At 39.6% G+C, this 144,179-nt stretch overlaps 3 protein-coding genes, 1 long non-coding RNA gene and 3 pseudogenes across 7 annotated transcripts; 3 read left to right on the top strand and 4 right to left on the bottom strand.

The window, feature by feature from the left end:
- Positions 1-31,687: 31,687 nt before the first annotated feature.
- KIFBP (kinesin family binding protein) lies at positions 31,688-65,752 on the bottom strand. Its single transcript, XM_003993997.5, has 7 exons — positions 65,234-65,752; positions 55,160-55,258; positions 47,879-47,958; positions 47,374-47,557; positions 44,634-44,715; positions 37,614-37,729; positions 31,688-33,113 (listed from the first exon to the last, which is right to left on the bottom strand). The coding sequence occupies exons 1-7, from the start codon at positions 65,657-65,659 to the stop codon at positions 32,238-32,240; spliced, it is 1,863 nt and encodes a 620-aa protein (XP_003994046.1). The 5' UTR covers positions 65,660-65,752; the 3' UTR covers positions 31,688-32,237.
- On the bottom strand, positions 51,204-53,589 carry LOC109492476 (annotated as a pseudogene).
- Positions 65,753-65,824: 72 nt separating the features above from the next.
- LOC123380792 lies at positions 65,825-87,242 on the top strand. Its single transcript, XR_006586975.1, has 2 exons — positions 65,825-65,957; positions 85,337-87,242. It is a non-coding gene; the product is annotated as an uncharacterized LOC123380792 (long non-coding RNA).
- DDX21 (DExD-box helicase 21) lies at positions 71,203-99,678 on the bottom strand. The gene is made up of 15 exons (XM_003993995.6): positions 99,512-99,678; positions 97,170-97,607; positions 94,872-94,947; positions 93,803-93,981; positions 92,213-92,330; positions 88,483-88,668; positions 87,236-87,381; positions 86,256-86,405; positions 85,707-85,868; positions 84,108-84,227; positions 82,971-83,044; positions 79,499-79,658; positions 78,555-78,689; positions 75,271-75,315; positions 71,203-73,982 (listed from the first exon to the last, which is right to left on the bottom strand). The coding sequence occupies exons 1-15, from the start codon at positions 99,596-99,598 to the stop codon at positions 73,713-73,715; spliced, it is 2,346 nt and encodes a 781-aa protein (XP_003994044.4). The 5' UTR covers positions 99,599-99,678; the 3' UTR covers positions 71,203-73,712.
- A 6,626-nt stretch (positions 99,679-106,304) lies between these two features.
- DDX50 (DExD-box helicase 50) lies at positions 106,305-138,623 on the bottom strand. 4 transcript variants are annotated; one of them, XM_019813196.3, is made up of 17 exons: positions 138,416-138,562; positions 135,697-135,854; positions 135,305-135,414; positions 134,644-134,943; positions 131,817-131,892; positions 131,274-131,452; positions 129,667-129,784; positions 129,365-129,550; positions 128,735-128,880; positions 123,578-123,727; positions 116,428-116,589; positions 115,845-115,964; positions 114,765-114,838; positions 114,381-114,540; positions 111,187-111,321; positions 109,988-110,032; positions 106,305-106,805 (listed from the first exon to the last, which is right to left on the bottom strand). In XM_019813196.3, the coding sequence occupies exons 4-17, from the start codon at positions 134,833-134,835 to the stop codon at positions 106,527-106,529; spliced, it is 2,022 nt and encodes a 673-aa protein (XP_019668755.1). In that variant the 5' UTR covers positions 134,836-134,943; positions 135,305-135,414; positions 135,697-135,854; positions 138,416-138,562; the 3' UTR covers positions 106,305-106,526. The 4 variants fall into 4 exon arrangements, with proteins under 4 accessions (XP_019668755.1, XP_006937894.1, XP_019668756.1 ...); XM_006937832.3 differs by lacking the exon at positions 135,697-135,854 and having other exon boundaries at positions 138,416-138,567; XM_019813197.3 differs by lacking the exon at positions 135,697-135,854 and having other exon boundaries at positions 135,305-135,356; positions 138,416-138,561.
- Positions 108,458-109,074, top strand: LOC111557058 (annotated as a pseudogene).
- On the top strand, positions 118,623-119,563 carry LOC109492474 (annotated as a pseudogene).
- Positions 138,624-144,179: the final 5,556 nt, after the last annotated feature.

Raw genomic sequence — 144,179 nt, 5'->3', positions numbered from 1 at the left:
CCCCTTCTCAGCCTTCAAGCCCCACCTCCTTCAAGAAGTTTCCAGGCCACTCCAGCTCCTGAGTTTGCAGGCTCCCTCCTCTGATCTCCCCAAGCCTGGACTACCTGCACTTTCTCCTGGCCTCTGTGCTGGAAGCTGGAAGCCTGGGTTCCCAGGCAGGGCCAGGGTGGAGACCTTGCACAAAAGAAGTCCCCAGTACGGTTTTACTGATCACTGGGTTTGATAATGCTGCTTCAAGGAAGAGCAGTGAACATTCAAATAACTTCGATCCTAGACACAAATTATATCAGCCTAAGAACTGGGCCTGTATGACTCATGTTTAGGTCCAGTCCCACTGAATTTGAAGTTGCAAAAGAGAGGAAACAAGGGTTACTACAAAACAGCCTAACCACAGTGCGCACACATCTTGTTTGTTATCTGTATGTGACGCTTTTGGTTTCAGAAACATAGACCTATTGCAAGATTAGTTCTCTGGGCCAGGAACTAGTTCATCTTTATTGGATCAGCTGGAGACAGTGAGGAGTGGGCCTCTACTAAGGGTCTGGATCCTTGTCGCATTCAGAAACACATTTCTATAAAGGGATTTCCCTTCAGTAAAATGAATCACAAAATCAAGGAGGAACTATATTAAGAAGGGAAAAACCCTGTCCAGGGTGTGTTTTTCCTGAGTCATCAGCTTGTTTTACTTTATGGACACAGTGTTGAACTGTGTATTGATTTAGTTTCCCTTTTTTCATTGGCTGCTGGGAAGCTCGGAGTCAATCCTGTGACCCACAAAGTGAGACTGTCCACTTCTGTATTAGACTGTTGACTGCCTCCATTTTATATTCCCATATTCACTTTTTCCTCCGTTTTGCTCATCACCTTGCTGAAATTTGCCTTAAGTCCTATTTAAAAAAATTTTTTTAATGTTTATATTTGAGAAAGAGAGAGAAAGAGACCATGCATAAGTGGGGGAGGGGCAGAGAGAGTTGGAGACAGACTCTGAAGCAGGTTCCAGGCTCCGAGCTGCCAGCACAGAGCCTGCCGCAGGGCTTGAACTCATGAACTGTGAGATCATGACCTAAGCCAAAGTCTGAAGCTTAACCAACCAAGCCACCCAGGCACACCATCCTTAAGTCCTATTTAGAATAGGGAGGAGGGTAAGAGGAGGAAGGGAAAAAAATGGTCCTTATCCTTGAGGAATCGAGAATAGATATATAAAGGCATAAGTAACAATAATGAAAATATTACAGAAGTTAACATTCATGTAGCATGTATTCAAGGTACTATGATATATATCATCTCACTAAAGTCCCCAACAGGCCCCCAGGTAAGTACAGAACTATTATTTTCCCCCAAATTAGTATTATGGATAAGGAAAGGGCAATGAGAGAGGTCAGCATCACACAGCTGGTGAATGGTGTGGCTGGGACCCAAGCCCAGGTCTCGGTGACACCAAAGGCACCAAATCTACAAAATCACATGTGAGTGAAGGAGCCTTTTGAAGTTCACAGAGAGTCTGTGGAATTAAGGGTTAGAGAGTTCTGGTAAGTCTAGAAAGAAGACTAAAAGTCTAAAAAGACTAAAGTCTGCCAATATCTTTGAATGTCACAGAGAATATCACTAGGTTCTCGGTACCTGAGTTGCAATGACAAATAGCTAAGATCAAAAGAGCCTGTGGGTCCCCCAACTCTAATGCCACCCATTGCTCCCAAACCCACACCTTGGAAGTGACACTGGGATTGCACACCCCGAGGACAAGGACTGTGTCTTGTTCTAGCACGGCACCTGGCCCGAAGTGGGCTGTTATAATAAGTGTTAAATTAATAAATGTGTGAGAGGTGCCTGGGTGGCTCAGTCAGTTGAGCGTCTGACTTCGGCTCAGGTCATGATCTCGTAGTTCGTGAGTTCGAGCCCCACATCAGGCTCTGTGCTAACAGCTCGGAGCCTGGAGCCTGCTTCAGATTCTGTGTCTCCCTCTCTCTGCCCCCTTTCCCATTCATGTTCTGTCTCTCTATCTCGCAAGGATGAATAAACATTAGAAAAAAATTAAAAAAATAAATAAATGTGTGAACAAGTTCACAGACACTTCACAATCATTTCTGGCACTGTGCACATGAAGAGAGCTATACCCAAACCCGCATAAATGTATTCTGATCACATACATAACACAGACACACAGACACATTCAGTCCTCACAGGTTCCTACAAAGGCCCTGCCTTTTCCATTATAACATTGCTCACATAAGTGCTACACAGTTTTTCAAATTTTAGTGAAAAGGGAAAAAATAGCAAGCTATTTTATATCTACGGTAAAGTAGAAGATTCCAGGGGCCTAAGTAGGCAGTTCATATTTAGATGGTTGGGACATTGGTTTCTGCCAGTCAGGAGAGCCCAGGCTGACATGGAATCAATAAGACACGGGGGATCAGCTCCTGGGGAGCCCATCACCAGGAAAGGCCATGGGAGTCTCTGGACTTTTCACTCCCAGCATTTTTGCTCCATTGAGCCCCTGATTACGCTTTTAGTCAACAAGCACTATTAACAATTGGAAGGCAGAATAGCATAGTGAGTAAACTCCAGGGCATTGGAGTCCAAACTGCGCTCAGTTCCTCTTTCAGACACTGTACTAGTGAATGTTCTCCAGAGAAACAGAATGTGCATATATATACAGAAAGAGAGAGAGAGAGAGAGAGAGAGAGAGAGAGAGAGGCTATGTTGAAGGCAGTCTGGAAATTAAATTCCTTCCTCCTAGTGGACCTCAGTCTTTTCTTTCAAGATCTCAACTGATTGGTTGAGGCCTATCCACATTATGGAAGGTAATCTGCTTTACTCAAAGTTTAAATATTAATCTCATCTGCCATAAACCGATTGTGCACCCCCCAAAATTCATATGTTGGAACCCTAATCCCAGTGATATGGTATCGGAGTATTAGGAGCTGGAGACTTTGGGAGGTAATTGAATCATGAGGGTAGAGCCTTCATGAATAGGACTAATGCCCTTATAAGAACAGACCAGAGAGCTGTCTCATTCTGAGCCCGTAGCCAGAAAAGGGCCGTCTGCAACCCAGAAGAGGGTTCACACCAGAGCTCAACCATGCTGACACCCTAATCTCAGACTTCCAGCCTCCAGGACTTTGAGAAATCAATTTCTATCGCTTATAAGCCACCCAGTCTATGGTACTTTGTTATAGCAGCCCCAATGGACTAAGGTATCAACTCAAAAATAGCTTCCCAACAATATCTACACTGGTGTTTGACCAAATAAACACCCAGCCAAGCTGACACATAAAATTAACTCTCTTGAACACTTACTAGCTTTGCGATTTGGGCCTCAGTGACAATACCTGCTTCGTAAAGTTGTTGGCAGGGTCAGGCAGAGGCCCATACATGAGTGCTGCACCCAGCACATGGTGGAGGGGTCGGGTCTGAGTGGGGCCCCAGCAGTGGAGTTAGGAAGGGAGGCCAGGCCTCTGGATTCTCATGAATGTGTCAGGAGCAGATGAGACACCTTTACAACCAGGTACACGCCTCCTGCGGGGCTCAGTAGCAGGGACACATCCTCATGACTCACTCCTTTTGGCAACACAGAAGCCACAGGTAAGAGTCGTCTCTCTCTACATGGCCTGACCATAAGGTCACTTTTGAGTCCTCCCTGAGGGCAGCGATGCCAATGAACTAGCTGAGGGGAGACCATATTCCATTCTGAGGAGAGCCAACTCCAGTGACCTGTCTCTGTGCCCTTTGTCACCCTACAGGAAGGATGAGCCATCATTAAGAGGCTCTCACCAGAATTCACCTTGTACGAGAAAGCTAAGTCTAAAAATACACAGCTTATAGCAAAAGCACAAAAGAAATTTCTCTCCCTAAGAATTCAAGTTTCAGGGTGCCTGGGTGGCTCAGTTGGTTAAGCATCTGACTTCAGCTCAGGTCATGATGTCCTTGTTCATGGGTTCGAACCCCACATTGGGCTCTGTGCTGATAGCTCAGAGCCTGGAGCCTGCTTCAGATTCCCTGTCTCACTCTCTCTTTGCCCCTCCCCTGCTCTCATGCTGTCTCTCTCTCTCTCTCTCTCTCTCTCTCTCTCTCTCTCTCAAAAATAAATATTTAAAAAATTTAAAGTTTCTCTTACTGCCTTTCCTTCTTATCCCTCAACATCTCACATCTAAGTCTGTTTAGAACCTCCAGATGATTTCTGGCCTCCGGGCTGCCCTTGATCCATCTTGTCCAGCAGCTGCTATTTGTGGATTTCTCTTGCTGTCTTCTACCCAACATACCTTGTGCTTTTTTTTTAATTATGGTTACATATTATTTTTATTTTAAAAATGTTAAGGCAAATAATTTAATATGGCACATAGTGTTCCCATGTGTATATCACATGGCACTTTATGCAATAATTTATATCCCCTGAAAAATCTATAGTTCAATCCATTTGTTCAAAGTGAGTCATATTTAAAGTACTCAGGAGAACTATACAACATAGAACTCTTTAAGACAGTAGTTCTCAAACTGGAACTTGCATCAGAGTCATCTGAAGGGGTGGTGAAAATTTGTTTTATTTTTATTTTTATTTAATTTTATTTTGTAATTTACATCCAAGTTAGTTAGTATATTGCACAATGATTTCAGGAATAGATCCCAGTGATTCATCCCTATGTATAACACCCAGTGCTCATCCCAACAAGTGTCTTCCTTAATACCCCTTGCCCATTTATCTCACACCCCCCCCACCCAGAACCCCTCCAGAGACCCTCAGTTTGTTCTCTATATTTAAGAGTCTCTTATGTTTGGTCCCCCTCCCAGTTTTTATATTATTTTTGCTTCCCTTCCCTTATGTTCATCTGTTTTGCATCTTAAATTCCACATATGAGTGAAATCATATGATATTTGTCTTTCTCTGACTAATTTCGCTTAGCATAACACCTTCCAGTTCCATCCACATTGTTGCAAATGGCAAGATGTCATTCTTTTTGATTGCTGAGTAATACTCCATTGTGTGTGTGTGTGTGTGTGTGTGTGTGTGTGTGTGTGTGTGTGTATGTATACCACATCTTCTTTATCCATTCGCCCGTCAATGGACATTTGGGATCTTTCCATACTTTAGCTATTGTTGATAACGCTGCTATAAACATTGGGGTGCATGTGCCCCTTTGAAACAGCACTCCTGTATCCCTTGGATAAATACCTAGTAGTGCAATTGCTGGCTCGTAGGGTAGTTCTATTTTTGACTTTTTGGGGAAACTCCACACTGTTTTCCAGAGTGGCTGCACCAGTTTGCATTCCCACCAGCCGTGCAAAAGAGATCCTCTTTCTCCGCATCCTCTCCAACATCTGTTGTTGCCTGAGTTGTTAATGTTAGCCATTCTGACAGGTGTGAGGTGGCATCTCACTGTGGTTTTGATTTGTATTTCCCTGATGATGACTGATGTTGAGTATCTTTTCATGTGTCGCTTGGCCATCTGGATGTCTTCTTTGGAGAAGTGTCTATTCATGTCTTTTGCCCATTTCTTCACTGGATTATTTGTTTTTTGAGTGTTGAGTTTGATAAGTTCTTTATAGATTTTGATAGTTCTTTATAGATACTAACCCTTTATCTGACATGTCATTTGCAAATATCTTCTCCCATTCCGTTGGCTGCCTTTTAGTTTTGCTGATTGTTTCCTTCACTGTGAATAAGCTTTTTATTTTGATGAGGTCCCAGTAGTTCATTTTTGCTTTTGTTTCTCCTGCTCTAGAGATGTGTTGAATAAGAAGTTGCTACAGCTAAGGTCAAAGAGGTTTTTGCTTGCTTTCTCCTCTAGGATTTTGATGGCTTCCTGTCTTACGTTTAGGTCTTTCATCCATTTTGAGTTTATTTTTGTGTATGGTGTAAGAAAGTGGTCCAGGTTCATTTTTATGCATATTGCTGTCCAGTTTTCCCAGCACCATTTGCTGAAGAGACTGTCTTTTTTTCCATTGGATAGTCCTTCCTGCTTTGTCAAAGATTAGTTGGCCATACATTTGTGGGTCCATTTCTGGGTTCTCTATTCTGTTCCATTGATCTGAGTGTCTGTTCTTGTGCCAGTACCATACTGTGGGGAATAAGTTTAGGAATTCCCTAAGCTTGCACCGATGGGTTAACAATGCATAAAGAATTAGAAAGCCATAGGAAGAACACACCCAAGTTTGGGTAAACAAGATTAGGTAAATAAGATTAGGTAAACCTCCAGTATAGGTAAGTGGGGCAAAGACCCCTAATATAGGTAAATGGGGCAAAGACCCCCAGTATAGATAAATCGGGGCAAAGGTCCCAGTACAGGACAAAGGTATAGGAATAGGAAATCTCAGGATGAAAACATCCAAGATGAGGTAAACAAGATTAGGTATTCAGGGCAGAAACACCTCCCCAACTTAGTACAATAGCAGAAAGCTGCTTTCACAGGAAGGAAGGACCAAATTAAGTAAACAGGTAAATAGGACTATAGACCACTGCGGGGTGGAAGTTGCCCAGAGTGGAGCTAATTAGCAAAAGAAAGGTGCCTTGTTGACCCTGAGGTAGCATGCTCTTTCTTGTCCCCTAAACCAGTTTAGGTAAACAGAGGTGGTGCTTCATGTCTGCTGTAACCAACCTTCTGCCTGGTGCCAGGATTTTGTTTTGTATTAACCCAAACCACTAACACCGTATACTCCAAAACCCCTTTGCCTCATGCTCATGAGTTAATGTTCACGATTTCATTGTCTCTTTGCACACGCCCATCACCACGTTTGTAAGCCTTCTGACCCTAATAAAAACAGAGCAAGCACCCTTACTCAGGGCTGTTGTCTTCTCCTGGACATTAGCCTCTCTCATTTTTAATCCTGCGTCCCGCTTTCTTGCTGGACAAGAGAGAACTCCAGACCCAGAGTCTACTACACCATACTGTCTTGATGATTACAGCTTTGTAATACATCTTGAAGTCCGTGATTGTGATGCCTCCACCTTTGGTTTTCTTTTTCAGGCTTGCTTTGGCTATCTGGGGTCTTTTCTGGTTCCATACAAATTTTAGGATTGTTTGTTCTAGCTCTGTGAAGAATGCAGGTGTTATTTTGATAGGGATTGCATTGAATATGTAGATTGCTTTGGGTAGTATTGACATTTTAACAATATTTGTTCTTCCAATCCATGAGCATGGAATATTTTTCCATCTTTTTGTGTCTTCTTCAATTTCTTTCATAAGCTTTCTATAGTTTTCAGTGTATAGATTTTTCATCTCTTTGGTTAGATTTATTCTGAGTTATTTTATGGTTTTTGGTGCAATTGTAAATGGGATTGATTCTTTGATTTCTCTTTCTGTTGCTTCATTATTGGTGTATAGGAATGCAACCAATTTCTGTACATTGATTTTATATTCTGTAACTGCTGAATTCATGGATCAGTTTTAGCAGTTTTTTTGGTGGAACCTTTTGGGTTTTCCATACAGAGTATCATGTCATCTGTGAAAAGAAAATTTTACTTCCTCCTTGCTGATTTGGATGCCTTTTATACCTTTGTGTTGTCTGATTGCTGAGGCTAGGACTTCCAATACTGCATTGAATAACATTAGCAAGAATGGAAATCCCTGTTGTGTTCCTGACCTTAGGGGGAAAGCTTTAAGTTTCTCCCCATTGAGGATGATATTAGTGGTGGGTCTTTCATATATGGCTTTTATGCTCCTGAGGTGTGTTCCTTCTATTGCTACTTTCTGGAGGGTTTTTATCAAGAAAGGATGCTGTATTTTGCCAAATTCTTTCTCTGCATCTATTGAGAGGATCATGTGGTTCTTGTCCTTTCTTTTATTTACATGATGTATCACATCGATTCATTCACAGATATTGAACCAGCCCTGTATATCCCAGGTATAAATCCCACTTGGTCATAGTGAATAATTCTTTTAATGTATTGTTGGCTAGTGTCTTGTTGAGGATTTTTGCATCCATCTTCATCAGGCAAATTGGTCTATAGTTCTCGTTTTTAGTGGGGTCTTTGGTTTTGGAATCAAGGTAATGTTGGCTTCATAGAATGAGTTTGGAAGTTTTCCTTCCATTTCTATTTTTTGCAACAGCTTCAAAAGAATAGGTATCAATTCTTCTTTAAATGTTTGGTAGCATTCCCTCAGAAAACCATTTCAGTCCTGGACTCTTGTCTTTTGGGAGATTTTTGATTACTAATTTGATTCCTTTACTGGTTATGGATCTGTTCAAATTTTCTATTTCTTCCTGTTTCAGTTTTGATAGTTTAGGTCTCTAGGAATTTGTCCATTTCTTCCAGATTGCCCAATTTATTGGCATATAATTGCTCATAATATTTTTATTATTGTTTGTATTTCTGAAGTGTTGGTTGTCATCTCTACTCCTTCATTCTTGATTTCATTTATTGTGTCCTTTCCTTTTTCTTTTTGATCAAACTGGCTAGGTGTTTATCAATTTTGTTAATTCTTTCAAAGAACCAGCTCCTGGTTTCATTGATCTGTTCTACTGTTGTTGTTGTTGTTGTTTCAATAGAATTGATATCTGCTCTAGTCTTTATTATTTACTGTCTTCTGTTGGTTTTGTGTTTTATTTGCTGCTCTTTTTCCAGCTCTTTAAGGTGTAAGGTTAGGTCGTATTTCTGAGACCTTTCTTTCTTCTTTTGGAAGGCCTGGATTGCTATATACTTCCCTCTTATGACCACCTTTGCTGTGTCCCAGAAGTTTTGGGCTGTGGTGTTATCATTTTCATTGGCTTCCATGTACTTTTTAATTTCCTCTTTAACTTCTTGGTTAGCCCATTTATTCTTTAGCAGGATGTTCTTTAGTCTCCAAATATTTGTTGTCTTTCCAAATTTTTTCTTGTGGTTGACTCAGAGTTTCATAGCATTGTGGTCTGAAAATATGCACGCTATGATCTCGATCTTTTTGTACATGTTGAGGGCTGATTTGTGTCCCAGTGTGTGACCTATTCTGGAGAATGTTCCATCTGCATTCAAGAAGAATGTGTATTCTGCTGCTTTAGGATGAAATGTTCCAGATATATCTGTTAAGTCCATCCGGTCCAGTGTGTTATTCAAAGTCATTGTTTCCTTGTTGATTTTCTGTTTAGATGGTCTGTCCATTGTTGTAATTGGGTATTGAAGCCCCCTACTATTATGGCATTATTGTCAATGAGTTTCTTTATGTTTGTGATTAGTTGATTTACATATTTGGGTGCTCTCATGTTGGGGGCATAAGTGTTTACAACTGTTAGGACTTCTTGGTGGATAGACACCTTAATTATGATATAATGCCCTTCATCTCTTGTTACAGTCTTTATTTTAAAAATCTAAATTGTCTAATATAAGTATGGCTACTCTGGCTTTGTTTTGGCAACAATTAGCATGATAGATGGTTCTCCATTCCCTTACTGTCAATATGAAGGTGTCTTTAGGTCTAAAATGAGTCTCTGGTAAACAGCATACCGATGGATCTTGTTTTCTTATCCATTCTGTTACCCTGTGTCTTTTGATTGGAGCATTTAGTCCATTAACATTTAGAGTGAGTACTGAAAGATATGAACTTATTGCCATTGTGTTTCCTGTAGAGTTGGAGTTTCCGGTGGTGTTTTCTGGTCCGTTCTAGTCTTTGTTGCTTTTGGTCTTTTGTTTTGTTTTGTTTCATCTTTTGTCTCCTCAGAGATTCCCACTTAAAATTTCTTGCAGGGCTGGTTTAATGGTCACAAACTCCTTTAGTTTTTGTTTGTCTGGGAAACTCTTTACCTTTCCTTCTATTTTGAATGACAGCCTTGCTGCATAAAGAACTCTTGGTTGCATATATTTCCAATTCAGCACATTGAATATATCCTGCCACTCCTTTCTAGCCTGCCAAATTTCTGTGGATAGGTCTGCTGTGAACGTGATCTGTCTTCCCTTGTAGTTTAAGGACATTTTTTCCCTTGCTGCTTTCATGATTCTTTCTGTGTCTGTGTATTTTGTGAATTTGACTATGATAAGCCTTGTTGACGGTTGGTTTTTGTTTAATCTAATGGGACTTCTCTGTGCTTCCTGGATTTTGATAGCTGTGTCTTTCCCCAGGTTAGAAAAGTTTTCTGCTATGATTTGCTCACATAAACCTTCTACCCCTTTTTCTCTCTCTTCATTTTCTGGGATCCCTATGATTTGGATGTTTTTCTTTTTTTTTTTTTTTCAACGTTTATTTATTTTTGGGACAGAGAGAGACAGAGCATGAACGGGGGAGGGGCAGAGAGAGAGGGAGACACAGAATCAGAAACAGGCTCCAGGCTCTGAGCCATCAGCCCAGAGCCCGACGCGGGGCTCGAACTCACGGACCGCGAGATCGTGACCTGGCTGAAGTCGGACGCTAAACCGACTGCGCCACCCAGGCGCCCCATCTTTTTTAATGAGTCACTGAGTTCTCTAATTCTTATTCATGCTCTTTTGCCTTAGTTTCCGTCTTTTTTCTGCTTCATTATTCTCCATAAGTTTGTCCTCTATATCACTGATTCACTGCTCTGCTTCATCTGTCATTGCCACTGTGGCACCCATTCGAGATTGTATCTTGGTTACAACATTTTTAATTTCATCCCGAGCAGACTTTACTTCTTTTATCTCCCCAGAAAGGGATTCTATGCTTTTTTCAACCCCAGCTAGTATTCTTATTATCGTGATTCTAAATTCCGGTTAAGACATCTTGCTTGTTTCTGTGTTAAGTCCCTGGCTGTCATTTTCTTCCTGTTCTTTCTTTTGGGGTGAATTCCTTCATTTCATCATTTTGGAGGAAGGAAAAGAATTAATAAAACAAAAAATTAAAATTAAAAAATTAAAAACAACACACACACACAAAAATTAAATAAAGGATGCTAGATCCTAGGTGTGTTTTTGTCTGCTTGTTGAAAGAAGCTTGGTAGAATAGAGAAAAAAGAGAAAGAAAAGAACAGGGGAAAAAAAGGAAAAATAGTAGGAAAACTTTGAAAAGTTAAAAATGAATACAATAAAATAGAATAAAATGAAATGATTAAAGTAAAATAGAATTTAAAATTTACAAAAAATAGTATAAAAATTAAATAAAAATCTTTTTTATAAAAAAGGAAAATGAAAATAATTTTTTCTCTTTCTGTATTCAATAATAAGAAAAGAAAAAGGAAAAAAAATGAATAGATGGACCAGCAAACAGAATGAAATACAATTGAAATTACATCCAGTTTTCCCTAGAAGTCAAACTATGAAGCAGTTTATAGTCCATAAACTATCCAGGCAGAGACTTGTGGTTTTCCTCTAGAGCACAGTTGGCACAGTTGGATAGGGCTTGGTGTAACGGTTTCATTCTCCACTAGATGGTGCTTCTTTGCTTACTGGGGTGGGTAGTTGTGGCACATGTATGCATGCATGTCCATGCTCCAGAGAGGTGAAAATGGCATCACCCAACTACTCAGTCTCTACCATCAGAACTCCATGCTCTCACTCACTGGCAATCAAGCACCCCTCCTTTGTCCCTGGCTTCCGTCCACTCCCTGATTCTATGTTGTCCACCACCAAGCTGTCAGCCTGCCAGACGGCACCTCCCTCCTGAGGTTTTATCTCAGATGGCGATGTGCTTCCAAACCCATCACTTCTGAGGGGCCTCTGACCCTCTGGGGGAGAGTCTCGTGGAGCAATTGCCAGGTGCCAGCCGCCCACAGGAACGTTCACCTGACGTTGCTGCTGCAGATGCCCAGAGACTGTGGGTTGGGTCCCAGCCCACCCCAGAAAAAGTTCACGCGATCATGTAGTAGCAGCGTTTCAGGGATTATGGTAAATCACGACACACATCTAGTGCCAGTCTTCACCACCCGCTAATGTTCTTATTGCAACACTAGCAAACATGGCTGTTCTCCAGGGTCCGCTGGGACCTTTGCCTGTAGGGAGGCCACACAGCCTCTGCCATATGTCCTCTCAGCAAGGGAACCACCTTTCCCCATGTGGCCCAAGGACCCCTCAGACCTCGCTGTCTGCTCCTGGGGATTCACCCTTCCTGGCAGAGCTCCACCAGGTTTCAGGCTGCAGAGTTTCAGACTCTGCACTTCCCCTGTTTATAGAGTCTTAATGGTATTTAAACCCTCTCCTTTCTCCTTTCTCCCTTTCTTGTTCAGTCCTTTATGGGTGTTTCCACTCTTTCTCTCCAGGTACTTTCAGGGGAAGTGCTTTTCCTGTACTCTCACCCCTGTCTCCATCCTCTCTCCACAAGCAAAAACAGCTCCCTACCCTCCATGGCTTCTCTCTCCACCAGTTCTCTGTGCCATGTACCTGCCAAGTTCTGTGGCTCAAGTTGTGTAGATTATTGTGTTAATCCTCAGATAAATTTTCTAGGTGTGCAAGATGGTTTGGTGTTGATCTAGCTGCATTTCAGGGACAAGAGAAGCAGAAAACTTCCATGTTGCTCTGCTGTGTTGGCCCCTCCCCTCCAAGGGCCTGTGGCTGTGGCCCCACGCTCCTCTGCACCTCTCTGCCCCTGCCTCCAACAACCCTGCACCCCTGCCCCTGCCGCCTCTCAGCTGCCTCTTGGGGGAGTCTCCTGATGAAAATTTAGATTGCTGGGCCCCACCCCAGAGCTTCTGATTGAATAGATCTGGGTGGGGCCTAGGAGTCTGCATTTCCAACAAGTTTCCAGGTGCTGCTACTGCTGCTGATTCAGGGACCATACTCTGAGAACCACTGTTTTAAGGAAATAACTTCCAATTTAAATTTTCTATTAAATCAAATTGCCATACACAGTTTGCTTCACATGAACTTCATGTGCACAGCAGTATCATCTCATTCAAGCTGGACACCGGAACTGAGAAGCTTAGAGAACACATGGGTAGCTCAGAGGTTGGTGACTGAGAGTTGATATCTTCCTCCTCCATGAGCATGGCATAAGGAGTCCTTATTATTATTATTATTATTGGTCTGCACTCTTCTAAATTTAAAAGATGATGGGTACTCAATCTAAGCATGAGAGGCAATTTGTTGGATGAATCGGGGCTTCAGGCACAGCTGAGTTCAGCTGGGTGTCACCATCACCATTAGGAATCTGACTGCATCTGTGGGCTCTGCTTTCCTCATGTCACCTCTGCTTTCAGGAAGGAAGTCTCCCCACATGGTGACACAACAGCCTGAGCAGCTCCACGTGAGGCTCAGACCAGCCTAGTGATCTCTGTGGAGACTAAGCTTCTCTGTGCCCTAAACGGCCCCTTGAGCCAAGTCTACAAAATCACAGGAGGTTTGACCAGAACGGAGTTTTGTCTTCCAGGCCCAGCAGAGTAAAATGAGGTGTGTGTGTGTCCTCTTTCCCCTGTACCGTCTAGAGCTTGAATGATGGATGCTTTGCAAACCAGGGAGTGATCTGTGATTCTTCCTGAGTCCCACGACACCACTAACCACAGAAATGAAGCCTAAGTTAAAATGACTTGGGAGAATCAGTGCTCTTCTCTGGGCCTTGGTTTTTCCCATCTGTAAGGCCAGGAGCTTGTGCTGTGTGTTCCATCTCACAGCTTGGTCAGAAGAATTCAAACTAAAATAACACTGAGATCCCATTGTCATCCATCAGATAAGCAAAAAGCTGCAAAAAGTGACATCTAACAGAGAAGATGCGGGGAAATTGATATATTTGTGTGTTACTTGTGAAAATGTGAATTGCTACAACTCTTGGGGAGAATAATGTGGCAATATCTTAAAATGAAAAATATGTGCACTGTTAGGGGACTATTGACCCACAAGGGGACAAGGCAGGCCCCTCAAGTGCTGGCAATGTTCTGGGGGTTTGTTTTATCTTATTTTTGAAGTACAGTTGACACATGATGTTACATTAGTTTCAGGTATATAACAGTGATTTGACACATTTATACATCATGCTGTGTTCCCCACAAGTGTAGCTACCATCTGTCACCATACAATGCTGTTATAATACCACTGACTATATTCCCTATGCTGTACCTTTCATCCCTGACTTATTCATTCCTTATCTGGAAGCCTCTACCTCTCACTCCCCTCCCCCCATTTTGACCATCCCCTTAACCACTCCCTCCATCAGTTTGTTCTCTGTATTTATGAGTCTGTTTCTGCTTTGTTGTTGTTGTTATTATTATTCATTTGTTTGGGTTTTTAGATTCTACATATAAGTGAAATTATATGGTATTTGTCTTTCTCTGACCTAGCATAATACCTCTAGTTTCACCCATGTTACAAATGGCACGATTACATTCTTTTTATGGTTGAATAATATTCTATTGTATGTGTGTGTGTATACACACATATCACATATTCTTTCTTCATTTTTCTATCGATGGACATTTAGGTTATTTCCATATCTTGGCTATTGTAAATAATGCTGCAATGAACATAGGAGTGCATTTATCCTTTCAAATTAATGTTTTTGTTTTCTTTCTTTGGATAAATACCTAGTAGTGGAATTAATGGATTGTATGGTATTTCTATTTTTAACTTTTTGAGGAAACTCCACACTGTTTTCCACAGTGGCTGCAGCAATTTGATTCCCACAACAGTGCACAAGCGTTCCTTTTTCTCCGTCTTTGCCAACACTTGTTATTTCTTTGTCTTTTTGATACTAGCCATTCTCACAGGTGTGAAGTGATATCTCACTGTGGTTTTGATATGCAATTCCCTGCTGATTAGTGATGTAGAGCATCTTTTTATGTATCTGTTGGCCATCTGTATGTCTTCCTTGGGAAATGTTCAGGTCCTGTTTTTAATCAGATTAATTTGCTTTGTTAGTGTTATATAAGTTCTTTCTATATTTCGGATGCTAACTCTTTATCAGATATATCATTTGCTTAGAACTTCTCCCACACAGTCGGAGGTTGCCTTCTCATTTTGCTGATGGTTTCTTTCACTGTGTAAATGCTTTTTATTTTGGTATAGTCCCATAGTTTATTTTGCTTTTATTTCCCCTTGCCCGGGGAGACCTATCTGGAAAAATGTTGCTAAGGCTGATGTCAAAAAGATTACTGCCTCAGTTTTCTTCTAGAAGTTTTATGGGTTTAGGTCTCACATTTAGGTTTTAATCCATGTTGAGTTTGTTTTTGTGTGTGATTGAAGAAGGTGGTCCAGTTTCATCCTTTTGCATGTAGCTGTCCAGTTGTTCCAACACTATTTATTAAAGAGACTGTCTTTTCCCCACTGCATATTCTTGCCACCTCGGTCATAGATTAATTGACCATATAAGCATGGGTTTATTTCTGGACTCTATTACATCATATCAATCTACGTCTCCATTTTTGTGCCAGTGCCATACTGTTTTATTATAGCTTTGTAGTATATCTTGAAATCTGGGGTTGTGATACATCCCATTTTGTTCTTTCCCAAGATTGCTTTGGCTGGTGGAGTCTTTTGTGGTTCCACACAAAATTTATGATTATTTGTTCTAGTTCTGTGAAAAATACTATTGGTATTTTGATAGGGATTGCTTTGAATCAATGTTCTGCTTCTTTTTTATTTTTATCTTTTATTTTATTTTTATTTATTTTGAGAGAGAGAGACAGAGACAGAGAGACAGAGAGAGAGAGAGAGAGAGAGAGAAGGAGGGGCAGAGAGAGAGGGAGACACAGAATCCCAAGCAGGCTCAGCACTCACAGGGCGGAGCCCAGTGTGGAGCTCAAACCCATGAATCATGAGATAGTGACCTGAGTCGAAATCAAGAGCTGGACGTATAACCAACTAAGCCATCCAGGCGCCCCAATGTTCTGCTTCTTCTTTTTTTTTTTAATGTTTATTTATTTTTGAGAGAGAGACAGAGTGTGAGCAGGGGAGGGGCAGAGAGAGAGGGAGACACAGAATCTGAAGCAGACTCCAGGCTCTGAGCTATCAGCACAGAGCCTGACACGGGCTCGAACTCACAAACCATGAGCTCATGACCTGAGCCAAAGTCGGATGCTTAACTCACTAAACCACCCAGGTGCCCCTGTTCTGCTTCTTGATCTGAGTTCTGATCACACTTTTGTGTTCTATTTGTGAGAATTCATTAAATCACACATTTCTTATGATGCATTTTTGGGTACATAAGTTATACTTCAATAGAAAGTTAAAATAATATATACAATTCCTTTGATCCAGTTATTCTAGTTTTAGAAATCTATCCTATAAAAATAAAAGCATCAATATGTGTCAATACGTAAGGATTCATTCACAAGCACGTTGATTAGTTTACATAAAAACTGAAAACAACCTGACTGTTCACCAAGGGAAACAGGTGAATAGACAAGTTATATCCATGCTATGAAATCAGATGCAGCTTATAAAAAAAAGTTGTATCAATCTGTCTTGAGCTGGAGAAAGGTTTATGATAAATCATTGAGTTGGGGGGAGGAGCAAGTTGCAGAGTAAAAGGTATGATTCCATTTTTGTAGAAGAACAAAAAGAAGGAACTTGCATCCGTGTTCATATGTTTGAATATATGCACTTCAGCATAGATAGGGGTAGAAGGGCACCCACCACACTGTTAACTTAGATTCCCTCAGGAGTTCAAGGCTGGAGAAAACGAAGGGAGGTTTTCATTTGTCTCCATACTTGACTGGTTATAACCAGCGTCTATTATTTTAATTTAAAAAATTTAATAAACCAAGAAAAAGGCAGATATGGGACCTAGGAAAGAGCGGCTCCACCCTGAAAAAGCACCGAAGAACGTCCAGGGATGACAGCTGAGCATGGAATCTGAAGAATAATCCCTGCAGACTGAAGCAGGAAGAAGGGATCCTGGAGGGAGGTCTTTGAGGGGAAAAAGAATGAATAGATGATTATGATGGTGAGTCTGACAACCAGAATATAAGGGCAGATACTGATGGGGGCAGAGAAGGCAGTTAGAAACTCCAAAAGAACATAAATCTGTACCCCCTCAAAAAAGAATATAATCACAGTATATTTTACTTAATTCTGCAGTGGGTGATGTTACATACTCATTGTAATGTAGTTTATTTTTTTTTCAAAGTTTATTTATTTATTTTGAGAGAGAAAGAGAGCACACACAGGGCAGGGGCAGAGAGAGCGTGTGCGAGAGAATCCCAAGCAGGCTCTGTGCTGTCAGCGCAGAGCCCAACGCAGGGCTCAAACCCATAAACCGGGAGATCATGACCTGAGCCGAAATCAAGAGTCGGATGGGTGCTCAACCAACTCAACCATGCAGGGGCCCCTAATGTAGTTTATTCATTAACTTTTAGAAACTTACAAAGATATAAGAGCTTGATTATGACAGGGGCACTGCAGAAGAAAAGTCTGAAGCTAGCAGAGGTTGGTACATGAGGTTTAAGGAAAGAAACCATTTCCATAACATAAAAGTACAAGGTAAGTGCTGATGTAGAAGCTGCAGCAAGTTACCCAGAAGATCCAGCTAAGATAATTAATGAAGGTAGCTACACTGAACAAGAGTTTCAATATAGACAAGAGAGCTTTCTACTGGAAAAAGATGCCATCTAGGACTTTCATAGAGAAATCAATGCCTGGCTTCAAATCTTCAAAGGACAGGCTGACTCTCTTGTTAGGGGCTAACGCAGCTGGTGACTTTAAGTTGAAGGCAATGCTCCTTTATTGTTCTGAGAATCCTAGGGCCTTTAAGAATTATACTGTATCTACTCTGCCTGTGCTCTATAAATAGAACAACAGGGGCGCCTGGGTGGCGCAGTCGGTTAAGCGTCCGACTTCAGCCAGGTCATGATCTCGCGGTCTGTGAGTTCGAGCCCCGCGTCAGGCTCTGGGCTGAAGGCTCGGAGCCTGGAGCCTGTTTCCGATTCTGTGTCTCCCTCTCTCTCTGCCCCTCCCCCGTTCATGCTCTGTCTCTCTCTGTCCCAAAAATAAATAAACATTGAAAAAAAAATTAAAAAAAAAAATAAATAGAACAACAAAGCCTAGATGACAACATGGTTTACAGAATATTTTAAACCCATCGTTGAGATCTACAGCTCAGCAAAAGATTTCTTTCAAAATATTGCTGGTAATCACTGACAAGCACTTGGTCACCCAAGAGCTCTGATGGAGATGTAAAAGGAGATTAATGTTATTTTCATGCCTGCTAACACAACATCCATTCTGCAGCCCTCGGTCAAGGAATCATTTCAACTTTCAGGTCTTATTATTTAAGAAATACATTTCTTAAAGGCTATAGCTGCCATTGATAGCAATTCCTCTGATGGATCTGGGCAACGTAAATTGAAAACTCCTGGAAAGGATTCACCATTCTAGACGCCATTTAGAACATTCATGCTAGGGGCGCCTGGCTGGCTCAGTCAGTAAGGCATGTGATTCTTGATCTCAGGCTGTAAGTTTGAGACTCACATAGGGTGTAGAGGTTACTTAAAAATAAAAAAATCTTTAAAAATCTAAAAAAAAAAAACCATTCATGATTCATGGAAAGCAGTCAAAGTATGAACATGAACAGCATGAACAGGAGTATGGAAGAAATTGATTCTGACCCTCATGGATGACTGTGGGTTCAAGACTTCAGTGGATGGCACAAAAACAGACACAGAGACCAATGGAATAGAATAGAAACCCCAGAACTACACCCACAAACGTATGGCCAACTCATCTTTGACAAAGCAGGAAAGAACATCCAATGGAAAAAAGACAGTCTCTTTAACAAATGGTGCTGGGAGAACTGGACAGCAACATGCAGAAGGTTGAAACTAGACCACTTTCTCACACTATTCACAAAAATAAACTCAAAATGGATAAAGGACCTGAATGTGAGACAGGAAACCATCAAAACCCTAGAGAGAAAAGCAGGAAAAGACCTCTCTGGCCTCAGCCGTAGCTATCTCTTACTCGACACATCCCCAAAGGCAAGGGAATTAAAAGCAAAAATGAATTACTGGGACCTTATGAAGATAAAAAGCTTCTGCACAGCAAAGGAAACAACCAACAAAACTAAAAGGCAAATAATGGAATGGGAAAAGATATTTGCAAATGACATATCGGACAAAGGGCTAGTATCCAAAATCTATAAAGAGCTCACCAAACTCCACACCCGAAAAACAAATAACCCAGTGAAGAAATGGGCAGAACACATGAATAGACACTTCTCTAAAGAAGACATCCGGATGGCCAACAGGCACATGAAAAGATGATCAACGTCACTCCTCATCAGGGAAATACAAATCAAAACCACACTCATATATCACCTCACGCCAGTCAGTGGCCAAAATGAACAAATCAGGAGACTATAGATGCTGGAGAGGATGTGGAGAAACGGGAACCCTCTTGCACTGTTGGTGGGGATGCAAATTGGTGCAGCCACTCTGGAAAACAGTGTGGAGGTTCCTCAAAAAATTAAAAATAGACCTACCCTATGACCCAGCAATAGCACTGCTAGAAATTTACCCAAGGGATACAGGCGTACTGATGCATAAGGGCACTTGTACCCCAATGTTTATAGCAGCACTCTCAACAATAGCCAAATTATGGAAAGAGCCTAAATGTCCATCAATGGATGAATGGATAAAGAAATTGTGGTTATATACACAATGGAGTGCTATGTGGCAATGAGAAAGAATGAAATATGGCCCTTTGTAGCAACGTGGACCGAATGGAGAGTGTTATGCTAAGTGAAATAAGCCATGCAGAGAAAGACAGATACCATATGTTTTCACTCTTAGGTGGATCCTGAGAAACTTAACAGAAACCCATGGGGGAGGGGAAGGAAAAAAAAAAGGTTAGAGTGGGAGAGAGCCAAAGCATAAGAGACTCTTAAAAACTGAGAGCAAACTGAGGGTTGATGGGGCGTGGGAGGGAAGGGAGGGTGGGTGATGGGTATTGAGGAGGGCACATTTTGGGATGAGCACTGGGTGTTGTATGGAAACCAATCTGACAATAAACTTCATATATTGAAAAAAAAAAAAGACTTCAGTGGAGTAAGTAATTGCAGATGTGGTAGAAACAGCAAGAGAACAGTAAGTGGAGCCCAAAGATGGAACTGAATCACAGCAATCTCATGATAAAACTTGAAGATGAGGAGTTGCTCTCTAGGGATGAGCAAAGAAAAGCGGCTTCTGGAGACAGAATCTACTCCTGGTGAAGATGCCGTGAAGATGGCTGAAATGACAGCAAAGGATTTAGAACATTACATAAACTTAGTTGATAAAGCAGGGGCAGGGTTTGAGAGAAGTGACTCCAATTTTGAAAGAAGTTCTATTGTGGATAAAATGCTATCCAACTGCATCACATACTACAGAGAAATCATCCATTAAAGGAAATCAATCAATGTGGCAACCACCACCTCAGCGACAACCACCCTGATCAGTCAGTAGCCACTGACATTGAGGCAAGACTCTCCACCAGCAAAAAAAGGTTACAATTTGATGAAAGTTCAGATGATGGTCAGAATTTTTTTTAGCAATAAAGTATTTTATTAATGTTTATTTATTTTGGGGAGAGAGAGAGCACAAGCAGGGGAGGGGGAGGGGTGGGGACAGAGGATCGATAGGAAGTGGGCACTGCACTGACAGCAGGCAGCCCATTGCGGGGCTTAAACTCACGAACCGGAAGATCATGACCTGAGCTGAAGTCGGATGCTCAGCTGACTGAGCCATCCAGGCGCCCCAGGAATAAAGTATTTTTTCATTAAGGTGTGGACACTGGGGTTTTGGGGTTTTGTTTTGCTTTTAGATATAATGCTACTGCACACTTAGTAGACTACATAATAATATAAACATAACTTTTATACTGTACTAGGAAACCAAAAAATTCATTTGACTCACTTTATTGTGATGGTCTAGAACCAAACCCACAATATCTCTAAGTACACCTGTAATACATATACAGTTTAACCAAAAACAGTGTAATATTGAGAGATATTAAGGAGGTGAGGAAGGGAAGAAGGTGCTGTAAGTGAGCTAAATTCTTCACTGTCATTGGAATAAGCGAATAGATAATGCTGTAAATTGATAAATCAAGAAATGGTGATATGAAGGTTTTATTACCACATATCTGAGTAGCCACCAAAAGACAGTTAAACAGGTTCCCTCTTGGGAATGGTTAAGGGTGTTGTGTGGGCAAGGACAGTACCAGGGACTGCTACTTTTCATTTTAAACTCCTTGAAACTATTTTTTAAACTAAGCATATTTCTTTTCTTTTTTAAAGTTTATTTATTTATTTTGAGAGAGAGAGTGTATGTGTGAGTGCAAGCAGGGAAGGGGCAGAAAGAGAGAGAGGGAGAGAGAGAATTCCAAGCAGGCTCCAACCTGTCAGCATGGAGCCCAACATGGGGGCTTGAGATCATGACCTGAGCTGAAACCAAGAGTCAGATGCTCAACCAACTGAGCCACCCAGGTGCCCAAGCATATTTGTTAAATTGATTTTTTAAGGTAGTATTTAAAATAACTTTTAAAATCCTAATTTGAAGGGATACACGCACCCAGATGTTTATAGCAGCATTATCAACAATAGCCAAATTACAGAAAGAGCCCAAATGTGCATCAACTGATCAATGGATAAAGATGTGGTATACATACAATGGAATATCACTCAGCCACACACACACACACACACACAAATGAAATCTTTCCATTTGCAATGACGTGGATGGAACTAGAGAGTATTATACTAAGCGAAATAAGTCAGAGAAAGACAAATACCACATGATTTTACTCATGTGAAATTAAAAAAACAAATGAACATAATGAGGGTTAAAGGTGAGAGGCAAAGCAAGAAACAGACTCTTAACTATAGAGAACAAATTGATGATTACCAGAGGGGAGGTGGGTGGGGCGGATGGGTTAAATGGGTGATGAGTATGAAGGAGGGCACTTGTGACAAACACTGGGTGTTGTATTTAAGTGATGAATCACTGAATTCTGCACCTGAAATTAATATTGCACTGTATGTTAGCTGTAATTTAAATAAAAACTTGTAAAAGAATAACAATAACTTTTTTTTTAAAGGAAATGAATGCAATTGTGTATGAGTGTAAGTAACACTCGGCAATCAGTGAACTAAAAAGACTAAGAACTACACATTGATGATAGCAATATCTTAAGAATGGATGATATTGCCCCAGGGAGCCTGGAGAGACTGAGAACCTAGGTCAAACCCTAAGCATCATCATATTGAAGGGAGAAATATAAAAAGCTGTTAAAGAAAACACAAGAAATGGCTGGCAGGGTACAAGTAGTGCAGTGTTGTGGAAGGATGGGGACAGAAGTGTTTCAAGGAGAGAACGTCAGTCTGTCAAATGCTATACTGGCAAGAAGTCAGGAGTGATGAAGACTGAAAAGTTTCCATTGGGCTCAGCAGAATGGAGGTCCCTAGATTTCTGGTCAATGGCTAAGTCCACCATATACTACATACACATATATTGGTATATTGAATTATATGCACTGTACGTGATTGTACATGTGTATATTGGTGTCTTGGACTACCCGGCTACAGAAATATGAGGGGATGATTGTATTTTTCTCATTCACAGTGTACTAAGCTCTCATTCACCTCGCATGTGAATCTCCTTCCCTCCAAAAAAAAAAAACAAAAAAACAAACAAACAAAAAAAACCCGACAGTATTAATGGCAGGTCCAAGTTACAAACCTGTGTCTCCATTCTGCAAGTTGGGGGTTTCCCAAGGGAAAAGCCACACTGTCTACTATTGGAGAAAGGATTGCATCCTCATAAGCAGGCACTCAATTTTCTTTTTAACCAGAAGTCACCAGAACACAATCTTTCTTAGGATATGAGACTGAAGTAATCTGTGTATCTGTTTCGCCCTAAACTTGTCAGTTTCCTGAGACAGGGTCCTGGCTCTATATGCAGAATAGCTAATATCACACCACTGGAAAAACCATTTGGGTATTTCCATTCAAATCCTCCAAGAATTGCTGCTTGCCAAATAACCTTTCCTTTCCTTTTCTTCACCTCCCTAGCAGCATTCGAGAGTATTCTTCAAGGGTCATCAGAAAGTCCCTAACTCTCAACTAGAAGGCTTCCCCTTGGGCCCTGAGAGAACTACAGCTGTGGTTACCAGTTTTGATGCGTCACTGGCATGCACCCAGCAGAATTCTCCTACTGCAGGGATGTGCTCAGGAAGTGGGAAGAGAGAATTGCAGCTTCTTGGTCACCTAAAACTGCTGGGAATGCTCATTTTGTCCCTCTGTCCCTAGGCTGGGTTCTCCTTGGGAACCAAAGGCACAGAATAACTTTCTGGTTCTGGATGCTTTTCCCTGAAAAGTTGCTCCAGTACACCCTAGCTTCCTTCTCTTAATTCTAAGAGCACGGGTTCCTGCATATACTACACATAAGAGTCATATGGAGTTCTATTAAAATGTAAAATCCTGGATCCCACCCCCAGAGTTTCAGATTAGCTCTGGGCTAGAGCCTTGGAATCTGCATTTTACTAAGTACCTATAAATAATTCTGATGTAGGTGGTCCTGGGACTTTAGGAAACACTGCCCTACAGCTTATGCTAATACAACCTGTTATTAAAAATACGATCTTGGGGCACCTGGGTGGCTCAGTCGATTAAGCGTCCGACTTTGGCTCAGGTCATGATCTCATGGTCCTTGAGTTCAAGCCCCGTGTCAGGCTCTGTGCTGACAGCTCAGAGCCTGGAGCCTGTTTCAGATTCCGTGTCTCCCTCTCTCTCTGACCCTCCCCTGTTCATTCTCTGTCTCTCTCTGTCTCAAAAATAAATAAACGTTAAAAAATTTTTTTTTAAATACGATCTTAAGTATAATGATTCCAATTATTCAACACTCATCAACTATCATTAAATAATAAATTCCTGCTTCTGACCCCAGAACAACACAGCTGCCCATGTGAGAAGCTGCTTAATTAGCAATCAGTACTTGAATATGGAGCTCATATGTGAAACCTATTTATTTTGTCTCTGGCTGCTTAGTACTATTTCTGCTGAACAGTAGTCACCCAGGCCTCTCCTACCTTATCAGCTGCCCTGGAGGGCGTCTGCCTAGTTCTCTAAGCACCCCAAGGAATCCCAAAGGGACTTTTATTTATAATGATTTATAATGCATGATCATATATCAGGTCAGATCATTCCAAACATACCTTCTATATTTGGTATACATGCTCTATTGACTTCATGTGATAAGATATGCATATTATTTTCAAAGTAAGAAGGTAAAAGCAGGCCCACAGAATTAATTACAACTTAGAACACTCTGGCACAGGGGTGCCTCGGTGGCTCAGTTGGTTAAGCATCCAACTCTCGATATTGGCTCAGGTCATTATCTCAAGGTTCATGAGATCAAGTCCCACATTGGGCTCTGAGCTAACAGCCTGAGATTCTCTCTTCGTCTCTCTCTGCCCCTCCCCCTGCTCGCATGCTCTCTCAAAATAAATAAACTTTAAAAAAAAAAAGAGAACACTCTGGCACGTCCTCAAGTGAAACTTTGAAACTTAAGCTATTCTTCCAGAGGCACTTGGGAGTCATTTCTCCTTGTTTTTAAGATAAACATAATGAGATTTTATGGTCTCCATGCACAGAAAAACCTGTGAAGGATTAAATATTCAGAAGCAGAGTTTAAAACTCTTGAGTCTAAAAGGACAATAAGTTCTTTACATAAAGCCTTCCCACAGTTTTGCATAATCAGTAGAACAGATTGAGATTATTCTCTTCTCATTTTTACAATTCCTTACATGACTGTACCATCTTCTTAGTGCCCAAGCAATAGGTTTTGGATGAAAATTAAAAGCATAAAAACTCATCTAAATGAGATTATAGATGACTTTCAAGGGTGATGAGTCTTTTGATAACCAAACCTGACTGAGGATGTTAACAGGAAAGGCAAAGTGATTAAGATAACCAGTGGAGAAAAGTGAGATAATTCAGAAGGAAGTTGGGGGGAAAGAGTTCGGTGCTGATAGCTGGTGCTGCCATGGGTCATGTCTGACGCAGAAACTCATTATCATCCAGTAGGTTCTTTGGTTTTCTTTCTTCCCTTTTTTTAAGATTTCATTTTTAAGTAATGTCTACATCCAATGTGGGGCTCAAACCTACAAGAGTCATGTGATCGAGAGTCATGTGTGTCAATGACTGAGCCAGCTAGGCACCCTGGTTTTTTGATTTTCTGAGCTATAATTTTGAACCCTATTTTCATACAGAACATGTTCTTGTCACTTCCTGTAGATGAAAAATTCATATTAGGTCATGACCTTTCTTGAGAAAGAAGTTACTGGCTTACAGTCTGGTTGGATTACACGAGCTGTATGGGTTACCTAGGTGAGGGTTTATGAGAGCTGTACTTTTTCTGGGATTCCTCCTTGACACATAGTTCCTGGATGCCTTCTTTAATGTCTTCCCATTCCAGGTATTTTCAAAGACCAATAATAATAATAAGTCATAATAAAAACAATTTGAACAGATATTATGGCCCTCAATTGATTTTTCTCCCTAAGAAGATTACACATCTCTGGAATGGAAAAGGACTAAAGGCCTATTTATATACTGCCACCTACAATACGAGTACACCTATGTCAACTAGGACATTTTGAAAATATTGTTGCCCTAACATACTTGAGTTTTCTCTCTTCATATCTCATCATTAGTAACTGATTGTGATAATCGAAAACAGACAGGCAATGTGGGCAGCTCTGAAAAGTTTGGAAATACCGCAACAGCTATACTGCTACAATAGACAATTTTTTTATACCTTTTTAAAAGTCTATTTATTTATTTAGAGAGATGGCACAAGTGGGGGAGGGGTAGAAAGGGAGAGGGTGACAGAATCCCAAGTAGGCTCTGCACTGTCAACACAGAGCCTGATGTGGGGCTTGAACTCACAAACTGTGAGATCATGACCTGAGCCTAAATCATGAGTTGGATGTTTAACCGACTGAGCCACCCAGGCACCCCCAAAATAGATAATTTTTAAAAAAATCTATGTAGATGTAACTACATATCTGATTTTTGGTTAATCTGACTAATTTAATGGGTTATCAGCAGTTTTACTTGAAATGCAGTTGTTCATTCAAACTAAAACTGATAGCAGTTTGTGAACTTTGTGAAAGATACGAATATTGACCTTAGTTTAAATAATAGCTCTGCCACTTAAGAGCTATGTGACCCTGGGTAAGTCATTAAAGCTCTAAGCCTCAGTTTCACATTCTGTAAAAGGAGGGTTATAGTATCCATGTCATAAAGCTCTTGAGGCAATTCTATTAAATTATGTGTATAAAGTGTTACTAGAGGACCCCTGAAATAGATTATTAGATAGTGCTCGGTAACACTAGCTTTTATAGGTATGTTGTATATAAGGTATGAAGAAACTCCAAAAATAAACCAGTAAAAGCAAGAGTTGGCAAACCATGCCCATCCAGCTGCCACTGTTTTTAGGAGTAAAGTTTTATTAGAGCACAGCTACATCTATTCATTTACGTAGTGTCTACAGCTGCTTTTATAGCAGAATTGAATAGTTGCAATGGACTATATGACCGAAAAAGTCTAAAATATTTATCGTCTGGACCTTTACAGAAAGTTTGCCAACCCCTGAGTATAAGAAGAAATTTAGTTGGACAAAATAGCATTTGAAATGTGGACAGGTCTATTTTCTAGTGAAAAAGAAAAATACATATCAAGACTTTCCTCTCACATGATTCTGGGAGAAACTGAGCATTGCCTTTAATTGTGATCTGAGGAGCAGAGATGAACAAATATAGATAACCCAGACAACTCCACTAAGTTATAGACAATTGCAGAAACTTTCTCCGAGGGGTGCCTGGGTAGCTCAGTCGATTGAGTGTCCGACTCTTGATTTCAGCTCAGGTCATGATCCCGGGGTCATGGGATCAAGCCCCAAGTCAGTTTCCATGCTGAGGGTGGAGCTTAAGATTCTCTGTCTCTCTCCTTCCTCCCCTCTTCCCCAAACTCATACTGTCTCTAAAAAAACAAAACAAAACAAATAAACAAACAAAGCAAAACAAAAACAAAACTTTCTCCAAGGAGCAGCAAGGGAAAAGGAAGTCTCCCTGAGAATAACAGCAAAGGTATGAGAATAGCATTTAAACAAACCTGTTCCCATGCTCAACATCACTCATCATCAGGGAAATACAAATCAAGACCACAGTGAGGGATCACCTTCACACCTGTCAGAATGGCTAAAATAAAAACTCAAGAAACAACAAGTGTTGGCGAGAATGTAGAGAAAAAGGAGTCCTCGGGCACTGTTGGTGGGAATGCAAACTGGTGCAGAGCCTGTGGAAAAGAGTTTGGAGGTTACTCAAAATATTAAAAATAGAATTACCATATGAGCCACTTATTCCACTACTGGTTATTTACTCAAAGAATTCAAAAAGAGGGCAGGGCACCTAGGTGGCTCAGTCAATTAAGCATCCGACTCTTGGTATCAGCTCAGGTCATAATCTCACAGTTCGTGAGATCAAGCCCCACATTGGGCTCTGTGCTGACAGTGAAGAGCCTGCTTGGGATTCTCTCTTTCCCCCGCTCTCTGACCCTCCCACCTGAACAGGTGTGCTTGCTCTCTCTGAAAATAAATATATAAACATTTAGAAATAATAATTTGAAAGGATATACACACCCCTATGTTTATTGCAGCATTATTTACAAGAGCCATGTTATGGAAGCAGCCTAAGTGCCCACTGATTGATGAATGGATAAAGAAGATGTGAGATATATCTCTATCTATCTATCTATCTATCTATCTATCTATCTAATGGAACACTACTTGGCCATTAAAAAGGTTAAAGTCAGGGCGCCTGGGTGGCGCAGTCGGTTAAGCGTCCGACTTCAGCCAGGTCACGATCTCGCGGTCCGTGGGTTCGAGCCCCGCGTCAGGCTCTGGGCTGATGGCTCAGAGCCTGGAGCCTGTTTCAGATTCTGTGTCTCCCTCTCTCTCTGCCCCTCCCCCATTCATGCTCTGTCTCTCTCTGTCCCAAAAATAAAAAAAAATAAAAAAAAATAAAAACGTTGAAAAAAAATTAAAATAAATAAATAAATAAAAAGGTTAAAGTCTTAGAGCCTGGTTGGCTTATTTGGTGGACCATGTGACTCTTGATCTTGGGATTTTGATTTCGAGCCCCACACTGGGTACAGAGATTACTTAAAAATAATTGTTAAAATCTTTTTTTGTTTTTTAAAGGGGGAAGTCTTATCATTTGCAATAGCATCAATGGACCTGGAGTGTATAATGCTGAATAGAAAAGGTTGGTCAGAGAAGGACAAGTATGATTTCACTCACACTCATATGTGGAATTTAAGAAACAAAACAAGCAAACAAATTGAAAAAGAGACAAACCAAGAAACAGACTCTTAACAACAGAGAACTGATGGTTAGGAGAGGAGAAGTGGGGGGGGATAGGTGAAATGGATAATGGGATTAAGCAGTGCATTTTTCATGATGAGCACTGAGCAATGTATGGAATTGTTGAATCACTATATTGTACACCTAAAACTAATATAACACTGTATGTTAACTAAACTGGAATAAAAGAAAATACCTGTGCTTAATAACTAGGATTTCCCCCAAAACATAACCTATACTGTCTGGAGAACCCTAAAATCATATAGATTTCAGTGCTCTTCTCAGATGACTGTTCAGGACTGACAGGTACCATGCAGTCTTCTGATAGCAGGCATTCAATACACAATTGTTGAATAAGTGAATGAATGAACAATGCCTTTATCTTACTAGTTGTCTAAATCTAGCAAGGTTGAAAAGGCAATTGCAAAGGACTTCTATGTCCCAAAAAAATGCAATTTTTTTAAAGTTTTTTTTAAGTTTATTTAAAAATTTTTTTTTCAACGTTTATTTATTTTTGGGACAGAGAGAGACAGAGCATGAACGGGGGAGGGGCAGAGAGAGAGGGAGACACATAATCGGAAACAGGCTCCAGGCTCTGAGCCATCAGCCCAGAGCCTGACGCAGGGTTCGAACTCCCAGACAGCGAGATCGTGACCTGGCTGAAGTTGGACGCTTAACCGACTGTGCCACCCAGGCGCCCCTTAAGTTTATTTTGAGAGAGAACGAGAGAGAGAGAGAGAGAGAGAGACCACAGGAGTGGGGCAGAGAGAGAGAGGGAGAGAGAGAGAGAGAGAGAATTCCAAGCACTGACAGTGTGGAGCCCAATGCAGGGCTCAAACTCACAAACCAAGAGATCATGACCTGACCTGAAATGGGATGCTTAACAACTAAGCCACCCAGGAGCCCAAGCTGCAATTTTTTTTAATGTTTATTTTTGAGAGAGAGAGAAAGAGACAGAGCATGAGGGGGGCAGGGGCAGAGAGAGAGGGAGACACAGAATCTGAAGCAGGCTCCAGGCTCTGAGCTGTCAGCACAGAGAGGGACATGGGGCTCGAACTGACGACCCATGAGATCATGACCGGAGCCAAAGTTGGAAGCCCACCTGACAGCCACCCAGGCACCCAAACCCTACAATTTTTTTATTCAGCATGTAGTCTTTGCCCCCAGTAATTGGTTTTAGGGATGAGGAAAAGAGGAATAAAAGGTTATTTGAAATAAATCTATGGCTTTGATAGGTCACTGCCTCTAGCCCAAATTCTATCATGCTGCCAACACTGCTAAGGATTCTGGATTATAAGTATTTCATGTAAGATTTTGTAAAATTAGCCTAGAATAATGAACAGCTGTCTTTGGGAAGCCAGGCTCAGGAAAAGCAGTTTGTAGAGGAGGCCATGCATACAGAATGCAGGATCACAAAACAGCCAGTTAGCTTTTCTGCTGATAACTAAGGACGCGGTTTTAAAATATGAACAGTCATTGCAGACAGCAAATGACAAATAATAGAGTATGTTGATGGCTAGTAGGATAAAGACTGGTTTTAACCAGTGCCTGTTAAAACTGAATTTTATTTAAAAAAAATTTTTTTAATGTTTATTTTTGAGAGAGAGAGAGAGAGACAGACAGACAGACAGACAGAATCTGAAGCAGGCTCCAGGCTCTGAGCTGTCAGCACAGAACTCAGTGCAGGGCTCCAACCCATGAACTGCAAGATCATGACCTGAGCCACCCAGGCGCCCTGAGTTTTATCTTTTGAACTCAAGCTGAAAAACACAGCTGTGAAGAAGAAGAATGATCAAGGTTGAAGGGGCTGTGTCTTTCAGAGCTTAAAACAATGACTAGTGCACAGAAAGACCTCAGCATTTGTTAAACAAATAATGAATGACTAGATAAATGAAGTTACAAAGTTGAATAAGGTTGGTAGCAAAATGGCTAGATCAAGAGAGGCTTATAACAGAGGGATCTGTTCTAGAACCAGTTCTCACAAGAGAGTTGAAGAACTCAGAGTAGTTGAGATGCAGACTCATTGTCACTACCCCCAGGAACCCTCCCTCCCATCTGGATCCTCTTCACTTTCAAGTCTAATTAAGGAATATTATCAGAAATCATTTTATTTCAAGCATCTTCACATCCTAAACTCCACATGACCTAAGCAGAACTCTTTAATTCTAACTCCCCATTCCCTCCTAAAAACATGCTTCTCCTGCACACTTCAACTTAATATGGTTCTTGATTCTTCTTTTCCCCTCATGACCTACATTTAATCCTTTAGCATGTCATGTGATTCTATTTCCAAAGTACATAACGAATTTATCCACTTCTCTCCATTCCTACTTTATCACCCTAGTCCAAACCACTCCGATTAATCTTAACAGAATCTAGCTTGTCTCCCTCTTACCTCGCTGGTGTCTTCCCCTACCCCTCCAATCTATTCCCTCCCCAGCAGCCTGGAGTGGTTTCTTACATATGCCAATCAGATCATGCCACGCTCCTTTAAAAATTCTACAAAGGTTTTCTACTGTACCTAGAATAAAATTCAAACTTCTCCTCTATAAACCGTCTCTATTTGGACTCTCCTCCTGCCCCACTCCACCTCACTCCACAACCCCCATCTGTTCTAGCCACAGTGGCCTTTCCCAAATCCTTTCCTAAATTTGTTCCAGCCTGAGGGCCTAGCACTCTCTGGAATACTCTACCAAAGAATCTTTACTGCCTTTTTTCCCCATTTAGTTCTCAATGTCACCTTCTACATTTTCAGAGGCCTTTCCAGATCTCTACAGCTAAAGTAGGCACCCCTTCTCGTTAAATGTTTACCACATCACTCTGGTTCCTTCCTTAGCAGCACTCACGACCTGAAATCATTTTGCTTATTTGTTTGCTTGCTCCATGAGAGCAGGACCTTCTTTATCTTGTTCATCACTGTATCCTTTATGCTTAGAAAAGTGAGAACAGTACCTGATCCACAGTAAACATTTAATAATGAATATTAAATACTGAGTGAGTTACACATTGCTTTTATGCTCAGATTTTTTCTCCTGACAAATTGATCTCAGAGGAAAAGCAAGGTGTTTATCACACATACATAAATGTTATAGAATCTTAGAGTTGACTGAATCCTAGGCTTTCTGAGGCAAATTCAGAGCTATCCTCTGTATCAAATCTTACAACTGATCTTGATTTTTATGCTGGATAGGGACTCCATTTCAATTCTGCATTTCTTGAAATGACTAACATATATTATCAATGTTATTTTGCAGTACATATCCTTTGTTTAATAGTGCTTAAAAGTTTATAAACTTACCAAAATTCTCTGATAAGAAACTCAACCAATAAGATTTTTCTGGCACAGACAGGATCTCAAATATTCTTCAATGGATGAGATTTTAGTGTTTTCTAACTGTGCAATGATGCCAAAGAAATATCATTCTTTGGCTTCAAATAAAGGAATACCTTTGAAGTATCAAAAATAAAACTAATTCTTTTAAGAAAACAAAAGAGTAAATGGAAGCTTTTATTAGTGAAACAAGTCAATTTATTATTTTCCAGCAAGGCCTTTTCCCTCTATAAATGAGACGACTACTTTACAGTACTTTACAACATAACTTAGTTTTTTGATGTTTTCAGAAAACGAAAGATTTCTCTGGAAATTAGGAAAGTAAATATTTGGGGAAGAATAACTACAGGAAGTTACTTTTCAATTAACAGGCTTGTCTACCGGTATATAACTACAGAATTTTTCTTCTTAATAAAGCTATCAAGTACTAGCCAACAAAGAACCTACCTTTAGAAAACTGAGTCAGAAAGGTTTCTACTTAAATAGGAAATAAGCAATCTAACATACCAATCACACATCACCTTAACAAGGCAATTTACATAATTAGGTATAAATTATTATCTTTATGTTGAATAAGGTCCTAGCAAAAACTCAATTGGTCTGTTATCTCAAGTTCAAACTACACTCACCTGGCTATAAAGGTAAACTTCACAATGGAATTGAGCCTGTTTGACTAAGGGAGAAACTCTCTTTAATATTGCACATTTTCTTTCATTAAAAACAAGGATTATTAAGTCAGGGCCATCTTGGTTCTGAATCTCTCCATTTTTGTTGGAAGAAGACTCACCATCTCTTTACTAAGTTCTAGCTCAACTTCTATCTCCTGGGCAGCCTCAGGGTGCTTTTCACAATAATCGACAATAAATTTGTAATGTTCCAATGATGTTGCCAAATTTTCTAGCTCTTTCTTGGGATCTGCAGTGATGATTTTGCCATAGAGACGGGCAACTCGAAACTTAGCTAACATGGCAGGGCGAAGAACATCTTCCCCTATATGCTCAGGAAATACTTTGTTTGGGTCTCTCAGGGAGTCTAAAAAGAGCTGGTAGTACTTCAGTGCTGACTTATTAAGATTATTTATTTTTTTCACAATGTGTGAATCAGGATCCCTCAGCTTGTCAGCAATGGCAACCTTCAAATCCATCATATCATAGTAAGCATGTGCAATCTCAAACTGAATCTGTCTGTTGACCAACAGGTAATACTGTGGATTCAGGTCTACAATGAGGGGCTCTAACATGGCTATTCTACGTTTATGCATCTTGCACCGTCTCTCCATATCGGTCTCAAAGAATGCAAGCACCTTAAACAGAGCACTGTGGTCTTGGACAACTTCAATATGGTCAGTGACATAACCATCAATCTGAAAGAACTCTTTTGCCTCAAAGACATAGTGTTGACCCAATAAGAAAAGTTCTCTGGCTTCTTCAAAATCTAAAGGTCTCAAATAGCTCACTTTCTCTTCCACCGCAGAGATGGCATCACACAGCTCACCGGTTCCAAACTGCACGGCTTTTTTCCTCACGCTTTCTTCCTCATCTAGTTCCTTTTTCCTCAAAGCTCTAAGTTCAGACTGTTTATCAAGATCAAGCTCTCCTATGTTGTCCTGAAACAAAAACATAAATTATGGTTAGGTAGGACACTGATCTCCTGCTCTCCGATAATATGGCAAACTTAAGAGTAAAGAAAAGAAAGCCCTCTTCCAGCTGGAGTTAAAGAGATACTATAATCTTTTTTTTTTTTTTAATGTTTATTTATTTTGAGAGAGAGAGAGCGCACACATCCATGCTAGCATGCAAGCAGGGGGCGGGACAGAGAGATAGGAGAGAGAGAACTCCTCCAAGCAGGTTCTGCCCTGTCGGCACAGAGCCTGAGTCAGGGCTTGAACTCACAAACTGTGAGATCAAAAACCTAGGCTGAAATCAAGAGTTGGATCCTTAACCAACTGACCCACCCATGCACCCCAGGAAGTACTATAATCCTAAATACCTTTTAAAACTTTCTTCTAATTATATTTCACTTGTATTTAAAATGTAAGAAACAGGGGCGCTGGGGTTGCTCAGTAGGTTGAGGGTCCAACCCTTGGTTTCGGCTCAAGTCATGATCTCACAGTTTCCTGAGTTTGAGCACCTCATCAGGCTCTGCGCTGGCAGCGTGGAGCCTGCTTGGGATTCTCTCTCTCTACCCCTCCCCGACTCATTCTGTCTCTCTCAAGATAAATTAATAAACTTTAAAAAATGGTTAAAGTGGTAAATTTAAAAAAATGTAAGAGGGGGCGCCTAAGTGACTCAGTCAGTCCGTTGAGCGTCCGACTTTGGCTCAGGTCATGATCTTGCAGTTCATGAGTTCGAGCCCCGCATCAGGCCCTGTGCTGACAGCTCAGAGCCTGGAAACTGCTTTGAATTCTGTGTCTCCCTCTCTCCCTGCCCCACCCCTGCTCACACTGTCTCTCAAAACAAATAAACATTTTTTGGGGCGCCTGGGTGGCGCAGTCGGTTGAGCGTCCGACTTCAGCCAGGTCACGATCTCGCGGTCCGTGAGTTCGAGCCCCGCGTCAGGCTCTGGGCTGATGGCTCAGAGCCTGGAGCCTGCTTCCGATTCTGTGTCTCCCTCTCTCTCTGACCCTCCCCCGTTCATGCTCTCTGTCTCAAAAATAAATAAACGTTAACAAAAAAAATTTTTTTAAAAATTAAAAAAAAATAGACTAAGCTCATCCTCCTCAATAAAACTGAACATGAACATCAGATCCCTCTGTGCTCAACCCCCAAGCCCTTTGTTCCTTCCACTCAACATTGTCCCTAGATCTGCACTGTTCAGAACAGTAGCCATTGGCCACATTTGGATGACTACTGGGCATTGGAAATGTGGGAAGTTCAAACTGAGATGTGGGCTGTATGTATAAAATATACACCCAATTTCTAAGACTTAATACAAAAATAATTTTAAATCTCTTTAATACTGATGACTTATAGAAATAACAATTTTTTTATATTCTGGGCTTAAAGAATATAAAATTAATTCACCTTTTTTTCTTTTATAACGTGGCTATTAGAAAATTGAAAATTACAGGGGTGCCTGGGTGGCTCAGTTGGTTAAGCGTCCAACTCCTGGTTTCAGCTCAGGTCTTAAACTCACAGTCTGTGAGTTTGAGCTTTGCATCATGCTCTGTGCTGAGGGCACAGAACTTGTTCAGGATTCTCTCTGCCCCTCCCCTACTCTCTCAAAATAAATAAATAAACCAAAAAATTTTTTGAAAATTACATACATGGCTGGTATTCTATTTCTATTGGACAGCGCTGCTCTACAGGTGACTCTGTTCACACCCATGGCTGCAACTGCCATCCATGGGAGGATGTATAGCTATAAATGTATAGCTACAGCCCACACCTCTTCTCAAGCTCCAGACCCGTAACTACAGCTCCCTGTATGACCTCTCCTGTAAGAACACTCAGAGGTTCTGCGTCCACGGGATGTCCACAATGGAACTCTATTCTTCTTCAGCAGTTTCCTGTCCTAGTGTTGTTTTAGTGAAGAAGCCTCCATGAACACGGACAGCCAACAACCTAGGAATCCTCCTTGAGATGTCCCTCTGCTCTCCCCTTTATCCTTCACATTCAATCTATCACCAAGTCCTTTACATTTTGCTTCCTAAATACCTCTGGAATCCATTCTTTCTTCTATCTCTTCTGCCACCACCCTAGATCAAGCTCCCTTCACATCTCACCTAGACTGTTCCAGTGGTCTTCTAACTAATCACCCTCCTCCACTGTTGCTTCCCAATTTATTCTCCATTCTGCTACCTAAATGATTGTCCCCAAACCCTTTAAGTCTTCATTCCTCGAAGGCCCTGCTCATTCCAGCTCCTTTCTGCCTCTGTCTTATATCACCTGCTCTCTCGCTCCACTCCAGACTCACAGGCCTTTGTTCCATCCTGTCTAATTCACACTCCCTGTGCCACAGAACACGCTGTTTCGGCTGGTTGGAATCCTGTGCCTTCTTTTCTCCAGTCTAACTAATTTCTACTCATTCCCAGAGCTTCCTTCAAATGTTACTTCCTCCTATTATGTCTTCCATCATGGGTCTCTCCTCTGTGGACTTATCAAAGTTGCACTTTTACGTGAAGTAAAAAGCCGGGTCTATTCTTCTTCATCACAGGACAATGACTAGCATAGAGCTGGCATAAATAAATTTGTGTAGGTCTTAAGCTTGGATTGAAGAACACTTTTCAGGTAAAAAGATGACTGAAGGATGAAATCAAACTAACAGTCAGATTAAGGAAAATCTGAGTAATTCAATAGCTGGCAACTATTTGAGTTTAAAGTAAGCAGGTGATAAGTTCTAGTGTCCAGTCTGGAAAATATCAACTAAATGAAGGGTATGAGTTAAATTACAGTGTATTTTGCGTCACACAATTATTTCAAACCCAAGCCCTAAGTCTCTAAAATTGTATTTACTCACTTGCTTTCAGGCTGCTTGTTTATTTACATGTTTTTTAGACCACTTTCTGAGCAGAAGAAAGCCGACAGCTCTTCCTGGCTCCAACTTCTCTAGACGAAAGACTCCCAGTTCTCCCCACTTCCTTTCTTTCCCAAATATGCCTCATCTTTACCCTCTACCTCTAAAATGCTCTAATCTTTGCACGACATATCCTTCTGGGGTTTTATGATTTGTTTGTTTAGTTTCATTTCATCTACTGGTTTAATAGGTTCTGTATTACTGCTAGTAAAACTTATTGTACTTTAATGCATGCATGCATGCATAAAAAAAAAAAAAAAAAAAGCGTTACTCCTCCAGGAAAGTCTTCTATGTATCTACACTTAGTATATTGCAACCAAATGGTTTATTTTTCTCCTTAGTGGTTAGAAACTAGGATTCAGTACGGATTAGTAATGATGATCATAACCATTAACATTTATTGAGGACTTAGTATGTCTAGGGCACTTTTCTGAGCCCTTTGCATATATATTAATTTAACTCTGATAACAATATTAAGTACTATTATTTAAAAAAAAATTTTAATGTTTATTTATTTTTGAGAGAGACAGAGCACAAGCAGGGGAGGGGCAGGGAGAGAGGGAGACACAGAATCGGAAGCAGGCTCCAGGCTCTGAGCTGTCAGCAGAGAGCCCGAAGCGGGGCTCGAACTCACAAACCGTGAGATCAAGACCTGAGCCAAAGTTGGATGCTTAACCGACTGAGCCACCCAGGCGCCCTAAGTAAGTACTATTATTATTTCCATCTTCTTTGTGATAATATTGAGACAGAGAGTTTAAGCAAATTGCCACACACATACAGCTATAAACTGGCAGGGCTGTTTCCAGATATATATTTTTATAAAAATAATATAAATATACTTATATACTATATAAAGTGTATAAAGGTTAGTAAGAATTGTTTCCTACCCTCAAATTGCTTATAGTCTAAAAAGAGGTGAAGGAATAAGATACGAATATGAACAGAGCTAATACAAAGCAAAACCTAAGTGATTTATGAAAGGCAATGAAAGTTCTATGGAGTTTAAAGGAGAGAAATGATATCTGTACAATATGAAGAATTACTCACTGAATAATTAATTTATTGAGAACCTATAATGCCTGGAGATAATGATAACATGAATATGATGCAGTCCCCACCTCTCAAGAAATTTATATTCTAGGGGCGCCTGGGTGGCGCAGTCGGTTAAGCGTCCGACTTCAGCCAGGTCACGATCTCGCGGTCCGTGAGTTCGATCCCCACGTCAGGCTCTGAGCTGATGGCTCAGAGCCTGGAGACTGTTTCCGATTCTGTGTCTCCCTCTCTCTCTGGCCCTCCCCCGTTCATGCTCTGCCTCTCTCTGTCCCAAAAATAAATAAACGTTGAAATAAAAAATTTAAAAAAAAAAAAAAAGAAATTTATATTCTATCCAAAGAAGAGTCTCTAAGGAAGAAGTGGTATTTGAGATGGACCTTGAACACTAAGATTCTAAAAGGCAGAGATGGGAGAGCTAGAAATATTTGAGAGCATTCTGCATGCTTTGCATAATAAACATACAAAGAGCCCAATGGGCATAATTCCCAGTTTAGGCTTTTACTTACATCCTGCTTATTTAAGAAAGAAAAGGCATTACCTGCATGGAAAGCTGGGCATTCTGCAGGAGAGTCAAACAATATTTGATCCAGCATCTTGCTATTTCTCCTTTTCTTTGATGATAAAGCTCTGGCACATCTCCTTCAGCTTCAGTAGCTAAAATCACATAACATCATTTATCTAAGTTAATGGTTACAATCGTAATTTGCATTGTGTATGACATTCTTTTTATACCACTTCTTCCTGAATTTAAGAGGAACAGATTCTCACTGAAGCAACAGGGAGGGAGGGGAGGGGGGGAACCCACCCAAAATTCCTACTACCAGAGGAAGTAGGAATAATCTCTGCTATTATTTTTGTATATTTCTTTCCAATTTTTTCTTATGTGTTATCTGTAGGCAAAAACTAAGGTCACAATGTATATTCCATTTTGAATACAGCTTTTTCCTTATATATTATACCACTAACATTTTACCCATATCTTATCAACTCTAACATTTTCAAGTACAGCATTATATAAAATTAAAGAGATGCTCCCTACTTTATATAACCATTCTTTTACTTCTGGGCATGCATTGTTTCCAATTCTTCTATAACAAACAAGTCTAAACAGAAAGATCTCTGTGCATAAATCTGTCTGAATTTTGGATTATTTCCTTAAGACAGATTCCTAGAAGGAGAATTTACTGGGTCAGAGTTTGTAACATCCTTTGTAACGTGAAGCAACATTTTCCACCACCATATTAGATTTAATGCAATATTACTATGAATCTGTGCACTTTCCTCTGTAGTCCACCTTTTCCCATCAACACAGTGTGCCACCAACACCAAGTACAGCGAACCCAGTATCCAGCTCTCCAAGGAGAGAATCAAGTCACTACACCCGTGCAACACAGAAACGTGGCACTGAAACAAGTCACTGATGGTTTGATTATCTCCTTCAGATGAACATTTGTTTCAGCAGAAAAAGTAGTTTTTGTCTCCACCAGTAAAACTAAGGAAACAACGTACAGTCGATTCTCCTTATCTGTGGTAGTCGTGTTCCAAGAAGTCACCGTGAACACTGAATTAGCAAATGCTAAAACATTGCTCCTCAGGAAAATACACGGTTAGATTCCTTTGAGCTTCTGGTCACATTTTTATTAACTGATTATTTTGACTGTGTTTCTGTTTAAAGATTCCTTATTTAATATATATTGTTGACTCATTAACATTGAACTCATTAACCAACAGCACTACAACTTGTGCTAACACTGTCATTTCTCCATAAGGTCCATCACAGCCTTCATGTGCTTACGGACACTGGACAGCACTTCAGCACTCCATTTGGAGGCCATTTTAAACAGTGAAATCGCCAACAAAAAAAAACAACACAAAAATGTGAAAAATGAGGTACTAAATAAACCACAAAAAGGACATTTCTTTACTGTATGAGAATTGAAACAAGAAGGCAGAGTGTTGCCTTGTTCAACATCAGCTGGGAATGTGCATCTCAGGTGACTCAAATGTCTGCAAATGACCACAGAAGTGGCCCAAGTACTGTGTTTGGGGTTACAAGTTAATTGTAGCAACAGGTGAATTTGCGAGTTTGGAATCGATAAATAATGAGGACTGACTACACTTTGGAACTTGTACTTAGATATGAAGTCCTTTTTCTTTCTTTTTCAGAAATAGCTTGTAGACCTGGGTACTTGACTTCGTTAAGGTTTGGAAGCAAAAATTACCCGGTTGAAAATTTAGTAAAATGTGCTCAGGGGTCCTGTGTAAGTATGTTACTGATTTTATAATAATAAAAAGTACGAATTTTTTTTAATTGAGGTACAACTGACATATGACATTTTAGTTGAGCCTTGAACAACACAGGTTTGAACTGCACAGTCCTATTTATACATGAATTTTTTTAGCACAGTACTGTAAATGTATTTTCTCTTTCTTATGGTTTTCTTAACAGTTTCTTTACTCTGGCTTATTTCATTGTAAGATTAGAGTATATAATACATATACAAAATATGTGTTAATTGTTATGGTAAGGCATCTGGTCAACAGTAAGCTCTTAGTGATTTAAGTTCTGGGGAGTCAAAAGTTACACACGGATTTTTAACTACACAGGAGATAGGCACCCTGACACTCCACATTATTCAAGGATCAACTATAGTGTTATACACACAAAGATTTGATGTTTGTATGTACTGTGAAATGATCATTACAGTAAGTCTGGTTAATACTTATCACCATACACAATTCAGTTTTTCTTGTAATGAGACTTTTTTTTAATGTTTATTTTTTAATTTATTTTGAAAGAGAGAGAGCGCGCAAGCGGTGGAGGGGCAGGCAGAGAGAAAGAGAGAGGGAGAGAGAGAATCCCAAGCAGGCCCTGCACTGTCAGCTCCGAGCCTGACATAGGGCTTGAACTCTTGGCACACCAAGAGGTATATCTTTAAAGTCTTATTATAAGGGGCGCCTTGGTGGCTCAGCCCATTAAGCATCCAACTCTTGATTTTGGCTCAGGTCACGATCTCATGGTTTGTGAGTTTGGGCCACACATCGTGGGTTTGAGCTCCGCATTAGGCTCCCTGCTGACAACGTGGGCCTGCTTGGGATTCTCCCTCTCTCTCTGCCCCTCCCCTGCTACTGCTATCTCTCAAAATAAATAAATAAACTTAAAAAAAAAAAAAGATATACCCTCTTAGCAACTTTCCAATACTCAATACAATATTAGCTATAGTCACCATGCTGTACATTACCATCCCATGACTTAATCATAATTAGAAGTTTATACCTTCCACTAAACAGGATTTTTTTTCTCCTTCTTTTCCTGACTAATAATCTACTGTATATATACATCACACTTCATTCATTCATTCAGTTATCTCCAGGGACAGAATTTAGTGATTCATCACGTACATGTAACACCCAGTGCTCATCCCAACCGATGTTTTCCTTAATGCCCCTCACCCCTTTAGCCCTTCCCCCACCCATCACCCTGCCAGCAACCCTTGGTTTATTCTCTGTATTTAAGAGTCTCTTATGGTTTGTCTCCCTCTGTTTTTGTATTATTTTTGCTTCTCTTCCCCTATGTTTATCTGTTTTGTTTCTTAAACTCCACATATGAGTGAAATCATATGATATTTGTCTTTCTCTGACTTACTTAGCTTAGCATAATACACTGTCCATGCTGTTGTAAATGGCAAGATTTCATTCTTTTTGATTGCCACGTAATATTCCACTGAACATATATACCACATCTTCTTTATCCATTCATCAGTCAATCGACATTTGGGCTCTTTCCATATTTTGGCTATTGTCGATAGTACTGCTATAAACATTGGAGTGCATGTGCCCCTTTGAATCAGCATTTTTGTATCCTCCGGATAAATACCTAGTAATTCAACTGCTGTGTTGTAGAGTAGTTCTATTTTTAATTTTTTGAGGAACCTCCACACTGTTTTCCAGAGTGGCTGCACCAGTTTGCATTCCCACCATCAGTGCAAAAGGGTTCCCTTTTTTCCACATCCTCACCAACACCTGTTGTTGCCTGAGTTGTTAATTTTAGGCATTCTGACGGGTGTGAGGTGGTATCTCATTGTGGTTTTGATTTGTATTTCTCTGATGATGAGCTATGTTGAGCATTCTTTCATGTGTCTGTTAGCCATCTGGATGTCTTCTTTGGAAAAATGTCTATTCATGTCTTTTGCTCATTTCTTTTTTTTTTAATTTTTAATGTTTATTTATTTTTGACAGAGAGAGAGAGAGAGAGAGAGAGACAGAGAGAGAGACAGAGCATGAGTGGGGGAGGGGCAGAGAGAGAGGGAGACAGAATCCGAAGCAGGCTCCAGGCTCTGAGCTGTCAGCACAGAGCCCGACGTGGGGCTCGAACTCACATACTGAGAGATCATGACCTGAGCCGAAGTTGGATGCTCAACTGACTGAGCCACCCAGGCACCCCTCTTTTTTTTTTTTTTATGTTTATTTATTTTTGAGACAGACAGAAAGTGAGCAGGGGAGGGGCAGAAAGAGGGAGACACAGAATCTGAAGAAGGCTCCATGCTCTAGGCTGTCAGCACAGAGCCCGATGTGGGGCTTGAACTCACGAACTATGAAATCATGACCTGAGCTGAAATCAAATGCTTAACTGACTGAGGTACCCAGGAGCTCCTGCCCATTTCTTCACTGGATTATTTGTTTTTTGGGTGTTGCATTTGGTAAGTTCTTTATAGATTTTAGATACTAACCCTTTATCTGATATGTCATTTGCAACGATCTCCCATTCTGTCAGCTGCCTTTTAGTTTTGCTGATTGTTTCCTTCACTGTGCAGAAGCTTTTTATCTTGCTGGGGTCCCAACAGTTCATTTTTGCTTTTGTTTCCCTTGCTTCTGGAGACATGTCAACTAAGAAGTTGCTGCAGCCAAGGTCAAAGAGGTTTTTGCTTGTTTTCTCCTCTAGGATGTTGACAGCTTCTTGTCTTACGGTCAGGTCTTCGTCCATTTTGAATTTATTTTGGTGTATGATGTAAGAAAGTCGTCCAGGTTCATTCTTCTGCATGTCTCTGTCCAGTTTTCCCAACACCATTTGCTGAAGAGACTGTCTTTTTTCCAATGGATATTCTTTCCAGCTTTGTCAAGTATGTTTGTGGGTCCATTTCTGGGTTCTCTATTCTTAAAAAAATTTTTTTTAATGTTTATTTATTTTTGAGAGAGAGAGAGAGACAGAGTGTGAGCGGGGAAGGGGCAGAGAGAAAGGGAGACACAGAATCTGAAGCAGGCTCCAGGCTCCGAGCTGTTAGCACAGAGCCCAACGCAGGGCTCGAACCCACAAACCATGAGATCACAACCTGAGCCAAAGTTGGACGCTTAACCGACTGAGTCACCCGGGTGCCCCTGGGTTCTCTATACTGTTCCATTGATCTGAGTGTCTGTTTCTGTGCCTACCATAGTGTCTTGATGATTACAGGTCTGTACTACAGCTTGAAGTCCAAACTATGATGCCTCCAGCTTTGGTTTTCTTTTTCAGGATCGCTTTGGTTATTTGGGTCTTTTCCGGTTCCACATAAATTTTAGGATTGTTTGTTATAGCTCTGTGAAGAATGCTGGTGTTATTTTGATAGGGATTGCTACACCACATTTTCTTTATCCACTCACCCATCGATGGACACTTAAGTTGTTTTCATGTCTTGGTGATTGTAAATAATACTGCAATAAACATGGAGGTGCATATATCTTTTCAAATTAGTGTTTTCTTTTTCTTTGGGTAAATACCCAGAAGTGGAATTACTGAACTATATGTTATTTCTATTTTTAATTTCTTGAGGAACCTCCATACTGTTTTCCACAGTGGCTACACCAATTTGCATTCCCATCAACAGTGCACAGGGTTCCCTTTTATCCATATCCTTGCCAACACCTGTTATTTCTTGTCTTTTTCGTAAAAGCCATTCTCCCAATTATGAGATAGTATCACACTGTGGTTTTGATGTGCTCAAATACACATGTTAACTGTGATTTTTAAGACTAAATAAAACACTATACTTAAAAAACTAGACATCTGGATAGATCACTTATGTAGTATTCCAACCAAAAATGTATAATCTGATCCTTTTTTTAATGTTTATTTTCAAGAGAGAGAGCACGCACACACACACGCACGAGTGGGAAAGGAGCAGAGAGAGAGGAAGACAGAGGATCCGATGCAGACTTAGCGCTGACAGCAGAGAGCCTGATGGTGGGGTTCGAACTCATGAACTGAGAGATCATGACCTGAGCTGAGGTCGGACACTTAACCAATTGTGCCATTCAGGTGACCCTGTACTCTGATTCTTAGCCTAAGGAAACATCAAACACCAACTGATGGAAATCCAGTGTAATAACTGGCTTATATTTTTCAAAAATATCTGTGTGATGAAAGAGAAAGAAAGGCTGAGGAACTGTTCCAGATTAAAGGACAGTAAATAGGGGCGCCTGGGAGGCTCAGTGGATTAAGTGGCTAACTCTTGATTTCAGCTCAGGTCATGATGTCACGGTTTGTGAAACTGAGCCCAGTGTCAGGCTCTGCACTGATAGCACGAAGACTGCTAGGGATTTTCTCTCTCCTCTCTCTCTGTTCCTCCCCCACATGCATGTGCATGCATGCACACTCTGTCAAAATAAATAAAATTTATTATTAAATTTTTTTAATGTTTATTATTTATTTTTGAGAGAGAAAGAGATAGAGTGCAAGCAGGGGAGGAGCAGAGAGGGAGACACAGAATCTGAAGCAGGCTGAAGGCTGTGAGCTGTCAGCACAGAGCCCAATGCAGGGCTCGAACTCACAAGCTGCGAGATCATGACCTGACCTGAAGTCGGACGCTTAACCGACTGAGCCACCCAGGTGCCTCTCAAAATAAATAAAATTAAAAAAAAATTTTTTTTAAAGGACAATAAAGAGATGTGACAATTAAATGCAATAGGAAATCATGAAGTGGATACTCTAGTACTAGAAAAATTACTGTGAAAGTCATGACAGGGATAATTAATAAAATAGAAATATGCATTATAGAGAAAAGAACTGTATCAATGTTACATTTCCTGTTCTATGATTATGTAGGAAAATATTCCTAGGAAATATACACTAAAGTATTAAAGGAGTAAAGGAGCCTAATATTTGCAATCTTCTCTCAAATGGTTCTGAATGAAAAATAAAATGTGATTGCAAATGAGGCAACTATTAAAAACTGGTGAATTAAAAATTTTTTTATGTCCTATTTATTTTTGAGAGCAAGAGAGACAGACCACGAGCGGGTGAGGGGCAGAGAGAGAGGGAGACACAGAATCCGAAATGGGATCCAGGCTCTGAGCTGTCAGCACAGAGCCCGACGCGGGGCTCAAACTCATAGACCGCGAGATCACAACCTGAGCCAAAGTCGGACACTTAATCGACTGAGCCACCCAGGCGCCCCTAAAAATTGGTGAATTTAGAAGGGTATATGGCAGTTCTTTGTTCTGTTCTTGAATTTTCTAAAATTTAAAATGATTTCAAACTGTTTTTTAAAAGTTGTATAATAAAACATGCACATTATGAACTTACTGTCTTCTGTTGAGATCTTTCCAGTTTGACCAAAAATAACATTAGCAGCAGACAAACAGTGCCTGGCTTCCATAAAACATAGCTGTTGAGGAAATAAACAAGAGTAAATGCAATTATCACACAGCCGTATCTGCAATTAATACTTATATAAAGTCGTCTAGTATGGGAAAAGCTATAAAAACAGGTAAAAACCACTAAGGAGACCCTGTGTGGTTGCTGAACATTAAGACAGTAGATGACATGTTTTCTCTGGTTAAAAAGCTACCTAAAAGATTCAAGTAACAATGCCCCCAAACTCTTAATAATAATCCAAACTGGCTGCAAAACGACTCCTGATGGAAAGTTAGCTCTTTCAGGTTACCAGTAGGTACAACACAGGAGCGGCTACAATCCTAGACTTAGAATGTTCCAGACAGTCCTTCAGGTTCAGTCCACATAGCCAAAATGCCACGCATGATAAACTGTAGACCATTCACGCCCTGTCAGAGGACTTGAAGATTTAATTTTCTTAGAGATATCTTCATACATCCCGCCATTCAAAGGCAAAAAGGGTAAGTTTTGATAGGAAGAGATTCCTGTCTTCTAGAATTTTTGGAATTTACATGTGATGAATGAGGGTTCCCACCAAGTTTTGAAGTTAACAGATTTCCACAGATGAACTTTATAGAACTGCTTTACCAACACACTTGAAGACTTCCTAATTCAAATCTGGGCATGGTAAAGTTCTCAAACACTTAGAGAAGATCTCCTTGTTAATATAAACACTTTGCATTTATCATGTAAGTCACAGGACCAACCCAGCAGAAATACAAAGTTAAAGTCCAACTTTTAGTTGGAAGCCACCCTCATTAATTAAATGTCTAGTTCATATTAATAATACCTGATTTTGCTAAGAAGATTTTTAATGGTTGGCTAGGACTTTAAAATCTCAGCACAAAAGGCATCTCTCTATTATAGCAAATCAGAAGCCACCTTGCGAATAGCTGGGTACCACGTACAGTATTAGCCCAGCAACATCTATAGACCAAAATGAAGGTGTTAAACCTTGAAAACCCAAAGAAAGTTACAGTTTACATAAAGAAGCTTTAACTGTCCCTCTGCAATCCTTTACCCATCACTTCAGCTTTGTCCAGATTGCCTTCCTGCAAGCAACCACTGCTAGAACAGCGAGTGCTTTGTGCCCTCTAGGTGGCTGGTAAATGTGGGACTTTAGCACCTGCCAGGTATGGACACATCAAGTAGCAAAACCTCATCACTGGAACCAGATGAAGATGAGAATGATATAAATGACAACTGCATTTTTTTTGGTAAAAATGGTTCAAATCTCTGCAATATAAATCAGCTAGTTGTAACAAAAACTTATAAAACATTTTGGCTTAAAAAAAAAAAAGCACAGGGTGGGGGAGGTACTCATGAAAATTACTGCATGCTCCACATAAGCAATGCTTAACAACTTTAAATTTTTTATTACGCTTTAAATTAATATCTAGGTATCTTAGTACTATTAATATTGATGGAGTTTTCTTAATTAAAATCACAGTGAGTATGTAGCTTTAAAGTTGCTAAACAAAACAAAGAAGGGGCCTCTGGAAGCTATTAAAAAAGGTGCCACAAGCAGAGGCACCGGGTAACACTTTTGATGATGACCACAATGAAATGGATTCATGAGAGTTAGATTTAACCGAATGCTCCAATATATGCAATAGCGTTACTTACACGCTTGATCTTAGACCAAAGTCCTAGAAGCGATGCTGCAGTCACCATAGCCCTTTCTCGCCTGCTAATAGCTTTTCTGAATGAAATTCTGTGGGACAATACTTTAAACATAGGGCGCATTTACAGAACCAGCACTAACAAAAAGCTTAGAAAGGATAAAGGCCCAGTAAGGATACGGCAGCAGGTAACCAGAGAGATTTAAGAAGGAACTCTGATAAGCAAAGATTTACCCGAAAGTTCAGAGTGAATTAGAAATACAAATAAAAGTAATTTCTATTGCTGAATATATTACTGAGGATTAACAGAAAATCCGGCTGGGAAAGGTGGCTTAAAAGTGTTTTAGCATTAAAACTCTTAGGGACTAAAGGAATAAACAGACCAATTAAAAGTATACCAACATGATTCTGAATAATTCTGATAAACAACCATGAAGCTCAAGTTTGTTCCTGTGGGATACTCCAGAAGAAGTGTATCATAAAGAGCTACAACTCTGGAACTGAGTAGAGATATTTCCAACATGGAAAAATTACTACAGAGGAGTTAATTCTAAAGAATAACTGAAATGCATCACATGCTTTTATCGAAGCCCACATTTAACAGTCAACTTCCTCAGACAAATCCTCATAGTTACCAGATTACCGCTGCATAAAAATAAAGTTTTATCTATCAGATAAAATCTGCAATTTAAGGTAACATCTCACTAGAATGAACTGATAGTGTGCTATATCAAAAAAGAATTGGTCTTAGGTAACATGTAATTTTTAGGGCTAGCAGCATGTAAGACAATGATAAAACTCAGTATTTTACAATTCAAAAGGATTAAGGCAATAGAAAGCTACAAAAGTTTACTATACTGGCAAACTGGGCTGCCTTTTTCTGTCCAGTTTATACCATAAAATAAAAGCTACCTGTTTTTAAAAGATGACATTTTCAAGGTACTACTCTCTCTCTCTCTCTCTCTCTCTCGTAGTATTTTTATACACACTATCAATAACTTTGTTAGATAACTATTTGAGAAGCTTACCTTATTGATGTAAAATTGTGACAAGGTAGCAGCATTAATAGCCCACTCTATAGGATGGTAGGCATTGTGTTCAAGTTGGCGTTTTAGGGTACTGTGACAATAATGAGCAGCCTTCTCAAACATTTCCATATGCTGGTAGACTTGAGCCAAGTAATAGAGGTTATGAGTATACACCTTCTCAAATCTATGAAGAAAAAGTGAATATTTGCATAATGGTTTACATTTTATAAGGAACTTTCATATACATTTACCTTGATCTTCTTACCAACCCTTTGAGTTGGGTATGGCTATTGTATCTATTTGACAGATAAGGAAAACAGAGCCTCCGATTTGAACAGGATCACATATCTAGTAAGTAGTAAATGGAGGTTTTTAAATCCATCTCAGAAACCACATTCTATTACCTTCAGAGGGTCTCAAAAGAAAATACTGTGCTTTTTGAAATAATCACCTTATCTATACTATGTAGAATTACCTGTGAGGGCTAATTTCTGTATTTACTCACCTTTTTGATCTCTCTTGTTCAGCAAGTTTCTCTTCTTCAGGAAGAAAATGCTCAGTAGGATCAAGAGGAGGACTCCCAATCTACAATTAAAGAAAAACAAAACTCTGAAATTTTAAACTGTGAACACCAAGCGCCCTCTTCTGGGGAAACTGGAGAAATCAAAATTTTAAAAACCAGTATACTTCATTTTTTTTACCGGTTCATTTTCACCTTACCCAAGAAGTAATTTTCTTAACCATAAAATTTTAGAGAGTCAAACAAATAAAAGGAGATTGCTACAAGCTCACACTTGACAAAATTTTAATTGCTGTTGGAGGTAAACCTCAAATACACTAAAAAAAAAAAATTCTACCAATTTGCCTTTAGAGATGCATAATTCTTTAACTATTTTAAGTCTTAATTTTGTTTGGTAAAAAAAAAGATCTCTTAAAAACCTACAAGGGTGCATGGGTGGCTCAGTCAGTTAAGCATCCAACTCTCGATTTCGGCTCAGGCCATGATCTCACAGTTTGTGAGTTTGAGCCCCAAATCAGGCTCCATGTTGTCACTTGGGATTCTTTCTCTCTCTCTCTCTCAAAAATAAGTAAATAAAACTTTTTTTAAAACCCAACAAATAAAAACCTACGTAAGTGGGACATCTAGCTGGCTCAGTCAGTAGAGCACCCAGTAGAGCATCTCTCTGGGTATAGAGATTGCTTAAAAATAAAATCTTAAGGGGCGCCTGGGTGGCTCAGTCGGTAAGCATCCAACTTCAGCTCAGGTCATGATCTCGCAGTTCATGAGTTTGAGCCCCGCGTCGGGCTCTGTGCTGATAGCTTGGAGCCTGGAGCCTGCTTCAGATTCTGTGTCTCCCTCTCTCTCTGTTCCTCCCCCACTCACACTCTGTCTCTCTTTACAAAATAAATAAACATTAAAAATAAATAAATAAATAAATAAATAAATAAATAAAATCTTTAAAAAAAAACAACTCCATAAGTAGCTGTGCTGACAGCTCAGGGCCTTCAGCCTTCTTCTGATTCTGTGTCTCCCTCTCTCTCTGCCCCTCCCCAACTCATGCTCGCTCACTCTCTCTGACTCTCTCAAAAATAAACGTTAAAAAAAATTGTTTTAATGAATACAATAAACTGCTCAATAATGAAAATCAAATCAAAGTTTTAAATACTTGCTCCATTAATTTTTTTGAGAGAATAAGAAACATATACCGATTACCCACTTTCAATACAGAGACATTAAAACCAGTGATTCTATTGTTTACTGCCTTGGCCAAGTCACCCAATCTCTTGTGCTTCTGTTTCCTCATTTATAAAATTACCTCATAATTTCGTTATGAGGATTCAATGAGTTATTATGTGTAAATCACTTATGATGCCACCTTAAACCTTCCAAAAAGCAGACCTACTTAACCTCTGCCTCATTCTACTTCTATGAGGATAGTTCCATCCGCAAGACCAGCCTTGCTTTAAAGTGAATTCACTAAACTCCAAATAGCAAAAATGTCTTCCATTTTTAAAAATGTGATTTTACATTCTGAGTGTAAATGCTAAAAGTATCACAACTAGGGTTCCTAGAATTCACAGAAAGTAAAAATGGCTAAAACAGGAAGTAAGGCCCAAGGCACACACAATAGATAAGTAATTCTTCTAAGATCTCCTCAATAACTTTGAGGACTGCTTAATATGCTTACTCTTTTTTGATGAAAGGAATGAATGTATTGTTTTCCGTACCTATTTCACTGTTAGGACTACCACATGTCATATATAACCCTAAGTCAAAGCACTCTCTTCTCTGAATTAAAACACAGGTATAATTGAGTACAAAGAGTTTGATATATGTTTTATGTTCCATACTAATACTAATTTTTAATGAAATATTATAGGTGTTTGGTATCTTCACATTTTATTTAGTTATTTATTTTAATGTCTGTTTTTATTTTGAAGAGGGGAGGGAGAGAGAGAGAATCCCAAGCAGGCTCCAACCTGTCAGCATAGAGCCTGACATGGGGCTCAATCTCACAAACCGTGAGATCGTGACCTGAGCTGAAATCAAGTTGGACACTTAACCAACTGAGCCACTCAGGCACCCCAGGGAGCTTACATTCTAGTACTGAAGATGGGTGATAAACAAGATAAATCACTAAAATGAACCTTATGTTAGATAATGTTAAGTGTGAAGCAGAAAATAAAGTAGAAAAGGAGGACAGGAAGTGTTGGAGAGGTGGTCTGTAGCATTAACGGAGTGGCCAATGAGTCGTCACTGGATGGGAGACATGAGTCACGAGCTGAAGGGAACAAGCGAGTGAGCCAGGTAGATCCCAGAGGGAAGAGCAGTCTCAGCAGAGGAAACGGTTCAGTGCAAAGACCCTGAACCAGAAGCTTGTCTGGTGTGTTTCAGGAACAGCCAGAAGGCCAGTGTAGCTAGAGCACAACAAGACAGGAGACAACAGAAAAAGATAAAATTAGAGAAGTAATGGTAGCCAAATCAGATAATGTACTTGAAGTCTTCATAAGGTCTTTGGGGTCTACTCTGAATAAGATGGGAAAGCCATTAGCAGACTCTGAGGGAAGCAGTGATGTGATATGATGTGATGTAATCTCCCTTTGAACAGGTTGCAAACAGACTGAAGGAGGCCAGTTATGATACTACAGCAATAATCTTAGCAAGAGAGGGTGGTTGTTTGGATCAGGTAATAGCAGGGGATCTGATTCTAGATATAATTTAAAAGTGACGCTGGGACTCCTGGGTGGCTCAGTTGGTTAAGCGTCCCACTCTTGGTTTCGGCTCAGGTTATGATCTCACAGTACGGGCTCTGTACGGACAGTGAGGAGCCTACTTGGATTCTCTCTCTCTCTCTCTCTCTCTCTCTCTCTCTCTCTCTCTCTCTCTCCCCCTCTCTCAAAAATAAATAAATAAACTTAAAAAAAAAAAGTGAAGCCAACAGGACTTGCTGTAGATTACACAGTGTGTGAGAAGAGGGATCTCCAAGGTTTAGGCCTCAGTAATTGGAAGAAAGAAGTTGGTATTTACAGCAAGGGAGGAGGAAAGAGGAAGGTTATCAGAAGCTCTATGTTAGTAGTTTTAGAGACAACTGCTCCTTAAAAAGTGCAAATGTCAAATCAGCAGTAGGACAGACAAGTCTGGAATTAAACAGGTACAGACTAGAATATTATTGGGAGTCATCAGAGAAGAGATGATATTTAGAACAGAGGAATGAATGCAGGGGCACCTGGGTGGCTTAGTTGGTTAAGCATCCAACTCTGGATTTTGGCTCAGGTCACTATCTCACAGTTTGTGAGATCGAGCCCTGCATCAGGCTGTGTGCTGACAGCATGGATCCTGCTTGGGATTCTCTCTCTCCCTCTCTCTCTGTACTTGTCACTATGCGCTCTTTCTCTTTCTAATTAAATAAACTAAAAAAAAAAAAAAAAAAAAAAGGAGGGGGGAATGGATGAAGATAGAAAGAGGAGATGTTCAAAGACTACACTCCGGGTACTCCAGTGTAGAGGCTGGGGAAATAGAGGGGAAGCCTCAAAGACTGAGAAGAAAAAGAGGTGAAAGGTAGGTAAAAAAAGTGTTTCAAGGAAGAGAGACTAATTAACTGTGCCAAATGCTAGACTGATCAACTATGTCAAATGCTACTGATAGGTGAAATAAGATGAGGACTAAAAATTTACCACTAATTTTAGAAACATATAAAGCACTGGTGAACTTGGTAAGACCTTGATTCTTTTTTCTTTTCTTTTCTTTTTTCTTTTTTTCAGACAACACAAACACATTTATTTCAAATTTCTAGGAAATTTTGAAAAAATAGCAGATACCAATGCTTTATGCATGCTCAGGGCCAGCTTACATGAAATCTTAGCACAAATGTTCATTCGTGAAAAGAAACTGGCAAAATCCACTTCTTGCCATTCAACTTGTCAGATGGCAATTTTTATTTTTTTAATGATTTTTTTAAGTTTATTTATTTATTTTGAGAGAGAGGGAGAGCATGAGCAGGGCAGAGACAGAGAGAGAGGGAGAGAGAGAACCCCAAGCAGGCTCTGCACCAGCAAGGCAGAGCCTGACACAGGCCTCAAACCCACAAACCATGGCCTGAGCCGAAACGAAGAGTTGGATGTCTAACGAACTGAACCACCCAGGTGCCCCCATCAGTTGTAATTTTTAAGTATGACTGTCACATTGGGAAAATGAAATAAACACAGCAAAATAAACTATACAAAGGCAAAGTAGAATAACAAAAAATATTTTACTAAAACGTAAGATTTACAGAAGTTTCCAGATAAGCCATACAAAATGGTCACAAGCTTTTTCTTGAAGGAATTCTACACTTGACAGCAAAATCAGTGTTATTAGTGAGAGCTGTGATGTTTGTTTAATGTCCCCATTTTGTTTCAAACCATCAAGTTTGTCCATCTACTTGGCTAGAGAGCATATTCTAAAGAACTGGTTAGCTGCTTTTAACCAATTCAAGTAGATCACCATAAAAGGGGGAAAGGAGCCCATAAAATTGAAATAAAACTACTTCTTCCCCTCAAAAACAATAATGAAATAATAATAATAAAAACACCCACACCCCTGCAGCTAACCAAGACAACTACCTTCAGTCATAGTGCTTTATACTTAAACCACGACAGGGGAAATGAATAAAAGCAGAAAGGGGCCAATGCTATTGTTTCACAATAATTGAGATCATACTTCTAGCTTCTGTTCATGTTTTACGACAGTGAATCAGGACAAAACACAGATTTACTAAAGTGCATTTAATCACCAAAGGACTAAAGATGTCTGGGCTTTTATTCTGTAATGTTCCTAAGACTGTGTACATTAAATGCAAACAAAAAAGGAAGAAGTCTTGACAGAAGAGGAGAAGTGATGCACACTTGATGATCAGATCAATTTTAAATATTGTTCATGGCACACAGCCTAGTCCATGCTCTAGCTGTTTCTATGGCTTGGGCTTCATTGGTCTTCCACTGCTCTGCTACATCCTTGCTAATGCATCATCTGGATTGGGAGCACTTAACAAGGCCGAGGTCAACAGCAGAACCGTGCAGATCTGCAGTACAGGGGACCACTTATCTTTCAAAATATCTAAACATATTCTTCCAATTTGTCTACATTAGGATGATAAATTTTGGTCACAAAACACACTTTAGGGGCTGCCAATGGGTATTCTTCTGGAAGGAATAGTTCAAGTTTAAAAGTCCCTCCCTCAAAAGGAAAACCCTGGGGGCCAGCAATGACCACATGAAAATAACGGGCACTGCTGTCATCTCGTTCTGCTCTAATGCCAGGGACTGTTTCCGCCAGCAAACGCTGGGTTTCCTTGATAATCCTGTGGGGCAGCCCGACCATCTTGTCAGATTGCAAGTTTGGCCTCTGGTCTCGACACTGGCTCTGCTCACCTCACACACGAGTGTTAAGATTTTATTTTTAAGTAATCTCTACACCTAATGTTGGGCTCGAACACACAGCCCAGAGATCAAGAGTCACATGCTCTACTGACTGAGCCAGATGCCCCAAAAAGACATTAACTCTTAACTCTGAATGTGAGAAACCTCAAAATATCTGGTTATTTAAAGCACTGCTACACATACTCTCAAAACAAAATTAACTAAAATCCATTTTAATTTTAGAAGACTGCCAACATTCAGGGGTGCCTGGGTGGCTCAGTCAGTTGAGTGTCCAACTCTTGGGATCAGCTCAGGTGATGATCCCAGGGTTGTGGATGGAGCCCTGAGATGGGCTCCACACTGAGCATGGAGCTTGCTTACGACTCTCTCTCTTTCCCCCTGCCCCTAAGCTCACGCTCGCGTGCTCTTTCTCTCTCTCTAAAAAGGAAGACTGCCAACATTTTAAAAACTTAGGCTTTATTTTTTAGAGCAGTTTTAGGTTCACAGAAAAATTAAGCTGATGATACAGATTCCCCATATACTCCCTTGCCTGCACACATGCCAATTTTTAGTAGGTAAAATTTGGTAAGGAATGGAAGGTAACACAATGATTTGCCCCCTCTTCAGGGCTGTGACCCTCAACAGTAAAAGTTTTCCGTCTCTGCTCCCTGGAGCCCTAGAAGTTCTTTTGTACTACCGCAGTAGGGAGATAGGGAGGTATCTGTAATGGACTGAGCTGACGGTACTGCTGACCTGCTTACCACAGTGGCTCAAGAGTTTTTTTACAAATTGCATTTCAAAAGGGTTTCACAGGTAGGAAAAAAAATCACTGAAAACCTTTCTCTGAAGCAGTGGTTCTCAAAGTGCAGTACCTGACCAGCAGCATCAACATCACCTGGCCTTGTTAAAAATGCAAATTCTCAGGCCCCAACCAAGACCTACTGAAAAGTCTGGAAGTGAGTATTCTGTTTTTAACAGCCCTCCAGAGCCCTCCACACTGATGCATGCTGAAATTTGAAAACCAGTGCCACAAAGATTTCAGATACTTTACTTAAGTAGTTGTTTGCTTTCCTTTAAGCACTCCTATTCTCAGTGGAAATCAAAATAGAATTTTTAGATTATAAATAAAAATATGCCAACATCAGTATTTTAGGATAAATCAGAATATTTCCTGTACAATTATATTTGGATTAAGACTGCCATTAGATCCTAACTAAAGATTATTTTTAAGAACCCTGAAGTCTTTAATATAAAATAATTTCAGCTATTAGGTGACCACCTAGACAGCTCTATACAGAGGTCCTCGAGTATACTGTAATCATGTACTAATAATGTAAGTGAGGAATAAAAGCCTTCAATTCTTTTTTTTTTTTTTTTTCAACGTTTATTTATTTTGGGGACAGAGAGAGACAGAGCATGAACGGGGGAGGGGCAGAGAGAGAGGGAGACACAGAATCGGAAACAGGCTCCAGGCTCTGAGCCATCAGCCCAGAGCCCGACGCGGGGCTCGAGCTCACGGACCGCGAGATCGTGACCTGGCTGAAGTCGGACGCTTAACTGACTGCGCCACCCAGGCGCCCCAAAAGCCTTCAATTCTTGACTAGTTCCTATAAAAATCTAAAATGTACGTGACAGGGGCATCTGGGTGGCTCAGTCAATTAAGCATCCCACTCTCGGTTTTGGGTCAGGTCATGATCTCATGGTTCACGGGTTTGAGCCCTGCATCAGGCTCTGTACTGCCAGCTTAGGATTCTCTCTCTCCCTCTCTCTGCCTCTCCCCTGCTCACTATCTATCTCTCTCTCTTAAAATAAATAAACATTAAAAAGAAGACATCATTAAAAAATATATAAAAATAAACATTTTTTAAAATTATGATATACAACATACCTCTTTCATATACTGGTTATACAGTGCTTCTGATGATTCTAGGTAAGCTTGTGCAGTTTCAATTTCTTCTCTTTCAGACCACAAGATACCTAGGTTATTCTGGAAAATAAAGAAAAGAGAAATAATGACAACATAAATCTTCCAATTAAAGTAACTTTCATAGTTTCAAAGTCAGTATTTACCTATCAAATAATACTAGAGTCAGACTAACAATGAATTAATTACTCATAATAATGCTGTCCTATGTAGTGTGGTAGACAGCCACTAAGATGAATCCCCAATGATTCTCCTAACATGCATGCCTTCGTATAATCTCTTTCTCTTAGGTATGGGCTGAATTTAGTGGCTTTCTTCTGACAAAAGTAAATGGAAGTCCATTCCAAGATTAGGTTACAAAGCATCATGGTTCTATCTTCTATCCCTCTTGCTTGTTCTCTGTGAGGGAAGCCGACCACACGTTGTGAGCCACTCTATGGACAGACGCACGTGGCAAGAACTGAGGGAGGTCAACAGCCAGCAAGGAACTGAGGTCTTCGGACCAACAATCTGTAAGGAACTGAAACTGAATCACACCAACAACCATGTGAATGAGCTTACAAGTGGATCTCCCCAAGCTGAGCCTTCAAGTGCAGCTTCAGCAGGCAAATAATCTGATGAGAGACCTTACACAGAGGAAACCAGCAAAGCCATGCCTAGATTCCTGATATAAGTTTGTTGTTTCAAGCTGCTAAATTTGGGGGTAAAATGTTACCTAGGTAATAATATACATAGAGACAAAGATGAGTCAGACACATAAAATGCTTTCAAAATATCTACAATCTCTTCCATGGACCTCTCTAAAAAGGAGTATCCCAACAATTACTGGTTGGTCGAAGCCTGAAGCAAGAGTCATGAGCTCTTAAATTCCAACAATTAAAATTATAAGGTATGAAAATCTGAAGATGCTATTATACCTTTCATTATCAGTTAAGTCAACATTCCTAATGTTTACCATTTCAAACAACAAAACGTTTGTTTATATTTTCCAAAGTTCTTAAAATTACATAGCTTTATAGGGGCACCTGAGTGGCTCAATCAGTTAAGCGTCCGACTTCGGCTCAGGTCGTGACCTCGCGGGTCCTTTGTGGGTTCGAGCCCCGCGTTGGACTCTGGGCTGACAGCTCAGAGCCTGGAGCCTGCTTCAGATTCTGTGTCTCCCATTCTCTCTCTGCCCCTCCTCTGCTTGTGCGCTCTCTCTCTCTCTCTCTCTCTCTCTCTCTCAAAAATAAATAAACATTTAAAAAATTAAAGCAATCCCTATCAAAATAACACCAGCATTCTTCACAGAGCTAGAACAAACAATCCCAAAATTTGTATGGAACCAGAAAAGACCCCAAATAGCCAAAGCAGAGTTGAAAAAGAGAAACAGAACAGGAGGCATCACAATTCCAGACTTCAAACTGTATTACAAAGCTGTAATCATCAAGACTGTATGGTACTGGCACAAAAACAGATACTCAGATTAATGGAACAGAATAGAGAACCCAGAATGGACCCACAAACATATGGCCAACTAATCTTTGACAAAGCAGGAAAGAATATCCAATGGAATAAAGACAGTCCCTTCAGCAAATGGGAAAACTGGACAGCAACATGCAGAAAAATGAACCTGGACCACTTTCTTACACCATACACAAAAATAAACTCAAAATGGATGAAAGACCTAAACATAAAACAGGAAGCCATCAAAATCCTAGAGGAGAAAGCAGGCAAAAACATCTTTGATCTTGGCCGCAGCAACTTCTTACTCAACACGTGTCTGGAGGCAAGGGAAACAAAAGCAAAAATGAACTCTTGGGACCTTATCAAAATAAAAAGCTTCTGCACAGTGAAGGAGGCAATCAGCAAAACTAAAAGGCAACCAACGGAATTGGAGAAGATATTTGCAAATGACATGTCAGATAAAGGGTTAGTATCCAAAATCTATAAAGAACTTAGCAAACTCAACACCCAAAATACAAATAATCCAGTGAAGAAATGGGCAAAAGACACTTGCTTTAATTTTTTTAATAGACACTTCTCCAAAGAAGACATCCAGATGGCCAAGCGACACATGAAAAAATGCTCAACATCAGTCATCATCAGGGGAAAATACAAATCAAAACCACAATGAGATAACACCTCACACCTGTCAGAATGGCAATGGCTAACATTAACAACTCAGGCAACAACAGATGTTGGCGAGGATGCGGAGAAAGAGGACCTCTTTTGCACTGCTGGTGGGAATGCAAACTGGTGCAGCCACTTTGGAAAAGAGTATGGAGGTACCACAAAAAATTAAAAATAGAACTACCCTATGACCAAGCAATTGCACTACTAGGTATTTATCCAAGGGACACAGGTGTGCTGTTTTGAAGGGGCACCCCAGTGTTTATAGCAGCACTATCAACAATAGCCAAACTATGGAAAGAGCCCAAATGTCCATCAATGGATGAATGGATAAAGAAGATGTGGTATATATGTACAATGGAGTATTACTCGGCAATCAAAAAGAATGAAATCTTGCCCTTTGCAACTACATAGATAGAACTAGAGGGTATTATGCTAAGCAAAATTAGTCGGAGAAAGACAAATATCATATGACTTCATGCATATGAGGAAGTTAAGACACAAAACAGATGAACATAAGGGAAGGGAAGCAAAAATAATATAAACACAGGGAAGGGGACAAAACATAAGAGCCTCTTAAAGATAGAGAACAAACAGAGGGTTACTGGAGGGGTTGTGGGAGTGGGGGGAAGGGCTAAATGGGTAAGGGGCATTAAGGAATCTACTCCTGAGCACTATATGCTAACTGGAATGTAAATTAAAAAATAAAAATAAATAAAAAGAAAAAAAAATTTTAATTATATAACTTTATATCCACTCAATCAAAGATGCCTCATTTATAGTGTCTTTTCTTTTTTTTTTTTTTTTTTAATTTTTTTTTTCAACGTTTATTTATTTTTGGGACAGAGAGAGACAGAGCATGAACGGGGGAGGGGCAGAGAGAGAGGGAGACACAGAATCGGAAGCAGGCTCCAGGCTCTGAGCCATCAGCCCAGAGCCTGACCCGGGGCTCGAACTCACGGACCGCGAGATCGTGACCTGGCTGAAGTCGGACGCTCAACCAACTGCGCCACCCAGGCGCCCCTATAGTGTCTTTTCTTGTATTGATCACTTCCTTTTGATTTCCATGGCACCAACTTCTTTCTGGAATCATGAAGGTGCTAAGGAGAAACTGATTAGATACAAGGTTATATCTTTTTTTTTTTTTTTTAAGTAGGCTTCACACCCAATACAGAGCCCAATGTGGGGCTTGAACTCACAACCCTAAGATCAAGCCCTTAAGCTGAGATCTAGAGTTGTATGCTTAACCGACTGAGCCACCCAGATGCCCTGACACAGGTTATATCTTAAATAACACTGTGAAAACAAAGCCAGTGTGTCCCCTGCTACATGACTATACTATCAGGCTTTCTACAGGGCAATTAGAACTCAAGACTGGATGCCTAGCTTCCCTTTAGACAAGAGTTATACTGTCTCTCATCCCTTGGGGCTTCAGACACAAGGAATACTTCTGATACTTCTACCACCTTTGGCTACTACCCTAGGAAAGGGATATATAGGAAAGTATGTATAAGAAAAGTATAAAGAAGCAGGGGTGGTTTTTTTTGTTTGTTTGTTTGTTTGTTTTAAATAAAATTTTAATGCAGATTCTTAACCTGGGGCCCATGGGCCCATCCATGAAGAAAAGTTCAGAATCTAGAATAACTCCTTCTGTGAAGAAGAAAAAAAAAAAAGAAAAAAGAAAAGAAAGAAAAATTCAGAGTCTATGAACATGGATGGCAAAATACGACAAATGTATTTCAGTGTGTTCTAAAATTTGGCATTTCTTTTCATTATAAATGCAGGAAACAAAATGCAACAGTATTATAATACCTGAGATTTTGTGACCTACAGAATTGAAAATTTTTCATGTGCAGATAGTTCAAACATACCATCTACATTCTCTACTACATTAAAATTATGGGAGTTATCAAATAACTCATTAGATATTTAATGTGGGAATAAAGAAACATATATAATGCATTCTTAAAAAATATTTCAATAAACTTCTATATTATCAGTTTCTTTTATACTCTTTACAGTTTATGCTATGCATTTAAAATCATTAGTCTGGGGGCGCCTGGGTGGCTCAGTTGGTTAAACGTCTGACTTCAGCTCAGGTCACAATCTCGCAGTCCGTGAGTTCAAGCCCCGCGTCGGGCTCTGGGCTGACCGCTCAGAGCCTGGAACCTGCTTCGGATTCTGTGTCTCCCTCTCTCTCTGCCCCTCCCCCATTCATGCTCTGTCTCTGTCTCAAAAATAAATAAACGTTAAAAAAAATTTAAAAAAAATCATTATTCTGTTTTATGAAACACAGATTTCACTAGACCGCAAAAGGGGCACATGGCACAAAAAAGTGTTTAAAAACCCTACAGCTTAAAGGTGACTTGATCGTTACTCTGGAATACAGCAGACCTCTGGTCTTCTGGCTTCATATAATGTACGCATTCTATAATTTTTTTAGGTGAAGTGATCAGTCCTCAGTATCTGACACTGTAGGTCACAGGGATAACGTACTGAGATTAGACAGTTCTCTCTTCTTTATTACTTATAAAGTCCTTTGCAGGACACTGGAGAAATCTGAAGGGCTCTGGCACACTGATTATTTACTTTACTGATTATTCTGCTCATCCAGGCTCAGAGAATATAATCTCCCTTCATGTTCATTCTCTCATCTTAGAAATGGATCCACAAGTCACCTTGTCTAATTCTCTAGTTCAACTTATTTTTCCTGACAATAGTCATCGAGAAACTCGATTTAGCCATGACACCACTAAGCCTAACCCCAGCATACTATATCTTGCCTAGACATCAAATCTCACCTAGAGATTTACTAGTACCAAGAACTAGTTGGCCACATCTATTTTGATGAATGGTCATGCATTTAACCTGCTAGATACATGGTAGGCTGTGCCACAGAAAGCAGTGACTCTGGTGTGTGATAAAGAGAACCCTAGAGTGTGTCTAGAAATGACTAAGGTTTTTCTTTTCTTTTTTTTCTTTTTTAAGGTTTTTCTTTTCAACTATAACCTGCTTGAGATCTTGAAGGACCATGCAACAGATCTGGAATTGATCTGATTTTTCAAAATTAATAGTGTTAGTGTTTTGCAATTCTTTTTATTGAGATATAACTGACACGTTAGTGGGTTTTTTTTAAATGTTTATTCCACAAAGATAATTACTATTGACATTCTACATAAATTATGTTTAAATATAATATAAATCCTAAAATACACAAGAAACTCTTATATCATTTAGAGCATCATCATGTTCTTGCCTCAGGATACCAGACTAGGTAGGAAAAAAGTTAGATATAAAGTAAAAACAGCTAAAGAAGTATTACCGGTAAATTCTACCAAGCATGTAAGGAAGAAATAATACTAACTCTACACAACTTCTTCCAGAAGACTAGAGGAAAGAACGCTTTCCATCTCATATTAAGCCAAAGACATAACAAGAAAACCATAGCCTGATATCCTTCATGAACACTGATACAAAAAATTATTGAAATTTTAGCAAATTGAGTCCAACAATACATAAAAAGGGTAATACTTCACCCAAGTTTTACTTGGTACAAACTCCAAGTGGAGTTTATCACAGGAAGGAAAGGTTGGTTTTAACACCAGAAAATCAATCAAGGTTATTCACCATATTAACAGACTAAAAAAGAAAAAAAAAAAAAAAAAAATGAATGTCTCAGACACAGGGATGAAATAATGCTGCAGAGTGAAAGAAATCAGACCAAAAGAAGAGTATACACTCCATGATTCCATTATGAAATTCTAGAAAATGTAGGGAAGGGGCCAACGAGAAGGGAAAGAGAGAATAAAGGAGGCAGGGAGGGATCACACAGGAGCACAGGAAACCTGTAGTGATAGTGGATGTGGTCAATATGCTGATTGCACCAAGTGTTTCATCGGTATATACATATGTCAAAATTCATCAAATTGTACACTTTAGATATGTACAGTTTATTGTAGGTCGGTTATACCTCAATAAAGCTACACACACACACACACACACACACACACACACACAGAGCATGTTCTTTATACATATATATCCTGGGAGTGGGGGAGAATAATCTACCAATTTGTTAGGGAATTTACCAAAGTGAAGTAGTTAAATTTCACTCAAGATGAGGAGTACCTGGCTGGCTCAGTGGGAAGAGTATGCAACTCTCCATCTAAGGGTCATGAATTCAAGCCCCACGTTGGGTGTGGAGGCTCCTTAAAAAAAATTTTTTTAATTAAAAAAAAAAAACATGATAATGCAAGTATATATTGCTGATAGCAAGAATTGCAGGGACGCCTGGGTGGCTCAGTCACTTGAGTGTCGGACTCTTGGTTTTGGCACAGGTCTCATGGTTTGTGGATTTGAGCACAGAGCCTGCTTGGGATTCTGTCTCTCCCTCTCTCTGCCCCTCCCCTGTTCATGCTCTCTCTGTCCCAAATTAAATAAACTTAATTTTTTTTTAAACTAGAAGAAAACCTGGAGAAAAATCATTCTTAAAGGCATCAGAACTCAGCAAAGATAGAAAGGGATAGTCTCTTTTAATAATCTAATGTGGATCCAGGTTTTGTATTTTTGTAGTTTTCCAGGAAGTAAATATCAGGTTAAGACAAAGCAGTCAGAATATCATAAATTCCCATGAAGTGTTACTTTCAAAATTTTTCTTACACACACATGTAGTCTTTTACAAAATGGAATCATTCTACCTAATTCCAAACATGCCTATGCTCTTCCCTCTCCCTCTTAATATTGATATTTTTGGTTAACAAAGATAAATCATTATTTTTTTAAGGTTTATTTATTCTGAGAAAGATGAAGAGCTCATGCGCAAGTGGTGGGGGGGATGGGGGGGAGAAGAGGGAAAGAGAGAATCCCAACTGGGGCTCGATCCCATGAACCATAAGACCATGACCTGAGCTGAGATCAAGATCTGACACTTAACCAACTGAGCCACCCAGGCGCCCCTATAAATCATTATTTTTAATGGCTGTACACTGTCCTTCTGGATGAATGTATCCATATTTATTTAACCATGTATCTATTGACTGATATTTATTTCATTCATTTTTTAAAAATTGACAATGCTGTTGTTTTTTTTAATTGACAATGCTGTGATGAACATCCACTTTGACACACCTTTGCATGCCTGATCCAATATTATTTTAGGATATTGATATGCAATTTTTAAGTTAAAGTCTTGACTCCAGAATTTCAATACCTACTGATCTCCAGAAAAGTTCTGTGAATTTGTATTTCCACTAATAATAATGCTAATGGATAGTATCTGTTTCCTCATAGTCTCTCCAGTGACAAGTATAAGCGGTATCTTTAATAGACTCTGCAATCTGATACAATTTTTCTATTTCATTCTTTTAGTTTGTATCTTTAATAAACTCTGCAATCTGATACAATTTTTTCTATTTCATTCTTTTAGTTTGCTTTATTATTAGTGAGATCAAATCTCTCATCATGTATAGCAAATACTAGATGTAATAAAATTCTAGTGTGGTAATGCTATTGGAATAAACAGATCAACTGAACAGTAGAGTTCAGAACCATATTAGCACAAACAGAATCTAAGTAAATTACTACTGCTGTATAGTTTTAGTACCAGGTAGGGTAGTTTTAGTGCATTATTTTTCTTATTATATTTTTATGTTCACTCTTCTTTGTTCTTTCAGATAAACATATTCATTTTGTCAAGCTCTAAGACAAAAATTATTGTGATTTTGGCAGAAACTAACAAACCTACAAATGAGTATCAGAATGACTATTGTGTTTAGCCATTATGTTCATACCAAGCCAATGACTTGGTATATCTCTCCTTTTAGAATTATCAGTTCTACTACCCGATAATATGCAATTTCTAAAAATATCTTTTAACCACTGTTTCTTATATACAGGAACACTACTGATATTATATATTTACTTTATATCCCCCCACTTTATTTAACTGATCATTCTAATAGTTTTTCAGTTGATGACTTTAGTTTTTAGGTATACAAGGATCCTATATGCAAATGGTTACTTTGATAAATTATTTTTTCCAAAATTAATAACCCTTATGGCTTTCTATATTACTGCAACGGTCAGAAGTTCTAATCAAAGTTTTGTTCCTGATTTTAGTAAGAATTCCTAAAATAATTCACTCTTCAGAAAAGGTTGGCTGTTTGAAATACTGTATTTTATTGAATGTAAGATGTCACATCTATAAGACACAATTATTTTATCTATCAACAAGAAAACACTGCCAGGTAAATTATGACACAGCTATAAGATGCATCCTGATTTTATACATACTAAGATATGAAGCAGTGTGCATATTAAAATCAAAATACAGCTGGAACACCTGGGTGGCTCAGTTAGTTAAGCAACAGAGATTTCAGCTCAGGTCAAGATCTCATGGTTCATGAGATTAAGCTCCACTTTTGGCTCTGTGCTGATAGCATAGAGCCTGCTTGGGATTCTCTCTCTCTGCCTCTCCCCTGCTCGTACTCTCTCTCTCTCTCTCTCTCTCTCTCTCTCAAAATAAATAAATAAACACTTAAAAAAAAAGAATAAAAATACAGTAAATACTGGGCACTCTATATTACATTTAGGAAGGTTTCTAATTCTCTTCTTGCTATGTTGAAATTGTTTAATGTTTATGAAGATCTCAGGCAGCCATCTGGTTAAAGAAAATTTTAAATAATTGAGGTTTTGTTTGAGTTTAATCTCTTATGAATTTCATTAGATCATTAATCCAATGGACAAATATTTAGAATGGCCTACCAGGAGGGAGGTACTAAGTTATAAATAGTGTGCAAAAAGATATATAGTTCCTGTGATTATGTAGCTTTTAAATTTATTGGGCCATGATAAAACAAAATGACATATACAATTTCCTTTTTAATTCTGAGGTTTTTCTTTGTGGCCCACTTGTCACATCATCATTTTTGGTAAATGTTCCTGGATCACATGTATTAAGAACTGGTTTGTGAGCTTACCCCAAGTTCCTGGCACATACAAAGAGTTCATACATATTTGTATTTTGCAGTGTTAGGTTCCTGAAGAGAATGTCAGATTTATTTCTTAATAAACCGAGTGCCATATAAATGGGAAACAGTGAGTATTATAAGAACTCAAAGATACAAGTTCGAACAAAATGCTCAAAGAAAGTTACTAAAGTATGAGATTTGTTTTGAGATGGGTTTGGAAGAATGGGCAGGAATTCCCTGGGAAGCAAAGGAATATATATATAGATAGAGAGAGAGAGACAGAGAAAGAGGGAGACCAAAGTAATTTAAAATCTTAATTTAAGGTCTCAAGGAAACGACACAGAATGACCCGAGTGCATGCTTAATTTAAAACAAATTGTTTAAAAATCTTCAGTTTCTATTTTTGCAATATACACATACATTGCAAATATATTATTGCAAATATATGTATTTTCAATATGTATATTTGCAAATATATATTTGCAATATATGTATATTTGCAATATATACATTGCAAATATATATTTGTAATATATATTTTTGCTATATATATATTGCAAGTATATATATTTGCAATATATATTTTTTTGCTAAGATTTTTAAACAATTTGTTTTAAATTAAGCATGCACTCGGGTCATTCGTTGTCATTTCCTTGAGACCTTAAATTAAGATTTTAAATTACTCTGCATTTCTTCTTAATAGAATGAACAAGATTTGGACTGGTGGAGAAGAGTTGGAAAGGGCATTTATGATGTAGTAGGGTCTCAGGAAACCAATGTGTTGACCACGACTAAGCGAAGCAGCAAGTGATGTCGGAGTCTGCAAGCTGTTTATTCCAAAGCTTCAAAACACGGGGCCAAACCATGCCTCATAACAGTTGCCTTTGGCCTTGGCGAGAGTGGGGCCCTCTCCATCCCTCGCCTCTGGCCCACAACAGCGGGCCCGGCTCGCTCTCACCTGAGCCTGTATGTAGAGGGAGACGCAGTCGTGCGACAGCCGGTACTTGCGCAGCAGCCTCAGGCATTTCACCAGATGCTCCTCCCCCGCCGACAGCTCCTCGGTGTCGATGTGGTTCACCCCGAGATGGAACTCAATCACCGCCAGCCTCACTGCCCCCTGGGCGATGGGCCCCTCGGCCTCCACCGCTTCAGCCGGCAGCCCCAGGGCGTGGTCCCCTGCGCCCACGCCGTCATCGGTCTGAGGCCGCTCATCCTCGTCCTCAGGCGCGGGGCCCAACAGCGCCTTGACCTCTTCCAGCAGTGCTCGGGCGCCGTATTTGGACTTGTACGGTTCCTTCTCGGGGTTTTTATGCAATTCCACCCGCGACAAAGCCAGCGCGGCCTGGAATTTCTCACGAATCTCGGCCCACGGAGCACTCGCCATAGCGGCCTCTACGGCCTGGGCGTCCTCGATGGATGTTTGCAATCGGACTCCCGCCTTCTTTCTGCTTTGCGACACTTCACTTACGGCCCCCGACAGATCCGACACAGCAGAACCGTAACCAATGAGGTCCTCCAGAGGAACCGCAATATGCTCTGCAGTGACCAACGGAAAGGCGTAGTAGGCACCACAGCAACCGTTGTCGTAGAAACGAAGCTGTCAATGAGGGCAGCCACACCTCCAGCCCTACCCTCTGCGGTGGTGGATTCTCTCGCGTGACCCCGTGAAGTTCTACCTGCATGTAAGTATCGGCTGACTTTAACATGACACATGGAAATAGTGTTTAGAAACATAGCTAACTACTCTCGTTAGTTGGTATACACTGAATGACAGAAACCTTTTGATATTAGTGTATAACCCAACCCATGACTGGACGAAAATGTAACAAGGATTCGTTTATTATTAACGTGTAGCTTCTTGAGTGAAAGATAGCTTTCACTATGTAAAAAGAACTCAATGATCGACCAATATTTTCCCTTCAGCCCTGAAGTACAGGCTGGAGGTATGTGTGCAACTTCCCAAAGTAACACAGAAGTCCCAGAGCTGTGGCAAACCACCTGAGGCGTGGCTTTTTCCATTACACACCTTCGTAAATTATGAAGTCAAATGCGAAGGCTGGGTGGAAAGGGCGGGGCAGAGGTTTTAACTATTAGGCGCTTGATAGCTATGTGCGCTTTGAGATATATAAAGGAGGACCGATTTTAGAAGCTCATAGACATAATTTGATTCTCAGATCTTCTAATTGATAAGTTAACTTCTCTAAGCTTCAGGTTTCTCACAGTAAAACATAAGTGATAATAATATTACTTAGCTCTACAGAATTATCCTAAGGACGAATGTTAGTGTTCCCCCGGGACTCCTTCCTAAACGTTGTCCCAGGGAGATCTTATGCATTTCCACCGTTTCTATCACATGTCCTGTTTACTTCCAAAACTTGGTCTCCAGGCCAGATGACTCTCTGGAGCTCCAGACTGTAATATCCATCTCCCAACTGGAACCACCACACCTAAATGTTCCACTAGGGATGCCTGGGTGGCTCATTCTGTTAAGCATTGGACTTTCAGCTCAGGTCATGATCTGATGGTTCCGGAGTTGGAGCCCCTCATTTTGCTCTGCCCGGATAGCTCCAAGTCTGCTTCGGATTCTGTCTCCCTCTCTCTCTCTCTCTGCCCCTGCCCTGCTCAAGGTCGCTCTTAAAACTCAATAAATATTTTAAAAAATAGTGACTGTTCCACTGTATGTTGAAATTGGAAACCATTCTTTTCCTCTTTACCTGCCCCCTCCCTCCCACAACACATTAGCTGTTATGTTCTACATCTCAGTGAATGACACCACTATAGGAGCTGCTGATTCCTTGCATTCACTCTCTCCTCTCATCCTTAAATGCAAAAACCAAGTACTGGCCAATCCACCTCCTAAATAGCTTACATCTGTTTACTTCTCATCTCCAGTAGTTTAGACCAACCACCATCTGAATTACTTTTAATAGGTAACCTTGCTGCCAGTCTGGTTTCCTACCAGTGCATTTTCCACAACACTTCAAATGACTCATTCACTCATTCAATAAATATTTAAAGTTGTCTGTTAATTTGCCAGTTAATAGGCCCTGAGAATTCAGCAGTTAAAAACAGACAAAGATCTCTGCCCCAGTATAGGGAAAGACATTAAATATGTCAAAAAAAATTATATAGTAATGTCAGAGGAAGTATGGGATGGAAATAAAACAAAAGAGGAGATAAGGAGTGTTAGCAGGTGAAGCAAGGTTGCTATTTTTAAACAGGAAATGCCCTTTTTGAGGACTGTCAAATATTTGAGTAAAGATCTGAAGGTAAGAGAGTAAGCCATGAAGACATTAGGGGAAGTATATCCCAGACAGAGGAATAGCAAATATGAAAGCTTTGACACAGGAGTGTGCCTAGTGTGTTCAAAGAACAAGGAGACCTCTTGCCTGGAACAGAGAGAATGGAGAGGGCAGTAGGAGAGGAAATCAGAGAAGTAATGTGGGCCCTATTATTTAGGGTTCATAAGGCCATTTATAGGGACTTTGGATATTTTGAGTGAGGTGGGAGCCATTGGATGCTTTTGAGGAGTGACAGACAAAATCTGATTTATGGGATTATTCTTTTTAAATGTTTATTTTGAGAGAGAGTGCGAGCATGAGTGGGGGAGAGACAGAGAGAGAGAGAATCCTAAGGCTCCAAACTGTCAGCGTTGAGCCCACCTTGGAGCTTGATTTCACAAACTGTGGGATCATGACCTGAGCCAAAATTAAGAGTCCAATGCTCAACAACTGAGCCACCCAGCACCCTAGAGGATTATTCTCAAGACAACTGAAGGGGGAACAGAGAAAAAGCAGGGAGACTGGTGAAGAAACTACTGTAATAATCATAGTAGGTGCTCAGTACCTATCTGTTCATGAATAGGAAAGTGATTGGAGGGGCACCTGGGTAGTTCAGTCAGTTAAACGTTGGACTTCGGCTCAGGTCATGACCTCACAGGTCATGAGTTCGAGCCCCACATCAGGCTCTGCACTGACAGCTTGGAGCATGCTTGGATCCTCTGTCTCCTTCCCTTTCTGTCCCTTCCCCACTTGCACTCGCACACTTCCTCTCTCAAAAATCAACATTAAAAAAAAAAAAAAGGAAAGCAATTGGCATGGTTAATAATAGTAGCTAATCACTCCCTATGAGCCAAATAGCATTCTATATATTAAAATCATCTAATCCTCAAAACTAATATTGCACTGTATGTTAACTAGCTGGAATTTAAATAAAAACTGGAAAACAAATCATCTAATCCTCAGAACAACTCTGTGAGATACTATTATTATTCCCATCCTGAAAAGCAAGAATCGAGGCCCAAGAGATTAATAATTTACCAAATATATATAGAGATAGGTAATAACTTACCATATATATAAGTAGGCAGTTTTGCTCCAGAGCCCACACTTATTATTTTTTTTTTTTTTTAAGAGAGAGAGATAGCAAGCACACAGGAACCAGTGGGAGAGGGGTGGGTACATAGAACTGTAAACAGGTTCCACACCCAGGGTGGGGCTTGACCTCACAACCCTGAGGTCATGACCTGAGCTGAAATCAAAAGTCAGATGCTTAACCCACTAAGCCACCCAGGTGCCCCTTAAAATCAAGGGGTTGGGAAGGCCATGCTCCCTCCAATATTTCTTTAAGTAGGTACCACACCTGGCGCAGAGCCCAACAGGGGCTAGAACTCCTAATTCTAACTCTGAGATCAAGAACTGAGGTGAAGCATGGGACACTTGACCAACTGACCTACCCAGGCACCCCTCCAGAGCCCACATTCTTCAATTAGTATGCTATACTGCCCTAGTAGGAGCTCAATAAATAACCCTCCAACACATGGTGCTGACCTCTAAAACATCTAACTGGAACAACACCCAGATGAAAACTAAAATGGAGATTTTTGGAAAATCCTTACACAGCTGCAGTAAAAAACACAAACGTGAGACTAGGAAACTTGCAATAGAAGAATTCTGGCTGCCATTTGGGGAGCATATTTCCTTTCTTGGCCTTCTTTTTATATCTAATTATCAACTTACATTAAATACAGGGGGGAAAGGAACTTGTTAAATGACAGATGCGTCAGCAAAATTCAGTGTGGCAGAATCTATAGAACAAATGGCCTGGTTTCTTCAAAAAATAAGTTGCAGGGCAGGAATTTGACAATATATAATAAAACTACATACAAAATACAATTTCAAAACTATGTATGTACTTACCTTTTGGCCCAGCCATCCCATTTCCAGGAATATATACTGAAGACAGAACTCCAACAGTATGAAAATACTATACACCAGGTTCCTCACTGCAGCATTGTTAACTACAAAATACTGCAAATAATCTATGTGCCCATACATTAAGAGTAAGAAAATGGTCGAATAAACTATGATACTCCACACAATGGAGTACAATGCAGTTATGAAACAAAAAAGTGATTTCTATGAACTGATGTAGTGATTTCCAGGATATGCCATTAAGAAAAAAAAAAAGCAAAGTGCCTAAAAGTATCTATAGAATGCCCTTCCTATTGATACCCTGGTTTTGATCTTTGTACTATGGTTATGTAAAATGTTAACATTGGAGGAAACAATTATTTTAAGGAATAAATGAAATAATCTGTCCTTTTTTTTTAATACTTTTTTTTAATGTTTATTTTTCAGAGAGACAGAAAGACACAGAGTGTGAGCAGTGGAGGGGCAGAAAGAGAGGAAGGCACAGAATCCAAAGCAGGCTCCAGGCTCTGAGCCATCAGCACAGAGCCCAATGCAGGGCTTGATCTCACAAACCATGAGATCATGACCTGAGCCAAAGTCATACACTTAACGGACTGAGCCACCTAGGCGCCCCCAATCTGTCCTTTATATGTTAATATTCCTTAGGATTGCTTCCTAAGCTTTGTCCCAGAGAGATCTTCTGCATTTCCAGGTAATAGACAAATAGGCAAAGATTTATACAAGGACATTAATTTTATTTAGAATATTGAAAAATTGGGGCGCCTGGGTGGCTCAGTCGGTTAAGTGGCCAACTTCGGCTCAGGTCATGATCTCACAGTCCGTGAGTTCGAGCCCCGCGTCGGGCTCTGTGCTGACAGCTCAGAGCCTGGAGCCTGTTTCAGATTCTGTGTCTCCCTCTCGCTGACCCTCCCCTGTTCATGCTCTCTGTGTCTCAAAAGTAAATAAAACGTTAAAAAAAAAAATTTAGAATACTGAAAAATTATAAACAACATGGCCATCTAGAGTCCTGGTTAAATAAATATATATTGACATATCCATTCTATACTACATGCCATGTAGTCATCAAAAATGCAAGACTGAGAGGTACCTGGGTGGCTCAGTCGGTTAAGTGTCTGACTTTGGCTCATCAGGTCATGATCTTGAGTTCAAGCCCCACATCAGGCTCTGTGCGAACAGCTCAGAGCCTGGAGCCTGCTTCAGATTCTGTGTCTCTCCCTCTCTCTCTCTGCCCCTCCTCTCCTCGTGCTCCATCAAAAATAAACATTAAAAAAAAGAAAGATTGGATGGCTCAGTCTGTTAAGCAACTGACTCTTAATTTCAGCTCAGGTCACAATCTCATAGTTTGTGAGATCAAATCCCACATTGGGCTCTGCACTGGTAGTTCAGAGCCTGTTTGGGATTCTCTCTCTCTCCCTCTCTTGTCCCTATTATGCTTGCATGCACGGGTGCGCTCTCTTTCAAAATAAATAAACGTTAAAAACAATATTGTAAAATCTGTACTTACAGAGAAGCATGCACACGTTGAGGGAAAAAAGCAATTCACAAAGCTGAATTATTCAAATCTCGTAAATAAATTGTTGCAAGAGATGCTCACAAAAAGGTTATGGAGTGACTATTATTTTTTCTATGTTTGGATTTTTTCACCCACAATTTATTACTTTTAAAATAAAAATTTCATGCTATTCTCATTTTTAGGAAAAAAGCCACCAAAAACTTAAATAGTAAATACTAGAATTTTTATTCTGGCATAAAGCAGTATTTTATACATTAACTTACAGCATTTTATGTACAATTGTAAAGAAACTGCTGCACAGATAACTCCAATGTAAAAATGGCTTGTATTTTAAAAGTTCATTGAGTCTGATACATTGGAAAATATTTTCTCTGTAGAAAATAGTAAAAACTGTAACATTTCCCAGCCTAACAAGCCCATTGAAATCAAACAGCTGAATTATATATTTACAAATACGGTTTGAATTCTGGGATCCAGGAGAAACTTTAGCTTCATTTGTTGAAAACAGCCATGTTTTCCATAAAATTAAGTTGTGTCAAGTGCAATTCCCACTAAATTTCCCCCTTACTCTTGATTTATGCCTGATTATTTTTCTGTGGGCTAATCCACATCAAGGTTTTAACTGCTCTTCCCTAAAGGACAGGTACTGTGTCCTTTGAATCTGCTTGATTAAATACTTTGGTTGTTATTAAAATATGCTCAGTAATTTGAGCAAAATTAAAATCTAATAAATTATAATCTACAAGACACATGAGTTGTCTGTTATCAAACACCTTCTCCTGTGGCTTGATGGAAGCCATGAGGAATGGGAGGAAAATGGTAAAATTGACAAGAGGATCAAGAAATAAAAGCCAAGATAATTGCTGAGAACACAGAGACATCCAGTTAGGACTGAAGGACAGACCTGAAGTCCAAACAGAGAAAGGACACATTGCCTCAAGCATCAAAGAGTTGAGCTGGCGGGGTACCTGGGTGGCTCAGTCGGTTAAACTTCCGACTTTGACTCAGGTCATGATCTTGTGGTCCCTGAGTTCGAGCCCTGTGCCAGGCTCTGTGCTGACAGCTCAGAGCCTGGAGCCTGCTATTCTGTGTCTCCCTCTCTGCCCCCTCCCTGCTCATGCTCTCTCTCTGTCTCTCAAAAATAAATAAATGTTAAAACTTTTTTTTTTTTAATTTCATTTAAAGAGTTGAGCTGGCTATCTGAACCCCTTACTGCAAGATGACAGAGTCAAATGCAGTTGGATAAAGAGATCTGATGGAGCAAAAGAAACCAGGGCTTAGAAAGACTTCAATTGTTCAAAAATAATCAAATGAAAACAAGACAGGCCATGTATTTTAACTTCTCCTATCAGAGTTTATTCCCTGAGAGTCCCAGTCCAGAATTTCTAGGAATTAAGGCAGGAAAACAATGCCACTCTTAAGCTCCTGCACCATCCAGAAAGTTTCCCAAAGAAGTAATATTTGAGAACTCAGAGTTACCTGACCAGGGGCTATATAAAATTTGTCAGTTCCCTCAAAGCTACAACCAAAAATAACCACACAGAGATTATCTTAAAAGAAAGTCTTAAGCAGCTAAAACCTTTCAATGGAATAGCAGTCTAACAGGAATAGATCCTATACTGTGACTATAGGAACTAGGCCTCTGAGAAACCATTGGATCATTCTACCTCAAACTCCAGTTTACCCATTAGAAGTCAATTTCTAGAAACATTAATGACCTGTTGTTTACCATGAAAAGAATGCTTTTCATGTATTTTCACTTGCTCCTTTCTTTGCTCTTGAGATGAATGTTTCTTTCTCACATGTAAAAAATATTTTCAGTGGATTTCCTGACTCTTGTCATCAATGCAAATCTCTGCCCCCCACTCCCTTAATTCCTTCTTGGTAAATAATGTTAATCTTCCAACAGGAAGTGGAGTACATTATCATCAAGCACCTATTATTCAGCCTCCTTACTTACAAAGAAAGTTACAGGGCCACCTTATACATTTGGAATTCCTTAAAGACACTTGTTTTTTATTAAAATACTTCTTTATATATACATAAATAGATAAAATCCGTGAAGAATTCCTGAAGCATGAATTCAGCTTACATTGAAGAGTTAAAAATGTATCAAAATGTACATAATGATGGCTAATCTACATAATGTCTCCCATCAAATTTATCACTGTTCTTCAAATCTAGAGCACATGCTGGCATAAAATGTATTGCATCCCAGCAATTTTGAAATATTGCTTCAAAACACTGCTCAGTACTATTTCTCAGAGGACATGTTACAGGACCACGTGAGTCACTGTTAGGCAGGTGGCTGAAGAATGCCAATTACAGGTAAGCCTCGACTGCTCAGAGTGCCTCTCCAGAGACAGCTGCATTCCCCATAGGTACTCAGGGAAGGACACTATTTAAATACAGAGACCCCTCAACTTGAAAAGTATGGGCAAACACATGCTTGACTTGGTCTTATAACCTACAGACAATGCATCAGAATAAAAATATTACGAATTCATACATCTTTTCAAAAGAGAAACCTAATACAGAAACAGCAATAGTTACAAGTGATAATCATCAGATGGAAATAATTTCCATGAAGCTTGTCTCTCTGGGAGAGATGGGGACAAGGCAAGTGGTCAAGAAGGAAACACATGTGCTTTTAACTTCATAGGAAAATCAGTGTTCAGTTCCATGTTGCCGTATGAATCCTCTATTTGAAATTACTGCCCAAATGCTTTACTGAAACTCCGCTTCTGGCCTTTGTTTTGGAATCTGTTACTTTTGTTGCCACCTCCTGATCGCTGTCCTCTGAAGCTTCGATTTCCTTCCCGTTGTCCCCTGAAGCTTCTGTTTCCTTCTCGCTGTCCCCTGAAGCTTCGACTGCCTTCCCGCTGTCCCCTGAAGCCTCGATATCCTTCCCGTGGTCCTTCTAGCTCTGGTTGCTCCGTGGCCACAGATAGCTGCCAGCGACGTGAATCATGCCATTTCTCCTGTGGAGAGATAGTATTATTTTACCTGCTCTGATTTTTATTGAACTTGATTTTTTTTTTTTAATTTTTTTTTTCAACGTTTATTTATTTTTGGGACAGAGAGAGACAGAGCATGAACGGGGGAGGGGCAGAGAGAGAGGGAGACACAGAATCGGAAACAGGCTCCAGGCTCTGAGCCATCAGCCCAGAGCCTGACGCGGGGCTCGAACTCACGGACCGCGAGATCGTGACCTGGCTGAAGTCGGACGCTTAACCGACTGCGCCACCCAGGCGCCCCTGAACTTGATTTTAAAAAGCATGAGAAAGACAGTATTTTTGCCCTTTCTCTAAAGAAAAACCAGATTGATAACCTAAGTGTTTAAAATTTAAAAGGTCACTGGTTAGGGGCACCTGGGTAGCTCAATCAGTTAAGCATCCAATTCTTGATTTCGGCTCAGGTCATGCTCTTGCGGTTTGGGAATTCGAGTCCCGCATCAGGCTGTGAGCTGACAAGCGCGAAGCCTGCTTGGAATTCTCTGTCTCCCTCCCTCTCTGCCCCTTCCCTGCTCTCTTTCTCGCTCTCAAAAATAAATAAGCATCGGGGCGCCTGGGTGGCGCAGTCGGTTAAGCGTCCGACTTCAGCCAGGTCACGATCTCGCAGTCCGTGAGTTCGAGCCCCACGTCAGGCTCTGGGCTGATGGCTCAGAGCCTGGAGCCTGTTTCCGATTCTGTGTCTCCCTCTCTCTCTGCTCCTCCCCCGTTCATGCTCTGTCTCTCTCTGTCCCAAAAATAAATAAACGTTGGAAAAAAAAATAAAAAAAAATAAATAAATAAGCATCAAAAAAAAAGCTTTCTTTAATAAAATAAAAATAAGAATAAATAAAAGGTCACTGGTTAAAAATAACACAACCTTCAGGGTGCCTGGGTGGCTGAGTCAGTTAAGTGTCTGTATCCCCAGCTGTCAGGTAGTAAAACATGCAAATATACCACAAACCCGTATCTCACAGCAGTACTAAATGAAGATAGAGCAATTGAAGATGTCTATGTAAACCCCATACAACATACACAGGAGGAAAAAGCTAGACACTGTTCATAACTCTATAGATAAAGGAAAGAAGGAAAACAGGCTGAATAAGAAAAATATATGAATAAAAAGGCTAGGAGAAAAAAAATACTAAACTTCATTAACTCTTAATTGTCTTTTAGTAAAGGGACTAGAGCTGTTGATTCCTTTTCCATTATTTTGTGTTTTCACTAATGAACGTTTTATAACTTAAATGTTAACTTCAAAATCCAAGAGAAAGAATACCTGTATTTCTGTTACTGCTGCAGTAGGGACATCAAAGCAAACCCCCTGGAAATCAAAACAAATGCCAAGTTAATTCAGCCTTTCACCACAATTGTCAGTGTGCTCCAAAAGACCATATAATATTCAAAATTATATTCACAAACAAACAAAAAAAAAACCTCCAGGTATGAATTTTAGATGGGACTTTCAACCAATGCCAACATATCATACCTCCCAAAAGCACAACAGCAAAAACCCAAGGATACTTTAAAAAGGGAGTCAAAATGATTTAGAACTGGCTAGAGATCATTCTTGGCTATCATACTGCTAATTCCTCAAGTAGCTATTAGCTACATTTTAGAGCTGAAGAAACAGAGGTTTGGAGAGGCTAAGTCAAAGGCCCCCAGCTGGGAAATAGAGCAGGTTTTAAACATCTGTTCAGTATGGCCCCCAAACCAATGGTCTACATTAAAATACACTGCTTTCTGTAAGAAAAAGTGTCTACTACTCAGGATGACCTAACTAAAAGTAGAAAACTAAATGATTTTCCATTGTTAATTTTCTAGGTTTTCACAATTCACCTTGCTCTAATAAAATGGTTTTTATAGCACTTTTGGGGCACCTGGGTGGCTTAGTTGGTTAAGTGCCTGACTCTGGATTTCAGCTGAGGTCACGATGTCACAGGTTTCTGAGTTCCGGCCTCTGTGATGACAGCATGATGCCTGCTTAGGATTCTCTCTCTCTCTCTCTCTCTCTCTCTCTCTCTCTCTCCCCCTCTCCCCCCCTCCCTTCCTTCCCCCCCAGCCCTGCACGCACGCATGCTCTCTCTCACAAAATAAACATTTCTTTTTAAACAAAAAAATATAGGGGCGCCTGGGTGGCGCAGTCGGTTAAGCGTCTGACTTCAGCCAGGTCACAATCTCGTGGTCTGTGAGTTTGAGCCCCGCGTCGGGCTCTGGGCTGATGGCTCAGAGCCTGGAGCCTGTTTCCGATTCTGTGTCTCCCTCTCTCTCTGCCCCTCCCCCGTTCATGCTCTGTCTCTCTCTGTCCCAAAAATAAATAAAAAACGTTGAAAAAAAAAATTAAAAAAAAAAAAAAAACAAAAAAATACAGGCGCCTGGGTGCCTCAGTTGGTTGAGCGTCCAACTTTTGATTCCAGCTCAGGTCACGACCTCACAGTTCATGGGATCGACCCCCACATTGGACTCTGGGCTGACAGCGTGGAGTCTCCTTAGGATTTTCTCTCTCCCTCTCTCTCTGGCCCTCCCCTGCTCTCTCTTTCTGTCTCTAAAAATAAGTAAACTTAAAAATATATATTAAAAATACAAAAATAAACACTTTATAGGACCATAGCAGTGCCATCACCTCCAGTTAAGGAGATCCTATTTCTTGGTTTCCACAAATGTAGTTAGAACCACCCCTGCAACGGACACAGGCATTCCTCTTCCCTAGCTATCTTTAACTGCAACATTTTATGAGGAACACCCCACTTCCACCCAACAACTCACCCAACCATAACCACAGGTCGCATCAGGTACTGATGGATTTTGCCACTTGTGGGGATCATCATCCACAAAATTATTACATATTTAACAGCAGCCACTCACTCAAGTATAAAGATAACTAAAAAATCGTTTTTGCCCTTGAGTACATCATAGGCTTCAAGGCTCTCAGTCAATAAGCAAGCCCAGCAAGATAAAATTTGCCTGAATAAAGGCATGCCCTAAAAACCCTGAAGTATGGATATGGTGCCCCCGACTCTACTGTATGGCCAGGGAAAGCTTCACAGGGAGACTCAAGGTTAAGCCACACCATAAATAACGTGCAGGAAAAAAAAATACTATGAACACCGGGTTGAGCCACTTAGAATGACAGAAAGCAAGGTGTACTTGGCACTGCTAGAGTGGAGGTACTAGCAGTGAGGAGGCAGTAAGGGGAATAGGACCTGCTCGTGAAGACTCATCCGCCACGTGAAAGCTGAGACTGTAACCCATACTGTATGTATGTAACCCATACTTAAGTTCCTTAAGGAGGTAAACACAGACATGCAGCGAGGGGACGATAAACCAGATCTGATTCTCTAAGCAAGTGATCTACAAAGTACAGTCTACGCCCCCCGGGAAACCTGAGATCTTTTGCAGAGGTTCCACAAAGTGAAAACAATTTTCCTAATACTAAAATATGTGTCCTTTCCACTCTCACGCTCTCATAAGCACACAGTGGAGTTTCCCGGACACCATTTACCCATGATGCTACCACAGCTCTGATGGCAAATGGAACGGTATTCTTTGGTTTTCGAATTCCAGTTTTCATTTCTAACACAGTAAACACTAATAGATACAACCCACACAAACAAAAGCTTTTTGGTACTCTCACCATTCATTAAGAATATAAAAGGGTCATGAGACCAAACAGTTTGAGAACTGCTGTGCTGGTCTACCATTAACTGACAGCAAGACTCAGAAGAAAGAACACCAGGTTTGGAAGGCAAGATTTAAAATTTTAGTTTTCGGGGCGCCTGGGTGGCTCAGTTGGTTAAGCGTCCGACTTCACTCAGGTCATGATCTCACAGTTTGTGAGTCCGAGCCCCGCGTCGGGCTCTGTGCTGACAGCTTGGGGCCGGGAGCCTGCTTCGGATTCTGTGTCTCCCTCTCTCTCTGCCCTTCACCCGCTCACACTCCGTGTCTCTCTCTCTCAAAAATAAACAAACATTAAAAAAAATTTTTTTAATTAAAATTTTGGGTTTGGGGGTGCCTGGGTGGCTCAGTCGGTTAAGCGTCTGACTTCGGCTCAGGTCACGATCTCGCGGTCAGTGAGTTCGAGCCCCGCGTCGGGCTCTGTGCTAACGGCTCAGAGCCTGGAGCCTGTTTCAGATTCTGTGTCTCCCTCTCTCTCTGCCCCTCCCCCGTTCATGCTCTGTCTCTCTCTGTCCCAAAAATGAATAAACGTTAAAAATAAAATAAAATAAAAAATAAAAATAAAATTTTGGGTTTGAATTAAAGATTCTGAATTCAATTTTGAATAATTTTATGTTGTTTAATAACCCCATCAGAGTAGAAATGTCAGGGAAGCAGCTGGGACTTCATCTCCGGCACCGCACGCAGATAGTTCAGGCTAAAGATACCAGATGAGGTAGTTGTCCATCACTAAGTGGCAACTGAGGGTCAGGGATGACATCACCTAGCGAAGACTATATACAGAGCAAAAAGATGCACCATCCCCACACAACAGGGAGAAGCCTACATTTGGTGTTTCATTGTCCACATTAAGCTACTGAACCAAAGCAGGGTCACAACATTACTCACCTGCTTTCCTTTGAGAAAAACCATTCCCTTCACTTTGGAATCAATTTCTTCGCCCAGCTGCTCTTTAAGTTCTTTCCAAGCATAACTAATGTTTGGCATTTCAATCGAGCATCGTAAGATCATGGTCACAAAGCCCTTAGAGAAAAAAGGGGAACAAAATTAGTCTCAAAAACAAACCTAACTGATAAAAAAAATTGCCCTCATGTTTCTAAACTATTTCTGGAAAAGTTCCTCCTAAAAGCATACACCACTCTCCCAACACAATCACATAAATTAGTACAAGACTGGGAACTCTGAACAAGACTGACGGTTTGTGCCAATGTTAGTACCCCAGTTGTGACATTATAGTTTTGCAAAATGATACCACTGAGGGAAATTGGACAAAATGTACAAAGGAATCTCTCCGTGTTACCTCTTAAAACTACATGTAAACCTACAACTGTCTCAAAAATTTTAATTAAAAAAAAAAAAGGAAAAAATGCATATACTTTAAGTTTCTAGGCATACTGATCAAATGTATTATATGCTTTTATGTCTTTAGTGGCTGAGGTTTTCTTTGGAGGATTAAAAAAACTGACATACAATTCACATACCATATCGTACACCATTTTAAAGTATACAATTCATGGGTTTTCAGTATATTCACAAGGTTTCAACCATCACCACTAACTAAAATTCCAAAATGTTTTATTACGCAAAAAATAAACCACCTGCCCATTAGCAGTCAATGTCATTGCCCCCAACTGAGACAGTGGAAATGAGTAATCTACTTTCTTTCTCCATGGGATTTGTTTATATATATATATATATATATATATATATATATATATATATATCTACCTTCATACAAAAGTTAAAACAATTGGGACGTCTAACTGAACCCTTTTAAATCCTGCTCAAACTCAAAATTACCCCAAGTGTCAGAGTTCGACAGGAAGCCTTACCGCATCTGAGTTGATCAAAGAGCGCTGGTCTACTGACGTGGCACCTGAAATATGGGCCAGTGCTGCTGCTAAGGCTTCCACGGCTCCCTTCTCCTCTATCAGTTTCTCAGCTGACTGCTTGAAGTGACCAATGGCAGTGGGAGGCACAGAATCCAAAAGCCTATGGTGTGATTGAGTATATTTGTTAGGAGAAAAGAAAGAGCGGACATATTTCATTTTCAAGACAACAGCATCTCAAGATAAATCAGTAACTTCCAAACCAAATCTTTTATATATCTAACACACATCACTTTGATGCAATGTATATGTATAATCACCACATTTCTGTAAAAATAAATCCATTCCTTAGGGTGCCTGGGTGGCTCAGTCAGTTAAGCATCCAACTCTTGATTTCGGGTCAGATAATAATCTCAGTTTGTGAGATCAAGCCCCATGTCGGGCTCTGCACTGACATTGTGGAGCCTGCTTGGGATTCTCTCTCTCCTTGCCCCTCCCCTGCTTATACTCCCTCTCCCTCTCTCAAAAGAGATAAATTAATTAAAAGATAAAAGAAAGAAAGCCATCCCTTTGATTACATCTAATTTGATTTTACTATCAAATTAAAAAAAGTTTCATTCTGGGGCACCTGCGTGGCTCACTTGGTTAAGCATCCGAGTCTTGATTTCTGCTTAGGTCATGATTTCAAGCCCTGTGTCAGGCTCTGCGCTGAGCATGGAGCCTGCTTAAGATTCTCTCTCCTTCTCTCTCTGCCCCTCTCCCCTGCTCGCATGTTCTCTAAAATTAATTAAACAAAGTTTTATCCCAAGGAAATAACAGAACAAATATCAAGATGTTCACCACAGTGTTATGTATGATATAGAAAGAGTATACTGACTTTGGCCTAGGTCTTGATCTCATGGTTTGTGAGTTCAGCCCCACATCCAGCATTATGCTGACAGCTCTGAGCCTGGAGACTGCTTTGGATTCTGGGTCTCCCTCTATCTCTATGCCCCTCCCCTGCTTGGGCACATGGACTCTCTCTTTCACAAAACTAAATATTAAAAAAAACATTTTTTTAAAGGGTACAAAACATGTAAGAAAATGGGACTGATTAAATAAACTATGAGACAGATATAATGGAACTCCATGCTGCTACTGAAAGTGATATTAAAGATGTTGAACATTTCTTTTCTTTTTTAAATTTATTTATTTATTTTCATAGAAAGCATGAGTGGGGGAGGGGCAGAGAAAGAGGGGGAGAGAAAATTCCAAGCCGGCTCCTCACTGTCAGTGCAGAGCCCAATATGGGGCTCAAACCCATGAACTGTGAGATCATGACCCGAGCCAAAGTCCAATGCTTAACTGACTGAGCCACCCAGGTGCCCCTGAACATTTCTTACAATAATAAGCATATGCTACTTTACGGATCAAAAAATACTATAGCTATCTCCATTCTTTTTTTAACTTTTTTTTAATTATTATTTTTTTAACATTTATTTTTGACAGAGAGACAGAGACAGAGAGACAGAGAGAGACAGAGCATGAGCGGGGGAGGGGCAGAGAGAGAGGGAGACACAGAATCAGAAGCAGGCCCCAGGCTCTGAGCTATCAGCACAGAGCCCGACGTGAGGCTCGAACTCACAAACCACGAGTTCGTGACCTGAGCCAAAGTCGGACGCTCAACCGACTGAGCCACCCAGGCACCCCTTTTTTAACTTTTTTTTTTTTTTTTAGTTTTAGAGAGAGGGAGAAAGAGCATGCATGCACCCAAGCAGGGTAGAGGAGAGAAGAGAAGAGAGAGAGAGAATCTTAAACAAGCTCCACACTCAGCATGGAGCCCGATGGGGGGCTCAATCCCAGGACCCTGGGATCACGACCTGAGCAGAAATCATGAGTTAGATGCTCAACCAATTGAGCCACCCAGAGGCCCCTCCGTTCTGCAATAAAAAGGAAAAAAGACTTCTAAGTCAGGTTAAAAATGATAAGGACTTTTTATGAGACTACACACTTGTTAGAGAATCACTATTATCTTGGTGATAATAAATGTCACATCTTCAAAAGGACCCAAATGAACAAGGCCACCCGAGGCAGCCTCTTTCAGCAAGACTGCCCCTTTACAGGACATCTTACATACACCACCAGCTTGTCCTCTTTTCTCCTTCCTGGCCATCTAATCCCAAATTTCCTTAAGTAGTGTCATAGGGAACCCTGTCTACAGAATACTGAAAGTATGCCATGCTAAAAAAAAATTTGAAAATTACTGAGTTAAATTATTTTCATTTGGAGAACTTTCCTGAGCCATTAATTAATATGGTAATACAAAGCATTTCCTTTGATCACAGACTTCTATTTATAAAAAATGTTTACTTATTTGAGAGACAGAGTGCACATGCTCTAAATAAACTCTGAAAAAAAAATTTTTTTAAGTTTTATTTATTCTGAGAGAGAAAAAAAAAAAACAAGAGCAGGGGAAGGTCAAAGGAGAGAAAGAAAGCAGGAGCAGGAGAGAGAGAGGAAAGAGCAAGAATCTCAAGCAGGCTCTGCACCGTTGGCATAGAACCTGATGCAGGGCTTGAACCCACGAACCATGAGATCATGATCTGAGCCGAAGTCAGATGCTCAACCGACTAAGACACCCAGGTGCCCCTCAGATTCAGTGGGTTGTTTTTTTTTTTTTTAAGTTTATTTATTTTTGAAGAAGAGAGAGTGTGTGAGTGGGGGAGGTGTAGAGAGAGAGAGAAGGAGACACAGAATCTGAAGCAGGCTCCAGGCTCTGAGCTGTCAGCACAGAACACAACACAGGGCTCTAATGACCTGAGCTGAAGTCGGACACCCAACTGAGTCACCCAGGCGCCCCCAGATACAGTGGTTCTCTTAAGCAGAGAATGTAGGCCACCATTTGGAAACGTCTGGAAAATAGTCAGGACCTTCTGGTTTTCGTAATGCCAACCCCACTCGCCCCCCAGCATACACCGCATAGCCAGAGATGCTAAACAACTAACTATCCATCAATTTGTAGCACAATCCCACGAAATAATTCTCTTGCCCCCAATGCCAGTAGCACCTCCAGTGACAAACACTGTTAGTTAATCTAATCCTCACCATCTCGGAGTAACTTAAAGAAATAATCAATTCATTCCCACCAGTTGAGGAACTAGATTGATGATGATGTGAAGTATAATCTTGTGACTCAATCTAATCAATCTCCACACGGTAAGTGCCCATACTGTATCTAAGATACGGTTCCTTAAAACGCCCAAGACAAACCAAACTATTAATACTGGTTTCTTCTGGTGAACAGGATTGGGTAGGGATAAATACAAATTAGGACTTTTGTTTTGTAAAATTTTACTTAAGCACAGTCTATTTTTATAACAAATAGGTTGTAAGTTGTCAATACATAAATCCAATAGCCAAATCTAATTTCTGCACAAAGCTAGGCAGTAAATGGAACAAGCACTACAACAGACGTAGCAGTGGGTAGGAAACATACCTGATGGCATCTTTGCTGGAAGCTTTTATTATCTCCGTTGCAGAAGGAACACCTATTCGTTTAAATTTAATTCCCTACAAGAAAAAGAACCATAGTTTAATATACAATATGGCCATCAATTGTTTTCACTGAGATTAAATTCTCTAATTTTTTATATTACCAAACATACTTATTACACATTTAAAAAATAAACTTTTAATTTTAGAATGGTTTTAGGCTTACAGAAAAGTTGCAAATATAGTACCCAGAGTTCCTGTACACTATGCACCGAATTTCCGTATTGTTAGTACTACGGTACATTTGCCACAGGCAAGAAACCAACAGTGCAGCATTACTATTAACTGAATTCCAGAGTTTATTCGAATTTCACTAGTTTTTCTCCAAATACCCTTATTCTGTTCCAGTGACACATTACATTCAGTGATCATATGTTCTTAGTCTCCTCTGATCTCTGGCAGTTTCTGCCTTTCCTGATTTTTCATGACCTTGATAGTTTTAAGGAGTGCTGGCAAAGTATTTTATAGAATTCTGTCCCTCACTGTGAGGCTGCCTCGGGTTATTTGCGTGCTCAAGACTGAGATTATGGATTTGGGGGAAGAAAACCAGAGATGAATGCTGTCTCATCACATCATTCTCAAGGCATATGCTAATCACTGCTGTTAATGACAATCACCCTGGCCGGGGAGTGCTTGCTTTCTGCACTGTAAAGTGCTCCTCTCCTCCATAAGTCTGGATATGGGGAGAGATTAATCTGTCAGAAAAATCAGTCTCCTCTCTCCATTTTAAATTTATCCTTTTGGTTTTAAAGTAATTCCTATAACCCCCTAATCTATGCTTAAATATTTGGGGTGTGTTCATGTTATCATTGTCTGAAAACTGCCTTTCAAACATAAAAATAACCCATGTAATTGTAAATATAAAAATAAAACCACTGCTTTCAAATGCAAACTTATTTCATTCAAAATGGGCTTCATGTTATAGTACAATGTATAAAACAACATGTACCTAACAAGCTTTCAGTTATGGCAACATGCTAGAAATAAAAACTTAAAATTAATAAAAATCGAATAACAACAAACAAAGACTGACTTTAGAATTCAACATTTGCTGAATGAAAAGCTAAGAACATAGTTTTACCGCTTTTTGCTCCACTTGTGCTAACTGATATTCTTCCTTGTGCTGATAAAAGCAGATGCAAATCCCCGTCCTTCCAGCTCTGCCCGTCCTTCCAGAACGATGAATGTAGGATTCCACATCCTATTGAAGTAAGAGACATGAGTGACACTGAACAAAAAGAGACAAAGACCTGAGTGGTCTATGCAGAGGCAAGTGTGGTGGTTTTAATCTACACCCAGAGTGTGTGGTTCTTTAGCACTTCAATTTAAATTAAAGAACTGTGACCATTTTTTAAAAAATCTCTAGAATAGCAGTTCCTATCCTATGGGCAAATCTGAAAAAAGCATCATCTGAATAGTACTGTACTACAGAACCACGTAAGTAATTTCAATCTTCAACTTTGTAGTAACCCACTAAAAAGCTATAAAAAAAAAAAACGTAATGATATATCTTCTTTAACTCAATATATCTAAGTTATATCACTTCAATATACTATCCACATAAAAAAACAGATCACTGAGATATTTTACATTCTTTTTTTTGTATGTCTTCGAAATCCAGAGTACATAATAGAAAGTTTAAAATATAAACAAAACCCCAATGTGTATATTACATTTAGAACACACATGTCGGGGCGCCTGGGTGGCTCAGTTGGTTAAGCGGCCGACTTCGGCTCAGGTCATGATCTTGCGGTCCGTGAGTTCGAGCCCCGCGTCGGGCTCTGTGCTGACAGCTCAGAGCCTGGAGCCTGTTTCAGATTCTGTTGTCTCCCTCTCTCTGACCCTCCCCCGTTCATGCTTTGTCTCTGTCTCAAAAATAAATAAAACATTAAAAAAATTAAAAAAAAAAAAAAAAAAAGAATACACATGTCAATTCAGACTGTTTCCAGTGCTGAACAGCTACACATAGCTGTGGCCATCAAATCGGACAGCACAGTTCTACAGGCTCCCTTAAACAACATGTATGTCACACACTAATCAGACTTCCTTTGTAAGAACTGGTGACTTCACAGTAATCAGGTATTTTTTCTATCATTGTAAAACAACCTTTAATCCGAGGAATCTGCCAATTTGTGGGGGTCCTCACGTTTGAAGTGATGGGAGCAGAGCAGGCTCCTTCAGACCAACTTTTACTTACAGGAAGCACTGTTCATACCACATAACCTGATGCTTCGGCCCCCTCCCTAAGAGGTTCTCATCACCCACAGAGGCTATTAATCACAGGTCTTTTTTCCCTTCTTTATCCTGTAGTTCATGGGTGTATGCTACCCTCACCCCGCCGGAGTCCTACCCATCTTCAAAGCCCAGTTCACAACTGCACTACCTGCATGAGCCAACCAAAATTCCCTTCAACAAGAAACAATCTTTCCAGCCTCTGGCCACTGACCACATTTCCACTCAACTATCAGTTCTGAGAGAAGGACCTCAGAAGAGGTTTGTTTTAAAAATCACCACAGCTTCCTAGCACTCAAAAGAGACAGCTATTACTAACCACATGAAACTAGACCACACAACTTCCAATTTGTTTTAGTATCCTCTCCCCCCAAAAACCAAACCAAACCAAACCAAACCAAACCAAAACAAAACAAAACAAAACAAAACTGTAGTATAGAACACTTACCTTTGGTGGAGAACTCTGTACAACCAGATCAACCTCAGGGATGTCTAACCCACGAGCAGCAACATTGGTTGCAACCAAGACTCCAAAATCACCATTTCTAAAACCTTTCAGAGTGATTTCTCTCTGCTTCTGAGGAATATCTCCATGTAATGACTGGGCATCCTGCCAAAGAAATAAACTGGCATAAGAACACCAGATCCAACAATCCAGCTACTTTTAACACAACAAATGAGGCCTGTAAGGACATTCGGATTTTGGTGATAGTTCTGCTGAAAATAACGTAAAGGGAAAAACATATGCCTTACACGGACAAGCCTCAAATTTTTTCTACTCCTTGGTCGTTAGATCAACTGTGTCCAGCTATATTTACTAGGTAAAAAACACTAGACAGACTGATCAAACCTACTTTGTCAGTGTAACCTTGGGTTTGAGACACTGTTTCCTCATCTGTGAGAGGAGACTGTCAGATCAGGTGAACTCTGAAATGTTAATGGGGTCTATCAGTTGAAAGATGCTTCCTCCCTACAGGAAAAAGGGGGAAGAACCAACCTGCTTTATGGACACATTCTGTGACAACTCCTGGGCTTCTTTCTTGGTCTCGCAGAAGATGATAGTGCGCCCGTGAAAACCACTATATACTCGGATCACATCCCCAATAACTGCTGCCCTCTGAGTCCAGTGGCACTTGATAGCCAGGTGCTTATAGGAGTGGAAAAAAGATCTATTTAGTAAAGCCCACCTGGAACCGGAAATCACCTGCTCAACACCAGCGGTGCTAGAAGCAATTGTTTAATATGGACTAGAGCAGACTGCCGCCACCACTGTGTAGAGAAAAAAACCCAAACTCATTAACACAGAGAGCCATTCCCCTTTCTCCAAAGAGCATCTGGTTCCTCTGTTTTCTGAACTAACAAGGAAAACAAAAGAAGAAATGCCATTCCCTTGATTCCTACAGGAAACCAAGGAATTGACCAGAGAAAAATTTCAGTATTTTTTTTGTCCTTTCACCCACTTAAAACTGCGATTAGTCAGTTAGCGTGTATGTCTATTCCTTGGGTGAAAGGAATTCTAGGTGCTGGGCCCTAAAATGAAAACAGCTTCAAAACAAAGTACTAGATATCTCTGCTGCCCTTGAGTGTTTAAATTCTAGGTGTTGGGGCACCTGGCTGGCTCAATTGGTAGAGCATGCAACTCTTGGGATTATGCGTTTAAGCCCCACATTTTGTGTAGAGACAACTTAAAAACATAATCTTAAAAAAAAAAAAAAAAGTCAATCAATTCTAGTGTAATTTCTTTCTATTTACAAAATTCAGACAGATAGATTCCGAAAGATTTTGAAATCAGAGTACCAGATAATGAAACTTAGAGAACACAGATAACCACACACAACACAAACAGAAATAGATCTTTACTTGGATCCTCACATGGATTTAGTATTTATCTGGAAAAACAGTTTGTATTTTCCAGTCTTAATATTATCAGACAGGGAAAAAATGATATACAAAATTCTAACTGAATAAATCATTTACCTCCACAGTTATTGCCGTTTTCTGAGTCTTTTTACCAATGAGGTCCACCTGTTCATATGTAGATCTCATGTATTTCTTAGCAACGTTATATACCCAATGAGGGCAGGTTGCAGAAAAAAGCAATGTTTGGGGATTGTCTTCCGAATCTTTGGGGGGAAAAAAAGTCAGTATGAATAACCCAAATAAGCCTACACAGTACTCCACCTCACCCAGTTCTTCCCCAATCAACATGCAACAGCAACCGCCTTGAGGCCAAGCCAGGCACTGATGACACAGAAATGAAAGACACAAAGATTCCTAATGGGCAAAGAAATACTTCCTATGTAATTTATGTAAAGGAGACCTGAAATACCAAAAGTACTTTAAAATTATTTTGCTTTCTAACCCTGGCCTTTATGAACCACGAAGGAAATCTGTCCATTATGAGACCTGTCACCTGGAAAACACCTGTTCATCAAGACCAGTAACCACCTCGTTTAGATCACTAAGTAAATAACCTACAATAAACACCAACACAGATTAGATTCTATATTCATCTCTACTCTCTAGCATTTCCTGAGTATTTTGAGTTTAGAATTCCAGTCTATTCATTCTTTGAGGTCAGGTACTAAAAAACTTCCCTAGCCCCACCCCAGCCCCCCTTTTTTAGTTTGCTCTTTGAATAACACTGCATTTTCATACAGTATTTCAAATGGTGGGGTAAATAAGTAGAGCCCTTTTGGAGAGCAACTTGACAATGTACATCGAGAAACATGAACTATTTATAACTTTCAACTCAGTAACTTCATTTCTGGACATCTACCCTAAAAAATAAATTCCAAATACTGAGGCGTGAAGGAAGCTATCTGCATACAAATGTCTATAGGCAGAATTATTTGTATTATCTAAAAATCAAAATACACAGATGGAATTAAATCATGGCAAAACCTCTTCATGGAGTGTAATGCCAAATTTTTATATGCATGATAAGATTATAATTAACACACACACATATGCAACAATAGTACAAAGTCAGGAAGAAATAGACCAAAAGCAAAACACGCCAAGCTGTCAGAGTGTCAAATTTTCTTCTTTTATCTTTTACTTTCCCCATTATTATGTGATAAATCATGGTTTGTTTTTTTTTTTAAGTTTCCTAAATAAAATAAATCATCCCCCAATTTAAGGCTTCATTTAACTCTTAGAAGACCACTTAATCACCACCCTTCCTGTAATCCTTTTATCACTTCCTTGAATTTGGAGCTTACCTTTCTTGTATGCCACACTTAAAATCTCTTCCACTTGATCAGCAAACCCCATATCTAACATCTGGTCAACTTCATCCAGGACAACATGCTTAAGTTTGGTGAGATCTAGCTTGCCATTCTGCAGGTGGTCTTTGATACGACCTGGGGTCCCAACCAGGATATCAATCCCATTCCGCATGCGTTCAACTATAAAAAACATCAGTAAGATATACTAGGTTTTAAATCCTTTTATTAGTCTCAGGTACCAATTAAATATATTTTTATTCTAAAATGTTAACTACAATACAAGGTAATATGCTAAGTATCAAAGATAAAGACACTCAAGGCACTCCTTAATCTAGTGGGAAGAACAGATAAGAAGTGACAGTCCAGAAAAATGCACCAGTGGGAGATGGAAGCACCAGGAAAGAAGGACTTCCTTGGTAACACAAAGTGTCAAGGTTTCACAGACAAACTGAGAATGAGAATCTTTTTTTTGTTTATTTATTTTGAAGGAGACAGAGAGGGAGAAAGGGAGGGAGGGAGGAAGGGAGGGGGGGAGGGAGGGAGGGAGAGAGAGAGAGAGAGAGAGAGAGAAAGAAAGAGCAAGCAAGCACGAGCGGAGGAGGAGCAGAGAGAATCTCAAGTAGGCTCCACGCTCTCAGAGCAGAGCCCAACATGGGGCTCAATCCCACAAACCATGAGATCATGACCTGAGCTGAAATCAAGAGTTGGTCACCCAAGTGACTGAACCACCCGCTGCCTCTACAATGAGAATCTTAAAGAAATACAAGCAATCTCTATCAAAATAACCCAGCATTCTTCACAGAGCTAGAATAAACAATCCTAAAATTTGTATGGAACCAGAAAAGACCCGCATAGCCAAAGCAATCCTGAAAGAGAAAACCGAAGCTGGAGGCATCACAATCGCAGACTTCAAGCTGCATTACAAAGCTGTAATCATCAAGACGGTATGGTATGGGCACAAGAACAGACACTCAGGGGGCGCCTGGGTGGCGCAGTCGGTTAAGCGTCCGACTTAAGCCAGGTCACGATCTCGGGGTCCGAGAGTTCGAGCCCCGCGTCGGGCTCTGGGCTGATGGCTCAGAGCCTGGAGCCTGTTTCCGATTCTGTGTCTCCCTCTCTCTCTGCCCCTCCCCCGTTCATGCTCTGTCTCTCTCTGTCCCAAAAATAAATAAACGTTGAAAAAAAAATTTTTTTAAAAAAAAGAACAGACACTCAGATCAATGGAACAGAACAGAGAACCCAGAAATGGACCCACAAACTTATGGCCAACTAATCTTTGACAAAGCGAGAAAGAGTATCCAATGGAGTAAAGACAGTCTCTTCAGCAAATGGTGCTGGGAAAACTGAACCAGCGATATGCAGAAAAATGAACCTGGACCACTTTCTTACACCATACACAAAAATAAACTCAAAATGGGAAAAACTTAAATGTAAGACAGGAAGCCATCAAAATTCTCGAGGAGAAAGCAGGCAAAAACCTCTATGACCCCGACCGCAGCAACTTCTTACTCAACACGTCTCCAGAGGCAAGGGAAACAAAAGCAAAAATGAACTCTTGGGACCTCATCAAAATAAAAAACTTCTGCACAGCAAAGGAAACAATCAGCAAAACTAAAAGACAACCGATGGAACTGGAGAAGATATTTGCAAATGACATATCAGATAAAGGGTTAGTATCCAAACTCTATAAAGAACTTAGCAAACTCAACACCCAAAAAACAAATAATCCAGTGAAGAAATGGGCAAAAGACATGAATAGACACTTCTCCAAAGAAGACATCCAGATGGCCAAGCGACACATGAAAAAAATGCTCAACATCATCATCAGGGACATATAAATCAAAACCACAATGAGATTATCACCTCACTCCTGTCAGAATGACTAACATAAACAACTCAGGCAACAACAGATGTTGGCAAGGATGCGGAGAAAGAGGATCTCTTTTGCATTGCTGGTGGGAATACAAGCTGGTGCAGCCACTCTGGAACAGTATGGAGCTTCCTCAAAAAATTAAAAATAGAACTACCCCAGGACCCAGCAATTGCACTAGTAGGTATTTATCCAAGGGATACAGGTATGCTGTTTCGAAGGGGCACATGCACCCCGATGTTTATAGCAGCACTATCAACAATAGCCAAAGTATGGAAAGAGCCCAAATGTCCATCGACAGATGAATGGATAAAGATGCGGTATATATATACAATGGAGTATTACTCAGCAATCAGAAAGAATGAAATCTTGCCATTTGCAACTATGTCGATGGAACTAGAGATTACTATGTTAAGCAAAATTAGTCAAAGAAAGACAAACGTCATATGACTTTACTCACATGAGAAATTTAAGATACAAAATAGACGAACTAAGGGAAGGGAAGCAAAAATAATATAAAAACAAAACATAAGAGATTCTTAAACATAGAGGACAAACAGAGGGTTGCTGGAGGGGTTGTGGGAGGGGGGAAGGGCTAAATGGGTAAGGGGCATTAAGGAATCTACTCCTGAAATCATTGTTGCACTATATGCTAACTTGGATGTAAATTTTAAAATAATTAAAAAAAAAAAAAAAAAGGAAGAAAGAACTGTATACATAGTAGGGTAATCAGGTATAGAAAGAATGAGACAGGGTAGAAGGGTAAGTATTCCCAGAAGGCACAGAGATGTTCAAGAAAATGGAATTCAGTATAATGAGGTGAGGTGGTTAATAATGCAATTTTTTACTCAACTGCTCTTGCAGTCTAGGGGTCTCACCAGGCACTCTACATTCTCCAATTCAATCCTCATAACACCCCTGCAGGGTGAATTCACTAAACTTATTTTTTCACACAAGCAAACGAAAAGAAAAATCAAGCACCCTGAACTTCAAATCACACTGTGAGCAGAGTCTAAATTCAAACGTACACTTTTCTGATGCCAAAGCCTAGTTCATTCAATCAAAGCTGGAAAGAAATAGTCACAAGCATTGCATGCCAATACTAACATTTTTAATGCCTTAAATCCCTTCCTGAATTATATTATCTGCTCTACCTAATAAAGCTTCCAGGTCTTGAACTGGTAAGTAATGGAATCCTACAATAGGGGCCTGCAACATTTGGCCCCTGGGCTCAGAGGAAGGCCCGCCTACAGCAAGAAAGAAACAAAGACCCCAAAACAGCCAGATCCATCCTCTTTGACAGATAAAAAGAGTTAACTCTGAATCATGACCTTCTAGTTCTAAGAGCCCCCTGGACTCTATCCTCTTGGGTTTAGTAAGATACCTTTGTAGCCTCCTTTAGATAAACATAGGCAAATAACACAAAACTCCAAAGAACTATATACAGGATTTTACGCATCACTATGCAGGACGATGTTCTTGATCATCTTTAAACAGTAATGACGAAAGAGGGGTGCCTGGGTGGTGTTGGTTGAGCGTCCAACTTCAGCTCAGGTCATGATCTCATGGCTGGTGAGTTTGAGTCCCGCATTGGGCTCTGTGCTGACAGCTCAGAGCCTGGAGCCTGGTGCTGTATCTGCCTCCCTCTCTGCCCCTCCCCTACTCACACTCTGTCTCTCTCTGTCTCAAAAACAAACAAACATTAAAAAAAACTTTTTAAAAAAGAATGATGACAAAAGAAAACTACTATAAATGACTAAACCAGGTAAAGACAGATGTCAAAATCAGAGAAACCCTACCAGGGCACCCAACAATGGTTGACATTTTCCTTCCCTCACTTTTCGATTTACTTACTTTGACCTCCATAGGGAGTTCCACCATAAAAACAAGCCACTGCCAGCTTTCTTGTGATGTCACTGAAGTCTCTGCTTACTTGATTGGCCAACTCCCTTGTGGGTGCAAGAACCAGTACCTGAAAAGGAAAAACTAATCAGTGAATTCAAAGTATCGTGAAGTACCTGTTTCTTAACAAATCTGAAATTCATCAGAAGGTTCAACTCATCCTACCAAGTATTTTCAAAACATCTATATGTGCTTTGCAACATAGTTTCGTGTGGGGAAGGATCATAAATGTAATACAGTCCCTGACAAATCTACTCAGAAGAAAAGTTTGTGATCCTACCAATCAGAAGAGAAGTAGATGCCCAAACATGTGGTGCTCCAGGAGGGCTGCCCGGAGTAGGCTAGAGGAAGTGAGGAGTTTCGTGGAGCTGTTACTACTTAAAAAAAACCATTCCAGGAAAAGCAACCACTCGAGCAAGGAGTAACACCACTGAGGATAACAACATTAGCTAATCTTTGAGCTTTTACTGTCTTAGGCTCTACTACACACTTACTACACATTCTTCTGTAATTCTCACAAGTTACTGACCTACCTGACAACTGTACCTATAGTAAACACACACAAGATTTTGAACCAAAAGGCTAAGAAGCAAAGCCTGGATTTAAATTCAAACAGCTGGGCTCCAAAACCTGTCAACTGAACCTCTACATTACAGTAAACTTAAAGTAGAACAAAGATAAGTTAAGGCAGGACCAACATGGTGAGGGGCTTTGAATCCCAGAGCAGTCGGAGTTTGACCCAACAAGACATAAAACGTGAAACTACTACAGATCCTTAAGTAGGGTAACAGCATGAAACAAGTGTGACTTAAGAACAATGTTCACTAATTCATCAGATACATTCACCCAACAGATATTTACTGAACATCCACTATGTGTAGGCTGGAATAACTCCAAGTGCTGGAATAATTCATTTGTTTAATGCTGCGTTTGTTTACAGCAATAAACAATGAATTAATGAGGGGTGAGTATGGACACTGGAAGGCCAGTAAACAAATGAGGCAGGGCCAGAAAGTCAAGCACAAGAACCCATAACCATGATGACCACATTGGCATTTCAGTGAGGTTAAGGTTTGTCAAATGCCAGTTTCTCCAGAAATGAACCTGATGAGCACCAGCCTGACAAGGAAGCTTGGCCTCTTCACCTCCTTAAGTACTCCTTCTACTCATGCATCTCTACTTCTACTCATGCATCTCTACTTAAAACTGCTTTCTCCATCTAGGCAAAAATGGTCAGACACTTGATCAAACCTGTGAGCTGCAGGGGCATCTAATAGTTTGAAGGGAACACAAAGAGCATTAATAATACAGGCAGTCACAACCATGGGGCAGAGTACAATATTTAAATACACAGGTTTGTGGCCAACAATCTTAAGAGAATAATCCTGCTTTAGCTTCAAATAAAGATCTCAAGATACCAAAAAAAAAAAGAAAAAAAAAAAAAGGAAAGGAAAGGAAAAGGAAAAAACACTTTAAGGAGAACCCAGTAAAAAACTATACTATAGAGTTGGAGCCCCTGAGGTCTGTGTTAAAGATAGTTACCCGAGGGGCACGGCCTCTTTTCCGGTCTTGTAGTTCTCCCTGAAGTTTCTCAATCAAAGGGATGGCAAAGGAGAAGGTCTTCCCGGTTCCTGTCCGTGCCTGTGCAATTAAGTCCTTTCCACTATAGACATGGTGAAATGTCTTTGCTTGTATCGGAAACAGAAAGGTCACCCCACGGCCTGTGAACAAATTTACCATGTTACCTGACATTGCAGTTCTTAAAATCCCAGCCATGTTTCTGGTCCTAGAGAATTAAAGAATTCTACTTTCTTGTCAATATCTACAAAGTCAGGCTCCAATGTATTCTGGTAGTGAAGAATCTGCTTGACTGAAAAATATCAACAAACTTTAAAGCACCAAATTAGGGGTGTCTGGGTGGCTCAGCTGGTTGAGCGTCCAACTTGATTTTGGCTCAGGTCACGATCCCAGTGTCCTGGGATTGAGCCCCACATCAGGCTCCATGCTTAGCATGGAGCCTGCTTGAGACTGTCTCTCTCTCTCTCTCTCCCTCTGCCTCCCTCCCCTACTCTTGCACTCTCTAAAAAATAAAAAAAAATTAAAGTACCAAATTATAGCAAACATTTTTTTTTAGAATTTAGTTACTTGTCGTGTAATCTCATCCGTAGGTCAACAGAAGCCCCAAATCTGGATATGCAGTCCAGACTATGCCACACCTGATTCAGAAAACACCTACCCACACATGTGACTACCTAGTTTGTTCAGAGGCACACCGCTAGGCTGAGTTCTGAGTCAAGCTGGTATTATGAAGAGATGCCTCACGAAACGGGAGAGAATAACAAAGAAAATACGAACCATACAAATAAATGGCATGAACCATTTATTTGTACCAGAACAATCAGTCCTCACACTTCTGAATATACACATTGGTTTGAATAAAATTTAATCACCTATTTAAGAGACAGCAAAGCCATCACCAGTATGGTCCTATACTATATATACAGATCTAAGTTATTATGTGGTTCCACATACTGTCCTTCATCTCAACAAAAATAGTGGAGTGCTTCCAAATAATATACAGTAACATTATACAATAGTTCCAAAATATTACCTTTGAGAAGTTTAATGGTCTCTTCAGATATGGGAAAATTAGAGAAAGCTCCTTCTTTTTGTTCCACAGGTATTTCCTATCAAGTAAAGGGCCACAGAAAGAAATCAGTAACTTTAATCCCATAGGTAGTCACAGAGACGCCTTCTGAGAAAGAAACAAAAGAACCTATTCGAAAACATCTCTTCTAAATCAACCACAAAGACAGAGAAACTTTGGTAGGTAAATTAAGATCCAAAAAGGAAATCATAATCATCTATAAAACCCTAACAAAAGGAAAATGCAAATATATACTGTAGATATACTATGTGTGGCTAGTAAAGGCAGATTCAGTCTCAACTAAGAACTATTCTGTTGCCATCCCATACCAATATGTAGGAGTCCTCCATTATCCACAGGGGAGACCCCTAGTGGATACCTGAATAGTACAGAACTTTAAATATACTGTTTTCTACTATGCACACATACCCAAGATAAAGTTTAACTTATAAATTAGGCACAGTAACAAACTAATGACAATAACTAATAATAAACTGGAACAATTATAACAATAGATCATGATAAAAATTATGCAAATGTGGTCTCTCTCTGAATATCTTCCTGTACTGCACTCATACTTCTTGTGATGATACAGGATTGATAAAATGCCTATGTGATGACATGAAGTGAGATGAATGACGTAGGCATTGTGATGCAGCATTAGGCTACTACTGTCCTTCTGACAATGTGTCAGGAGGAGAATCATTTACCCTTGAACGTGGTTGACAGGGGGCAATTGAAACCCCAGAAAGAAAAACATCAGATGAGGGGGGACTACTATACTGCTGAACAGGTCATTAACCCTTTTGCATAGCCACATCTTTCACATATAGTCACAGAAAATAAGAAACAAACATTTACGACAAAGTGGTCACTGTGGCATTATTTGATAGTAAAAAATTTAAATGCTCAATACAGGAATTAAGTGATTTTCTAAACATTTATATAATGGATTATGGAACCAATGAAAATATTTATTATTTAGGGGTGCCTGGGTGGCTCAGTCGGTTAAGCGCCAACTTTGGCTAAGGTCATGATCTCGCGGTTCACGGGTTCAAGCCCCCATCGGGCTCTGTGCTGATAGCTCAGAGCCTTGAGCCTGCTTCAGATTCTGTGTCTCCCTCTCTCTCTGCCCCTCCCCCGCTCATGCTCTTTTCTTTTTCTCAAAAAGTAAACATTAAAAAAATAGAATATAATGTTTAAATAAAAGTGGAAAGGCAGGAGACAAGATTGCATATAGTACAATCCTAATCTGATAAAAAAGTTACATATATATATATATATATATATATATATATATATATATATAAAGTACTGTAAAGAAACAGCACTCAACAACAGGTTACCTCTATACCTAATGAGTATTTAATATTTACTGAAATAATGAATGCTGGAATTCTAGGGAACTTTTTGTTTTTAGCAAACAAAATGTTTTTGTTTTTTATTATTTTGAGAGAGAGACAGCAAGTGGGGAAGGGGCAGCAGGAGAGGGAGACACAGAATCAGAAACAGGCTCCAGGCTCTGAACCGTCAGCACCGAGTCTGACCTGGGGCTCAAACCTACGAACCATTAAGATCAGAACCTGAGCGAAAGTCAGATGCCATCCAGGTGCCCCAAATTTCTATATTTTCCTAATTCTGTAAATCACTTATTTATAATCAGGAAAAAAACTTATTTATTTATCTATTTATTTTGAGGGGCACCTGGATATGAACCAAGGAAAAAAAATTTAAATGTTGATTATGACCTATGGCAAACAGAAAATTATTAGAATTAGGATTTCTTTGATGACTGAGTTTCTGAAAGGTAACAGAACTACTTCCAAGTGGACATCCAATCATCGGGTTCAACTTGAGTTAATGGCCAAACAAAAACTTATGCAAAATCAAACAAAATCGTTCTCAGTAGCTCTACTAATTAAGATTTTTTGGTGAAACCCCTCAGAGGGAAGCTAGGGCCTATCCGCATAACTATAATCTCTCCTTTTAATTCTGACTTGCAAATAAGCAGACGTGGACAGAAGACATTCCCTAAACTTAAATAGGCCTGTTTCTTTGCAAAGGAAACATTCTAACTTTAAGCTATTTTTAAGATGAAGTCTTACCCTGAATGCAGGCAGCATGCAGCTCAAAGGACCCCCCCATAAAGTGTCAACACATCAAATTTTCTCCTGCTTCTGTTGCCTCTAGGTAGCGATTACCTACTGATTTATCTGAAACCACAATGAAAGATACGCTCTACATATGAAAATGCAACTTTACCTGCTCTAATTCACTGTTACTTTCTTCACTGGAGTTAGAGACAGGTCCAGAATGAGGGAATCCATTCTTCAGTTTGGGGCTTTTCTCTCCAATGTCTCCATTCATTTCCTTTTCTTTTTTCATCTTCTTCGGCTTAGGAGCACCTATTTCTTCTTCAGAAGGCTCCTCACTTTTCATTACTTTTTTGGTTTTAGGAGAAACAACTTTCTTTTCAAAGGACTCCTTTGGTTTCTTCACACTTTTGGTTTTAGGAGAAATAATGTCATCCTGAGATGGCTCCTCTTTCTTTTTTGCCTTTTTGGATTTAGGAGAATTCATGTCAATCTCAGAAGACTCGGCTTTCTTTTTAATTTTTTTGGCTTTGGGGGAAATAGTTTCTTCCTTTACTTCTGTTGCCTCTTCAGTCTTATTAGACTTTGGCTTCTCTTTTTTACCCTTCTAAGAAATTAAAAAATACAAACTACTGAGCAAAGCATGTATACATTTGTATGATGCATCAATTCTCGATTATTTCAAGATCATGTAATTATGAAGAACACAATTTTGGGGCATTTTTCAACATCTGTACCTTCTCCTTTCAATAAGACAAAACACTATGCTTTTTTAGTACCATTTCTTAGTTATATGGAAATAAGTACATTGTATATCAATGACTTCATGAGCTCAGAAGAGAATGCCTCTTGGCAACTATTTAATTCATGTTGGTTGAACAAGTTGTAAAATCAAGTTTTCATAAGAGATTTGGGGTTTCTTATGGGATGCTCCAAGAGTCGTCAAGAGGTACAACTACAGAAAGTGATCAAGTACAGTTTAATTTAATTCTAATAGAGCAGTAAGGCCACATATGTCCACAGATGGACAATATTAAGCAGATTTCTTTCTCTGCTAGAATTCATAACATCTGTCTTGGCTATGTGACAAGTGCAAATGAATTTACAGAGACACTTTATGAACCAAAAAGCTATAAAATCCCACAATCTATCACCCCACAATCATCACGCGATAAGAAAAAGAAGATGATCTAATTTAAGGAGGAAAAAAAAGCATAAGTTACTAGGAAATGGAATGGGTGAAACCTCAAAGCCAAATCAGACTACGGCTCCTACCTGAAATGTGTGACCTTTTCCAACTTTTCCTATTCCTGAAAGTTAATTACTTAATATTACTGAAATCAAATAGGTGCTTAGCCTCTGTTAAAACCTTTCTGAAAGGCCAATCACAGAAATATGAAGACTAGAACATTTAGCTGAAATCAGCCTCCCCGAAACTTCAGGCCCCGCCTCCACTCTCAAATCACAGATGAGGGTGATCTTTCCCACATGATCATCTTTCAGACATCTGAAAAATCATCTGGTCTCCCCACAAGATTTCAGTTCTTTCATCCCTTCACTCCACTAAGTAAGAGGATTTCCTAACTCAGTGGCCTCTCTTGGAATGTAATGGAGTTTGGCCGCGTCCCTCTTCACTTGACCATCCCACAACTGAATACCTTCACTGACGCTGAGCAGGCAAACCAGGACCACTTCCTCCCCACCTGTGGGGACAAGTCTGTGCTCCCTCGGCTTCCTACAACGCCAAAATATTGCTGTTGTAAAAGCTCCCCATCAAAAAGGCCCATAAACAGCCAAGGAAAGGAAATTCTAAATCATGTAGGATACAAATTCAGGGACAATGTTTGTTCTCACTCACTGACCTTATTTCAGAACAGACACCCAGTCACAAGTGAAATCGCTAAGGAAGTAACAGTAAAGAGGCAGACAGGTATCAAGGTAACTTAAGACCACTACACACTGCTGGCCTCTATCAAAAACACGGTGTGCCGTTAGCACCACAACACGTTACATTTCCACGGGAAATCTGGTCAATAGACCTTAAGCCGAACTGAATTACTTCATCTTCTAAAGGTTGCTTACCGAAAAACAAACTGTATTTCCCGAACTACTACAGTAAAATGTCACTGCTCACGCCGCCCACGTGTGCAGGTGGGTTTGAGGTGTGGCTAGTCTAGGCTAAAGCTTCAGTCTCTACCAGGACTGACAATTCCCTCCGCGCACGCTCAAACCCGGTCAGGTCTGAGCCTGAGCCAGCAACGTGGGGCCCAACCGTGAACATCTTACTGCGCACCAGGTGCGGGGCGCCCAGACTCCAGAACCACATGGGAGCGGTGCTCACCCCAGCTCCGGTCCGCCTGCGCCCGTGACCGGCACAGCTCCCCGGCGCCCCACGGCCGGGCTCTGGACGCGCCGGGTCCGCGTGTGCGCCACGGGCTCCTTAGCCGGACCCCCGCCCATCCTGTACCCCACTCCTCTCAGCACCCTAGGACCCTCAGCCCCCGATGGCACCTTCGCATTCTGCTTTCGCGGTGTCTCCAGTTTTTCCATGGCCGTGTCTGAGTCCAAATCCACGTCACTAAGGAGTTTCCCCGGCATCTTTCAGCACAAGCAACTGAGGCCGACCGGTCAGTTCCACCGCGTGGAGATGAAGAGAGAGTACTACCCATTTAGCCCACCCACTTTCGTCACTTCCGGAAGCAAAGCATTTCCTGCGGAAGCAGAAAGTCCCAGAGACGCCACGGCCCACGCGGTAGCGCTGGACCTTGTGGTGCTCCCTCTGGTTGCGAGTAGTGAATTGACCGCTTACAACGCCTGAGGAGTCCAACCAACTGGGAGGAACCACAAAAGTTAGTAAACACTAGTCAGATTCCCCCAACCCCGACCTGATAAATAACTTGTTTTTCCGTGGTGTCTCTTCAGTGTATAAGATTGCTGGAGTTTGCAAGATCCTTTCACGCACAGACGCGGTAAATGTGTCTTCTTGATCACCTTGTGGAAACGTCGACACTGAAAGGAGATGCCCGGACTCGCAAGCCTGGATAAGAATTAGAATTCAGTCGGATATGTCATTCCTAATTGCATGCACGTAAACATCCTCCAAGGATTCAGTGTCAGGTGTCAGGAGAAACAAGGCTAGGATTCAGTTAACAGAGAATATATAATACTTGTCATAAAGAAATTTTATAGACTGCTGGAAGATAGAGGAGTATCAGTTATTCTGAAGACACAGAGAGGCACCCCAACCGTCCTTGGGACCAGTAGGAAGAGCACCCAAACCACATGGACCTCTATAAGAAAATACAGGGCTCTATGGGCACCTGCGTGGCCCAGGCAGTTGAGCGTGGGACCTAGGCTCAGGTGATGATCTGGGGGTTCGTGAGTTCGAGCCCCACGTCGGGCTCACTGCTGTCAGTGCAGAGCCTGCTTTGGATCCTCTACCTCCTTCTCTCTCTGCCCCTGTTTGCACTCTAAGTAAAACGTAAAAAAAAATTTAATTAAAAATACAGGGCTCTAAATCTTGCATAATTAGGGCAATATACTAATTCGAGGAGTTGAGGAAAGTGGTCCATGATCATCCATAGAATGATCTATGACAATGTCACTAAACTCTGAAGAACCAGTGATCCAAAGAATTGGGAATAATTTTTAAAAATCCGTTGAAATCATGCCTGGCTTTGAAAGCCTGCACTGCTTGGTCTTTCTCTGATTTTGCACACATTACTGAATTGGAACCTGAGTTTCTCCTGCATGAAATCAGGAGAAATCAGTGAGTTTCTCGTGGGCTGAGAAAATTAAGTAAGATAATGAATGAAAAGGGATTAGCAGTGTCTGGCACGTAAAGTACAATAAATGACAGCCATTAAAACTTGTAGGTGTTTAGAAAGACAACTTAAGATATAATCATTTTATGACAAAGGTAAATGCAAAAGTTTTATTTCTGTATTTACTGCACATTTTAAAATGACAGTTCAATGGAAAATTTTCATGTTTCACATAAAACTGTTACTTGATGTTTCACAGTCTCAATTTTTTAACAGGTAAACTTATGTAAATCTACAGCAACTCCTTCTTTAACTTATACTCTGTGATATCTTTGAGCTAGGAACCTTGATTTACCTATTTTGTATCCCAAAGATTTCAAACAGCGCCTGGTACATAGGCACATGGTAGATTGACACTAAAAGTTGATTGACCGTTAAAATGGCAATGTTGGGGTGTGGGGAAGACAGAGAAATCCCTTGAAATAAATTTTAGCTCTATGCCCACGCAGGAAAGCAATTCAATCATCCTGGTATTAGGTGTAGAAAGGGGAGGAAGCATGAATGCAATCAACCAACTGATAAAATGCTTAACATCTAGGATTTCAGCATTGTACGTGGGAGTTTGGAGTACCTTTAGTGAAGGCCCAGTCCCTCCCTTAAGCTCTGTGATACTGCTATAAACCATACAGGGACATTTTTATTACCAGTAGATGTTCAACAACTGAGTGAGCCCAGAACACTCCTTAATGCAAAACTGTTGTCAAGGTTTATAAAATATGTAAGTTCCTTTGTAATATACCCACACATAGGCATAAGGCCAAAATTCTCAGAGGAAGCCTGCAAAGGCCCTTTTTGGGTCAAAGGCAGCCAAATTACTGCATTAAATCTAGTTAGCAGTATAAAATTCAGCAACAAGTAGAAAAAAAATAGGTCTTATACATACATTTGATTGGAAATGTGAAGTTCTGGGTATTGATTCCGCCAGACCAGTTTCCTCTGATGTAGATAATGTCGTGTTTTCATAAAATGGGGGGAGAATTTCTGTTTCAAAAAGTATGCATACACACACACACACACTGATTCAAAAGTCTACACAACAATATGTTAGCAGTAATTATCTGAGTGATGTAATTATGGATGGTTTTTATTTTCTTCCATTTGCTCCTCTATTTTTTTCAAATTTTCAACAATGGATGCATATTACTAATATGAAAAAGGAATATGGTTTAAAAAAACATTAAACACTACTCACAAGACATGTGAAACAAAAACAATGTGAGAGGAAGCTCTCAGACATTCACACATAAATGTGAATTCATTATTCAAATTTCTAATAAGGCAGACATTTACAAGTTCAAAAACTGAAGATCAGGGTAACTGATTTAATTAAATTCATAGCTGTTAAGTGACCACACTAGGGCACAAATACCAAACAGGAGGCTCTGAATAGCCAAAAGGTGGAAGCATGAAGGTGCTGGGCTCTATGAAGAAAGAGCAAAAATAAGGGGCTAAATGCAGCCCAAAGAGGAGAATTCTGCCTCCACCTTCTTCTAGAAGGTATGGAAAGCTATTACTTAATCTTTTTTAGGACCTGCCCCATCTTCCTTGCTAATAGGGAAGCCAGCCTTTAGCAAGTGAACCCCTAAAATCTACCTCCACCCTGCTAGCATGCACCTACATACGTATCTTTTTCACTCACTTCCCTGAAAGCCTTCAATGGGTTTCAAAACAAGGCCTACAAAGCCTTCCGAGATAGGACCTTACCTTGTTCTCATCACTGCTTTCCGTGAAGTGAGAAGCCCAGCAATGAGAGCTATTTCTCATTCACCATGCTTAGACCTTGTTTTATTAGCTATTCTATGCCTTTGCCTCGATGTCCATTCCCACTTTGCTCCTTTTACCTGACTTAATCCATTTTCAATCATTATGTCCAAAAAGCTTTCTCTGAACTCCCACGCCCGTTTCCTGGGCTGGGCTAGGTGCCCTTGTGCAGAGCTCAAATTATTGCACTAGTCATTGCCCTGGACCTAGGTTTCTGTGGCCATTTATTTCACTAGATTCTGAGTTCCTGAGGGCAGAGACCAGGCACACATTATTCACCTTTGTACCCTGAACATGGTGCCTGGGGCATTGTAGGTATACAATTTACTCTGACTAAAGTACTAGGACTCGTGCACCTTTGTAGGAACGGAGCCCCGATTTCATCTTCAGTATAAATGCAGAGCTCACAGCTACTCATATGCAGAGCCAACTGACACTTTTCCCCCGAGTCATGGCTATCTGGAACCCCATTTCCCATAATCAAAACCTCTCCCTTTCTCAATCCAGCACTGAGTCCTCCCCCCACACACCCCGGCTTAACTGAAATCTGGGTTTGCTGAAAAATACTATTCTTGCAGCTTTCCCTCACACGTTGCTCATTCCCTCATATCCCACGTACCCTGGTATCCATGTCCTCTTCTTTTCTTCAAAACCGTTTCCAAACTATTACTCCTTCACTATCATGCAAATGCCCTTTTCCCCTTGAAGATATGTGGCAATATCACCCTATACGCTTTCTTGTTCCGTAACTTAAACTCTACCATCCATTGGCTCAGTCTTCCTCTCCCTCCTCAGTCCTAAAGACTTCATTGTCCATGAAAACACCCAAAGAATGCTAGATTCTCAGTTCTTTGACCATCTCATCTGAAGTGACCTTTGCCCCTGAACAGGCCTGCTACCAAACGCTGAACTTGTCTTCTCCCCAACTGCTCCACTCTTGAAATCTCAAATTCAGAGAACTTTCAGTGACCTTCAGGTCTTTGCTCCTTCTGTATTCTCCCAGTTATCAACCCTACCTCCACTTCAATGCCTAGGCAGTCTAGACTCCATGGACCATTACTCCGATCACTTTTGCCAAAGTTCTTCATCCTTTCATCTCACAGAGCAAAACCCCAATCCTGCATCAAGCAGGTATCTGCCATCTCCATTCCTACAACAGAATGCTGAAATGTTATTACAGGAAGTCACTCAAGTGCTCTAATTGCTGCCAGAATAAATGAAGTCTCTAATCTCAGCTGGACCCTCAAAGTTGCCTGTGACCCTGTTTCCCTAGTAAGCTGTCTTGTTCTACAGTTGATACCTCAGTGTTTCTCCTACTTTCTCAGATCTCCTAGCCTGCTACTTCCCTCTTCACCCTTAGTAGATGACTATGAAAGAATACCACAGAAAAAAAATAGAAGACATCAAGCAGGCACTCCCTTAATTTTTACCTTATCACCTGCAAACTCACCTACGTGATAACCATACTTTCCTCCTGGCAAAATGTGCTTCTACCTCTAAGGCTAAATTCTGTCTGCCTAAGCTCATCCTTCTGGGTCTTCATAGAGATATTGCTCCATCATATGTTCTTTCTCTTCCTCCCTCCTTTCTGGCTCCTTCCTGTAGTAGTAGTCCATGCTCTAATTTCCTTCATCCTCCCCCAGCCCACACATACAAAAAACTGTCATCTCATGTCCTTTCTTTCACTCCAGCTTTAGCTTATTCTTCTCTATTCACAGCCAAATTTCTGGAAGACAGATTTGTCGTCTCTACTTCTTTATCTCTCATTTCCACCTGAACCCACTGTTCAGTGGTTTCTACTTTCAACACTTTATTACTCTGGGTGTTCCCCACGTCAAACGTCTCCTTTTTGCCAAATCCAATGGCCATCTCAGGCTCATCTTCTGGTTCCTTTGAAAGCCTCATACTTCTGGACTTTCTGCCGCCTTCTTACCTCTTATTGATAGTGATGGGATTCCCTTCCTCTGTTATGTAGTGAATACATTAGTTTGCCTCTGGGTTTACTCCTTAGTCCTCTTTTCTTACTATACTTTCACTAGATATACTCTTCCACTGCCTTAACTATAATTACCATTGTTTTATTATTCCCAAATCTTTACACCTCCAGAACAGATCTCTCTCTGCTTCAAACGTACAAATCCAACTGTATACTGTTAACCTCCTCTTACATCTTCTTTTAAGATCTCATGGGCTATTCAATATTAAAATATATCTAATATTGAACTAATCATATCCCCCCTCCCTCCCCAAATAACTTTTCTTATTCTTCCTCCTAGTACCTTATCTCAGTGACAAAAACCTGTTTTATACTTCTGCATCTCTCTCATCTTCCAATTCAATCAAGTACTGAGTCCTAACCATTTTATTTCCTAAAAACTTTGGGGATGCCTGGCTGGCTTATTGGAGGAGCACATAACTCTTAATCTTGGGGTCATGAGTTCAAGCCCCACATTGGGTATAGAGATTACTAAAAAATAATAAAAAACTTAAAAAAAAAAAAAACTTTGGAAATCTATGCATGTTTCTCAGTGTCACCCACCAACTATTTAGCACAGTGGTTAAGAATGCTGGTTCAGAAGGTAGACTTACCTGGGTTTAAATCCTCATTCCATTACATTGATCCAGCTGGGATTCTGGCCAAGTAATAAGCTCCCAAATGCCTCAGTTCTTATCATCAAAACATGTTACCTACTAGTAATGCAGACCATCATCACCTCTACCTTAGATTGTTCCAACAGCATCATAAGAGGTCTCCTTACCTCCAATCTGGCCCTTCTCTGATCCAGTCCCTTCAGTGTAGCCAATAATCTTTTCTAAAACACAAGTCTCATTATGTCATTCCTTACCTTAAATCTTTTAATGGTTCACCAGTCTTCAAGAGAACGTTTAAACTTAATGCACACAAGGCCTTTAAAATAAGGTCCCTGTTAAATACTAACTCTCTCTTATTCCTTCCCTCTGCCTGTCACATGCAAACCATACTGAACTGTAGGTCCTCAGACTTGCTATAGTATTCTTTGGCTCTGGTTATTTGCATATTCTGTTCTCCCTGCCTGTAAACCCTCTCCCTTCTGAACGCTTCTTCCAACCATTCACACATACTTGCTTAGCTCAACGGATACTTTTGCTTTACTTCTTTTTTGGGTATCACTGTTTGTAAGCCTTTCTGACTCCTAAGACTGTTTGGTGTACCCAAACTAGGTCCTTAACATTCCATCCAGGTAGGATCTTAGCCTACCATCCATCCATCTTAGCCTTTAGATGTTAATTTCATTCAAAACTGTTTGTCTTTAGACTGTAAGTTCCTTGAAGATAGTGCTGTGCCTTGTTCACCAACTAAATCCCTAGTGATCAACACAGTGATAGGCACATAGTAGACTTCAATCATTATCTGGTGAATAAATTATTGAGCGTACACTGCTTGCACACCTTTTTAATTAACTGTATCTAGAATTTAAATGTTATACCTAACCAGTCAACCATATATATATACCCAACCAGGTATATATATATATATATACCTAACCATATATATATATGGTTTATATATCCCTTTAATGTAGAAGGGATTTCTTTTCTACTACATAGCCTATGGAAGGAGTGATCTCAATACAAATACACCACATTTTTCAAAATGCAAGTAATCTTAAGATTAATTTGACTGTCATGTTTTAGAAGAAACTGTAGAAGATTACACTGACAAAATTCTTAACACATAGTGAAAAGAGACAATAAAAGGAGTTTTTTTTATTCAAAGGTATAACTGGATAAGTAGATTTGTTTACAACCATTCTTGTGAAACACTTTTTAAAAAAATATGACCAACTTCTTTGCAAAGAGCAGACACATACCTCAACTATGATGACCTAATTTTTGGTGGATAATGTACATGATTAGGCAGAAATAGGCAAGCTCACACTGGTAGATTAACTATCAAATACTCAGTCAAAACTCCGTTTGTGGCCCCCGCTTCTTGATCGATTTCTATTCCCACTTCGTCTTCTACCATCTTGTCGACTTCCTGACCGACTCCCCTGTCGACTCTGTCTACCTGACCGGCCACCAGATCGACCACCTGACCGGCCAGATCGGCCAGACCGGCCACTTGACCAGCCACTCCTCTGCCTGGAGTTAGAAGATGTGTTTCCATCATAATATTCTTCAATTTCAGGTAACTTCGCTGGCAATGAAAGTATCCAGTCTGAATCATGCCACTCTGCCTGTTGGGGGAATTTAGAGGATTAATATAAATGCAAAATAGAAACCATAAGCAAGTACACTGAGTACAGGAGATTCTTTTTTTAATGTCCATTAACTATTAGCTAATTAATCTTCCCATTAAATTCAAAGTTTCTGGAACAAAACTGAAAGCCAGAAAACAAAACCAAAAACATATTCAAAGTACATCCATTAAAGTTCCTAAATTTTAGTCTTAGGAGAAATTCTCAGGCTTATTTTGAGGCTCATTATTTCATACTCAGTTTATACACTCTAAAAGAGAGCACTGATTTCTTGGCATGAAACAAGTAAGCCATTAACAAGTAGTGCATTTCTTTCAGCAGTTATATTGACAGAAGCAAGAAGTGAGAACTAGTGATGAAGATTAAAACCTGTCAACACAGGTGAGGACAAAAATACATAGCCATTGGAAATAATTTGGTCAGGGTAAACAACTCAAGATATACAAATCAGCGCTCCTAAGAGCATCACTATGTTATATCCTGCTACATTAACGGTTCATTGTAATCATGAGTTGCCAAGGAAAGTAAATGTTAAAATGTTGGTAAGAGTGAGCAGAGACAAACACATACCACTAGTGGCAATATATGACCAAAGCCTTAAAAATGCACAAACCTTCTGGCCAAGCAATCATCTTAAAAAATTCATCTTATACCATATGGTTTCATTCATGTGGAATTTGAGAAACTTAACAGAGGACCATGGCGGGGGGGAAGAGAAGGGGAAAAAAATAGTTTCAAACAGAGAAGGAGGCAAACCATAAGAGACTCTTAGATACAGAGAGCAAACAGGGTTGAGGGAGGGCAAGGAGCAGGGGTGGGGGGGGGAAGGGTGGGGAAAATGGGTGATGGGCATTGAGGAGGGCACTTGTTGGGACAAGCACTGGGTGTTGTATGTAAGCAATAAAGTATGGGAATCTACTCCCGAAGCCAAGAGCACACTGTGTACACTATATGTTAGTTAACCTGACAATATATTATAGTAAGAAACAATAATTAATTAATTAAATAAAAATAAAAATAGAAATAAAAATAAAAAATTCATCTTAAGGGTGCCTTGGTGGCTCAGTCAATTAAGTGTCCGACTCTTGATTTTGGTCATGATCTCACAAGTTAATGTGGCTGAGTGCCACATCATACTCTGTGCTGACAGCTCAGAGCCTGCCTGGGATTCTCTCTCTCCCTCTCTATGCCCCTCCCCTGTGTGTGCGCTCTCTCTCTCTCTCTCTCTCTCTCTCTCTCTCTCTCTAAGTAAATAAACATTAAAAAAAAATTTCATCTTGGGGCCCTGGGTGGCTCAGTCAGTTAAGTGTCTTGGACTCTTGATTTCAGCTTGGGTCATGTTCTCACGGTTCGTGAGTCTGAGCCCCATGCTGGGCTCTGTGCTGGCAGCTAGAAGACTGCTTTGGATTCTCTATCTCTCCCTCTGCCCTTCCTCCACTCGCGTATTTTCTCTCTCTCTCTCTTAAAATAAATAAATAAACTTAAAAAAATTCATGTAGGGGCACCTGGGTGGCTCAGCTGGTTAAGTGTTCAACTCTTGGTTTCAGTGCAGGTCATAATCTCACAGTTGGTGGGTTGACGCCCTGTGTAGGTCTCTGTGCTGGCAGCAAGGAGCCTGCTTGGGATTGTCTCTCTTTCCCTCTCTATCTCTGCCCCTTCCCTGCTCTCTCTCTCAAAAAAATAAACATTTTTTAAAAAATTCATCTTGAAGAGATAAACATGGCAATGCATAAAGAGTTAGCTATGCTACCCCTTTTTAGTGATGACAACTTGCCCACAAGAACAAGCCCTTTGTGAAGGACCTCCTGTATCCGTCCCCAGAAGAGAAGAGGAAGGGCAAAAAGAAGCGCCTGGTGCGGGGCCCCAACTCCTACTTCATGGATATGAGGTACCCTGGGTGCTACAAAATCACCACCATCTTCAACCACACACAAACAGTGGTGTGTCTGTGAGCTGCTCCACCGTCCTGTGCCAGCCAACAGGAAGAAAAGCAAGGCTTACAGAAGGATGCTCCTTCAGACAGCAACGGCAGTAAAAGCACCCTGAATTAGCATGAGTGGGAAACTATCCTAATAAACAGATTTGGATACAAAAAAACACCCAAAAAACCAAAAAAAAGGAGCTAGCTATACCATCATTCATGGCTGTCCTGTTTATACCAGTATATTACTGGAAATAACCTAAATGTCAGAAAACAGAACATTAAGAAAAGTTGACCAGGGGTGCCTGGCTGGCTCAGTCAGTAGAGCACATCGACTCTTGATCTCAGCTTCATGATTTCAAGCCCCACGTTGGGCATAGAGCCTACTTAAAATAAACATTTTTAAAAAACAAAAGAAAAGAAAAGTTGACCACCCACATGGTCAAATGCAGGGAGCTGTTAAAAAATAACTGTATAGTTGACAAAGGAATGTGTTCATGATATATTCTTAATTTTTAAAAAGACTTAAAAAACAGAATCACCCCCAAATACATCTATAAATATGCACAGTAGTACAATAGTCAAATTCTATAGTGTAGGAATCTAGTAGACAATCTCTTTCTGCAACAGATAAAATACAAGAAAAATTTTTTAAAGTGACAAAGAAAGGAGCAAGAAACTGCAGATTAAAAGAGACTTAAGAAACATCAAATTATAATGTATGGGTCTTATATTCTAAGATATTCAGGAGACAAAAAAATAAAAAATATTTAGGAGACAATAGGGAAATTTTAAACACAAAATTAGATGATATTAAGGAATTATTATTTTAGGTATTTGAACTATGGCATTATGATTATGGTTTTAAAAAGTATCCCTAGTAGATATATGGAAATATTTATGGTTGAAATGACAGAATACCTACAATTTCTCTCAAAAGCATACATACAGGAGACTAGGAAAATGGATGGAAGTGACATGAAACAAACCAGCTGTGAGCTGATCACAACTGCAGCTGGGTGATGGGTATATGAATATTTATTATGCAATTCTATTTTTTATATTTGAAATTATAATAAATGTTTTAAATTATGATATAGCCTAGATATATTCTATAAAGGAAAATTAATTGACTTAGGCATCATAATGATATTGTGACTTCTTTTAAATGACTTCTTTTAAATTACTATTTTAAATGGTTAAATATTCAACTATTTAACAGATAAAATTTTTAAAATACCTGTAACCTTTCTGACTCAGTTGTAGGAACGTCAAAGCAAACACCCTAAAAGCAAAATGAAAAAATTTTTATTTAGATGCAGATGAGTTGAATTTTTACTAATACACTAGTACTTGCTGGTAATCTTACAGCTAAAAAAAAAGAAAGAAAAGATAGGGTGTTTCCCATGAATGCTTATAAGATTAAAACAACTAACATATAAATAATGCATGAGAGTGGCTGCTTATTATATTTTCTAAATCCGAAAAGTAAAAAAAATATCTAACAGGAATCTACTACTAAAAATATAGAGTACTCTCTAGAAAAGTTCTTGTAGACACTTTAATGTTGTTCCATGTCCACTGTAAAATGATCCACGTAATAAATTCTTTGGAAAATTTAGTGCTGGAAAATTTCTATCCTGAAGAGATACAGTATTTATCAGATAATGGGAATGATATAACCCAAGATGCTTCTTCTTTGGTACTGGTTGTCAATAAACTGAAAGTTAATTTAATTCTCAAGTACAGCAACTAGCCTGGCCTAAAGATTTTGTTAGATTTTCCATGCCCTTCATATTTTTTCTGAATGCGTTTGTCTCAGATTTGCCACAAAACTTTTTTTAATGGTAATATTAAACTTTGAGAGAAATGATTATTTCCAATAAATAATAAAGTTAATAAATTCTAGGCTAGAATAAACCTATGTAGCAAAGTTGGATGAATAAATATAACATCTTTCCTCAAAACCATTAGAAGAAACAGTCACTAAGATTAGAGATAGTTTTAACTTTGCTGTTTCAAAAATGTATTAAAATTCTTACTTTACTTCATTATCCTCATTAACAACCAAAGCAGGCCACTTAAAAGTCAACACTGCATATTCTCTAAATCACAGAGCTGTTCAGCTGTTGAAATTATAAGTTACTTAGTCATAAAGTAAAACACATACAACCACAGATAATATGTGCACAAAAGCAGAAACTTACATAACTTGGTTATTAGACAAACTAAGCAGAATGACTTACAGCTTTCTAGAGAGTAAATTATTTATAAAACTCCCCAAATTTACAACTGGAAACAAACCATCACACAGAGAAAACCGTATTATGCACCCTATTAGCCTTAAAAAAAAAAAAAAAAAAAGAAAAAATCTACTGGGCTTTAGAAACATTTATAGTAGTTGATTAAAAAGCTTTTTATTTGTCTAGAAAAACCTACCATATTTCCTTTTAGGAGGCACATTCTGGTAATTTGGGACACAGCATTACTACTCAGCTTTCTGTTAAGTTCTTTCCAAGCGCAACTGACATCTTGTATTTCTTCTGGGCTTTCCAGAGTCATGGTCACAAACCCCTTAAAAATTAAAAGTCACATTATCTTCGGGAAAAAGGCAGCAAAAGTAGGACAATGAAGTTCTAACTTCATGACTTAACTACATTTTTCATGAGACATCAGTATAACATGGCTGCTAAAAAAAAATAACTTCTTTAAAACCGTATTAATAGAAGACTAATGCTTACAGATATTTGAAAGAACAATTCTTCTTTGTGTTGCTGTAAAGACTCATGCTTTAAGAAATAATTAAACTAGAGCACCAGAGGGGCACCTGGGTGGCTCAGTCAGTTAAGCGTCTGACTTCAGCTCAAGTCATGATCTCACACTCCGTGAGTTTGAGCCCCACGTTGGGCCCTGTGCTGATAGCTCGGAGCCTGGAGCCTGCTTTGGATTCTATGTCTCCCTCTCTCTCTGCCCACCCCTCCGCTTATGCTCGTCTCTCTCACTATCAAAAATGAATAAATGTTAAAAAAAAAAAAAAAAAACAACCTAGAGCATCAGAGAAAAAGTTGTAAAGAATTAAGGAAATGCTGAAAGAGTCACAGCTTAGAGTGGAAAAACAAGAAGACATAAATCTCAAAACTTTTGAAGGACTATTACATATGCAAAGATTACTTGTTCTGTAAAACTTCACTGGACAGCAAAAGGATCAGCATGAAGAAGATATAGGGAGGGATTCATCTACTTTTTTAAGTAAGCTCTATGCCCAACATGCAACTTGAACTCACAACCCTGAGATCAAGGGTTGCATACTCTACTGACTGAGCCAGCCAGGATCCTCTCATCTATCTAACAAATATCCACTGAGTGTCCCCTATGTATGTGCCAGAGACATAGTAGGTGCTCAAGATTTAGCAGTAAACAGTCCTTTCTCTCATGAAGGTTATATTCTAGTGTTGGGAATAGGAGTGGTGGTGATGAGGTGAGGTAGACAGTAAATAAATAAGCAAACATAAACACTAGATAGTAATAAGCATCATGAAGAAAAATAAAGACAAAGGAATCGAGAGTAAAGGGAAAGGTAAGCTATTTTAGACAGGGTGATCAGGAAAGACCTCTATAATACGGTGATCTATGAAGAGAGACCTAAATAAAGTGAGGGAGGAACCCACGTGGTAAAAAGAAAGAACATATGAAACAGTACAAGTAAGTGCAAAGGTCTTATGTGAAAGTAGGTTTATGTTTGAGTAACAAGTAGGTTAGGGTAGCTGAAACAAGGGGAGAATGATGAGATGAGGTCAAAGAGGTACAAAGGGGAAGACCCTGTAGTGCATTTGTGGTAAAGACTCTGGATTTTGGTTTAAACTATAAAAAAATTTCAAACCCACTAACATTGTTTCTAAGATATTTAATCAGAAATTAGATGACCCATCTGCCAAAGAGGGATTCCTTTAATAGATAAGGGCTGGGAATAAATGATCTCTTAGGTACTTCTTAGCCTAAAAGTCTTTCAACATTTTCCTAAAAAATATGGCTTAAGTAATTTCCTAAGAAGTATTTGGTGGCAGGGTGGCTGGGTGGCTCAGTGGGTTAAGCAACTGACTCTTGATTTTGGCTCAGGTCATGATCTCAGTTTTGTGAGTTCGATCCCTGCATCAGGCTCTGTGCTGACACTGGAGCCTGCTTGGGACTCTCTCTCTTTGCCCCTCCCCAACTCACACTCTCTCTGTCTCTCTCAAATAAAAAACAAAACAAAACACACACACAAAAAACAAAACCCCAACTACAGAGAGTAAGATACCTTCACAAAGGGAATACATGGCAGTTTCCACTGTAAACAAGTGATCAAACTAAGCAATTTTAGTACTGGAACAATCTGACATCATATGCCTCCTGATGTAATGTAGTATAACATACATATATATACTATATACAACATAATATATAATATATAATACATATATATATAATATCACCCACAGGGTACTTTGGCCAAAACTATCTAACCTGAATATAAAATCATGCTTTGACGTTATTTCCAGTTTACAGGAAAAGTTGAATAAAGACAAAAGTTACATGATGTATGAAAAAGAGAAAACCAGAAAAATCCAGGTGAGAAGTTTTAGACTCTGATCTAGACAACTAATCTATACTCTTTAAAAAAATAAAAATAAAAATGATGGGAAAATAGTTCCAGATTAAAAGAGAAACAACAAATGTAACATATGAACTTGAATTGGATCCAGATGGTTTTTTAAAAATGTTCATTTATTTAGAGAGAACAAGAGCAAGTGAGCAGGGGAAAGGCAGACAGAGAGGGAGAGAGAGAATTCCAAGTAGGCTCCATGCTGTCAGTGCAGGGTGCTATGTGGGGCTTGAACTAACAAACTGTGGGGCTCCAACTTATGAACTGTGATATCATGACTTGAGCCTAGATCAAGAGTCAGACACTCAACCGACTGAGCCACTCAAGTGCCCCAAATCCTGATGTTTTTTAGAAATACACAGTGTGCTGGTGGGGGGAGATGGACACATGAAGTCACTCCCAGCAAAATGACATTTGGCTAAACCATTAACACTTGCCAGATGGAAAACCTCAGACACACCAGATGTACTCATTTATCCTACACCACCAAATAGTCCCAAGTAACTTTATCTGCCCTGCTCTTTTTGTTCCCCTCTCCCACCAACTCCTTCTCTCAATCTTTCTCTCTCCACCCAGACATCAGAGTGCTCTCTTATTGATGGGTCTGGTCATCCAGGGACTCTCCTCACTTATACCATGGTGAGTACCTTTTAACTACTTGCAACCAATAGCTCTGATGTGATTTGTTTTGACATCTGACACTGATCTAGCAGGGGACTAGATCAGTAGTGTCACACCATGCACACACCCCTCCACATATACAGGCAATCCTTCCTTTGCGTGGTACTGTGTGAACTGCATAGCGTCTATGCTTTGATTTGCATGGTTCCATGGCAACTTACAAAATAAAGAATAGATTCTGGTATGTAAGTTTCAGTTAACACAGTACTGGCAAAGTAAACGTTTCACGGTTTTCTCTCCAGATAGATGAATTATCTATGGTTCAATTTTAATCTTTTCTCAATCACATAATTTTCTCATAGATTTCTACCTTATCAGAGGTGATCAAAGATCGTGGTTCAAAACTTGATGCACCAGAGATGTGGGCTAATGCTGCAGCCAATGCATCAACTGCCCCTTTCTCTTCAATCAATCTCTGAGCTGATGGTCGGAAAAAATCAACAGCAGCATAAGAAACGGAAGCCAGAGACCTATGGTTTAAAAATAGTACATTTTCTTGGTCAAGACAAATGTAAAAAATTAAAGATAAGAGAATGAATGGGAAAAGAAAGAGCAACGTTTTCGTATTTTAATATAACTAAAAGTCTGCTGGTAAAACTGGTGATTAAGTTTTCTGATATTTGAACTAGGAGAGCTTAAAGATGAATAGCCTAATACAAAAGAAAAACTTATTCAGCAAGGTCAGAAAGCATACCTGATGGCATCCATGCTTTTAGATTTAACTAAATCCATTGTAGAAGGAACACCTACACGTTTAAAAGTAATTCCCTGAAAATGAAAGAATTACATTAAAGAAAAATGGAAGTCTTTACAATTAATTCCTAAATTAATATAGTTTGTTGAATTTCCATTTCTTGGACTTAAAGATTTCCAAGCCCCAGTAGATCAAAAGACCTGCTTTTTTTCTAATAAATCATCAATTACAAATTCTAGAAAGAGAAAAAAAATTTAATTGCCCTTAGTTACAATCATGAAATTTCACTTACAAAATAAAGCTGATTCTAAAAGAGAAAAAAGATGCTGTTTATGTCTATCAACTTTTTTTTCTTATTACCCTATCTCATTTTACAAAGTAGATGAAATAGTGTTTAAAAAACACACATCAAAGGGGCGCCTGGGTGGCTCAGTTGGTTAAGCATCCCACTTGGGTTCAGGTCACGATCTCACAGTTTGTGAGTTCGAGTCCCATGTCGGGCTCTGTGCTGACAGCTCGGAGCCTGGAGACTGCTTCGGATTCTGTGTCTCATTTTCTCTCTGCCCCTCCCCCACTGGTGCTCTGTCTCTCAAAAATAAATAAATGTAAAAAAAAAAAAAAAAAGAAAGAAAAACAAAAAACACACATCATAAAAATAGGAAAAAATGTAAAATACCACTAAACAATACAGGCCACAAAAAAATGTACATAATTTCTTATAGAAACTGGCCGTTGTACTATTATTCAATATAATCTTATAAATACACCAAGACTATGTCACAGTCACCCCTTCACAATGCTGGACTATGAGATACTGAAATCACAGTGTGCTTCTGATTTTAGAATCAAGGGAGAAATTCAAGGGAAAAATGAGAAAGTCAGCTCTTCTGTCTTCACAATAAAAGCTGTATCAAAACAAAGTCTTGCAGCTCATATAAATTTAGCTCTCCACATGCTTCACATCCAAATGCAGCTTAAACTGAGAAAATAGTTATAAGGATCTATTTGTGAGAACAAATATAAAAAGAGCTCTAAGGCACCGTTTAGATAATAAGCCTGAAATAATTTAACTCTACTTACTGCTTTTTGTTCCACATATCGTAGTTGACCTCTTTCTCTTGGTTGATAAAAACATATGCAAATCCCTGTCCGGCCAGCTCTACCTGTGCGTCCAGAACGATGAATATAGGACTCAACATCCTAAAAATAAAAGAGGCATTTTTTAATACTTCTTAAAAAAATCTGGCAAGTAAACACAGTCATTCCAACATTCAAAAAATAATGCTAATAGTAACAAAACTACTACCACCAATAAATATATTATTTCAATCTTGTTGCTCTGTCAACATTCCAAAGAACTTTTATGCTGAATTTTTGGATAAAAGAAATAGGATTTTTTTTAATCCACCTAATCCCAGGGCTCTTCATATGACAACTTTTTATAATTCCTTTGCATGATTCCACGCTTTAAATCCAAAAAGGAAAGTTAATCATTTGCTAAGGCATCAGATTCTGACTAATTTAACACTGCATTAATAAAAAAATGGCTAAGAGAAAGAACAGATAACATATTTTGCATATCCCAGGCAACAACTTGTAAATAAGCAAAATGGCAATTTATACAGTTGTTCTTCTATTCCCTAAATAAAATCTCATTTCTTACCTGGGGAGGAGAACTTTGAATCACCAGGTCCACCTCAGGTATGTCCAAACCACGGGCAGCCACATTGGTTGCCACCAGAACTTTAAAACTACCTTCTCTGAAGCCTTTCAGGGTAATTTCTCTTTGTGACTGTGCTATGTCCCCATGTAAACACTGGGCATTCTATTTGACAAAAGAGAAAAAGTAAGTGTACAACTCACACTTGCAATTGATAGCACCATAACACCATACAGTCTGTACTCTTTTTGTTACTTTAAAAAAAAAATTTTTTTTTAAATAATCTGTACACCCAGTGTAGGGCTTGAACTCACAACCCCAAGATCAAGAATCAGATGCTCCACTGACTGAGCCAGCCAGGTGCCCCAATCTTATTTTCTGGTAATTACATGATGCATGCTTATTGTTCAAAAAGACCAAATATTACAGAAACTAAATATTTAATATAAAATGTAAAAGCTTCCCTTAATATCAGCCTCATAATAATTGACTAACCATTTGGTGAATATTCCTCCAGATATTGTTTTAAAAAAACATACAAGACACACAACCCACACATAACGGCATATACTATAATATTATGTATTTACTTATAAAAATGGGATCATACTATATACATATATGTATTGTTTCAAAACAATGAAATGCTTTATAAATTTACTACCTTAGCCATTTTTCTACATCTATAGATATAACTCTACTTAATCTTTAAAAACTGGATATGATTTCTTCATATGGATGCAATGTCATATATTTTAGCAATATCCTACTGATGTTTGGGTCACATCCAAGTTTTCATCTTTCATAATACTACAAGTACTATACTATACTATAAGTACTTTGTACTTATACCTCTGGACCACTCAGTATATGTGTATTTCAGTAGGAAATATATCTAGAAGTTGAATTTTGGGGTCAAAAATTATAAACATTTGGTGCACCTGAGTGGCTCAGTCGGTTGCATGTCTGACTCAATTTCAGCTCAGGTCATGATCCCAGGGTCATGGGACTAAGCCCTGCATCAGGTTCCATGCTGAGCATGGAGGCTGCTTAAGAATCTCTCCCTCTTTCCCTCTACCCCTCTCCCCATCACCCCACTAAAAATAAATAAATAATATTTAAAATTATAAACATTTAACACTTTAATAGCTATTGTAAAAGTGTATTATAAAAAGAGGTTGTGACCATTTACTCTTCAACCTTTATGAGTCTTTACTTCATCATAACCTGCCTACCCCGTGTATTGCGAATCATTACCATCTTTGTAAATCTAATCATTTAGGCAAAAATGATTTCCCAATGTTTTAATTTACATTTCTATAGTATTTAGTGAAGTTGAGCCTTCTTTATGTGATTTATATATCACCTTTCATTTGTACTGAAAATAATTTTCCTACTATTATAAACATATTTCCTAGAATTCTAGACACTATTAAAATTAAAAAGTTCGTAACAGTCCACATCTAAACCTTAGTAACCAAGTCTTAAGCATTCATGAATGAATTCACATACTTGGTGTGCACCAGATTCTGGAACAATCACGAAGCAACAGCCCTGGGATAGACAAGCTGACAGACATTTTCAATACGGTATGATGATATATACTATGACCGGGTGCAGGCTGCTATAGGAATACTTACAAGGGAAGCCTAACTTAATTTTGTTTAAGGGTAAGGCAGCACTGAAGCTGAGGCCTGACAGATAATAAGGAACCAGTAGTCAGGTAGAAGGAGAGCAGGAGGCTAGGGAGTTTTGGGGAAAAAAAACTTCATACATGAACAGGGTGTCTTGAGGATCTACAATATTTGAGTATTGGTAAAGCATAGTGTGTAAAGGGCAAAGTGATGAGAGATGAGGCTGGAAAGGAATATGAATTATATCCTGAGAACAATATGAAACAACTGAATGATTGTAAACAGGATTATCATGAACATATTCAGATTATCATGAACATATTTGCATTATAGAAGGAACACTCTGATTATAATGTATAGAATGTATTAGAAAATGGCAAAACAGAAAGACAAAAGTTAGAGACCTAGGTAGCAGGCTGTTGTAGAATTCAAAAGACGTATCAGTGGCCTCACCAAGGCAGTGCCAATCACCCTCTATGCATTCAACTAATACTTTATAACCTACAAAATGTCAGACACCAGGGATAAAATTGCAAACAAAAATAAGACTGCCTCTGTCCTCATGGTCTTTATACTCTGGTAGGGGAGATGGAAGTTAATCAAATTATGAGACACACAAATTTAGCCAACAACCGTAATCGATGCACGGGTATAAGAGGCAAAGAGCATTTATAACAGGCCAATCCTATACTGAGGAAAGAGCAGAGAAGAGAACAGAGGTCTCTGCCCTCACATGGCCACTGTTTGATGGGGAGCTTGTCAATCAGCAAGATAAATGTTGTAAAGTCAGGATGGCTAAAGGTGATCACAAGAAACCAAAGAGCAAGATGTCTGCTTATGCCTTCTTTGTGCAGACATGCAGAGAGGAACCTAAGAAGAAAAACCCAGAGGTCACTGTCAATTTTGCAGAATTTTCCAAGATGTGCTCTGAGAGGTGGAAGATAACATCTGGGAAAGAAAAGTCTAAAGTTGATGAAATGGCAAAGGCAGATGAAATGCACTATTATTGGAAAATGAAGAATTATGGACCAGCTAAGGGAGGCAAGAAGAAGGACCCTAATGCCCCCAAAGGCCGTCTGGATTCTTCCTGTTCTGTTCAGAATTCTGCCCCAAGATCAAATCTACAAACCCTGGTATCTCCATTGGAGACACGGCAAAGAAGCTGGGTGAAATGGGGAATAACTTAAGTGACAGTGAAAAGCAGCCTTACAACAATAAGGCAGCAAAACTGAAGGAGAAGTAGAGAAGAAGGATGTCGCTGACTATAAGTCCCAAGGAAAGTTTGATGGCACAAAGGGTCCTGCTAAAGTTGCCGGGAAAAGGTGGAAGAAGATGAGGAAGAGGAGAAGGAGGAGGAGGCGGCGGCAGAGGCAGAGGAGGCGGGGGAGGAGGAATATAAAAACCGGTTATCTGTTAAAAAAAAAAAAGGACAATCTGACCTAGTTTGGAGCAAGGAAGAATTCCCTGAGAGTGGTGCTCTAGACTTTTATCTGAAAGATAAGTAGGAGTTGCTAGGCAAGGAAGATTACAAGTTCAAGAGCCCTGTGGTGTGAGGAAACATGGCAGATATGGAAGAGTGTACAGAAATGACAGGAAAGTATAATAAGATGAAGTTGGAAAGGTAAGTAGGGGGCTAAGCCATAAATGAATTCAAGAACTACTGTCAGATGAAACTGGGGGGACCTGGTGAAGAAAGGAGAAATGAGGTATAAAGGAAAGAAGCATTATTCTTGACTCCCAGATTTTAATTTTCTGCAACAGTAGTAAGAAAGAAATGAGCCATTTTCAGCCATGGAAGATAGAATCTAAAAATACTTTGTGGCTGGGGCGCCTGGGTGGCTCAGTCAGTTAAGCATCTGACTTTGGCTCAGGTCATGATCTCGCAGTTCACAAGTTCGAGTCCCATGTTGGGCTTTGTGCTGACAGCTCAGAGCCTGGAGCCTGCTTCGGATTCCTCTCTGACATTCCTCCCTCTCTGACATTCCCCAGACGCTCTCTCTCTCCCAAGAATAAATAAACACTTTAAAAAGAAGTCAAAAGCAAACATATGTTAAACAGTTGGGACAGTTTTTCATAGTGAAATTTTCAAATTCCCTTTATTTTTTTCAAAAAAAATTTTTTTAACGTTTATTCATTTTTGAGAGACAGAGAGAGACAGAGCATGAACAGGGAAGGGGCAGAGAGAGGGAGACACAGAATCCAAAACAGGCTCCATGCTCTGAGCTGTCAGCACAGAGCCCTGATGCAGGGCTCGAACTCACAAACTGCGAGATCCTGACCCGAGCCAAAGTCAGATGCTCAACCAACTGAGCCACCCAGGCACCCCTCAAATTCCCTTTAAAAAAATTTGATACAACATTGATTTTTTTCTTGATAATTAGTCCTAAGAAGGGACATAATACATTAATAATGCCAATGATGGGGGTACCTGGCTGGTTCAGTTGGTGAGCATACGACTCTTGATCTTGAGGTTTTGAGTTGGAGCCCCATGTTGGTGTAGTGATAAAATAATTAAAAAACAAACAAACAAAACAAAACACAGTGATGGTTTCCAGGTCTCTAACATCTGAGTAAATTATTTTCCAAAAGTTTGTGTGTGTGTGCACATATGCGCGCACGCGTGTGCGTGTGCAGGTTTGTTTAGAATTAAGAAAGCATTTTTCTTGGTAAAATCTGACCTTAAGGAAAAAAATAGTTAAAAACAAAGAAAATAACCACTGAAGTTCCCTCAACAGTCCCTAAGATCCTGTATCACCTATAATGATATGCTACTATTTTTGACCTAAACAGTAAACCAGCAGAGCAGAAACTGCATTGCTCTCAGCCACAGAAGCTGATTATCGTCCAGTAAGCAGGGGGATTCTTACCCAGCTTCTGCAGCAAGGCAGTTCCTCCCTAGGAGACAGAACAAGAGCGGCTGCAACACTGCTGCTGCTAGGTGTTCTAAGGCAGTACCAGGAAAGGTGAATCAACCACCCTCAATCACTTTCACCATTTGGCATCTGTGTATACGGTATACAAAGCTAAAACTACACAATTAGTTAAAATGATACTGAGGAAGATGTTGACAGAATAGTCTTTGAATCTCTCGTTCTCCCATAAAAACAAATAGAGCAACTGTATAACAAAATTAAAAATCCAGAGACATCCATGACAAAACTAAGTGAAAGTATTTTCATGATTTCCAAAACATGAGCAGGTAGGGACAGACGTGTGTGTATGTATGAGGTGGGGAGATTTGCTGGTCCTAAGAACAGATACTCCCTGCAAAGCCTAACGGACCAATTTGAGAACAGCAGCTGAACGTGGCAGAGTTTTTGTACACTCAATGGTGATTCCAGAGGATTCTAAGAATCCAGAGGTAAGATCTGGAAGAGGCTGGAGCAGCCTGGACCCTATGTGAACTTTCAAAACTAATAAGCCAATGTTTCCTTGCCAGGAAGAGCTCCACACTGAGGAGAAAGTGTTGGACCTAGGATCCAAACTGAGGATACCAGGGATTACAGAAGCAAAGGAATAGAAGATCCGCAAAAAAATGAGGGAAGGGGCGCCTGAGTGGTTCAGTTGAAGCGTCCAACTCTTGATTTCAGGGCTCAGGTCATGATCTCACAGTTCGTGGGTTTGAGCCCTGTGTCAGGCTCTACACAGACAGTACAGAGCCTGCTTGGGATTCTCTCTTTCTCATTCTCTGCCCCTCCTCCCCCCACCCTCTCAAAATAAATAACTTTAAAAAAAAGTTAGGGAAAAGACAGCCAGAGCTCAGAAAGTGGGATATGCTTTACTCCAAAAACAATGGCAAAACATATTTAAGATACTGAAGGAAAGGAAATATGAACCAAGTATGTTAGTATCCAGCCAAATGATTTTCAGGTATCATTACAAATCACAAACAATTATCAACAGGTAATATTATTTCCATAAGCCCTTCTTCAAGAATCTACTATGCCACTCTCAGACAACAAAATTGACTGGAGAGACACTCACATAAAAACTAAGGAGTTTTTTATGAGTTTTTTTTTAAGTTTAAAAACTTTTTTAAGAGTTTTTAAAGAGAAAGAACTATGCATTATACACTCTTATAACATAGTTTTGCCCTAAATAAACAAACAAACCTGAATTTCCAGGAAATACAGAAGAAGACAGAGGAATATGTTAAATGACTTCACAGGGAAACAATACTCTAGATGATGGAAACTTGGGTTTCTTAAGTAACAAAAAAGATGATGCACCTGAGTGGCTTAGTTGGTTAAGCATCCAACTCTGAATCTTGGCTCAAGTCATGATCTCACACTCGTGAGACTGAGCCCCACATTCTTAAGATTCTCTCTCTCCCTCTGCCTCTCTTGTGCTCTCAAAAAATAAAAAAATACACGAAAAAAAAGCTACAAGAAAAAACAGTTGAGAAAGGAATCCATACATTAAAGAGATATATTGAGGGGTTCCTGGGTGGCTCAGCTGGATAAGCGACTAACTTCAGCTCAGGTCATGATCTCATGGTTCCTGAGTTCAAACCCCGCATCAGGCTCTCTGCTGTCAGCACAGAGCCAGCTTCAGATCCTCTGTCCCCCCTCACTCTCTGCCCCTCCCCACTCATGCTCTCTCTCTCAAAAATAAACATTAAAAAAAGTAAAAAAAGAAAGAGATATAATAAAATCACACAATTTACAAATCTTATTTGAATCTACAAAAGAAAACTATAAAAACAAAAACTATAGGGGCCCCTAGGTGGCTCAGTCGGTTGAGCATCCACCTTCAGCTCAGGTCATGATCTCACAGTTTATGAGTTCGAGCCCCACGTGGGGCTCTGTGGGGACAGCTCAGAGTCTGGAGCCTGCTTCAGATTCTGTATCTCCCTCTCTCTCTGGCTCTCACCTGCTCATGTACTCTCTCTCTCTCTCTCTCTCTCTCAAAACTAAACAAACATTTAAAAAAATGTTTTTAAACAAAAACTGTAAAAGAAAAAAAGCAATCATGAGGCAATTCACAATTTGAACACAAACTGACATTTGAAAATATTAATTACTATAAATTTTTTAGATGTGGTAACATTATTATAGGTTTAAAAAAATCTTTTCTTTTAGAGACACATACCCAAAAATTTATAATATGTAATAATATGTTATCTAGGGTTTGCATAAAAATAATTCAGGAGCAGGAAGTGAGTGGGCATTTGGATGAAATAAGGTTAATTGTTGCAGTTGATCCATTCATTCAATAAACATTTGTAATTCATTTTATAACACAGCTTTCAACTATTACCCACTCTTACCCACAGGAATTCATTTTGTTTCAACCTTTATATTTTCAAGATCAATTTATGCAAAGTCTTGAAAAACCTTCTCATGAAAATGGGTAGAATTCTATCCTCACTTAAAAGATCATGAAAGGTTGGCTATAACTTCCTTCTGAATTAGATTCGATTCTAAAAATACTGTCAAACCTGGTCCACAAAGGACAATATTTTTCTTCAGTGAGTCATCCCTATAATCTCAATTAGAGAAGCATCAGAAAAGACTTACCTGTTTTATGTGTGGATTCATGGCCATTTCAGTTACATTCTTTTTGGTCTCACAGAAAATAATAGCCCTCCCTTCAGACCCACTGTAGACTTGAAGGACATCTCCAATAACTGCTGGCCTCTGAGACCAATGGCACTGGATGGCCAAATGCTTTGAGGAAAGAAAATACCAATTATCTGTTTCATTAAAATTAGTGAAAATGACTTCCCTTGTATATTTTTTTCCTAATCTGTTCAAGAATTGGCCTTTCTGGGAGACAATAAAACGACAATTCTTCTGAACCCCATTTGAAAACAATATACAAACGGCCATCAATAGGTGAAGGAATATATAAACTAGTATATTTATACAATGTAATACTATTCAGTAATTAAAAGGAACTAAAAACTAAAAGAGAAAAGAATCAACTACTGATACATGCAACAATATGGATTAATCTCAAAACACGTTAGGTAAATGAAGTTTTACAGAAAGAGAACACACATAGTAGGATTCCATTTATATCAAGTTCTAGAATAGGCATAACTAATCTATGTAGAAAAAATCAGAACAGTGGCTGTCCCTGGATGGGGGACTTCACTGAGCAGGGCCATGAGGGAAATTTCTGGGATGATGGTAATATTTCTACATGTGGTTAGGAGGTTAGGTTATATACATTTATGAATTTGTCAAAACTAAACAAATATACTTGAAATTCTGGCTTTTTAATATGTAAATCTCATCTTTAAAAATTGCAAATATTACATGAAACCCAAAAATATGCTAACTGAAAGAAGCCCAACACAAAAAGGTCATGTACTGTATGACTACATTTACATGAAGCATCAAGAATAGGTAAGTCCATAGGGACAGAAAGCAGATTGGTGATGCCAGAGGCTATGCAAAGGGGATGATGGGGAGCAACTGCTTAATGATTATTGGGTTTCCTTTTGGGGTGATGATGTGTTTTGGAAGTAGACAAAAGCTATGGTTTCACAACATCATGAATATATACATGTTATACAGTTAATTTTGTGAATTTTGCCTCAGAAACTTTGTAGGGGTGCCTACTGAAACTGGGTGTTTCAGTTGGCTGAACATCTGACTCTTGATTTTGGCTCAGGTCATGATCCCAGGGTAGTGGGATTAAGCCCTGCATCAGACTCTGCCCTGAGCTTTGGAGCATGCTTAAGATTCTCTCTCTCCCTCTGCCCCTCTTGCACACTCTCTCAAATACAAATAAATAAATAAATAAATAAATAAATAAATAAATAAATAAATAAAAACAAATTTATAATATGAGCATATGGGTGCTCACTGTAAAATTGTTTTGACTTTTCAGTGTTTGAAAATTTTCATGACAAAATGTTGGGAGGGGTACCTGGCTGGCTCAGTTAGTAGAGCATGCGACACTTAAACTCCAGGTTGTGAGCTCAAGCCCCATCCTGGGTATAGAGATAACTTAAAAAATAAAATCTGTAGGGGCGCATGGGTGGCTCAGTCAGTTAAGCATCCAGCTTCGGCTCAGGTCATGATCTCGCGGTCTGTGAGTTTGAGCCCCACGTCAGGCTCTGTGCTGACAGCTCTGAGCCTGGAGCCTGCTTCAGATTCTGGGTTTCCTCTCTCTGCCCTTCCCCTGCTCGCGCTCTCCCAAAAAAATAAACATTAAAAAAAATTTTTTTAAAGAAAATAAAATCTTTAATCAGGCTCCACACTGAGTATGGAGTCTGCTTGAGATTCATTCTCTCTCTCTCTCAATTGTTCTCTGCCTCCCCCACTCTCACAGGCTTTCTCTCAAAATAAATAAATAAATAAACTTAAAAAATATTTTAAAAAATAAAAATAAAAATCTTTTAAAAACGCTTGGGATAAAATTGTGTATTCTAAATCTGTGCATTTTAACATGCATTATATTTCAATTGCTATTGTATATTCTAAATCTGTGCACTTTAACATGTATCATATCTCAATAAAATTGTTTTTAAAATGTAATACAGGGGCACCTGGATGGCTTAGTAGGTTAAACATCCGACTCTTGGAGCACTTGGGTGGCTCAATTGGTTGAGCGTCCAACTGCAGCTCAGGTCATGATCTTGCGGCATGAGTTCAAGCCCCGCCTCGGGCTCTGTGCTGACAGCTCAGAGCCTGAAGCCTGCTTCAGATTCTGTGTCTCCCTCTCTCTCTGCCCATCCCCACTTGCACTCTGTCTCTGTCTCTCTCTCAAAAATAAACATTTAAAAAGAAAACAAGAAAAACAAAAAAACATGAGACTTGATATCGGCTCAGGTCGTGATCTCGTATCTCACAGACATAAAATCAAGCCCCAGGTTAGGCTCCACGCTCAGTTTGAGATTCTCTCTCTGCCCTTACCCACTTGTGCAGGTATGTGCATGCTCTCTCTCTCTCTCAAAATAAATAAACATTTAAAATAATAATAATAAAAATAGGGCATCTGGGTGGCTCTCAGTCTGTTAAGTGGCCAACAATTAATGTCAGCTCAGGTCATGATGTGATTTATGGTTCGAGCCCCAAGTCAGGTTCCATGCTGATAGGGCAGAGCCTGCTTGGGATTCTCTCTCTCACCCTCTCTCTCTGCCCCTTCCCTGATCCCACAGGTGTGTGCACACATGCGCACACACTCTCTGTCAAAATAAACTTAAAAAAAATAATAATAAAATATAATACAAATTAATTACACAGCACCTGGAAAATAGAGAAAAGAACAAAGAAAATGAAGAATCTTCTGTACCACCTATGACACTCCTGCTTCTTCTTCACCATGGTTTAAAAAAAAAAAAACAAAACAAGAACCTAAATCTGACCAAGCCTCACAATCCAAACATCAAGTCACAGGAAAATGAAAGCGGAATAACATGTTAAATAACACCACAGGGTTGCCAATTACCAAAATAAAGACTGTGGGAAATGTATCATTTGAAAAATGATCATGTCCTTTTAACAAAAAAAATTGTAAAAATAAAGTGACAGAGGAACATGTACATTATAAGATTTAAGAGAAATATAAACCAGTGGCAATTCAAAGATCTTATTTGGATCCAAACTGAAACTATATAAAAAAAAAAAAGACAACTAAGGTAACAAGGGCACTAGATATTCAATAATATTAAATTACTGGGTTTTTTTCTAATGTGATAACTGTAATTTTTGTTTTGTTTTTTAAAGAACACTTATTCTTTTCAAAATATAAACAATTACATGAAGATGAAATGATGACAAGATTGCTTCCAATGTAGGAATGAAGAATGTATGGGGGTATAGAAAAGATCATCATTAAAGCCTGGTGATAAGGGCCCCTGGGTGGCTCAGCGGGTTAAGCGTCATACTCTTGGATTCAGCTCAGGTCATGGTCGCACAGTTGATGGATTCGGGCCCCACAGCAGGTTCTGCGCTGACAGCACAGAGCCTGCATGGGATTCTTAGTCTCCCTCTCTCTCTGCCCCTCCCCTGCTCTTGCTGTCTCTCTCTCTCTCTCTCAAAAATAAAATAAATAAACATTAAAAGAAAAAAAAAGGGGCGCCTGGGTGACGCAGTTGGTTGAGCGACCGACTTCAGCCAGGTCACGATCTCGCGGTCCGTGAGTTCGAGCCCCGCATCGGGCTCTGGGCTGATGCCTCAGAGCCTGGAGCCGGTTTCCGATTCTGTGTCTCCCTCTCTCTCTGCCCCTCCCCCGTTCATGCTCTGTCTCTCTCTGTCCCAAAGATAAAAATAAAAACATTGAAAAAAAAAAAAAATTAAAAAAAAAAAAAAGAAAAGAAAAAAAAAAAAGCCTGGTGATGGGTACATCGAGTCCCTTACAATATTCGATTTCTGCATATGTTTGAAAACTTCCTTGGGGCGCCTGGGTGGCGCAGTCGGTTAAGCATCCGACTTCAGCCAGGTCACGATCTCGCGGTCCGTGAGTTCGAGCCCCGCGTCGGGCTCTGGGCTGATGCCTCAGAGCCTGGAGCCTGTTTCCGATTCTGTGTCTCCCTCTCTCTCTGCCCCTCCCCCGTTCATGCTCTGTCTTTCTCTGTCCCAAAAATAAATAAACGTTGAAAAAAAAAAATTTAAAAAAAGAAAACTTCCTTAATAAATTTTTTTCACTGATGCAATGTATTCTTATAAAATCTTCAACCATTACAAAATGTAAGAGTTTCCTTTGACTATCCCATACTATAAAAATCTTCTTTCCCAAAATTAATTATTGGTTTGATGTTTATCCTTCCAAACTATCTTTATACATTTACATAAATACCTAAAGAATCCATTTAGCATTATTTGTGTATTTTTTGTACACACAAAAATACAGTGTAATTCTGTACATATCACTTTGTAATTTGGCTTTTATCAAATTCATTCTTTTTAACCATTCCATTGTACTTATACATTATACCATTGTTTAGCCTATTTTTATTTGCATATATATACATACATATATATGTACATCTATTAAATGGAAAGTGACATACATGGTACCTACCATAAATAATGCAAATGCCATCTTTAATCCTTTCTTTTTTGTGTCTTTTGTTTGTTTGTTTGTTTGTTTGTTTGTTTGTTTTTGCAAGTCAGCTCTAAGTCCAATGCAGGGCTGGAACTCAAAACCCTGAGATCAAAAGTCACATGCACTACCAACTGAGCCAGTCAGGCACCCCTTTCATTCTTTTTAAAAATATATATACTACTGGTTTAAATTTTTATGGAGTGAAAATTATCAACATTTTCCTTCTGACTTTATGTTTAGAAAAGCTTTCCCTTCCATGAAATCAAAAAATTGTTCATCTACACCTGCTTTAAATTTTATGGTTCACTTACTTCTTAAAATTCTTTTGAGACCTTTTTTGGTATAGGGTATGAGATGAAGCTCTAACTATTATCAGCACTATTCTCTTCATATTGATATAAACTGTCTCCTTTGTCACTTTCTACATACTTCAAGTCCTTCTCTATGGCTGCTTGTAGAGTATCTCCTGTTAGGACTTGCTTATTTACATATTTTCTTCTACTTATTCTATTCTGCTCCTTAATCTCAGACCATAGAAATACATAGGTATCTTACTGACTAAAGGTGAAAAAAGAGATTTGGCCTGAACTGGTACCTAAAACTTAAAGTTTAGCTTCAACAAATTTCAAATACCAACTAAAAGCTACAATCTCTCATGCTAGAAAGCTACTTACTTCCACAGTAGTTGCAGCCTTTTGAGTCATTTTTCCAACAAGGTCAACCTGTTCATATCTGGATTTCATGTATTTTTTTGCAACTTTGTATACCCATTGTGGGCAAGTTGCAGAAAAAAGTAAAGTCTGAGGATTGTCTTCAGAATCTTAAATAAACAAAAAGAATTCAAATGCTTTCTTAATATCCATGATGTAGTCAGCTCTTGAACCCCCCCCCAAACTTCAAAGAAATAATTAAAAATTCAAAACTTGGGGTAAAATTTGAACATACGAACTTCACTGCAATTAAAACTTTCAACTTTCAAAATTGGGGGAAAAAAATGAAGAAAACTGAACCCAGAAAAAAAGGTGAGAATTTAAGAAGGGACAATGACCAAAGAAATCAGTAAAAATGAGTTAGTAAATCTAACTATGGACTATGAAAAATAATACATGAAAGAAACTGTAGGAAGCTAACAAATATGTTAAAGTACGTCACCATACTCTCTTGTTTAGGAAGAGAACACATACCAAATAACTTTAGTTTTGTTTGAAGGCTGGGGACAGTGTAATAATAATTATGAAATAAAAAATTCATAGCTTTTAGATAAAGAATAATTGCTAATGTGTTTATTTGGAATTAGGATATACCAGTTTTGTAGGATTCATGGATGATATCTTCAACTTGTTCAGCAAATCCTAAATCTAACATTTGATCCACTTCATCAAGTACAACATGGCGCAGTTTAGAAAGATCTAATCGGCCACTCTGCAGATGGTCTTTGATACGACCAGGAGTCCCAACCAAGATGTCAATACCATTTCGAATATGATTAACTGTTAGAGGAGAGAAATACCGTAACATATAAAAATCAAATATACGTTTTCACATTATTTCCTTAGATTTAAGTAGCAAGTAGATCTTTGCACTACCCTCTTACATATTTACTCACTTTGGCTTTGATAGGATGTTCCACCATAAAAACACGCCACACTGAGTTTCCTAGTGATATCTTTGAAGTCTTTGGCTACTTGGTTTGCCAGTTCCCTTGTAGGAGCCAAAACAAGTACCTAAGCAAGAGATTTAAAAAATAAAAAGATACTTTTCTAAAGACAACTAAATTCAAAATGAGATGATTTTTTTTTTAAGGCGCATTTAAAACTAGAAATCTAAACATTAAAGTCGTAGTATTTAAAGACACAGCACCAATGCCAACAAGAACAGCTTATATTGATAATATCCTCCCCACTTCCTTCAGGTTTTTTTTTTTTTCAAAACTCACTTTCTCAAGGAGATTCTTAACTCTTTTCATATCCTCCACCCCTCCTTAACTGTCTCTCCCGAGCACTTATGTCATATTAAATATTCATATTTTACCTTTTTATTTATTGTCTGTCTCACCCACTAAAATATAAGCTGCCATGAAGGCAAGGATTTATGTCAATTTAAGTTACTGAATTCCTTACACTTGAGACCATGCCTGGCACAGAACAGATACCCAAAAAGTATTTGTGAAATGAATACACAAACGTTTATGAGCCAACCACTAGTGCTTTGGCCAAATTACAGAATTTGAGCCTCACAAAAACCCTGTGAGGTGGCATTATTATCACAATTTTACAGATGAGGAAACTGAGTCTTAGAGAAGTCGAGTCTTGTCCAAGATCAAACAGCTAGAAGTGGTGGAGCTGGAATCTCCAATAACGCCCTTCTAGCATAAAAGCTTTTCAAGGCAGGGTCCTATTTCTACTACTTGCAGTCTTTCCTAATTTCACCAAAGAAACAAAACTCTCTAAAAAAGGTTTTTCCTGTTGGCCACCCTGATCCAAGACCATTATGACTTAATTATACTCATACATGTGAATTTATTTTCATATTGCAATACCATTTAGGAATCTCAAAGAACAAATTACTTTTAGTCACATTATCTGTTCAAATCATGATGCTGATTTTTTCTTTTTTATTTTATTAACCTTAAAGTGAACACAGGTTCTAAAAACATCAAATTTCAGGCTAAAATTTCATCAGGTCCTCTCTGCTCTCTCCTACTTATACATTAAGACAGATCTCTAATACCCCAATAACATATGGACTAGCAATATCATTTCTATAATCTCTTCTTTAAAAAAATCAACCAGTGAAATAATTGATATTGATTATTAACTGAATGACCAAATAAATGAATACCTCTTTAGCAAATTCATTGTTTAAAAGCAAAGGTCAAGACTGAAAAAAAAGAAGACAAGGTCACTAAATATATTCCCTATAAATACACCTAAAATTAGACATGCTGGCTTTATAACATCTATGTTTACAAACATCTTTATCAAAGACATCTATGGATCCATACACATTACACTCATATGTAATAACTACTTCATTCGGCTTGAGATTTATATTAAAAAATCCACTAATTTTTGCTTTAGGACCTAAATTTTTACTTTATGCCACAGAACTAACTTTTCTATCTCGGGGGTTCTTGAACTTAAGATCAGTATACTCTTTCTTTCCCTAACCATTAGAGTAATGTTTAAACCTTTTACTCCCTATAATGGTTACCTTTGGTGAGCGGCTTTTTTTAATTGTCTCTTGATTTCTTTGGAGTCTTTCAATCAAGGGGATAGCAAAAGAAAATGTCTTTCCTGTTCCTGTCCGTGCTTGAGCAATTAAATCTTTTCCTTCATATACAGGACCAAAGGTCTTAACTTGAATAGGAAAGAGATATGTTACCCCTCGACCTGTAAAATGAGATTTCATTGAAATATATTTAAGACTAGCGTTAGGAAAAAATATATTTATTTGAAAATGACAATCCAGATTCCTCTATGTCAGCCTAAAAATATACCACCTAGTGACATTTACAGTTATTCCTACCCCAAAGAGGAATTTTTTAAAAATTGGTCTGAACTCTTGACAGATACATACAATTAAAGTCAAAAACCGGTCAGAATATCAAAAAGGATGATGTAGAAATAACTGCAATTAAAGAAGGGCTTATTTCTCTTACACTTTCTATATTCTCTTTTTGGTAAGAAGAGGCAAAGATTTTTATAAAATCTAGTTGTAGATTTTCAGTTGTATAGCCATTAAAGTTCATAGTACCTTTTAGAAGCTTTATAGTTTCTTCAGAAATAGGGAAATTGGAGAAGGCTCCTTCTTTCTGTTCACGTGTTAGGCTCTGTCAAAATGAAATCAAAGTTCTAACTAATAATAGTTCATATTCAACTAGGCATTTAGATTCTTACTCATTTACCAATTTTAGCTTTACTAAATGAGCTAACAAATCAAAGTTAGTTACTACTTGCAAAAATTGTATAGATTAACTTACACAACCAATTAGTGGAAAATTCTTTTAATTTCAAAAGTATCCCTTTAAAAACCAAGTTTACTTAATACATTTTCCCATAGTACATTTAAAAATGATTCACTCACACATAAAACTCCCTTTGGAAATACAGCTACTACATAAATTAAAATATATTTTCATTTGACTGAAACATTACAAGAACACTATTTGATCATCTAAGCCATATTCACAGATACAGGCAGTATTAATTACAAGGACTAACAGAAGCCTATAAACCATCCTAAAAAAATATTACACAATGAGAAAAATAAATTGTTTCTAAAAATAAATGTTAAAAAGTTGTTCTATGGCTCTAAAAAGCATGTTTTAGGTCACCAAAACAAAGCAAAGTTCCTGCAAGCTTGAAAGTTTCTTTAACATATACATAGGTTAGCATGATATTATCATTTAACATCTATTGGAAACTTTGTGTGCTGGTCAATATGTATATAGAAGAAAGACAATATTATCTACCTGTTAAGTTTATTATTGGTGTGTTTAAAGAAAGTTGTTCCAAAACCAAACACAATAGCAATTTTCAAACAGAGAACCAGATAAAAGACATAATATCAAACTGAAATTGTAAGCTATTCAAGCAACCTCAAAGCTATCATTTTTTTAATTAAAAGAAAAAATTTTATTACAAAAGTAATACATTTTCATTATAGAAACCACATATAAACAGAAATAAAACTATAATCCAGTCAGCTGATACCACGTTTGAAACAGACACTCCTCTAATCCTCACTCTATGCACATATAAATTTTTTAAAATAAGATAATACTGTATATATTGTTCTATAATCTGTGTTTTTCATTTAATAAGATACACTAAACACCTTTTTAACATTCTTCTATGACCTTCAGGATAGATGTCATGTATTGCATAAATGTAGCATATTTTCTAAAACCAATTGCCTACTATCAGGTATTTAGTATGCATTTAGAATGCATAAATTTTCCACTATTATCAACATCATTGTAGTAAGAGTTTCATACAACCCTATACACCTCATGATTATCTCCTTAAGACACATGCCTACAATAGAATTCCTGAACCCTAATATGATCGAAATAAAATAATAAACAATTAAGCCTATTATAATACAGAGCATTATACCAGATAAAATCGCAACAGAGCAAAAGCAACTCTGTACATTTTGCCACTGGCAATACAAACTTGTAGGGCCTCGTTTATTTATTTTAATGTTTATTTATTTATTTATTTTGAAAGAGAGAAAGAGTGACAGCATGTGTGAGCAGGGCAGGAGCAAAGAGAGAGGGAGAGAGAGAATCCCAAGCAGACTCCACATTCAGCACAGAGCCCAAAATGGGACTTGATCTCACAACATTGAGATCATGACATCAGCCGAAATCAAAAGTTGGATGCACAATCGACTGAACCACTCCAGGTTCCCTGGAAGGCCTTATTTAGATCAACTCTCAACATATGTGCTTCCTGACAAATATCAAATTCCCAAGTAAAAGAAACACCATATTTTAAGGCAAAAATTCAGTATGTTTCCCCAAAGTTTACACAATAAGCTAGGCTAAGACCTATTTAAATTATCGGCAACCATCAGATTTTAAAATATAAAGAATTATTGGGGCATCTGGGTGGCTCTGTCGGTTGAACGTCCAACTTCAGCTCAGGTCATGATCTCACCGATTGTGAGTTCAAGCCCCACAACAGGCTTGCTGCTGTCAGCCTGTCAGTGTGGAGCCCACTTCCAATCCTCTGTCCCACTCTCTCTGCCCCACCCCACTTGCATTCTCCCAAAACTAAGTATTTTTTGAAAATTAAATATAAGGAATTATTAATACCAAGAATTACTAAGACTATCAAAAGTTGTTTCTGTCTGAAGACCTGAGTAATTGACAGTTTATAATACCTAGGTAAACCTATGAACTCTGCTAGAGGAAAACTGCAAGAACAAATTGGACAAATTCTGTGCAAGAAAATATCTATTCTAACAGATAAAGGCAAAAGCAATGGATTCAGGAATACAAATTCTATACTAAGCATGTTTTCTAAACTCCACAAAAATTAATACCCTGGAAAACAGATTTCTTCAGTTCATTTTTATACGGTTCATTTCTGTTTAAAAATGCAAACAGCTTTTGAGTTACAATATGACCTAAAGATCACTTAAAGTTGTTATTGTTACAGAAGCACAAAAAGCAGAAGGCAAAATACACAAAGTCAAGAGGCTTTATGTACCTTGTTTCAGGAAGTCAGATGTCAATTCATGAGTACTGGTAGGGACTGAAATAACCATAAGAAATGCAAGCAGATCACCATCAATAAGCAATTTGGAAAAACTATTTAGGAACCCAAATGCATAGGAAAGGTTTACATTTGACCATTCCCCCAACCTCCACCCCAAGAAAAACAAATACAATGACAGAAACAAGGGACAAAGGAAAAAAGTTTCCAGTTTCAGTTGTACAGATTCCCCGTCCAATTAAGGGTATTGGACACTAAGCAGGAAACATCATGGAATCAATTCTAATTAATCTAAAAAATCAAATTAACCTGTATTTCAAGGATAAAGGCAAATGCAAAACAAAAAGTATCCATACCTCCTCTAGTTTATTATCACTTGATTTATGAGTAGAACTATCTAAGGATGACACTCGCTTTGATTTTTTTTCATATTCATCAATATCTCCATTTGACAGATCTTTCCTTCTTGACTTATGAGATTTAGAAAATTCATCTGAAAGTCTATTATTACATCCTTCTTCAGTGTCTCCATTTAGCTTCTCTTTCATTTTAGCTTTTTTGGGCTTGGGAGCATCCAAGTTATCTGCCACACCATTTTCTCTTGTTTCTGATTTCTCGTCTGAGTCATAATGGTGCCTTGATTTCCTTCTATCACTCTGTGGAAAAACAAAGAAGCAGTGACAAGAGGGTCACAAGGTCTCCTAAGACTCTAGAGAAGTTAGAGAGTGACCCCCAACCACCTTGAAAAGTTACCTGGTAAAAATCAACTGGTCGCTAATGCCGAGCCTAAGCCTCACCTATTGCTTTCTTTCTCATCCCATCTCTCGCATTTTCTCAAGACTTGGCCTCTAGCCCCTCTCTAATCCCATTACATGATTTAAGGGAAATCAAAATACCTCCTTTCAGAAAAAGATGAGAACCCGAGATCTGTAAATTAAAAAACATATCCAAATCCAAAAACAAAAACTTCTAATATCTCCAAGAGAAAAAAAAAAGTTAATATTATTGAGTACCTACCCAGCACTGTGTAATGCTTTCGGCTTATCTTGTTTAAATCTTCATAACAACCCTATAAGGGAAGTACAGGTCCATAATCCCTTATCCGAAATTCCGATATCCATAAAGCTCTGAAAACCGAAAGTTTTTTGGTAACTTATTTGGAGACAAAACCTTACCTAACCTGAACTCATTGATGGAAAAACTTGACTCAAACTGATGTGAGGCTATTTTTAACCTTTACTTATTCCACTTAGTATGCATATTCATATTTAATATTAAGGTGTTTGATCATAGGTTGGGGGCCCCAAGCCCTACTGGGGTGTTACCCTTTTAAAAGCCCCCAAAATTCTGAATTCCAAAACAAATCTAGCCCCAAGGATTTTGGATAAGGGATAGCGAACCTGTATTACCTTTGCCATAGTACAGATGAGGAAACGGAAGTTCTTAGAGGTAAATAACTTGCCAAAGACTCACATGCAGGATTTCCTTCAAGTGGAAGTTCTAGAAATCAAGCTCTGTCTGATTTGAAAGCCCATGCTCTTTTCACATCATGCTTCCTCTCTGAACTCTGATAATTAATAGGTTAACGAATAAAGAAAACAAAAAAAAAAACCTAAATAATTCATGTAAAGCTCCAATCTTTATATTCCCATGGAAAGACAAGTATATTAGTAACCCTGGAAACTTTTAAAAAAGTTTTTTTGTTAATTAGTACAACTTTAAAAAAAAAAAAAAAGACTACTCTGCAACTTTACTTCTAAAATGCCAAACTGGTGACCCGTGTTTTAATATTTGCAAACAGCAAAAATTATTTGGCAATTTAGCACTTCAGAATTACCTGGTCAAATGTTCAAAATAAATTAGGTAATAGTTATTAGTGATAACAAACACTACTGCCACCAAAATTTTGACCATGATTTACATAAATTTTACAAAGTACTTTCACATACAATTTTCTCATCCATAAAATGGAGATGTTGTGAAAACGGAATAACATATGTGAAAATGCTTTGTAAACAGTAGAGCTTTACATTAACATAAATTATACAGTTACATGTTATACATTTGATCTTTCATTAACTGAAGTAACCCACATGTCCCCAAATCAATAAGTTCCAAAGAAAAACAAGGTTATTTACAGAGCCAGCCTTGGGGTTAGAAATGCTTTGGGGCCATGTACTTGAGGGAAATGAAGCAAGGTAAAGAGAGGCCTCTAAGTCCAAGCCCAGAGATATCGCAAGGTGATGAAATACACCGTTCCACATCAGATCCACAGTGCTTGACACTCTTCACTTCCTTGGCTTCCATGACACTCCAGATTCCCTCCTTATCCTCTTACCTCTACCCTAATGATTCCTCTCCCGCCTCCTTCTGTAGATGTTCCTTAAGTCTAAGTTCTCTGTGTACGCTTTCATACCATTTTCATGGTTTCAACATTTCCATGATTCCTTCCTCCCCTGCACTCCAGTTTTGAGAACATACGGCCCAGCTTCATAGTTCTACAAATCCAGATCCAAAATTGTCTTCAACTCAATGCCAGATCACTACCCAAATGCTCCGTTTTTGTTAGTTGGTACTCTGATCTGTTTCCAAATCTTTAGTTATCCCTCACAGTCAAAGAAAAATCAACAAGTATTTCCGGAGAATGTACAATGTGAAAGCCATCAATTTACAAGAATGTACTAATATGTAAGGATGGACAAATATATGGCCACTTACCTCAAGAATCTTTGGAAACATTTGAGAAGAACACACAAGAAAAGTGAGCTAACTTTACAAAGCAGCACAGAATAGATACCAATCGAATGATAAAGATAGCACTGGAACAAGACTTCAAAGGGGAATGAGATTACTGGATGTGTACACTGGAGTGTTTAGAAAACACATATAAACTAAACCTTGACAGAGAGACAGGATTTGAATGCAAAAGGAGAGGTATTTCAGGAGGAGCCAAAATTGAAATAACTGCTTGGTGATTCCACTTACATAAGGGATCTAGAGAAGTCAAATTCACAGAGACAGAAAGTAAAATGGAGATTGTTAGGGACTGAGGGGAGTGGGCAACGGGGAGTTGGTGTTTAATGAGAACAGAGTTTCAGTTTAGAGGATGGAAAAGTTCTGGAGATGCATGGTGGTGATGGCTGCAGAACAATGTGAATGTACTTAATGCTACAAAACTGTACACTCTAAGATAGTTAAAATGGCAAATTTTATGTCGTATGTATTTCACCATGACTAAAAAAAATAACTGCTTGGCTGGAATGGCAAAGTTTACCTTGGTGATAAGGTAAGGTAGGTTCTGCTCTCTGGGGCTATACAGAGTATTTTCATTTTTTTTGTCAAATGTCAGCCTTCAAATACAGCTTCCTCACCCACCTTAGCTCTGTTTTCTTTTCTCTGGGTCTCTCTCTTTTTTTTTTTTTTTTTTTTGAGGTTTAGGGTGGGAATTCTCAACAACTCCTCTACGGGGTCCTTGAGGGCAGGGACTTATTTAAATCCTGTGATGCCCAGCAAAGAGTGTGGCACAAATTAAGCTCATTAAACACTTGGGGTCTAAATGAAAATACTAACAGTAAAGCCTACTAGTAAAACAACCCACACGATCTCCATCACAGCCAAATCCTGGGAATGTCGGCCGTGACACTTTTCCTTAAGCCTCTAAAGACTGGCTCTCGAGGTTTGTAAACCTAAGATCGCTTTCCCCAAGATTCTCGCTCACAGGTCGGGCTGACGGAGAAGTAACACATATTCAAGGCAACCATTTTCTTAACCATCTTCTAACGCGGCCAACAAGAACCAAGTAACAGGCCTCGCTGCTTAAGCAAGGAGAGGAAAGAAAGAACAGATTCCACGGCGATGGGAACTTGAGTCTGCCCATCTCGTAGTCGCCGACGGGAAGGGCTGAGGGAGCACTGGAGGCCCGGCCAAAGCCTAGTGCAGCCCTTCTCCAGGTTCGGGGTGTGGAGATGGGAATGGTTCCGGAATGACCATTCAGGAGGGACGACGGCTGCGCGAGGGGAGGCCCTGGGATGCTCCGGCCAGGTTCTGACAGGCCATCAGATCAGAGACAGCTCCCCTCCCCGCCCAAGCCGGCGCAGCCCAAAAGGAGGCGCGGCCCATTCAGCGCACCTTTTGCCTCTCCTTCCTTTGGCTCTCCGTCTCCTCCAAGGGTGCCTCCAGCTCCATAATGTCCCCCCAGAGGAGTTTCCCAGGCATCATTCGCCGCCGCCGCCTCCTTCTGGGCTCGGTGGCCACAACCACCTACGGGCAGCGGCAGCGTGAAAGGAAGCGGGGGCAGGGCGGCCGCCCGGCCAGGGCCTACGTCACTTCCGGGACACGCACCGCGCGGCGGGGAAAAATAATCCCGGATACTCTCGGTTTAAACTCATCCTTTGCGTTGCAACCTTCCATCCAATGAGTGTGAGCGATCCGACTGGCCCACCCTTGTTCTAAAGTGATTGGCTGCTAGGGTAAAACCCTGGCCAGTCTCCATAAAGGATGAGCAAACTGATTAGCATAAAATGATGCGGGTTTTCTTTCCTCTCCTTCTCTCCCCCTCCCCCACTCCGAACAGTCTTCCTCGGCCCTGCGGAGTCGCTTTGGGGCTTTCCAGGGAGCACTGCTGGGGGCTGAGAAGGCCCTGAACTGCGGCGGAGAGGGGCCCGCCCGCTGCGGGATGGCGCGTGGGCAGGCCCGAGCAGGGCCGGTGGGGAGCGCCACGCGCCTCCTTGCCATTCGCCGCCGGAAGCTGCAGGCCTCAGCCCGCCCATTTCGGGGTGAGGCGTTAACGTCTAACGGCTTTGCGCGAAGCCGGCGGTCCGGCGCTGTTGGGAAGGGGTTGGTGGGGTCTGGAGTGGGCTAGGGGGGCTTAAAGTGAGGGTCAGGGCTGGACAGTCGTTTCTCAAGTCTTAAGTTTTAGTCAGGAAATAGGTCCTTGGTTCATTTTAGGTTCTTTCCACACTCCCCAGTGACTGAGGGGAAACTAAACCCCGAGAAAGGGATTTACATGTCTGAAGACACAAAACCAGCTCGTGGCATAGTCAGGACTAGAGAGAACGCTTCTGAATCTGAGATCAGTGCTCTCTTGCCACACCATCATAAAGACTTTGTTTCGCAAAGCGTTTGGGGGAAGATGCTCCCATGAAATAACTAGGAAAACTCGGGAGAAACGTAGAGAGAAAAACAAGCCTAAATGTCTTCGACAGATGACGTAGTTGCAGTGAATAAAAGGATTTTATTTTATTGGAGATCAACCGCCCCTAAATTACAACCTCATACAAAACTGGAAACCTTTCGACAATACAAAAGGTTGATTCGTTAGCATGCTTCTTTTCTTCCTCCACTGGTGCTGGCTGGTTAGCGTTCTTTTTCAAAGCCATTTCTTTATCTCTTCATGATCTCTTCACCTCAGCTACCCTTGAGTGGAGAATGAGAACCCAAACTGAGATTGTATGTGCAGGGGCACTTCACAACCACTTGACAATTTCTAAGACACCAGCCTTGTTACCTCGGCATCAGACTTGCGTCTTAGCAACATTACATATTGCTATATACATCATGGAGTTGCCCCAAACTATTGGTCCAGAATAGCTGAAACCACAAATGATTGCTACAGGCCTTCTGCCCTATTGTGGATTGGCCTGAAGTCAAAGGACTGTGTATCTAAAAGTCACCTTATGGGTTCCATACTGTGAACAAAGAGTGTCAGCAAAAGATAGTGGAAAAAATGCATCTCTCTAGAGTATGAGAATCGCTGTGCATCTCTAGATGTAAATCCTTCTCTACCATTCTCGTACACCCACCCCAATTCTACCATTGTAAGGTCTTTGTAGCCCTACAACAGAGCATGAAGTACATAGGAACATGGAGTGGATATGGCAACTTCACACATGTAAAATTGGGAAAATAATAGGAACAGATGTTAGTATGTTGTGGTTAAAGACCAAATGTAGATGAAGTAAAGTTTTTAGCTCCTCTAGATTCTATTTTTGGCATTCATTTTTCTATCAGCAAGTATGTAAAGAAAAAGGACTAGACTGTTCAACTCTCCCTATGCCAGAGACTAACAAGCATATTAGTGTTTTTCAGAATGACCTTCTGTGATTTAGGACATTCTACAACCCTTGCCTTCCTAAGCCCCAAACTCCTTGAATCAAATCTCTGTCTGGTGTCTTAAACCAAGTCATAAGTAACTTTGCCAAGCTGTGGCTTAGCTGGAAAAAAAATTAGGTGCTACCAAATTTGGGTAACTAGATGTTCTCCAGGGACCTCAACTAGAAAACTTGGGAATGGTAATGAAGGGATGGAGAATTCTTTTTTTTCTTTCATATTTGTTCCCACTATAACTCTCAAGAGATTTGTATCTGATAATAAAATCTATTGGAGAGGACATGAAGGAGTAGCATAATTTAAATGTACAAGTAATTCAAAATATAATATTAGAATATGTTTATTTTCCAAAATATCTTACCAAAATCACTGATATAATTTCTTAAAATTTAAGAGAATACCTCATCTGTTTCTCGATTCTATAAAGATTTATCTTGCCTTTGGCTTCAGCTCCTTAAACTCTATGACCTTAAGATACAAAAATAAGAGGTCTACGACCATACTACCCTGAACATGCCCAATCTTGTCTGATCTTGGAAGATAGAAAGGGGACTTACACTTGCCTCTCTCTGGTCATTCTCAAGCCTACAGGGCTAGGGTGGTTTTTTTTTTTTTTTTTTTTTTTTTTTTTTTTTTTTTTTTTTGCTTTTTGGTTTTTTTACTCCATAGTTAAAAAATAGAAAGTTAAAAAGAAAAAGTCATTTTGCATCTGCATTTCAGTTTTATGTGACAAAAGGAACTGAACTACCATGCTTAAATGTTAGGACATGGAAATAGTTTAAGGAGCAGTTATAAATTGATGAAGAGACACTGTTGCATAGAATGAATGTTTAGAGTATAAAGAAGTAAGGAGAAAATGAAAGAGGGAACAGGACATGTTTCCTCCGTTGCTAGCCACATGACCTTGGCCAACTCAACTCTAAAATCTAGTCTTTTGCGGGGCGCCTGGGTGGCTCAGTCGGTTAAGTGTCCGACTTCGGCTCAGGTCATGATCTCGCAGTGTGTGGGTTCAGGCCCCGCGTCGGGCTCTGTGCTGACAGCTCGGAGCCCGGAGCCTGCTTCGAATTCTGTGTCTCCCTCTCTTTCTGCCCCTCCCCTGCTCATACTCTGTCTCTCAAAAATAAATAAATGTTAAAAAAAATTTTTTTAAATAAATAAAATCTGGTCTTTTTGTTAGTAATGTGGGGACAAATATGACTTCCCTGCTGGTAGTGCAGGGAAATTGGAAGGATCAGCTGATGAAACAGTACTGTAGAGAAGATGATATACAGAGCTGCTTACATTTCTACCTTTAGGTCAAGGTTTTAACAGCCTCGAGGAAGACACAGCTTTTGTACATTTAGCACATGTACACTTAATGTATGTAGCTCCTAATTCAAAGGTGGAATTTTTTTTAAGGTTCTATTTTTAAGTAATCTCTGCACCTAATGTGGGGCTTGAACTCACAACCCCAAGATTAAAAGATTAAAAGAGTCCCACGCTCCACCAACTGAACCAGCCATGCACACCTGGGGGTGGGGGGGGGGGGACTTTTTAACTTTTAGAGAGAGGTCCTACTGGTTTTTTAGCAATTACTTTGTAAATGCTTTGAATCAAATGGTGGAAGAGTAGTGACATCAGCTACCCAGAGAGGGCACTATTACCTAAAAAATGGAAGCTGCTCACTTCTAAGGTTTAAAAGGAAGACATCTGTAGAGGCCAGCAAAGTAGTCATGAGTTTTTGATACCCACCCCCCCCATTCTTGTTTCATGACTCCCGTTGTCTCTCTTCCCCACTCCATTTTGGCAGTAGTCTTTCTCCCGCATTCCCCCAAAGCCTTCTCAGCTGTAGGAGGGATTCTCAGAATGTAGTCGTTCCCAGTTTTCAACACTACTACTGTTCTTGTTCTCTCCATTTTTTTTTTCCTGACATATCTGACATTTTGAAACCTCTGTCTGCTAAATTGCATTTAGTAATAGACTCATGATCATTCTAATCTATAAATAAGATACAAACGCAGCTTAGCAATGTCACACCAGCATGTGATGGTGTTCTATTATGGAGCTAGTGTAATTTCAGCCACTGCCAAAGAAACTTGATGTTTTAATTAGTAAGGAGTTAAGCAAAGGAAATATACAATTTCTATTAGAATCTTTGAAATATTGAAAATAGCTTGCAGAACCCAGCTACTCTCTGAGGATTCCTAGGGGTCTGAGATCCCAGATGAGAAAGGATGATCTTGTATGAAATGTCTAAATTAACCCCATGATTTGCATATTTTATTCCTATAGCATCAGGCATAATATTTCCTATTAGCCAAGACATAATAACTCCCCAGGCAAATCCAGATTTGTATTGTATTGGGATGAAATTTCTTATAATCTTAATTTAGGGGCATCTGCGTGGCTCAGTCGGTTAAGTGTCTGACTCTTGATTTAACGGCTTAGGTCATTAGGTCTCAGTTCATAGGATTGAGCCCCATGTCGGGCTCTTTGCTGACAGCATCATAGAGCCTGCTTGAGATTCTCTCTCTCCTCTCTGCCTCTCCCTCCCTCCCTCTCAAAATAAACATTTTTTTTAAAAAGAATAAAAAATACTTTATTACAAAAAAAAATCTTAAAGGATTGAATCTCTAAATGGAGGAATTCAGGACAACCTAGCAAAAACAGGAGACCTATATAGAAGGCCATGTATTCAGACCAGTTTTGTGAATATATAAATATATAAAAATATGCATACGTATATTTATAACAATATCAGGTGCCTCCTGCATTGGGCACTTTGAATAGATGAGCCTTAGATCTTACAACAGTTCTGAAAGGTAGATATCTTACAGATGAGAAAACTGAATCAGAGAAATTTGGAATCTCTCTCCATCACACAGCTCCCAAGGATTGTAACTGGGATTCAAATTTGTCTGAATCTGGGGTGCCTGCATGGCTCAGTTGGGTGGGCATCAGACTTTGGCTCAGGTCATGATATCATGGTTCCTGAGTTTTGAGTCCCACAATGGGTTCTGTGCTTTGTGCTGACAGCTCGGACCCTGGAGCCTGCTTCAGATTGTGTTCCCTTCCCTCCCCCCCTCCCAACGTGCACTCTGTCTCTGTCTCTGTTTCTCCCTTTCTCAAACATTAAAAGGAAAAAAAAAAGACAAAACAGGGGCACCTGGGTGGCTCAGTCGGTTAAGCATCTGACTTTGGCTCAGGTCATGATCTCATGGTCCACGAGTTTGAGCCCCTCATCGGGCTCTGTGCTGACAGCCCAGAGCCTGGAGCCTGCTTCAGACTTTGTGTCTCCCTCTCTCTCTTTCCCTCCCCTGTTCATGCTCTGTCTCTCTCTCTCAAAAATAAACATAATAAAACAACAACAATGACAACAACAACAAATTTGTCTGAATCCTAAACTCAGGTCAACATGCTACCTCAAGGGAACCGTCATGCAGAGGAGAAATCAAGAACTAATGTCATCACACACAATATTGGGGGGGGGGGAATGCAAGCCACCTATTTAGAGAATAACCTCCCAAACAACATGCATACCCATCTTTAATATCTGTTGTCATATGTTGTGTTTTAGAAGAAACACAACTTTTAGAAGAAAAGTTTTATTGGTCTCACAATAGGTTTCATTTAATACATCTAGAGAGTGTCATAATGCATCCAGTGGCAAAATTAGACAGGTTTCATTGGTCCCTACATGTGACTAGAGCCACAAAAGACTTTGGATTCCTCATTCTGTTAAGAAACTTGTCCAGGTCCAAAATCAAAGATAGAATGAGTTGTTGCTGCTCCCTTTTCCAAGGAG

This window comes from Felis catus, chromosome D2 (assembly GCF_018350175.1).
Source record: "Felis catus isolate Fca126 chromosome D2, F.catus_Fca126_mat1.0, whole genome shotgun sequence".
In the NCBI taxonomy this organism is placed as follows: domain Eukaryota; kingdom Metazoa; phylum Chordata; class Mammalia; order Carnivora; family Felidae; genus Felis; species Felis catus.
Note: the sequence above shows the minus strand (reverse complement) of the source record. Positions and strands in the feature narration are given on the sequence as shown.

Coding starts and splice junctions, on each gene's coding strand:
- KIFBP (XM_003993997.5), bottom strand. CDS start 65,659: ATGGCGAGTGCTCCGTGGGCCGAGATTCGTGAGAAATTCCAGGCCGCG. Junction 55,259..65,233: donor CCCTCTACATACAGGCTCAG/GTGAGAGCGAGC, acceptor TTTATTTTCCAG/AATAACCTAGGTATCTTGTG. Junction 33,114..37,613: donor ATGCCCAGCTTTCCATGCAG/GTAATGCCTTTT, acceptor TTTTTGTTTCAG/GACAACATAGGAGAGCTTGA.
- DDX21 (XM_003993995.6), bottom strand. CDS start 99,598: ATGCCGGGGAAACTCCTTAGTGACGTGGATTTGGACTCAGACACGGCC. Junction 93,982..94,871: donor GACCATTAAACTTCTCAAAG/GTAATATTTTGG, acceptor ATTTGTTCACAG/GCCGTGGGGTGACCTTTCTG. Junction 86,406..87,235: donor AAACGGCAATAACTGTGGAG/GTAAATGATTTA, acceptor CACTCCTATAAG/CACCTGGCTATCAAGTGCCA.
- DDX50 (XM_003993993.6), bottom strand. CDS start 138,505: ATGATGCCTGGGAAACTCCTCTGGGGGGACATTATGGAGCTGGAGGCA. Junction 128,881..129,364: donor CCATGAATCCTACAAAACTG/GTATATCCTAAT, acceptor TGTTTATTTAAG/ATTCTGAAGACAATCCTCAG. Junction 123,728..128,734: donor AGGCTGCAACTACTGTGGAA/GTAAGTAGCTTT, acceptor CTTTCCTCAAAG/CATTTGGCCATCCAGTGCCA.